Raw genomic sequence first — 137,737 nt, forward strand, 5'->3', positions numbered from 1 at the left:
CTTGAGGCTAGACAGTACAGTACCGACACAGAAACAATACTGAAACCGAGATAGCAGCCTGACAATACTGAAACCGAAAACGGCCTTTTATGCAGGGACGTTTCCCCATGGTCATCCCTACTGATGGCTTCAAGGCTTCCTTTTGATTAGGCGTGCCTTTTCCGCCAATCACAGGTTGCCTCACTCTCCCTGCATCTTTTGCCCTCCCCTCCCCAGGCTCCACCCCCAAACCTCACATGAACACATGAAGCTGCCGTATACTGAAGCAGACCCTTGGTCCATCAAAGTCAGTATTGTCCACTCAGACTGGCAGCAGCTCTCCAGGGTCTCAGGCAGAGGTCTTTGACATCACCTACCTGCCTAGTCCCTTTAACTGGAGATGCCGGGGATTGAACCTGCATGCCAAGCAGATGTTCTACCACTGAGCCCTGGCCCCTCCCCCAGGAAATGTTGAATGATCTTTCCCTAGGTTTTTCAGGCTAGAAAAACCTATAGGCATAACAAGAGATTAACATTTGAGAGAAATGATCTACACAATGTTATGGATGCGAACTTCTCATTTAAACACATAAAGCTGCCTTATACTGAATCAGACCCTTGGTCCATCAAAGTCAGTATTGTCTACTCAAGACGGGCAGCGGCTCTCCAGGGTCTCAGATGGAGGTCTTTCACATCACCCCCTTGCCTGATCCCTTTAACTGGAGATGGCGGGGATTGAGCCTGGGACCTTCTGCATGCCAAGCAGATGCTCTACCACTGAGCCAGCCCCTCCCCTCAAACCTCCAGGAATCTTGCGTTGGCGACCCTACCCCCAGGCCGAACTAGAGAACCCTGAGAAAGTCCTTACTTGAACCTGAAGGCGCTGTACGGGTCCAGCAAGTGAGAGCTGGCCTGCTCCAGGTTCCAGTCGAACATCTCCAGGACTTTGTGACACTCCACCCGTGTCTTCAGGCCCAGGCAGAACAGCTGCTCCACCTGTGGGGAAGGAACGGCAGAGGGTCAAGCTTGGTGTGTGTGGGTGGGGGGGGGAAAGAAGGCTTCGAGCCAGAGTTGTCTACTGAGAAAGAGAAGTGTGGTGGAGTCGTCCCAATGCTGGACTAGGGTTGAGTTGACCCAGGTCCATGTTCCCACTCTGCTATGAAGCCTGCTGGGTGACCCTGGGGCCAGTCACTAAGTCTCACGCTAATGCATTTATTTATTTGCATCCCGCTTTACTCTCCACAGTTCGGACTCAAGAGCAGCTTAGGACACCGCTCTCCCCCTCCATTTTCTCACAACAACATCCCTGTGAGGTAGGCCAGGCCGAGAGTTTGTGACGGGCCCAAGGGCAACTAGCGACCTTCCACGGTAGAAGTGGGGATTCGAACCCAGAGCTGCTACTCTATCCGCTACACCACACTGGCTCTCCACTAACTTACATCAAAGGGTTGATATGAGGATAAATTGGTGGGGGGGATTAGATATGTAAAGCGCTGCTGGATCAGACCAGTCTTTCATTTAGTCTGTCTGTGTGTCCATGTGTATCTGTGTGTCTGTCTATCTATCTATCTATCTAATCTACCTACCTACCTACCTTCTTTATGCTCTACAGTGGCTTACATCATTCTCCAGCGTGGAGAGCCAGAATGGTGTCGTGGTTAGGAGCAGCAGAATCTAATTTGGTGAGCTGGGTTTGTTTCCCCACTCCTCCACCTGAAGCCAGCTGGGTGACCTTGGGCTAGTCACAGTTCTCTCTGAACTCTCTCAGCCCCACCTACCTCACAAGGTGTCTGTTGTGGGGAAGGGAAAAGAAGTTAATTGTAAGCCACTTTGAGACTCCTTAAAGGTAGATAAAAGTACCACCCCGTAAAACAAAGTCTGCCTAGGACACGTCGGGATGTGACGTCAATCCATGGGTCAGGAATGACCCAGTGCTTGCACAGGGGACCTTTACCTTTATAAAAGCCAACTCTTCTTCATGGAGGTTCCCTTAATGAACCATGGCTAGTAGTCACTGATGGACCTGTGTCCCCCCACCCCCCATGTATCTGTCCAACCTCCTTTTAAAGCCATCTATATCCCTGGTCCTCTTTTGGATGCACACTTAAACGTGCTGAGGTGGTTTGTGCACGTCAGGGAAGCTGAGAGCAATGCCGTAAGGGGTCTAGACTCTATCAAGAGACTAAACTCCTAACAGAGTCACTCAAGATGGAATGGTCTCAGCTGAGACACCAGACAAAGATGCATCCACCCCCTTAAGGGATCAATGGCCACATCCGCAGAAGAGAACAGGCAGTTCCAATGGGGACAGGGGCAGAGGAATCCCTGAAGATTAACTACTGGGCAGCAGCAGTAGTGGAAGGTGACACTGGCGGAGGATCTTTCGTAGACAACGGTAGTGCCACTACAACTAACCCTGGTTAGCACTGCGCAGAAGAAGGCACTGGTAAACCACTTCTGACCAACCTTTACCTTGAAAGCCCTTTGATGAGACAATCCAAAATAGAAAAGGATATAGCACTGGAAGATGGGACCCCCAGGTTGGATGGCACTCAGTCAGCTACTGGGGAAGAGCAGAGGACAAGTACAAGTAGTGCTGTCCTTAATGACGCAATTGGACTAAAGCCAAAAGGACATTCAGTGGTCGACGTGAATGGATGCAAAAGGAAAGGCCAAAGCTGTTCGACACACATAATAGGAACATGGAATGTGAGAAGCATGAATCAAGGTAAGCTTGATTACATAATTGGAAGAAGATGGAGAAGCTCTATTCTCTCGGCAAAAACAAGACCAGGAGTTGACTGTGGTTCAGATCATGAATTGTTAATATCGAAAATCAAGATAAAGCTTAAGAAAAACACCAGAACATTCATAGCACCAAAATACAATCTAAGCAATATTCCTGAAGAGTTTAAAGACCATGTAAAGAACAGATTTACATTGCTGAGTTCAAGTGAATGTAAACCAGAAGAACTATGGGTGGAAACTAGAGATATTATCAAGGAAGAATGTGCAAAGACTATTCCAGTAGCCAAAAGAAATGAAAAGCCTCGATGGATGTCTGAGGAAACTCTTAAAATTGCAAAAGTAGACAGTGACAGAAACAGAATCAAAAGTCTAAGTGCAACATTCCAGCAACTCGCACATAGAGACAAAGAGAACTATTATAATAACCAGTGTACAGAAACAGAAGAGAACAACAAAAAAGGAAGAACAAAAGATCTGTTCCACAAGATCCAAGAAATCAAAGGGAAATTTAAAGCAGTTAGGCATGCTGAATGATCAGCATGGAAATACATTAACTGAGCAGGACAAAATAAAGAAAAGGTGGGAGATGAAGAGATGAAAGGATGACAGATTCTTTCCAAGAGGAATCTTTTGAAGAAGAACCTACAGTTTTAGAAAGTGAAAGCTGCACTGAGAGCAATTGGGAGAAACAAATCACCAGGAGCAGATGGGATATCAATAGAGCAATTCCAAACCACAGAAACGGAGTCCATCAAAATCTTGACAAGAATCTGCCAACAGATATGGAAAACAAAACAATGGCACACAGACTGGGAACATCCATTTACATTCCAATTCCCAAGAAAGGAAACGTCAAAGACTGCAGCAACTATTGGACCATCGCATTTATTTCTCATGCAAGTAAAGTGATGCTCAAAATCTTACAGCAAAGGCTATTACCATATATGGAATGAGAAATGCCTGATGTTCAAGCTGGATTCAGCAAAGGAAGAGGCACTAGAGATCATATTGCAAATATATGGTTACTGGAGCACACGAGAGAATTTCAGAAGAAAATCAGCTTGTGTTTCATAGATTACAACAAAGCTTTTGACTCTGTGGATCACGAAAAGCTATTGCTGGTTTTAAAGGAAATGGGTGTGTAACTACATTTGATCGTTTTGATGCGCAAACTGTACTCTGGCAAGAGGCCACAGTTAGAACAGAATATGGAGAAACGGAATGGTTTCCAATTGGCAAAGGTTAATATCGAAAATCAAGATAAAGCTTAAGAAAAACACCAGAACATTCATAACACCAAAATACAATCTAAGCAATATTCCTGAATACAAGGATGTATTTTACCTCCCTATCTCTTCAAACTATATGCAGAACATATAATTAGGAAAACTGGATTAGATTTAGATGAAGGTGGAGTGAAAACTGGAGGGAGGAACATTAACAATTTGAGATATGCCGATGATACTACATTACTGGCAGAAAATAGTGAAGACTTGAAACGACTACTGCTGAAAGTTAAAAGAGAAAGTGCCAAAGCTGGACTACAGCTGAACATCAAGAAGACAAAGGTAATGACTACAGGAGAATTACACAACTTTAAGGTTGACAATGAGGGAATTGAAATTGCTGAAGGCTTTCTATTCCTTGGCTCCATCATCAACCAAAAGGGAGACTGCAGCCAAGAAATCAGAAGGAGATTGAGACTGGGAAGGGCAGCCATGAAGGAGCTAGAAAAGATTCTTAAGTGTAAGGATGTGTAATTGGCAAACAAGATCAAGATAATTCATGCCATAGTATTCCCTATCACTATGTAGGGGTGTGAAAGCTGGACATTGAAGAAAGCTGATAGGAAGAAAATAGATTCCTTTGAAATGTGGTGTTGGAGGAGAGTGTTACGGATACCATGGACTGCCAAAAAAAAAAAAAAAAAGTGGGTTATATAGATCAAATCAAGCCTGAACTGGCCCTAGAAGCTAAAATGACTAAACTGAGGCTATCATATTTTGGTCACATTATGAGATGACAAGAGTCACTGGAAAAGACAGTCATGCTAGGAAAAGTTGAGGGCAGCAGGAAAAGAGGAAGACCCAACAAGAGATGAATTGACTCAATAAAGGAAGCCACAGCCGTCAATTTGCAAGATCTGAGCAAGGCTGTCAAAGATAGGACATTGATTCATAAGGTCGCCATGAGTTGGAAGCAACTTGACGGCACTTAACACACACACATAATGGCCTCCACTGGCACCGAATCTCACAGTTTAATTACTTGTTGGGTAAAGATGTATTTCCTTTTGTTCCTCCTGAATCTGTTGCCCACAAACTTCATCTGATGCCTCCAAATTCTAGTATTATGGGAGAGAGAGAGAAAAAAATTATCTGTCCACTTTCTCCACACTGCGTACCGTTTACACAAACCCGTCCCCCTTTGGTCTTCTTATCTCTAAAAGCCAAAAGCCCCTGACTCTTCAGCCTTTCCGCGCAGGAAAGGTGCTCAGGTCTCTTGGTTGCCCTCTTTGGCACTTCCTGTACACGGCAGAACCGTGAACATTGCTATAATCTCCCTGGACGAAGGGCCGAATGAAATGGAAGGATGGTTGGACAGATGGATCTTCTCCAGTAGGCTGAGAGAACTCCCCGGCACTCATCGTGTGTGCCCAATTTTTACTTGTGCTGGGAAGGGAGCGAGTGCAGCCCCCCCCCCCACACACACACACTGCCTTTACCTTCAAGTATTGGATGGCCTTTTGAACGTTCCAGCCGTGGTTCTGCAGGGCTGTCTGGCACTCCTCAGTGGTGACGCCGTGCACAGTCTCCTGGACCTGTGGGAAAGCCCAGAGGCAGAGAAAAGCTTCAGTCTGGCCTCCCTCCTCCGGGTGCCCCTTTGGAGCGCATGGCGTAAAACACAACACCCTAAAGCCACATCAAAATCCCTGCAGGCTTTTGGGCCAAATAGGAAAACGGAATTGAGAAACAAGGGGCTAATGACAGTGATCTGGACGGCCCAGGCTAGCTGGTTTGTGGCAGATCTTGGAAGCTAAGCAGGATCAGCCCTGGTGAGTACTTGGATGCGAGACCACCCAGGAAGGCCAGGGTTACTAAGCAGAGGAAGGCTATGACAAATTACCTCTGTTAATCTCTGTCCTGACTTGGATGGCCCAGGTTAGCCAGATCTCGTCAGCTCTTGGAAGCCAGTGTGGTGTAGTGGTTAAGAGCAGTGGAGTCTGATCTGGAGAACCGAGTTTGATTCCCCACTCCTCCACACGAGCAGCGGAGGCCAATCTGGTGAACTGGATTTGTTTCCCCACTCCTTCACACGAAGCCAGCTGGGTGACCTTAGGCAAGTCATAGCTCTCTCAGCCCCACCTACCTCACAGGGTGTCTTTTGGGAGGAGGGGAAGGGAAGGTGATTGTAAGCCGGCTTGATTCTGCCTTAAGTGGTAGAGAAAGTCAGCATATAAAAACCAACTCTTCTTCTTCTTCTCTTGGAAGCTAAGCAGGGTCGGCCCTGGTGAGTACTTGGATGGGAGACCACCAAGGAAGTCCAGGGTTGCTAAGCAGAGGAAGACTATGACAAACTACCTGTGTTAGTCTCTGCCCTGACCTGGATGGCCCAGGCTAGCCTGATCTCGTCAGCTCTTGGAAGCTAAGCAGGGTCAGCCATGTTTAATACTTGGATGGGAGACCACCAAGGAAGGGGGGGAGGCATGAGAATTTCTTCCCTCTGACCTTTCCTGCTGCCAGGATCCTGAGGGGGGTGAAGTAGGGTGGGTGGGTGGGACCTTTTAAAAAACAGAAATGGCAAGGTGGGGGGGGGAGATAATCCCTGCACTGGATTCATTAATTTAACCGTTTCTCTTCCAGGCCCACGCGCAACATAACTGGCTTTCCACAATCCACCAAGGAGCCAGCGGCTTTGCTTGGAGACAGTTACATGCTTCAAAGAGCCAGAGGAGGTGTGGGAGGATGTAGCTTTACCTCCCTTTTCCTCCAGTGCTCCATATTGGTTTGCACCACCTTCCTGGTGACTCAAACATTATCAGGTTCCCCACAGAGCTGGGTTCGGACAAGGAAAGAGATCCCACCTTTTACTTTTGTCAGGTGGGAGGCCGGTCAATGAGCTCTGAAATGCAGGTAGGACTGCTGGGGAGGGACAGACTGAGAACAGCAAGGCCGTCTTCTGGGTCTGGCCTCCCTCCCGCCCAGGCGGCAACGTGGCCTTCCTGTCTTGGTGATGGGAAGTGCTGTCAAGTCGCAGCCAACTTACGGCAACCCGGTAGGGTTTCAAGACAAGAGACGAACAGAGGAGGTTTGCTGATGCCTGCTTCTGCATAGCGACCCTGGACTTCCTTGAGAGCCAGTGTGCTGTAGTGGTTAAGAGTGGTGGTTTGGAGTGGTGGACTCTGATCTGGAGAACCTGGTTTGATTCCCCACTCCTCCACATGAGCGGTGGAGGCTATTCTGGTGAACTGTATTTGTTTCCCCACTCCTACCCATGAAGCCAGCTGGGTGACCTTGCGCTAGTCACAGTTCTCTTAGAGCTGTCTCAGCCTCACCTACCTCACAGGGTGTCTGTTGTGGGGAGGGGAAGAAAAGGTGACTGTAAGCCGGTTTGATTCTTCCTTAAGTGGTAGAGAAAGTCGGAATATAAAAACCAACTCTTCTTCTTCTTGGTGGTGGTCTCCCATCCAAGTACTAACTAGAGCTGACCCCAAGATCTGATGAGACTGGGCTAGCCTGGGCCATCCAGGTCAGGGCTCTTCCTGTCTCACAGAGAATACAAGAGAAGCCTTTGCTTCTGTCTGCAAAGGTGGGGAAGGGCTGTGGCTCAACGGCAGAGCCTCCTCTTGGCATGCAGAAGGTCCCAGGTTCAATCCCCGGCATCTCCAGTTAAAGGGACTAGGCAGGTAAGTGATGTGAAAGATTTCTGCCTGAGACCCTGGGGAGCCACTGCCAGTCTGAGTAGACGATACTGACTTTGATGGACCCTCAAGGGTCTGGGTCAGTATAAGGCAGCTTCATGTGCTCATGTGGGTTTCGGCCAAGCAGTCTACCCTACCCTGCCCTTGGGTGGCCTTCTGTCACTGGCTGAAAGCAAGGCATATGCCAGCTTCTACTATTAGGCTCACACCCATTGGCTGGATGGTAAAGAACACCCCTGGTTATATGGAATGAGATGCCAGCGAGCCGACAAATCTGGGAGAACCGCTGTGCACACAAACACCAACCAAAGACTATGCTGTGCACTATGAACACAGGCTAAGTGCTTTGGTTGAATGGTGCACCTGCCAGGCATGTATTGCTGAATCATTCCCTCTCCCTTTCCTCTCCCTTATCACTCTTCAGAAATTAATCTTAAAAGGTGGTCCAGGGAAAAAGCAAGCAAAAGCAGTGCTTTAAGACACAGGATGTGGGTACAGAATTTTGGCTCTCTTTCAGCCTAGAGGGCGTGCAGTTGTGACCCAGTTTCAAGCAGTGAGAGGGGGGGCAACCTGGATCCGAGAGCTTATCCCACCAACTCAAGAGATTCGTGTCCTCTGCTGTTGTCCCTCCCCAACTCAAGGAACACGTGCTGCTCACCAGCCGTATCTTCTCAGAGGGCCTTGAGCTGTCCGGTCCAGAACCATCGTAGATGATCTTCTGGAGGCCGCAGGAAGCCTTGACGGTGACATTGCTGTTGTTGGAAGAGAAGTTGGCCTTGTAGTCCGGTTGTTGCTGGACCATAGGCCGCACAGTCGCCGTGGTGACCAGCCGGGCGGCCGCCGGGAATTCCTCGGGGATCTTTGCCTCCTTGAGGAACTTCTCGTACTTGTCCAGGTAGGGCGGGCGCTCCGGGAGCAGGTAATAGTGGGTGTTGCTGACCTTCCGGCCGTCCTTCACGATTGGCAGGATGCAGGGCCCCTTCGCGCTCTCTTTGCCTTGAGCCTGGATGACCTTGGGGGTGGCGTACTTGGGGTCCAGGGCAAAGCTCTGGGTGGTGGGCATGGGCTGCTTCCCCGGAGAAGTGGACAGGTACGAGCCCAGGGACAGCGGGGAACACAGGCCGGCTCTTGGTTGGGGGGACCCGCCTGGGAGGGACATGGGGCTGGGCGTCCTGGAGCCAGGTTGGGACAAGGGGTCGCGGGGAGGAATCTGGGGCGGCCGGTCTTCCTCTCCCCCAGAAGCCGGCGAAAATTCCCCGGACCAGCGGCCATGCTCGTTTCGACGGAGAGGCCGGGGGAAAATGGGCACGCGAGGGGGGATCTGGGGCTTGTCCTCCCCGGGACTGGGTGTGGAGGCCGCAGAGGGGGCCCCCAAGGGCACGTTGAGGCGTTTCATGCACTCCTGCTGAAGTTCCTGGAAGAGCTCGGTGGTTTGGGCAGGACTGGGTTGCTTGGCCTCCTTGGACGGCAGGAAGAGATTGTCGTCCAGCCGAAGAGCAGGAGGGTCACTCTCAGGCAGGAAGCTGCAGTTGGTCTCCCCCTTCTTCTCCCAGGCCGAGCAGCTGCTCGGCTGCTCCACCAGCCCTTCTGCACTGTTGATGGAGCAGACCTCAAAGTCGTCCTCATCTTGGGCCACGTCGTCATAGGCGGGGGGTGGGGGGAGGGGCCGGGCATCCCAGTCCACCATGGGGGTCGGGTGAAGGGGCCGGGGCAGGACCCGCGTGGGGCTCTGTGGGGGGGTCTTGTCCAACAAAGAGAATGCCTCCATGGCCAGCTTGGCCAGTGATGGGGCACAGTGCTCCCTGACGGGCGAGGGGGTGGTGGGGACCGGATCTTCCCCAAAGTCAATCAGCGTCACGTCGTTACCCGTTATGCTGTTCCCCTTGTTCCGCGGCAGCAGCAACCTCTCGGCAACTTTCGTGCCCGAGACGCGGGCAGAGGGTTTGGCAAGCCGCAGGCCTCGCGACAGGCCTGGCTTTTTCAGGCAAAGGCGCTTGAGGCTCGAAGAAAGGGGATCGTCCTCCTCGCTGATGGGATCATACGAGGGCTCTGAAAGACAAAGGGACTCAAGTAAGATACTGGAAGAAGTTCTCCCCTCTCCACGAGGAGAGGACGATCTGAACCTGGATTATGCAGGACCAATGAGACATTATCACGAATGCTCAGATCTCGATCCCTGACTTTTCCCTCCTGGTAATGTCTAATAGGGGAGGGATGGTGACTTGTGTAGCCTGATCTGGTCAGGTCTCGGAAGCTAAGCAGGGTCGGTACTTGGATGGGAGGCCGCCGAGGCAGACTCCGCAGAGGAACGCAACGACAGACTGCCGCTGTTTCTCACTTGCCTCGAAAGCCGCTAGCTGGGGTCGCCGTAAGCCGATTGTGACTTGGCGACACTGACGTACATATTGAAGCAGGCAAATGACATCATACCATATCTTCATTCTTCCAGCAAGGTGCCGTGCCCTGGCTGCGAAGGTATCACATGAGGTGCCTGCTTCCAACCAGGACTGATGGGGAGAGGTGGATTGGCAGCTGCCATTCTGCTTCAGAATGAGCCGGGACGCTGACCCGTCTCGCTCGGAGAAGTCAGTTGGCTCTGCAAGGGCTTCCGTGGAGCGAGGTTCTTCCTAGCTTGGCTACCTAAAGATCCTTTCCACTGAAGGATCCTGGGACCTTCAGCGTGTTCACCACGCACTCCTGCACTACGCTTTAGCCGCTCCCCTAGCTTTGAAGTGTCAACTGAAAACACAATTGGGTGGGCCGCTGAACCGCATGGAGCATCGTGCGATTCCCCCAGATGTTCCGCTGCACCTGCTAATGCTCCCGTCAGGAGCCTTCTATCCAACTCACTGGACTTTGCTCTGGGCCTATCGTAGCGGTCTTGAATTCCCTCCAAACATTTCCAAAGAAGTCAACAGAGCTTTGAAATTGCTAAAGGAAAAATACCCAACAGGGTTTTAAGGCAAGTTTGGAGGGGATGTCCATTCCATCCTTCCTTCCCCCCATCCCTGTCCTGACTCCCTCCCTCACAGCCTAAACCAATGCTTGCAAATTAGACAGATGTACTGGTTTGCAATAGAATAAAAGGGAGTATTTCTTCACACAACGCATATCTAAATTGTGGAACTCCCTGTCCCGGGATGTGGTGATGGCTGCCAACTTGGAAGGCTTTAAGAGGGGAGTTGACATGTTCATGGAGGAGAAGGCTATCCATGGCTACTAGTAAAAATAGATACCAGTCATGATGCACACCTATTCTCTCCAGGATGAGGAGCACGCCCATTATATTAGGTGCTGTGGAATACAGGCAGGATAATGCTGCTGCAGTCGCCTTGTTTGTGGGCTTCCTGGAGGCACCTAGTTGGCCACTGTGTGAACAGACTGCAGCAGCATTATCCTGCCTGTGTTCCACAGCACCTAACAGAATAGGCATGCTCCTCTGATCCTGCAGAGAATGGGTATGCATCATGACTAGTATCCATTTTAACTGGTAGCCATGAATACCCGTCTCCTCCATGAACATGTCCACTCCCCTCTTAAAGCCTTCCAAGGTGGTAGCCATCACCACATCCTGAGGCAGGGAGTTCCACAATTTAATTCTGCATTGTGTGAAGAAATGCTTCCTTTTCTGTTTTGAATCTCTCACCCTCCAGCTTCAGCAGTTCTCGTATTATGAGAGAGGGAGAAAAGCTTCTTCCTGTCCATTCTCTCCATACCATGCATAGTTTTATAGACCTCGATCATATCTCCCCTTAACCGCCTTCTTTTTAAGTCCTAAACATTTTAATCGCTCCACATAGGGCAGTCGCTCCAGCTCCCTGATCATTTTGGTTGCTCTTTTCTGCACATTCTCAGTCTCCATTACTGCTTATATCTGACAAAGGGAGCTTTGACTGTTGAAAGCTTATACTCTGGAAATCTTGTTGGTCTTTAAGATGCTACTGGATTCAAATCTCGCTTTCCAAACGACAGAGTTGGAGGATCGACTCAGGCTGTTCCTCATGTGCCAAGACAAGCCGCCTTCTTGCCACGCACACTTTGGCCACTGCAATCCGGGCCACCACACACCACAAGCAAAGAGCAGGCCATGCCACGGGAAGTCCTTGCAGAGCAAACATCTCAGCCTCTCAAGAGAGCCAACCCACGGAGGACTTCTGCTTGGCCGGCTTCCACACTCCATGCGTCAAACACACAGACGTGTCCCTCCGCACAACCGGGCATTCTCCCAGCTGCCCCACACGGACAGGGCTATTATCATTACTATCTACAAAGTTAGAAGAAGAAGAGTTGGTTTTTCTATGCCGACTTTCTCTGAGGAAGAATCAAACCGGCTTACAATCACTGGGTGACTAGCCCAAGGTCACCCAGCTGGCTTCGTGTGTAGGAGTGGGGAAACCAACCCAGTTCACCAGATTAGCCTCCGCCGCTCATGGGGAGGAGTGGGGAATCAAACCCGGTTCTCCAGATCAGAGTCCACCGCTCCAAACCACCGCTCTTAACCACTACAGTACGCTGGCTCCCAGTTAGTATGTCTGCAACAAGGCAGTGTGGTTGGGCTCCACAGCCCTTTCCAGAGACTATCAGAGCCCCGTGAGGGATGAAATTGGGTGGGGGAGGGAAACTGGAGATCATCGGCTGGGCCTGAACATGGAGAAACTGTCGTGCACTAACTGGGCTTCGTCTGGCATTGTCTATTTGAGCAGGCATTGGCTCTGCTGCTCTTTTAAGCTGGAAAGAGCAGGGATCGGGACCTTCTGCCCACCAAGCAGGTACTCCACCGCCAGACTGGACCTCCAAGTCCATCAAGGGCACCCAGAAGCCGGGCTGTTTTCAGCAGGGGTGCCAAATTACAGATACAGGGCCTCTCTAAAAATGGCAGGAAGGAGAAGTTGGTTTTTATATGCCGATTTTCTCTACCTATTAAGGAGAATCAAACCGGTTTACAATCTCTTTCCCTTCCCCTCCCCACAACAGACACCTTGTGGGATGGGTGGGGCTGAGAAAGCTCTAAGAGAACTGTGATTAGCCCAAGGTCACCCAGCAGGGTGTAGGAGTGGGGAAACTAATCCGGTTCACCAGATTAGAGTCCGTCGCTCATGTGGAGGAGTGGGGAATCAAACCCGGTTCTCCAGATCAGAGTCCACCGCTGTTAACCACTACACCACGCTGGCTAAAATACCCCTACGTGCTGGCTTAGAGAGGAAGCTGTTGCCAGGCTTAGAAAGCACAGGGATTTCAGGGAAGGAGAGCAGGGTGACGGGGAGTTTTTTTCATCAGGCTAAGAGCCCAACCCTGACCTCTCCCTGAAACGTTTAGCCACGTGGTCTGTGGTTGCCCTTCTCCCCCCTGCCAGCAGTAGCCAACGATATGGAGTAGGGAAATGCTCACTGGGATGAGGGGGCCTTTGTAAATGTTACAGAGAGGAGGAGGAAGCTGACATGGGGCTGTCATTCATGGCAGCAACCCCGTGTCGGGCGTAACATCCAGGTCCGTCCTATCATATAGAGGATAGCGCCGAGTTGTTTTCTGTTCCCCCAGAAGGTCGGACCAGAACCAGCGGGTTGAAATTAAATCAAAAGAGTTTCTGTCTAGACGTTAGGAAGAATTTTCTAACAGAGCGGTTCCTCAGTGGAACAGGCTTCCTCGGGAGGTGGTGGGCTCTCCTTCCTTGGAGGTTTTTAAGAAGAGGTTAGATGGCCATCTGTCAGCAATGCTGATTCTATGATCGTAAGCAGATGATGAGAAGGAGGGCATCTTGGCCATCTTCTGGGCATGGAGTAGGGGTCACTGGGAGAGGTAGTTGTGAATTTCTTGCATTGTGCAGGGGGTTGGACTAGATGACTCTGATGGTCCCTTCCAACTCTATGATTCTATGCCTAACACCCATCTTGCTTATAATTAGTTCAAAATGAAGGATGAGGATTCTCCATTGGGGGGCAGCAGAGATCTAGCAAAAACATGTCTTTGGTGGCTGTCCTCCACGGGCTCCCCCCCCCCCCGCATTATTCATGCATCGTTAACACGCTATAAATGCTCGGCTGTATTTGGAGCAGTGGACTTTTCTTTAATGGGCCTTACTGTGCAACAAAATTAGGATGAAAACGCTCTTTTACAATGTGATTTCCTAGGAGGGAAGAAGAAGAGTTGGTTTTTATATGCCGACTTTCTGTACCACTTAAGGGAGAATCAAACCGGCTTACACTCACCTTCCCTTCCCCTCCCTATGACAGACACCCTGTGAGGTGGGTGGGGCTGAGAGAACTGTGACTAGCCCAAGGTCACCCAGCTGGCCTTATGTGTAAGAGTGGGGAAACAAATCTAGTTCACCAGATTAGCCTCCGCCGCTCATGGGGAGGATTGGGGAATCAATCCCGGTTCTCCAGAGTCCACTGCTCCAAACCACCGCTCTTAACCACTACACCACGCTGGCTCTCCCCCAGTAGGCTAGAGGGGACCTATGAGTTAGGAGAAAATATCCACTGTCTCAAAAATGCTCAGGAGAGGATTAAGCTGATTAGCGAGTCTATTCACAGCTTTCTGTCCTTGGAAGTCTGTAGGGATTTCTGTTTGCGGACTGAGCGTCAGGGCGAGACCTTCATGCAGTCCCTGGAGTCTCTGTGAGCAGGGGTCAGGCAGAACAGGCAGGCAGGGAGGGAATTCACAGCACACCCCCAGGTACCTGTCAAGAGAGGACCTAAAAGAGAGCAGAGAGGGCAGGCGCCGGGGGCAAGACGGCCCGGAGAGCGGCCCCACTTACTCTTGGAAAGGATGGAGGGCTGAGGCGGCCGGGGCGGAGGCTCCCCTGCAGGAAAGAGAGAAACTGGTCATTTATGCATGGGTGTTTTACCTGAGGTTCGCTGCTCGCTGGACCCACACCTTCCTGTTGGGAATCTATGCACCAGCAGTCTCCAAGCTCAAATCAAGTCCCCGCCCCTTTAAATGCTGCTTTGGAATTGGCTTACTTTGTAGAGCTTACTGCGAGAGAAAAATCCCCCCCAAAAAAACCCAACTGCTGCATAAAAAAACCAAAACAAAAAGACAAAAAAATGGAGCGATCTGAAAAGGGGGGAGAAATCCAAGCCTCGGATTTAAAAAGCCTTTCTTCTGTGATTGGCTGTGAGAGATGCCAATCTTCCTGTGGCCCGTGCTTTGCCTTCTGCATGGAGACTTCAGCTGGGCTGAGCTCAGGGCAGATGGAAGAGTCTGGTTAACAGAGGAACAGGAAGATCCAGGATTTGTGAGGGATGGCAGCAAGGTCATCTTTAATGGACGGAAAACCTATGCATAACTCCAAGGAACAACTTGGAAGGCTTCAAGAGGGGAGTGGATATGTTCATGGAGGAGAGGCGTATTCATGGCTACTAGTAAAACCGGATACTAGTCATGCTGCATACCTATTCTCTCCAGGATCAGAGGAGCATGCCTATTATATTAGGTGCTGTGGAACACAGGCAGGATGCTGCTGCAGTCAGTCGTCTTGTTTGTGGGCTTCCTAGAAGCACATGGTTGGCCACTGTGGGAACAAACTGCTGGACTTGATGGGCCTTGGTCTGATCCAGCATGGCCTTTCTTATGTTCTTATGAACATCCAAGACAGACCGTGGGCAAACGTGAAAGTACCCATGCGTAAATGACCACAGAGAACCCACAGGACGAGACAAAGAACACCATTTTAGTAAGCAATGTGCACAGGGCAGAGACTGTATGTGAGAAAGAGAGAGTGGGAGCCAGGTGACGTGGCAACAGAGGTGAGGAAATGACATTCTAGACATCTTGGGAGCATTTTCTGCGGCACATGCACAGAGTTCAGTGCACAATACAGCCTTCTGGACCCCTTAAAAGTATTCCTTTTGGGAAGGAAAAAAACCCCTTTTCCTGCCCCCAAAGTTTGAATGCTATCAGCTGCGGAGACGTACATATCCGCACTCCTGACCTAGTCTCACAGGCTGAGCACACGCAGTAAGGTTACTATTTCTTGCAAATCATCAGGGTATGTGTGTGCGGTAGGTGTCCGGTGCACTCATTTGGTGCAACCAACCCTAGCCAACCCTAGCACAGGCCAATGTGCCCTTTGCATGGACCTCCTGCTTACGGCCAAGACCAGAGTAACACAAGGCAGGCCCAGAAAACTACCAATAATGTGCACACAAGGGAGGCAACAAAAGGTCAAATTGGAAAGGAAAACAGCGACGATGTGTCACCCTTTGGGCTGTCTGCTTCCTCCGCACTGGGAACCGAGCAAACTTATTTGCCAATCTGCCCCAGTGATTGTGGACTGAAACTTAACTCTGATTATCAGTGGTTAGATCTCGTGAGCTACCTAGGAAGCTTACAGTGCAATCCTAAAGAGAGTTACTCCAGTCTAAGCCCACTGAAATGAATAGGCTTAAACTGGAGTAACTCTCCTTAGGATTGCACTGTAAGTCACTGGTCTGGACAGGAGGAATGCAAGAGACTTTAACCTTTTCACTGCTGCACTGTTTTTGCACAGTGAAAGCAGGCTTGTTTCCTTTTTGTAGGCCTTTGAAGAAAGGAGACAGCAATAGACAACCCTTCTTATTTTCCTTTAAGAAGAAGAAGAGTTGGGGCTGAGAGAGTGTGACTAGCCCAAGGTCACCCAGCTGGCTTCATGTGGAGGAGTGGGGAAACCAACCCAGTTCACCAGATCAGCCTCCACCGCTCATGTGAAGGACTGGGGAATCGAACCCAGTTCTCTCGATCAGAATCCACCGCTCCAAACCACCGCTCTTAACCACTACACCACGCTGGCTCTCAAAAGGCTAATAATGGTGCGGGAGGGGAAGAGAAGTTCTGGTTCCAAAGAGAAAAACTATGTGGGGATGGAAGGGTTAAGAGTGGCTTGGATCTCAACTGGAACCCTGCTTGGCTGTAATTTGCCGACGCACTCTCAGCCTAACCTGCCCCACAGGGTTGTTGTGAGGATAAAATGGAGGTGAGGGAAAAAATGTAAGCCGCTTTGGGCCCCATCTGAAACTGGTTCCTCAATTTTTGCAGATCAGGAGATAAAAACAAAGGCCACCTATCTGTAGGGTTGCCAACCTCCAGGTAGTAGCTGGAGATCTCCCACTATTACAACTGATCTCCAGCTGACGGAGATCAATTCTCCTGGAGAAAATGGCTACTTTGGTCATTGGGCTCTACGGCACTGAAGTCCCTCCCCTCCCCAAACCCCACCCTCCTCGGGCTCTGCCCCCAAAATCTACCGCCAGTGGCGAAGAGGGACCTGGCATCCCTACCTATCTGGTAAGGGAAGTGGGAGACCAAAAGCCCAAGTGGTTAACCCAAAGTCAGCAAAAAGCCCCAATAAAAGACAGATGCTTAAGGGCTTAACCGGTCTAAAAAGTCACAGGCCACAGAATAATTCTTACGCACCCCCAGGCTTTCTTTTGTACCACTGGTGTTGCTGCAGAGTGGCTAACAGAAACTCTAACACTCAACAGAGGACAGTACGAAGAATGACAAAGCAATGCAGGCTGGCACTTGTAGTCCACTCCTGTAGTTTACCCCAGGCAAAAGGCAGTTCAGGTGAGGGGAATGGGGGAAGAAGTGGTTCATGGGAGGCGCGTCTTACTTTTTGACCTTCCTGGAAGCTGCGTGGGCCTGGCTGCGTTCAAGTCCACGCCTAGGATGTCTGGAGGGTCCATAGGATTTCCCAGGTACAGCCTGCAGGGAGGAACAGAAATAAAGACGGCGTGATCACCTCCCTCCGGGCACGCTCTCACCCCCGTCTCCCCTTCCTAGGGCTTATTTATTAAATCACTGCAAATGCATATGAAGTGGTTTTCTAATTGCAATTTATGACTAATGGAAGGGTGTCATTTTTTCTTCTGGTTGAAAAATAATATACATGTATAATTAATTTCTGGCTAGAACTTATAGTAGTCATGGTAGCTGGATTAATTCTAGCATTAATTATGAAGTGCGATATGAACAATTCTGTTTGAGGGGGAATACAATGTTATAGAATGTAGTATTATTATGATCTAGCTATAGGTAGGTAGGTAGGTAGGTAGGTAGGTAGGTAGGTAGGTAGGTAGGTAGGTAGATAGATAGATAGATAGATAGATAGATAGATAGATAGATAGATAGATAGATAGATAGATAGATAGAAAGAAAGAAGAGTTGGTTTTTATATGCCAACTTTCTCTACCACTTAAGGAAGAATCAAACCAGCTTACAACCCCCTTCCCTTGCCCTCCCCACAACAGACACCCTGTGAGGTAGGTGGGGCTGAGAAAGCTGTGACTAGCCCAAAGTCACCCAGCTGGCTTCGTGTGGAGGAGTGGGGAAACCAACCCAGTTCACCAGATTAGCCTCCACCGCTCATGTGCAGGAGTGGGGAATCAAACCCGGTTCTCTGGATCAGACTGCACTGCTCCAAACCACCGCTCTTTACCACTACACCACGCTGGCTTTCATATATTTTAGATATGTAGCCAAGAAAGTGGTTTACCACATGTGTTGATGTTATGTGTCTGATGTTTGAAATTTAAAAAAAGTAATAATAAAAAAGATCACTGCCAATGCAGTGTTTGCCCCCAAAGGTTCACAAATCTCTGAATCATCCCCAGCCGATGAGTCATCTAGAAAAACAGGCAGCAGTTGGCGTGATACAGCCACTTGGGGTAAAGCGCATCGTTGTAGCTGTCTGGGGGAATCTCCCACGTTACACCCAGGCCCATGAAAGCCCAATTTCAGCCACTTTTATACCCCGCCCCACGCTGCCCGATGTTCCTCGGGACATTCTCCAGGTCTGGCCAAAGAGCGTGTGGAATAGAATTGCCAACCTCCAGGTACTAGCTGGAGATCTCCTGCTATTGCAACTGATCTCCAGCCGATAGAGATCAGTTCCCCTGGAGAAAATGGCCGCTTTGGCAATTGGACTCTATGGCATTGAAGTCCCTCCCCTCCACAAACCCTACCCTTCTCAGGATCAGCCCCAAAAACCTCCCACCAGTGGTGAAGAGGGACCTGGCAACCCTAGTGTGGAACCCAGGAGCTCCAGTTTCAACCCTAGCACGACCGCTGCAGGGGAGCAGGAAGAGCCGGGCAGGATGCGATGCCCGCACAAGGCGAGGGCAGGATTTGGCACACGGGATGGGCTGCTCGGGAACACGCTGGCCTCGCACTGCCTGTACCCGCTGTGCCCACACACAACAGGAGGGTGACGACAGACACGGCAGATGCGTCTGCAGCAGGAGAAATGCCAGGGCTTGTTGCCGATCTACTGGAAGAATGTCATCACCTCGGCAGGTCACGAATTGGCCTGCCGTCACACTGGGGTTCAGGTAAGGTTGCCAACTCCAGATGGTGGCTGGATATCTCCCGGAATCACAACTGGTCTCCAGTGGTTCAGTTCCCCTGGAGAAAATGGCTACTTTGGAAGGTGGACTCTATGGCATTATATCCTGCTCCCCTCCCCAAACCCCACCCTCCCCAGGTTCCACCCCCCAAAATCTCCAGGTACTTCCCAGGCTGAAAGAGCTGTGACTAGCCCAAGGTCACCCAGCTGGCTTCATGTGGAGGAGTGGGGAAACAAATCCAGTTCACCAGATTAGCCTCCGCCGCTCATGTGGGGAAATCAAACCCAGTTCTCCAGATCAGAGTCCACTGCTTCAAACCACTGCTCTTAAGCACTACACCTTGCTGGCTCCCAAAGCTCCCTTTGTGAGATACAAGCAGGAATGGCCCATTCCTACATGTATCTGACGAAGGGAGCTTTGATTCTCGAAAGCGTATACCACGAAAATCTTGTTGCTCCCGAAGGTGCTGGTGCAATCGAGTCTAGCTCTTCACAATTATTAAGATTTCTTTTAAATTGCTTTTAAAAAGAAGAGTGAGATTCTCGGCATGCTTGGCTATGTGTGTTTTCTACGCACCAGCCCAAACACAGGGCATGTTCAGTTGCGTCCCTAGGCACTGGGCACTTGGGACTGGCCCCCTCCCTCCCCAAAACTCATTCTCAGACGTTAATCAAGTAAGAAGGGGAGTCGGTCATCTAAAAATGCCAGCTGCAGGCCCACTGTGCTTGGCATATGAGTCTTTCCAAGGGCTCCACCCATCATAGAATCATAGAGTTGGAAGGGACCACCAGGGTCATCTAGTCCAACTCCCTGCACAATGCACAACTACCTCCCCTCCACACACCCAGTGACCCCCTACTCCATGCCCAGGAGATGGCCAAGGTGCCCTCTCTCTCATGAACTGCCTAAGGTCATAGAATCTGCCTTGCTGACAGATGGCCATCTAACCTCTTCTTAAAAACCTCCGGGGAAGGAGAGCTCACCACCTCCCGAGGAACCGCTCTGTTAGAAAATTCTTCCTAATGTCTAGACGGAAACTCTTTTGATTTAATTTCAACCCGTTGGTTCTGGTCCAGCCTTCTTGGGCAACAGAAAACAACTCGGCACCCTCCTCTCTGTGACAGCTCTTCAAGTACTTGAAGATGGTTATCATATCCCCTCTCAGTCTTCTCCTCTTCAGGCTAAACACACCCAGCTCCTTCAACCTTTCCTCATAGGACTTGGTCTCCAGACCCCTCACCATCTTTGTTGCCCTCCTCTGGACACGTTCCAGCTTGTCTACATCCTTCTTAAATTGTGGTGCCCAAAACTGAACACAATACTCTAGGTGAGGTCTAAGCAGAGCAGAGTAAAGCGATACCATCACTTTGCGTGATCTGGACACTATACTTCTGTTGATGCAGCCCAAGATCGCATTTTCCTTTTTAGCAACCAAAAAAAGGTAGAAGAGAGGAGCTCAGGCCCTACAGCATCTCCCAAGAACACCAGGCTGAGAACTGCAAGGGAGCTGGAGAGAAAGCAGGAGAGATTTAGAAAGCCCCCGGAGCTCTTACTCGTCGATCTTATCGGGGAAGCCCCAACTCTGGTGGGGGTTGGTGTCTCCATGGCCGGTGTGGATGAAGCTGTTCTTCAGCGGCTGGCTGATGTCGTGGGCCGACAGCCCCGCCACCGAGGTCACCGTGTTGCGCGGGAACTGCCCCACTTTCAGGGTCCGCTTATTCTGACCCCGCCACCAATAGTTCTCAGCCCTAGGGGGGGAAAACAGGCTGGGTTACGAGGAGTGAAGGAGGCAGAACAATGGTTTGCATGCTTCCAAGAGGGGCCCCCAAAGGTCTGCAAACAGTGGCATGAATGATAGGGTGGCCAACCTTCAGGTGGGGGCTGGAGAGCTCCCAGAACCACAAATGATCTCCAGTCTACATAGATCACCTATTTGTTTGTTTGTTTATTTAAAACATTTATTCCACTTCTCCTGAAGAAAATGGTTGCCCGAGAAGGTGGACTGTATGAAGAAGAAGAAGAGTTGGCTTTTATATGCCGACTTTCTCTACCACTTAAGGAAGAATCAAACCGGCTTACAATCACCTTCCCTTCCCCTCCCCACAACAGACACCCTGTGAGGTAGGTGGGGCCGAGAGAGCTCTAAGAGAGCTGTGACTAGCCCAAGGTCACCCAGCTGGCTTCATGGATAGGAGTGGGGAAACCAACCCGGTTCACCAGATTAGCCTCCCCCGTTCATGTGGAGGAGTGGGGGAATCAAACCCGGTTCTCCAGATTAGAGTCCACCGCTCCAAACCACCACTCTTAACCACTACGCCACGCTGGTGGTGTATTCCACTTCTCCTGAAGTGGTTTATTCCACTTCTCCTGAAGAAAATGACTGCCCAAGAAGGTGGGCTGTATGGCACCTACCGAGGTCCCTCCCCTCCCTAAACCCCACCCTAAACCCCTCCCTAAACCCCACCCTCCCAGGTTCTACCTTCAAATCTCCAGGTATTTCCGAACCCGGACTTGGCAACCCCTAGTGAATGAAAGAGGCCGTGCTCGACTCCCCGGGGAGCCAGACTGTGTCCGGGTTTGCCCGTGGATACGACAAGGCTGCTTACCCGGCACATAACTTCTGTAGCATGTTTAATTACGCTCAAGAGTTAACAGACAATATTTATTTATTTATTTAAAATGTTTATTTGCCACCTTCCTTCTGGAGCTCACAGTGGTTTACAGCATGGATAAAATATATAAAATAAAATACATAAAAACCAAAATTTAAAATCATACGACTGCTGGCAAACTTAACCAAATGCGGTCCTAATTAAAACCATTTTCAGCTGCCTCCTGAAGACTGAAATTGAGGGGACCAGGAACACCTCCCCAGGAGGGCTGTTTCATAATTGTGGGGCTGCCACCGAAAAGGCCCTCTCTTGTGTACCCACCAAGCAAGCTTCTTTGATTGATGGTTGCAGCAAAAATTTAGGTAGAAAAGAAACCGGTCAGGCTACGCTAAGGGGGAAGCGGGAAAAGGCTTGCTAAAGGATAGAAGAAGGGAAGAGCTCTGGCTGAACAGAGGGATATTTGAAGCTACTGCGGAGCTCGCTGGGAGACCTTGGGACAGTTGCTCTCTGTCACTCAGCCTAGCATACCTCACAGGGTTATTGTGAAGACAAAATGGGAAGAAGAAGAACCACATATAACAGCGTGAGCTCCTTGGAGGGAGGAGGAGATAAAAAAACATGACAGAGGGGCAATCTGGCAACCAATATCCTTTTCTTCTTTTTAATTTTTCTCCCACCACTGCCAGATGGGTGGCCTCTCCCAAATTTCATCCTTTATTCATCTGAAAACAAGGAATTAAATTGGTAGAACGTCTGGCGAAAGTCCCCTCTTTGGAATGTGAGAATTTGACTGAAACCTTCCTCCTCCAGTTTCTGGTATTCAGAGGTATTCTCCCTTTGAACATAGGCCATGTATGCATGAGAGGTTTTGCCTAGGATTTGCCGCTCTCTAAACTCTGCATGGGGGCTTATTTTTGAGTTTTGAGAATTTGGATGGGGGAAATGTGCATCTAGAGATCCAAGGCAAAACCTCCCATGCATAAATGGCCAGATTGGTTTTTTGCACACCCTCTATGAATCCATCTTAGTCATCCCTTCATCCTGTGGAAGTTAATTCAACAGGATGCTCTCTGATGGAAGAAACCCTTCCTTTTGTCTGTCCTGAATCTACTCCGCGCCAATTTCATTGGGTACCTCTGAATTCTACTACAGGTTGAGTATCCCTTGTTTGGACATCCAATATCCTGACTGATCCGAAAACCGGACCTTTCAAGCCAGCATGCAGGAAGATCTGAGCTGCTCGGCCTCTCTGGACTTCCAAGAGGCTGGGTGACGCGGATCTGACTCGCATCTTCGCCGCCTGGACTCTTCGAAGTCTGATGGGATAGTTACACCTTTGCTTTCTGATGGCTCAATGTACACAAAATTATTAAAATATCGTTTAAAATTACATTCAGGCTATGTATATAAAGTATATATAAAACATAAATGAATTTGGGTCCCATCCCCAAGATATCTCATTATGTACATGCAAAAATTCCAAAATATTCCAAAATACGGAAAGATCCAGAAAACAGACCACTTCTGGTCCCAAGCAGTCTGGATAAGGGATACTCAACCTGTACTAGAAAAGGAAGAAGAGACTTCTCTGTCTATTTTTCTACGCCCTACACACAAACCTGTAAACATCAATCATGTCCCGTTTAGCCACCTTTTCTCTAAGCTAAAAAGACACACATTTATTTCGCTTTTCCTCAAAGGGATCACCTGATGTGCCCACTTGTTGAACACATGAAGCTGCCTTATACTGAATCAGACCCTGGGTCCATCAAAGTCAGTATTGTCTACTCAGACTGGCAGCGGCTCTCCAGGGTCTCAGGCAGGAGTCTTTCACATCACCTACTTGCCTGGTCCCAGGGATTGAACCTGGGACCTTCTGCATGCCAAGCAGATGTTTTACCACTGACTTCAAGTCACAGCTGACTTGTGGAGACCCAGCACGGTTTTCAAGGCAAGATGTCAACATTACCATTCTCTGCCCCTTTTCTACCCCTCCCCTCAATACTTCAAGGCACCATCAGCCACAGGGAACAACCATCCCCCCCACCAACTCCTCACAGATCAGAGGACACAATCTGGGCCACAACTTCCAATAAGCAGAGGGCAGGAGCATCACAAGAGATGAGTCGAGCGAGGAAGCCAAGGCGTACCGTGCAGGGATACGAACTCCACACCTCCGTCTCCGTGGCTCCGGCTAACATGATCTTGAGGTGTGTGAGGAAATTCTTCCCCAACCGCAAACATGGTGATCAGTCACCCACTGAGTCATCCCATGAAACGACTGGGTTCAAGAACATGATATCCAACCTCTGGCCTTGAAGAGTGGAATTTCCTGATGTCTCAGAACGGGGCGGACCGGCCCTTTCGCTTGCCAGGAAAGTTCACAGCGTGCCTTGGAGGGGGGCATGTCAGCCAAGAGCAAGTCAAGCTGAGCTGCGGCCATGCTGGCGGCACTGTGGGGGCCGCTCGGGTCGGATCTGGCCGGCAACAGCTGGCACCGGATGATCCGTCAGCTCCGCCAGCACTGCTGCAGGAGGGGAAGATGGCCTTGTCTACGCCTGTCACTATCACTGCTGCTGGGTAAGTCCAAGCTGAGCTGCCCAAGTGGAGGGCACTCAGCTCGGCTCGCTACTGGAGGAGGAGGAGGAGGAGGAGGAGGAGGAGGAGGAGGAGGAGGAGAAGGAGAAGAAGAAGAGGAGGAGGAGGAGGAGCTGGTTTTATATGCTGACTTTCTCTACCACTTAAGGAAGAATCAAACCGGCTTACAGTCACCTTCCCTTCCCCTCCCCACAAGAGCCACCCTGTGAGGTAGGTGGGGCTGAGAGAGCTCTAAGAGAGCTGTGACTAGCCCAAGGTCACCCAGCTGGCTTCATGGGTAGGAGTGGGGAAACTAACTGGGTTCACCAGATTAGCGTCTGCCGCTCATGTGGAGGAGTGGGGGAATCAAACCCGGTTCTCCAGATCAGCGTCCACCACTCCAAACCACCGCTCTTTAACCACTACACCATGCTGGCTCTTAACAGCTGATTGGATCTCATTCAGTGACTTAAGTGGGAAGGCAGAGGGGTGGAAGCAGAAGAACTAAAGGCCTATGCAAGAAAAGGCTTTGAAGACATCAACGCAGATCTGTAAGGATTCTAAAAATGGCAATTTCTTCAGGCCAGGTGCTGGAGAGAGAGGTATTCTGCTGTTTTGGACTCTTTTCTTCACCCACTGGCTTCAGTCTCCTGGGAACTTTTCCTTTGCAAACCCCAATGACGTTGACTTTGGCAGGAGCTCAAAGGAGACACAGCCACTAGATCCTGGGCGTGATAACTGTTCTGCACCTCTCAGTTCTTACTTCCACTGTTCCTTCCAGTGTGAGAACCAGCATGGTGTAGTGGTTAAGAGCGGTGGTTTGGAGCAGTGGACTGATCTGGAGAACTCGGTTTGACTCCCCCACTCCTCCACATGAGCGGCGGAGGCTAATCTGGTGAACTGGATTTGGTTCCCCACTCCTACACATGAAGCCAGCTGGGTGACCATGGGCTAGTCACACTCTCTCAGCCCCACCTACCTCAGGGGGTGTCTGTTGTGGGGACAGGAAGAGAAGGTGATTGCAAGCCGGTTTGATTCTTCCTTAAGTGGTAGAGAAAGCTGGCATATAAAAACCAACTCTCTTTCTTCCCACAAGCTTATATTTTGTTGACATAAGAATGTAAGAAGCAACCTGCTGGATCAAACCAGTGGTCCATCTAGTCCAGCATCCCAACTCACACAATGGCCAACCTCTGGAGGTCGAGCAACAGGGCATAGAGGCCGATCTCTTCCCCTGACGTTTCCCCCTGGCACTAGGATTCAGAGGTTGACAGCTTCTGAATGTGGAGATTCTCTTCACTCACCATGGCCAGCAGCCACTGATAGATCCATCCTCTATTAATCTGTCTAATCCTCTTTTAAAGCTATTCATGCCTGTGGCCGTCCCTCTATCCTCTGGCGGCGAATTCCACATTTTAATGACTTGCTGTGTAAAGAAATGTTTCCTTTTGTCCGTTCCAATTCTACTGCCCATCAGCTCCATTAGATGCTCTTGAGTTTTAGTATTTTGGGAAAGGGAGGAAAAGTTCTCTTTGTCAACTGCCTGTGCGTAATTTTATAAACCTCTCTCGTGGCCCCCTGAAGTCGTCTCTTCTCTAAACTGAAAAGTCCCAGACTCTTCAGCCTTTCCTCACAGGGAAGGGGCTCCAATCCCCTAGTTCACCTGTTTGCCCTCTTCTGTACTGTCTTCAGCTCTGTGGTGTCCTTTTGGAGATATGGTGACTAGAACTGCACACAGTATTCCAAATGAGGCCCCACCAGAGATCTATATGACCTTCTCCTTCTCTGAGCCCTCACCAACATAGAACACTACAAAGTACAGCTACCCCCTGCCCAATTCATCTGTCCATTTCCCTGTACCAGGCAAAGTTTGTTTCGAACCACCCAAGCCTCCCCTGACTTCTTCCTTCCTTATTCTGCAAGCTGAAGCAGTCTTCCAACAACGGGCTCAGTCTCATCTGTTCTGACCAGCAGTGACCTTCTGAGATCAGCGGCAAGGTGAATATCCAGACTGGATATTCCTTAACTGGAGATGCCAAGATCGGAACCTGGGACCTTTGGCCTGCAACACAGATGTTGTGGCTTGGTGGTAGTGCATCTGCTTGGCATGCAGAAGGTCCCAGGTTCATTCTCTGACACCTCCAGTTAAAGAATCTGGCAGAAGGTTATGTGGAAGACCTCCACCTGAGACCCTGCAGAGCAGCTGCCAGTCTGAGTAGACAATACTGACCTTGATGGACTGAGGATCTGCTTCAGTAGAAGGCAGCTTCATGTGTGTACCACTGAGCCATGACTTCTTTACGCTTACATTTCCAGTCTAACACAGACGATGGTCGGGGCCACGTCACTTCTAACCTTCGAACCTCCCCTGGCACACTGCCCCTGACCAAAAGCCTGGTTTTAAAATCAGAACTTCCTTGCAAAATCCATAAGGATTTTCAGTGTTGTCAAGTGACGTCTCCATAGGAGAGAAATGTGGTTGGAGACGCAGCCGCCCCTGTAATCGTCCTGACCCATTTTGGACCAACCAGGCAGGGCACAGCCCACTAACAGTGGGCTGCCTGCTGTTTTTGCTGCATGCCTGGGATGACAGAAATGGGACGTTTGTGTGCGGTTGTGTGATGTGATTCAGCTCTTGTCAAGGCACAATTCAAGAGTTGCCGTGTACACGTTGTGCAGGTTTGCCTCATGCACCGCGCGGCTCTTTTGTTTTCAAGCATGCAACACAACTTTTAATGACTGGGAAAAAGAGCCCACGGGTTAAGAGCCAGCGTGGTGTAGTGGTTAAGGGCGGCGGTTGAGAGCAGTGGATTCTAATCTGGAGAACTGGGTTTGATTCCCTACATCAGTGGCGGACGCTAATCTGGTGAACCGGATTGGTTTCCCCACTCCTCCACATTAAGTCTGCTTGGTGACCTTGGGCCAGTCACAGCTCTCTTAGCACTCTCTCAGCTCCATCTACCTCACGGGGTGTCTGTGGTGGGGAGGGGAAGAGAAGGTGATTGTAAGCCGGTTTGATTTTTCCTTAAGTAGTAGAGAAAGTCGGCAAATAAAAACCAACTCTTCTTCTTAAGATTTTAATGGCGAAGGCTAAGGACTCCAAGGCTCTTCAGCCAGGTGCCGCTGGAGGGTTTGAAACTTTGCACTCAGGACGGAGGAGGAGGCGGCTCCACTCCAACCAGCAATCCCCCCCCCCACTCACCACTGAGTAATAAGTTGGCACAGAAAAGAGACTCATCCAGAAGGTAAACAGGAAAAGGGCAGAGCCCGGCCTGGTGCGAATGACTCACTGGGTAACTTCAGGAGACAGCCTTCCTCAAGCCGGCAGAATTACAGACCGGAGCACCTGCTGGGGAAACCAGCACCAGCACGGTCCCCCAGGGAACTTCACCTGCATATTTTACTCTGCACGGCCCTTAGTCCCATGATCCTGACTGTTATCTAGGGCTAGATTCGAGTCCAGTAGCACCTTAGAAACCAACCAGCTTTCCAGGGAATAAACTTTTGAGAGTCAAAGCTCATTCCCCAAAAATCTTGTTGGTCTCTAAGCTGCTACTGTTAAATTGTCATAGTTGAACTGTGGAACTCCCTGCCCCAGGATGTGGTGATGGCTGCCAACTTGGAAGGCTTTAAGAGGGCAGTGGACATGTTCGTGGGGATAGGGCTACTAATCAAAATGAATACTAGTCATGATTGGTTTGATCCAGCATGGCTTTTCTTATGTTCCTATGTACTGGACTAGAATCTGTTCTACTGCCGACCAACACGGCTACCCTCTGAAGTCAGTAGCACCTCAGAGACCAACATGATTTTTGGGGTATAAGCTTTCAATTTATGGGGAAGAAGCTTTAAAGAGTCAAAACTCCCTTTGGAGCTTATACAACAGACTCAAATCTGGGTCTTCTAATGCAGATCAACACGGCTGCCCACTCGATTCTCAGAACCTATACCTTGAAAATCTTGTTGGCCTCTAAGGTACTACTGCACCCCAACTGAGATATTCTACTGGAGACCAGCATGGATCTAGACGGTTTTGCTTGGCCATTCCCACAGTCATCATCCTCTGTCCTAATAGACAGAGTTAGTCCCGTGTGGAAACGCGGAGCCAGGTCCTATGCAAAGATCTCAGGCAATGCCCACCCACCCCAAACGTGGCTACGAGGGGGAAGTAAAACACGCACTGCTGCAACTGCATGGATCAGCGACAGAGGCAAGTGGAGGACTGAAGCAGGGGCTGATACGTTTGAGTGAGCTTCCCGGTCACCACTGTCGTGCGGGTTCTTACGTGACCCCTGCCGGGTGTCTATCGCCACGGGTCTGCACCACACGGAGGGCTTTATATCACCTAGAGTGTAGCTCACAGCCCAGCTTAATGCTCTTCAACCCGAAGATTTTTACTAAACTTAGTTCTCTAATGAATCTTCATCCTCCCTTTTTTCAAGGCAGATAGTTCCACAAACTCTCCGGGCAATACAGATAACTGAAACCCTTTGCGCTTCGGTTTCTCCTTCCCTTGGGGAGGCTGACAGTCAGTTGGGCGCTCTCTTATTTACCGCAGACGAGAAGTGATTCCAGATAACCCTAAAAGCAGGAGCTTTTTTATCTTCACAACAACCCTGTAAGATAGGTTAGGCTGAGAGGCTGAGACTGGTCACCCAGTGCATCGGGTAACCCAGCACATTTCCGCAGGAGAGTGGGGACTCGAACCTGGGTCTCGCAGTCCAACACTCGAACCACTACACCATACTGGCTGTCTAACTGTGAACAACTGAATCTGACCTACACAGAGTCAGACCCTCAGTCTATCAAGGTCCGTGTCATCTACTCCAGCTTCTCTCCAGGACCTCAGTTCGAGGCCTTTTGCATCATCTACTTCTGGGAATTTTAACTGGAGGTGCCGGGGACAGAACCCAGGACCTTCTGCATGCCAAGCAGGTGCTCCATCATGGAGCCACGGCCTCCTCCCCTAGCTCCCCTGCATTCTCTACTCACCACAGCTGCATGGATGGGAGCCACGGGCGCAGCATCCCTCCCTTCCTTTCCAGTCCCCCAAGTCTGACCACCGAAATCTCTCTAGTCTCTCTCCAATAACTTTCCACCCTTGTATGGATGACTCATGAACATGGTCTTGGACCTGGACTCAGCCGACCACGGCCTTACCCATAGGCGAATGGCCGTATTGGAGGCGAATGCTCTAGCAGCGAAGATCACTATGTCCAAGGAGGCATCTGCCTTTAGCACTCGAGACAGGCCCTTGGCTATTTTTTTTTTTAATCTGTGGTGGGTAGAAGCTGAGTGAGCTTCTTTATCCAGGCATTTGAAGCCTAGCCATGAGTGCTATAGTGGTATTGGCCTGAATAGACAGTGCAGCTGCCTCATGCACCTTTCTGGAAAGAAATTCCATTTTCCTATCGAGCTGATCTTTAATAAAGCCCACTCCATCCTCCGCCAGGAAGTCAGAGGATTGAAGGGCAGAGATAGGAGCATCTACCACAGGCAATTCCAACATATCCATTGCATATGAGGCCATATCATATAGTTTCTTGGCATTGCCAGAGAACTCTTTATTATGTAGGGGTTTGTCCCATTCAGCTCTAATAACTTTCTCAAAGTATTCTGGTAAGGGGACCTTAATAGTCTGGGCTTCCATTGTGGGAAATATTCCTTGGAACCTTTACATCTGAATTTAGACTTAGATTTCTCAGGTGCTTCAGCTTCATCAGATAGGTCTAAAGCAAAAAGTGCCTTGGCCAAAAGAGGCTGGAAATCATCAGAACAGCACAGCCGAGGCTGCTGTTCCTGAACAATGGGGAGTTCTTCGTCTGAAACGAACTCTCCCTCCTTATTGTCAGCGCCAGAATCCCTATCCACAGGGCAGGTTTCATTTCTCTGCTCTTGGTAGGTTTCATTTCTTTGCTCTTGGATATTTGGCACTGCTTTCATAGCTGCCTTAGTGGGCCACTGTCTAGAGTGGGCACTTTGGCTGTAGCCAGGCTCCTCCTGCATGGGTTCAGATATGGCTGAGGACCCAGGGGAAGGTCCAACTATATGAGAACCCTTGAAGAAGTGGCTGAAGGAGTCTTTGAGAAGGGTAACCCTGCTGGAAGGGTAGGATAAGAGATTGGAGCCTCTGAAAATGTCTTTCCATGGAGCCCTCTATCATATTATATACCTGTTCAAACGTGGGGTTCTTGGGGGATCCCCCTTCCTCAGAAGGGGGGTTACTTTACCCTCTGTAGGTATCCTGGGCTCCAGCAGAGGATCCGGCGGGGACCTTAGAGGTCGAAGCGGAACTCTGCTTAAGCTGGCGCTTGCGGCTGCTGCCTTTTTCCCCGCCATGAGACTTGTTTTTCTTCAGCGATTTTCCAGCCGAAGTAGATGGCGGCGGCGGCTTTCCGGTCTCCCTCTCCGACAGTCCGCCAGGGCGGTTAACGGCGGGATCCGATTTTAAGGCCAATTCTTGATCTGCATCGGAAAGGAGCTCGATGTCCTCTGATGCAGCTTCTCCAGCAGCCATTTCGTTTGCCGCCTCTTTCCCATGGCTTAGCTGTTCTCCCGCGGCTCAGCTGATAGTCGGCAGAGCCGGGAGCTTAAATTTAAAAAGCGATTGGATACGACAAGGTAAGGAAAACGATCTATATTCTAACCTAATTTCACTAGACCTAGGCAGCAGCTATGGCTGCAACGCTCTCACCCCAGCGAAGGCAGGAGAAGAACTGGAAGGGGAGGTGTTCCTCGCCAGGAGACAGGAAGTTTTTAGTTTAGTCCTGCCTACCCCTAGCAATGGGTGAGAAACACCCAAAGATCAAGATGCCCTTCCTTCAGAGCGGGAACAGCTGCCTCTGCTACTCTGCAGTCCACCTTCCAAGACACAGGCTGTTTATGCTTGGTAATTAGCAGCACGTTCCAAGCTGAAGTGCCCCACATATTTTTTTGAGTTCTTCACGCTGAACCGTCATTCCAGAAGTCACTGCGAAGCCGGCACATACCTGCTTTGCATTTTTAAGAGCCCCTTTAACGCAACCTTTTTTATTTTCTCCGTCCCCGCCTCAAAGCATCCACTCAAGGAAGCATGAAGAATCACAGCCAAGGGTTAGCTATGCAAACAATGATTGCTAATTGCTATGCAAACGAAGGAACAAAAGAGCACGCAAGTGGGGGGGCTGGAATTTTTTTGACTTTCTCCTCTTGCATTGGGACAGTGAATAGGCATTTTAAAGATCAGATTTAAAAAAGGAGCTTTGAGCGAGTATCAAAATCGACCCTGCATAAATGGCCACAGTGTCTGCTTCTTAGTCAGACAAAGGCCAAGAGCACCCAGGGATGGTCTTGGGAAAGAGGGGCATCAAGTGATAAATGTGGGGGTTTGGCTTTGGAGGGGGGTTCTTGCAGTATTTTTTTAAAGAAGCATTTGTGATAGGGAAGACGGCTTTCCCCGCACCTTTGACTTCTCTGGATTCCTTGTAGAGATGGGGACAATGCTTGCCGATTTCACAAAGGCTTCTTTAAAAAAACAAGCGGGGAGGGGGGCAGATTAAGTTGAGGCTGCAGAGCCGGGACCACACATCCTCCTCCACCACATCATAGGCCACCGCTCTGCAGTGGGGGGAGCACAGGACGACAACAAGATGATAACAGTGCAACATTCACAGCAGAATGAAATTGTGCAGGGAAGTAAAATAATCACCACACGTCAGCAGTGGGAGAAAAATGGGAGGACAACAAAGAAAACATAGTTATGGCACGACTCCAACTGAATGATGTTGGCATTTTCAGGAAAAGTGATTAACTGGCATCAAGAAACAGACAAAAAGGCTGGCGTAGATGCGGGCTAGGACCTGGGACAACCTGGGAGTCTAACAAGTATCCCATTTGAACCATGAAGGAGTTTTCCTGAGAAAAAGGAGGAAACGTGCCATTTAAAATTTCACTTTCCAGGGGAAGAGGGGTAAGTTGCCTTATAGCAAGGGTTCCCAATGTGATGCCCGTGGGCATCATGGCACCTACAGACACCTTTCCTGGTGCCCGCCAATTGTTTCTAGAACATGGGCAGGGCCTGGTGGGGCTCAGAGCTGTCCAATCTGACTGGAAGTGGCTGAGAAGGGGACTCAGGCAGAGAAGGGTCTTTCCCTAATATCTGAGATTACTTAACTGGAGATGCTGGGGATTAAATGTGCAGCCTTCTGCATGCCAACCATGCACTCCACCACAGGCCTCTGAAAATCATGCTCTGTCTTCCTCAGAAGAAAGACATAAAGATGACAAACTATAAATAGTAGCAATTGTTCAAAACCAGGAGCGCTGAGTAATGCAAACGGATCGAATCACTTCTGGGAGACAATGGCCTTATCTACATTATATAATCACAAAGTGGCGCGTCATGCGTTAATCATCCTGGTTTCTGTGCAGCGGTTTCCGTTAGAGGGTTTCGCAATGCCACAAATCCTGCCGTTTAGCCACTCACTAGCCAAAATGGCAAAAGCCATTTCTACTTGGTGAGACTCCATTGGGATGTTGCCAGAATCAGAAGAAAGACTACAGAGCAGGAATAGAGTGGTTACTTTGAACCCAGAGTGCCCAAGGTTCGGTTGTCAGTGAAGGAATCTCAGTAGACGTTGGAGAACGTTGACGCTAGATGCTCTGACTCAGGAGAAGGCATCTGCATCCGGGACTGGAACACAATAATCAAAATTCAGCCAGTACCAGAGATGCTCTAGTTTGGTCTTAGGAACATAGGGCCTAAAAGGTATTCTTTCATATATATGGGTACGAGTGCAGCATAATGGTTGCAGAACCAGACTAGGGTCTTTTATTACGGCTGTTTCCCTCGTGGTCACCCCTCCGACGACTTCGGGTCTTTGTGCTATGCATGCCGTTTCCGACATTTTCAGATTTGAGATAAAACAGGTCTCTGAAAACGCAGGCAAAACACAGGGAAACGCAGGGGGAGAGTGAGGCAACTTGGGATGGTAGAAAATGGCATGCATAATCCAAACAAAGATTTGAAGTTGGTGGAGGGGTGAAGGCGAGTGAAACGGCCATGCTTCAAAGACCTAGGACTGGGGAGACCTGTGTTCAAATTCCTACTCAATCACAAAGCTCACTGGGTGATCTTAGGCCAGTCATTAAGCCAAAAAGTACCTCACAGGGTCGGTGTGAGGATAAACTGGAAGAGGACAGATGCTCCGACCCACTCAGAGCTTCTTAGAGGAAGGATGGGATTTTATATATATATACATACAAACACACACATATACACAAATCTTCATGGGTTTTTTATACAGTGCAAAACAAAATTTAAAACCTACTTCCTCCCAAAGTTTGAGAGAGGAGGAGACGCGAACACAAGTCACAGAATCATAGAATTATAGAGTTGGAAGGGACCACCAGGGTCATCTAGTCCAACCCCCTGGCCAATGCAGGAAACTAACAACTACCTCCCCCCCACATCCCCAGTGACCCCAACCCTCCCCCCACCATGCAGGATCCCACAATCAAAGCACTCCCGACAGATGGCCATTCAGCCTCTGCTTAAAGACCTCCGAAGACGGGGACTCCACCACCCTCCGAGGCAGCGAATTTTACTATCGAACAGCCCTCACCGTCAGAAAGTTCTTCCTAATGTTTAGGTGGAATCGCTTTTCTATTAGTTTAAATCCATTACTCCGTGTCCTAGTCTCTGAAGCAACAGAGAACAAGCTAGTTCCCTCGTCAACATGACATCCCTTCAAATATTTAAACATGGCTATCATGTCTCCCCTCAACCTTCTCTTCTCCAAACTAAACAAACCCAACTCCCTAAGTCTCTCCTCATAGGGCATGGATTCCAGACCTTTGACCATTCTGGTCGCCCTCCTCTGGACACGCTCCAACTTGTCAACATCCTTCTTAAATTGTGGAGCCCAAAACTGGACACAGTATTCCAAGTGAGGTCTGACCAATGCAGAATACAGTGGTAGTATTACTTCCCTTGATCTAGACACAATACTCCTATTGATGCAGCCCAGAATTGCATTGGCCTTCTTAGCCGCCATATCACACTGTTGACTCATGTTCAGCTAGTGGTCCACTAAGACTCCCAGATCTCTTTCACATGTACTGTTGTCAAGCCAACTCTCTCCCATCCTGTACCTGTGCCTTATGTTGTTTCTGCCTAGGTGAAGAACCTTACACTTCTCCCTACTGAAATCCATTTTATTACTAATGGCCCAGCTCTCCAGTCTATCGAGGTCATTCTGAACTCTGACCCTACCCTCCGGGGTATTAACTACCCCTCCTAACTTGGTGTCATCTGCAAATTTGATTAGCATGCTCTCTATCCCATCATCCAAGTCATTTATAAAAATATTAAATAGTACCGGTCCGAGGACAGACCCCTGTGGTACCCCACTGGTCACTTCTCTCCATGATGAAGTTGTGCCATTAATGAGCACCCTTTGGGTTCGGTTGGTCAACCAATTGGTCAACCAATCCACCTAACAGTAGCAGTGTTCAGTCATTAAGTCACCGGCCCTAGAATCACAGAATCATAGATTTGGAAGGGACCACCAGGGTCATCTAGTCCAACCCCCTGCACAGTGCAGGAAATTGCAAACTACCTCTCCCCCCCACACCCCCAGTGACCCCTACTCCATGCCCAGAAGATGGCCAAGATGCCCTCCCTCTCATGATCTGCCTAAGGTCATAGAATCAGCATTGCTGACAGATGGCCATCTAGCCTCTGCTTAAAAACCTCCAGGGAAGGAGAGCTTACCACCTCCCGAGGAAGTCTGTTCCACTGAGGAACCGCTCTAACTCTTAGAAAGTTCTTCCTAATGTCTAGACGGAAACTCTTTTGATTTAATTTCAACCCGTTGGTTCTGGTCCGACCTTCTGGGGCAACAGAAAACAGCTTGGCACCCTCCTCTCTATGACAGCCCTCCTAACATTTCATTTTTCCCAACAAAGAGCTCGCTGTAACTCACACACTGGAAGCCAACACTAGTTTCGAATAAGGCCTTTCTTCAACACCTTGGGGCAACAGCCCAGGACACCCCCACCTGCCATCTACCCGATCCTCTCAATTCACCCATGAGAACAATTTGTGCAGACCCAATTTACAGTGCTGGACACTCAGAAAGATGAATCATAGAATCACAGAATCAAAGAATCATAGAGTTGGAAGGGACCACCAGTGTCATCAAGTCTAGCCCCCTGCACAATGCAGGAAATTCACAACTACCTCCCCACACACACACACACACCTCTAATGACCAGAAGATGGCCAAGATGAAGAAGAGCCCTGCCCGCTGAGAAATTCTGCAGCCACTGAAATAAATAGCGGATGGCGCCCCAAGGAAGGGGAAGCACCAGGGAGACGACCGAATGAAGCTGCCTCATACTGAATCAGACCTTCGGCCCATCAAGGTCAGGATTGTCTACTCAGACCGGCAGTGGCTCTCCAGGGTCTCAGGCAGAGGTCTTTCACATTTGCCTGGTCCTTTTAATTGGCGATGCCGAAGTTTGAACCAGGGACCTTCTGCATGCCAAGCAGATGCTCTACCACTGAGCCACTGAGGTCTTTTCACATCACCTACAACCTGATCCTTTTAACTGGAGATGCCGGGGATCGAACGTGGGACCTTCTGCGTGCCAAGCAGATGCTTTGCCATTGAGCCATGAGCCAACCTCCTGCCTCCAGCACCAAACCATCTTGTCCTGTTGCAAATCGACACTGGATTGCTCAACTGCCGGCCTTACGACCAGGCTTATCAGGAAAATTATTTCCCTCGTTGGGTGCTCCAAGCTTGCTGCCCCACCCAGCAACAGGACAGATACTTCTGCCACGTGGCCAGCCGTCCCTGGCCCTCACCAGGATATCCTAGGCCACACAGGAGACAGCTGGTTAGCTGAAGTAAGGCAGGTCTGAATGAGGCCCATACTTGACAGGAAGACCTCCCGGGACCCCTACTATGTACATCGCTGAGAGAAAGTGAGGTGGGCAAAAGGCAAGGACACGAATGGATCGCTTCTGGCTCCGTGAGTTTCCAGCCACAGAAAGTGGTCCTATTTGCAAAAAGCCGCCTGTCATTTGTAGAATACGTGCAAGGAAAAACAGCTGTCCTTCTAGGCTGTTCTTTAGCGCGCCAACAAAACAGAAGGGCATGATGCGACATTTCCAAGAACAAGCTGCCTCGGGCAGAGGACCAGATGTGAAGCTAAGGGCAACGGAGGGGGAGGCAGACAGACCTGACTCACGAGGCCGCATCCATTGGGAAGTTCTCCTGCTCAACAGCCACTGGATTAAACGGGGGACGGTGCCCATCATTTAAAGAAAGGGGAGGCACCAGCAAGACTTTCTGCTGACAGCTCAGAAATCTCTCGTGCCGCTTTACAAACAGGGCACTCTCCTGTGTCTGCAGGACAGGACCGGGAGGGATCCCAGCAGTCTGTGCAGGTGGAAAGGTCTTGAGGGTACACGTCTTTAAAAAATAAAATTAAAAGTTCCCTTCAGAAATAATGATAACCGTGCCCCAGGACCATGCCAACCCCAGGCCCACGAGGCTTTTAAAGCAACAGATCAGCAGAGGTGGTTTGTGGTTACCAGCCTCTGCAGGCAGGGACCGTGGCTCAGTGGCAGAGCATCTGCTTGGCATGCAGAAGGTCCCAAGTTCAATCCCTGGCATTGCTAATTAAGGATCAGGTGGTGGGAAAAACCTCTGCCTGAGACCTTGGAGAGCTGCTGCCAGTCTGAGTGGACAATGCTGACTTTGATGGGCCGATGGTCTGCTTCAGTATAAGGCAGCTTCACATTTTCATACCAATCCTGGACTTCCTCGGTGGTCTCCCATCCAAGCACTGACCGTGGCTGACCCGGTTTAGCTTCCAAGCTCTGGTGAAACAGGACTAGGCTTGGCGACCAAGCTGCTCCCCACAGAACCCCCCTCCCCCAGCCAGTAAAAAGCCTTCTTTTTACAGATAACACATGAACATATGAAGCTGCCTTATACTGAATCAGACCCTGGGTCCATCAAAGTCAGTATTGTCTACTCAGACCGGCAGCGGCTCTCCAGGGTCTCAGGCAGAGAAAGGTCTTTCCCATCACCTACTTGCACAGTCCCTTTAACTGGAGAGGCCGGGGATTGAACGTGGGACCGTCTGCATGCCGAGCAGATGCTCCACCACTGAGCCACAGCTCCTCCCCGAGCTTTGAGACATCGTTGGAATTGGTCCCCGCATCACCAGCTGACTTCCCTTTCTATCGAAGCTATGAGCTGGGACAATTTGCAGATGGCCAAACCGAGGCCAAGCTGGACGACCGCCGAGAAAACAGCACATCAACCCCAGAACCCAGAGCCGCCGCTTCCAAGACGCACCCCTCGACTGTCCTTTGTAAGCAACCTAAGGACCAGAGAATTCAGCACCAGAACACCGCAGAGGAACTTCCCTTGTCAATCAAATCCCTGCCGGCTTGGTTCCTCACCCCGCGCCCCCCTGCCCAACCCAGCTACTCAGACCCGTCAGGGACAAGTTTTCACCTCCGTTGGGTCTCCTGGGAAAATCCTCCCTGGATTCTCAGGCCATTCTTGCTGCCGGCGGGGAGAAGCCGAGCGGTTCTGGCACCAGCTCCCAGCACCTCTCTGAGAGTGGCCGCCCGGTGCAGAAGAGCCGTCTTATGCGTTCTGCTCCGTCACGCGGCAGGGCAGTGATGACGTCATATGGGTGGGGGTGCGCGCACGCTGGTTCAGCATTCAACTACACCCTTGTCCCTGACTCTGGTTACAAACCACCTCCCTGCAATTAAAAGCGCCCGGCCCCAAAGCGGCAATCCCTGCTCAGCTAAAGGCGGGACAGAGGGGGGGAAACACACACACACACACACAAAGTCCCTAGAGGGACTGCCCTGATTTGCAGCTCTGGGGGTGACTAAGAGAGAGGTGCCGTGCAGAGGGAAAGCTGCCAAGAGGCAGGGAACAGCTAGCTGGGAGGGAGGGAACCTTTGCATTATGAACAGAGAACATAAGAACATCAGAAGATCCTTTCCAGTATCAGAGAAGCGTGCCTATTATATTAGGTGCTGAGGAACACAGGCAGGACAATGCTGCTGCAGTCGTCTTGCTTGTGGGCTTCCTAGAGGCACCTGCTTGGCCACAGTGTGAACAGACTGCTGGACTTGATGGGCCTTGGTCTGACCCTGCAGGGCTTTTCTTATGTTCTTATGATGAATAGCTATTATCTCCAGGGTCAGAGGAGCATGGCTATTATATTAGGTGCTGTGGAACACAGGCAGGATGGTGCTGCTGCAGTCGTCTTGTTTGTGGCTTCCTAGAGGCACCTGGTTGGCCACTGTGTGAACAGACTGCTGGACTTGATGGGCCTTGGTCTGATCCAGCAGGACTCTTCTTATGTAAGAGCCTTGCTGGATCAGACCAGTGAGGGTCCATCTAGTCCAGCATCCTGTCTCACACAGTGGCCAGTCAGTTCCTCTGGAGGACCAACCACAGGGCATAGAGGCCAAGGCCTTCACAAGGACATAAGAACAGCCCTGCTGGATCAGACCAGGGAGGGTCCATCTAGTCCAGCCTCCGGTCTCACATAGTGGTCAACCAGTTCCTCTGGAGGTCCAACAGACAGGGCACAGAGGCCGAGGCCTTCACAAGAACATAAGAAGAGTCCTACTGGATCAGACCAGTGAGAGTCCATCTAGTCCAGCATCCTGCCTCACACACTGGTCAGCCAGTTCCTGTGGAGGGCCGGCAACAGGGTATAGAGGCCGAGGCCTTCCCCTGATGTTGCCTCCCAGCACTGGGATTCGGAGGATGACTGCCTCTGAATGTGGAGGTTCCCTTTAGTCACCATGGCTAGCAGCCACTGATGGACCTCTCCTCCATGAATCTGTCTGATCCAGGCTGAAAGTAGTCCTCAATGTACAATATATAATACATATGAATATCCCAAAGTTGATGATGTGCAAACAAGATCAAAATCACAATGAACAAGACCAAATGCGTTTCGGCCCTATATGCCTTCGTCAGTGGTCACAAATACATACATACACATACACACCAAGGACAAGTGTTGATACACTAAGCCAAATTGGGCGTTGATTGATCCACATTTTACTCCATGTGGCCAAACGGTGACATTGTTAAGATCATGAATCTTGTTCCATGACTTTCATGCTCACACATAAAAAAAAATGCATGATTGTAAATTATATCTAATTTTGGCAGTTCGTTCCCTCGTCGTGTATATGCAATCGACAGAATATGGTTTACTCCTGCATAAAGATAAGTAAAGAGCTAGTCTGGTGTAGTGGTTAAGAGTGTTGGACAAGGATCTGGGAGACCAAGGTTCGAATCCCCACCTGTGCCACGGAAACTCGCTGGATCGTTCTGTCTCCATCTAACCTACCTCTCAGGGTTGTTGTGACAGTAAAACGGAGGAGAAGAGAACAGCATAAGCCGCTTTGAGGTCCCCATTAGGGGAGAAAGGCAGGGTATCAATGAATTAGATAAACTAAATAAATGAATACGTTCAGCTGTCACATGAACACATGAAGCTGCCTTATACTGAATCAGACCCTTCAAATCCATCAAAGTCAGTTTCGTCTGCTCAGATCGGCAGCGGCTCTCCTGGGTATCAGGCAGAAGAGGTCTTTCACATCACCTACTTGCCTAGTCCCTTGAACTGGAGATGCCGGAGATTGAACCTGGGACCAGTGCCGGATTTACGTATAAGCTAAACAAGCTATAGCTTAGGGCCCCACTCTCTTGGGCCCCCCCAAAAAAAATTAAAGAAAAAAAACCTGGATGTACATTTCCAAAATCAACAATTACTTTGATAAAATACATATTTTGTTATGTGCAAATGGCTTTAGATACCTATTAGGTCCATAAATTACCATATAGCATATATTCAACACAAAAAACAGCAACAATTTGTTGTTGACAAAGGACAGCTGGACATATAAAGGGCCCCATTACCTTCAATAACTTAGGGCCTCATCAAACCTAAATCCAGCCCTGCCTGGGACCTTCTGCATGCCAAGCAGATGCTCTACCACTGAGCTACGGCCCCTCCCCTAACGTTGTCCAACGTTGTGGAATTTCTTTCCGGAAAAGGCTGGCCAGGTGTGTTTCAGGAGTGCCTTTTCGGGTCGCGGCGTGGGTGGTGTCGGGGCTGGACTACATGTCCTGCAGGTATCTCTTCCGCCTCCCTGGAAGCAGACAGTTCCCCTCCAATTGCTGACTCCTCTTGGGGGGGGAATCCCCAGACTCGCAAGGCTGACTCCCTCACCGGCATGCCGATCAGATAAGCGTGGGTGGTAGGGAGCGCCTTGTGGGGTGGGGGCGCGGGTACGTGCGGCCGGGAGCTCTTTACAGGCACACAAGCCAGGGCAGAAATCACACCCGCGGAAGTGACTCAGTGGGGATGGGGGGGGAGGCCCTCGGGAAGGAGAACGGCCACTCTTGAAGCAGAAACGGGCTCGGGCAGGGACCTGCCCCAGAACGGCACGCGGGTGCGGCCCGAACGGTGCACCGTCCAAGCAGAAAGGTGCTCAGGTCAGGAGAAATCAATCAATAACGATGGGAGACCACAGGCCTCCTCCCTCAACTGAGAGCAGAAGCTTTTGCAAACCACAAACCTAGCACAGACTCCTTTTGTTTATTTAATTTTTTGGCTTCATTTATACCCTACCTTTCCCCCCAAAAAAGGGGACCACATGTGGCTTACACAATCCGCTTCTCCTCACAACAACCTTGTGGGGCAGGTTATATTGAGAGGGTGTTACTGGCCCAAGATCCCCCAGCAAGCTTCCATTGCAGAGTGGGGATTCGAACCTGGTTCTCCAAGATCCTAACCTGACACTTTAACACCTCCCCCCTCCAAGTTCAGCCCCTCCCTTGTTATTGTATATGCTGTTCATACCCATTTCTAGAATGTCTATAACGGGAGTGTCGAACTCAATTGCTATGAGGGACAGATATGACATCAATGCCACTTGGTGGGGCCGGCCGGGCCTCGCCAGCCTCAGTTGGCTCGCAGGCCGGATAAGAACTCTCAAGGGTCCAGCCCTCAGGCCTTAGGTTTGACACCCCGGGTCTATAACATGATGACTACTCTAAAGTCCACACCATGTTTCCTATTTTACGGATGTGGTACCATGAACACGTGAAGCTGCCGTATACCGAATCAGATAATCAGTCCATCAAGGTCAGTATTGCAGCGGCTCTCCAGCGTCTTAGGCGGAGGTCTTTCACATCACCTACTGCCTGGTCCTTTTAACTGGAGATGCCAGGGACTGAACCTGGGACCTTCTGCATGCGAGGCAGATGCTCTACCGTTGAGCCACGGACCCTCCCCAAACACACATGCACACACATGAAACTGCCTTATACTGGATCAGACCCTTGGCCCAGCAAGGTTGGTTTTGTCTACTCGGTTTGGCCGTGGCCCTGCAGGCTCTTTCACGTTGCTTACTTTCTGGTCCTTTTCAGTGGAGACGCCGGGGATTGAACCTGGAACCTTCTGCATGACAAGCAGATGCTCTACCACTGAGCAACGGCCCCTCCCCTGAGCCACAACCCCTCCCCAAAGTTAAGTAGGCCACGCTGAGAGCCCCCCCGCCAGAAGCAGGAACATAAGAACATAAGAAAGGCCATGCTGGATCAGACCAAGGTCCAGCAAGTTCAACCAGGAGCCCCTAGGAAGCACTCAAGCAAAACGACTGCAGAAGCATTGCCCTGCCTGTCTTCCACAGCACCTAATATAATAGGCATGCTCCTCTGAACCTGGAGAGAATAGCTTTGCATCATGACTACCATTTTTACTAGTAGCCAAGGACAGCCCTCTCTTCCATGAACATGTCCACTCCCCTCTTAAAGCCTTCCAGAGTTGGCAGCCAACACCACATCCTGGGGCAGGGAGTTCCACAATTTAACTATGTGTTGTGTGAAGAAATACTTCCTTTTGTCTGTTTTGAATCTCTCGCCCTGCAGCTTCAACAGATGACCCCGCGTTCCGGTTATGAGACGGAGAAAATTTTCTCCCTTTCCACTCTCTCCAAATCATGCATAATTTTATAGACCTCTGTCACGTCTCTCCTGAACTGCCTTCTTTCCAAGCTAAACAGCCCTAAGTGTAACAGGAAGCGAACTCGGCACCCTCTGTGTGCTCGTCCACTCTGGCTCTTTGGCTGGTGGGCCCTTGAGGCAGGTCTGCAACCCGCATCTTTCCCAGCCTTGCAAGACTTTTGTTTCATGACTGGAGAAGAGGAGAAACTGAGGACAAAGAGATATGGCCAAGTATAGCCTGCCCTAACCCAGGGCCTGAAGGCAGACAGCCACTGTTATAACCCCCCAATGGCATTTTCGAAGGCCGGTCCCCTCCCTTCTGGCTTTTACAGCTGCCTTCTGCAGAACCAGACCAGTGAGCCACTGAGCTCAGCACTGTGCATTCAAACAGACGACAACCCTGCAAGGTTTCAGCCAGGTGGAGAAGCATTTTTCCCAGATCTTATCCTGGATATCCTTTTTTGAGGTACACTGAGAATCCAAGACCTTCTGAATTCAAAGCGTGTGCTCCACTAGGGAGCCATGGCCCTGACCCAAAGAGCACGCTCTCTCTGAAATGCACCTACTGGCAAACTGTACCGAGGCCCCTTCAGATATGCCGCAGGTATGAGGATCTGGGGTTATGTATATCGGGCGCCTGAACCATACAAGGAATCTGAAATCGCACCAAGCAAGCAGCCATCACAGGCTTGCACAAAACGATTACCCATTCCAATGAACAGATGGAAAGAAAGAAGAAGAAGAGATAGTTTTTATATGCCAACTTTCTCTACCACATAAGGAAGAATCAAACCAGTTTACAATCACCTTCCCTTCCCCTCCCCAAAACAGACACCCTGTGAGGTAGGTGGGGCTGAGAGAGTGTGACTAGCCCAAGGTCACCCAGCTGGCTTCGTGTGTAGGAGTGGGGAACCAAATCCAGTTCACCAGATTAGCTCTGCCGCTCATGTGGAGGAGGAGTGGGGAATCAAACCCAGTTCTCTAGATCAGAGTCCACCGTTCCAAACCACCGCTCTTAATCACTACACCATGCTGGCCTACATAGATGGCCTACTTTGGGAAGAACCATCTGAACTACAAAGAGGATAATTTGAAGGGTTCTTGTTCCTGCGCTGGAATTAAGATCGCAGGGAGAGGCCCTTCCAACTCTATGATTCTATGATTCTATAAATGGTGATCTTAAATCTTAGTTTTATGTATTTTATGCACTGTATTTTATGTATTTTATTTATATCATAAACCGACTCGAGCGCTGTAAAGAAGAAAGGTGGCACAGACGTTTTAAATAAAATAAACAAATATAAGCGCTTGTAATGAGTGTCGTGTGGTTCTCTACAGCAATGAAAGAGAAGCGGAGGAGGAGGAGGAGGGGGAGAAAGCGGGGGATCCCTTTTGCAAGCAAAGTCGAACGCCCTCCCTGCCCCACCTCAAGCGGAGGCATGACCAGCCCAGAGCAGCCTGGCCCTCCCCACACGATACCTGCCCTCGATGACGGTGATGATGTCGCTCATCTGGATCAGGAGCTTGTCCGGCTCTTCAAAATCCTGCAGGGCCCGCATGTCCGTGGGCTGAGCCTGGGGAGCAAAAGAGGAGACGATGGAGGGCTGCCCCACTGGGAGCGGGTCGGTAACTTGAGAGCCAGCGTCATATAGTGGCTAGTGCTGGACTAATTTCTCCATCTTCCACTCTCCCTGTGATCTTGGCCTTTTGTGCGTGGCTGTTTCCCTCGCGGTCACCCCTCCGACGACTTCAGGTCTTTGTTTTGATTATGTGTGCTGTTTCTGACTGTCAGAGGTCGCCTCGCCCTCCCCCTGCATTTCCCACATTTTGCCTGCATTTTCAGAGACCTGTTTTATCTCGAATTTGAAAACACGGGCAAAACACGGGGAAACGCAGGGGGAGAGCGAGGCGACCTCTGACGGTCGGGAACAGGATGCATAATCCAAACAAAGACCCGAAGTCACCAGAGGGGTGACGGAGAGGGAAACAGCCATGCATACAAGGCCCTTAATTCCTGGGAAAGAACGCGTGGGAGGAGACGGTCTTTCGGATACCCCACTTCCGAGCCCTAAAGGGACCCATACCTCCAAGAGGAAGTCACGCAGGGCCACAAAGGTCGGCCTGTCTTCCGGTTTGTGTGCCCAGCACTGTAGCATGACGTTGTAGATGTCCTGCGGGCAGTCCTCTGGCCGGGCCAGCCGCTCCCCTTCCTTGTCAATCTTGTGCAAAATCTAGGCAAAGAAAGCGGGGCTCAGGACATGCAAAGAACCAGCCGTGGCGAAATTTCGTAAGCAGGACGGGAAGCGCGGCAACAATGCAGCGAGCAACAAAAGGCCCACTTGCATTATTATTATTATTATTTTTTTAAAAAGCAACCTTCGGAGACCCCCCATCTTATTTTTATCTTAGAAACAGCCCAATTAAATAAATAATCAAACAAATATTTCTGCAATTGTACCTGACTGCCGTTAAGGCCAACCCAGGGCTCTTGTCCATATGTGAACATCTCCCAAAGCGTCACTCCAAACATCCAGGTGTCACTGGCATGTGAGAAGGTGCGGGTTTTCAGACTCTCGGGGGCACACCTAATCAGGGGAATTTGGGGGGGGGGGGCAGAGAGAAAGGTATGCAGTGATTCCTGACCTGTCCTCGCTATATTGCCATGCCGAACACTGCCAAGGAGGGAATGCTCATTTATTTCATTCTTTCAATTGTAACCCCGCCGTTTGCCCCAAGGGCGACCCCCACCCCGCAAGGGGCTTATATAGTTCTTCTCTCCTCACAACAACCCTACAAGTTAGGCTAGTCTTGTTCTGTCCCTATGGTCTCAGTGCGACCGACAGCGACAATGAACACCTGCTGCCCCCTAGAGGCAACCACGTGTAGTGTGGGAATTAAATCAATCCAAGGGGAAGTCCAGCAGGGAACCATTGCTGCTCTCCTCCTCTGTGCTCTAGCCCAACGTGGCTAATTTCCCCCACCCCATTCTTGCCCTAACGGCGCACCGGCTCACCAGGCGAAAGGCACCTTGCGATGTTCCTGCATGACATAGTGGTCGTCATTCTTGGGCAGGGCCCTCATGAGCCCAAAATCCCCGATCTTGACCAGGTCGTTGGAGGCCAAGAGGATGTTGCGGGCGGCCAGGTCACGGTGGATGAAGCGCTTGGACTCCAAGTAGGCCATGCCTCTCGAGATCTGGATAGCGTACTGGCAGAGCGTGGAGATCAGGAAGTGGCCCTGGTTCTTGCGCAGCCGGTCCAGCAGGGAGCCCAGTGGGGCCAGTTCGGTGACCTGGGAGATAGAAACAGAGAGCTGGAGGGGACACCAAGGGTCATCTAGTCCAATCCCCCCAGACAATGCAGGAAATTCACAGCTACCTCGCCCCCCATGCCCTCAGTGACCCCTGGCCTACACCCAGAGGTAGGCAAAAAACCTCAAGGATCCCTGGCCAATTTGGAGGAAAATTCCTTCCTGACCCCCGAGTGGCAACTGACAATACCATGGGCATGTAAGGAGGAGGAAGAAGAAGAGTTGGTTTTTATATGCCGACTTTCTCTACCACTTAAGGGAGAATCAAACCGGCTTATGATCACCTTCCCTTCCCCTCCCCACAACAGACACCCTGTGGGGTAGGTGGGGCTGAGAAAGCTGCGACTAGCCCAAGGACACCCAGCAGGCTGCATGTGGAGGACTGGGGGATCGAACCCAGTTCTTCAGACTAGAGTCCGCTGCTCATGTGGAGGTGTAGGAAATCGAACCCGGTTTGCCAGATTAGAGTCCGCCGCTCTTAACCACTACGCCACTCTGGCTCTCAAGGAACACCCCCCACATTTCAAGCACCCAGGAAAATCACCCACCAACCCCCATCCCCCAGTGGCTTGAACCCACAGGTCACGGCAGCGCCTGACATCTCTCTGGAACCGAGTTCGCTCCTCACCATCTTCATGGGGTTCGAAAGCACCACGCCGTACAAGCGGATGAGGTTCCTGTGGTCCAGGGAGTGCATCGCGTTGACTTCTCGGATGAAGTCGTCCAGGGCTTCCGGCTGGCTCAGCACGTCAGTCTTGAGACACTTCACGGCCACGTTCAGCTGGTGGGGGGAAATCAGGAGAGGCAACGAGAAGACACGTCAGACTGGATCTTGTTGAGCATCTGAGGGGTATTCTCGGGTGCTCTACAAACAGTGAGCATCAAGGCAAGCCTGGGGGTGTTGCTCTTTTTCCCCTGTGCAGTATGAACACATGAACACACATGAAGCTGCCTTAGACTGAATCAGACCCTCGGTCCATCAAAGTCAGTATTGTCTACTCAGACCGGCAGCGGCTCTTCAGGGTCTCAGGCAGAGGTCTTTCCCGTCACCTACTTGCCTAATCCCTTTAACTGGAGATGCTGCCGGGGACTGAACGTGGGACCTTCTGTATGCCAAGCGGAGGCTCTACCACTGAGCCACGGCCCCCTCCTTCACCCAGCAAGCTTCCATGGCAGAGTGGGGATTTCAACCTGGATCTCCCAGATCCTAATCTGACGCTCTTACCACTTCAACATGCTGGATCTCAAGAAGAAGAAAAATGGTCATCCGCTGGTGGGGAGGGGCTTTTCTTGAGTTCTTATGTTCAAGTGTGTGTGTGGGGGGGGGGAAACGCTGGTATAGGGGTGCAAGGGAGGGCACGAGGGGGCCCTCATGGGGGGGGGACAGATGTCTGCCTGGATCCCCCTCAAAACCTGAAACCAGCCCTGGAGGCCGGTCTCGGTGGACCTTTTTTGGGGTGGAGGTTACGCCTTACCGTCTTGCCGGTGGGAGCGCCCCACTCCCCGCGCCGCACCACCCCGAAGGAGCCGTCCCCCAGCTTCTCGAAGAGCGCCAAGTCCTTCTCGCTGATCAGGCAGGTCAGGGCCTGCTGCTGGCCGTCCTCGGTGGGGGGCGGAGTGGACGTTTTGCACGGGCCGCCTGGGGGCTGCGGCTGCGGCTGGAACTCCGAGTCAGGCCTCTTCCCGCTGAACACCTGCGCGGACGGACAGAGAAACACAGGGGGAAGCTGAGGAAGGAAGGGGGGAGGAAGCACTCCATTAAAAAGGGGCTCATCCCCCCCTTAAGAACCACTACATATAACCTGCACACACACACACACACACACACAGAGTAAAAGCTGAACTACAAAACACTTTTCCTTTCCACCTACTTTAGGCTTAACCAATGGCCAACAGGCGCCACTACTGGGGGGACTCCTGACCACCTGTGGACACCCAACAAGGGGGGGGCACCAGCTCAGTGGCTGCTTGCGGCAGCCCCACCCAAAGAAGGGAAGGAGACTGTAAGCATCTTCGAGACATCTTAAACAGTGGGGTATAAAAACCAACCCCTCCTCCTCCTCCTCCTCCTTTTGCTCCTCCCTCCTCCTATGGGGCACCGGGGATCCCCACATGGCTCCCTCCCCAGTTAGCCAGTCCCCTTTTATTTTCTTGGACATCAGTTGAGTCCCTTCATAAGGGTAAAAACCACCTTCTGTTGGTGGCAATGGCTCTTGCCCTCTTCGCATGAAGTGAGGTCCATTTACGGTTGCCAGCCCTGGGTTGGAAAATACCTGGAGATTTGGGGGGTGGAGCCTGAGGAGGGTGGGGTTTGGGGAAGGAAGGGGCTTCAGTGGGGGTATATTTGTTTATTTATTGCATTTTTACCGTGCCCTCTCCAACCCAAAGGTCGGGCTCAGAGGCTGCCTATCAATGCGATCAGCTGCCATTCCAGATCTCTGGGCCTCACCTGGAGGCTGGCAAGCCTACCTCCTCAAGGTGCCCCCTAAGCATAAGCCCACAGGCCCCAAACACTGAGGCAAAGCTAGGGCTCCTCAGCGCTCTCCCATCTCAAACATGCACCAGAATAAGAAACCAGAAAAGTGCACACCTCCCTCACAGGGTGTCTGTTGTGGGGAGGGGAAGGGAAGGGGGTTGTAAGCTGGTTTGAGTCTCCCTTAAGTGGTAGAGAAAGTTGGCATATAAAAACCAACTCTTCTTCTTCTTCTATCTTGTCACAAAGAAGGCCGCAGGCCAGGAGGTGCGCGCACAGTTTTTTAGCCTGTGAGTCATGCGCTATTAAGAGCCCTGTCGATCACAATTCACCCCAAACACATCCAATCAGACTCAAATGTGGGGGGGGGGAGCTTCTGGCAGGGAATGTGTCTGCATGAGATGTTGTGCTAGGGAGGGGGCTGCAAGATTTCCCCCCACCTCCAAAAAGGAATCCACCACATTGATGGCGAGGATCTCCTTAATGGTTATCCCACTCCTGGCTAAATGGAACCTCCAGATTCCAAAGCAGTCAAACCCTAAATGCTAGAGTTGGGGGGGGCATGCAAAGGGGGCCCCAGCCAGCAGGCTTTATGAAACATTTTGCTGGGGACATCTTAAATGCATGCTCCAGTTGGCAGCAGAGGACAGGACTCACAAGAATGGGTTTAAATTGTGGGTACTGGCTGGACATTAGGAAGAAATTTTTTACAGTAAGAGTAGTTCAGCAGTGGCTGCCTAGAGAGTTTAGCCCTCCCCCCCCCCCGGCAGTCTTTAAGCAGCATCATGACAAGCATTTGTCAGGGATGCTCTAGGCTGATCCTGCATTGGGCAGGGGGTTGGACTAGATGGCCTCTATGGGTCCTTCACACTCTACGATTCTGTGCTATTTAATTAGATGGATTCGCATAGCCTGATCCTGCAGGGCTACTGTCATACGGTCTTAAATGCTTCCCTTGGAAGCTGTTCTCTATCTAGCACATTTTTGTCCTCTTTCCTCCAAGGAGCTTGGGACAAGGCTTACAAAGTTTCCCCTTCTCCATTTCATCTTCACAACGGCCCTGTGAGGTAAGCTAAGTTCACAGAGTGATTAGCCCAAGGTCAGCCAATGAGCTTTATGACAGGTGGGGGGGGATTTGAGCCTGGGTCTCCCAGATCCTTGTCTAGTATTCTAACCACTATGCCCTACTGCCAGTGCTTTTAGCTGCTCACCATAAAGTCCCAGGTGCCCTGCGCATGGCAAAAAAATCCTACCAGCTGCATGTTTCTAGAGAATATTTTCCCAGCGGTGACCTGCTTTGGAGGAAGTTTTGGCGCTAAGCCAGGGTTGAAAGTTAATTAAGCCCTTCCCTGATAATTACAAGAAATTAAATTTTTTACAGTTGCATTCAAAGAGATCAGACTCGACTTCCTCTGTTCACTGTGTACAGTACGTAATTATCATTCAACCCAGATGGGTTTGTGTGCACGGGGGAGGGAGGGAGGAAACACCTTACTCTAATTTCTAAGAAGTTAATGTATTTATTTACAATTATATGTCACCTTAAAGGGGCATAATAAATACAGCATAAAGCCGATTAAAAACCAGAGCTCAATATACACATATAAAACAGAACACAGAAAAATTCAAATAAATCAGAATCCCGCTGTGCCTGGAAAAGATTTGCACTGCGTTCCCTTTCCCTGTCCTTTCTCTATCCTTCCCTTCCTCTATCCCAGTATCAGTGAACTGGACCCAGCAAAAAAAGATGCTAAATTTCTAATTAGATCATCATTGGATTACTGGGAAACTGTCAAATCGCCAGGGAGGAAGGAGATTCTCCCACAGGTCCATCTTCTCTGTGAGTTACTCAGACTTTGCTGAAACGTTTAACCCACAATGCAAGAAATGTTTACTTATGGTGAACTAATAGTGAACAAAAAGAACAAACAAACACAGTGCTGTACAACAATAAGTCTATGAGAACACACCATTTCTAATATTGGAAGTCAACGGTTGGACTATTTTTGTATATATTCTCTTTGACAAGTAGTTGTGTGTTTTCTCATAGACTTATTGTTGTACAGCACTGTTTGTTTGTTCTTTGTGTTCACTATTAGTTCACAATAAGTAAACATTTCTTGCATTGTGGGTTAAGCATTTTGTGAGCCTTATGCTGTATTTTTTGTATTAAGCCACACTTATTGCAGCATAGGGGATTACTTTTGTTTGTTTGCTGAAATGTTGGCTGTCACCTGGTCAAGGGAGCTATACAGCCAGGGGAGGGGCTGTGGCTCAGTAGCAGAACATCTGCTTGGCATGCAGAAGGTCCCAAATTCAATCCCCTGCATCTCCAGTTAAAAGGACCAGGCAGCAGGTGCTGTGAAAGACCTCAGCTTGGAGAACCTGGGGAGCTGCAGCCAGCCTGAGTAGACAAGACAAGACTGCCCTGGTCTGACCAAGGGTCTGATTCAGTATATAGCAGCTTTATGTGTCATGCTGTCAAGCTGTCTTGTACCGGTAGCAGCTGCTCTTCCAATGGGAAGAGTGCTTTGTCCTTGCTGGCGTCGCATATAAATCATGCTTGAGAACACATGAACACACATGAACACATGAAGCTGCCTTATACTGAATCAGACCCTTGGGTCCATCAAAGTCAGTATTGTCTACTCAGACCAGCTGTGGCTCTCCGGGGTCTCAGGCAGAGGTCTTTCACATCACCTACTTGCCTAGTCCCTTTAACTGGAGGTGTCGGGGATTGAACCTGGGGCCTTCTACATACCAAGCAGATGCTCTACCACTGAGCCACGGCCCCTTGTAAGTTCTCCTTGTAAGGAACTGTCAAACTGCCAACAGAATACTTCCCAAGCAATGCAGGAGGACAGCAGATGATGGCTCACGAGACAGAAGAAGAGTTGGTTTTTATCTGTCAACTTTCTCTACCACTTAAGGAGGAATCAAACTGGCTTACAATCACCTTCCCTTCCCCACAACAGACACCCTGTGAGGGAGGTGGGACGGAGAGAGTCCAGAGAGAACTGTGACTAGCCCGAGGTCACCCAGCTGGCTTCATGTGTAGGAGTGGGAAACCAAACTAGTTCACCAGATTAGCGTCTGCTGCTCATGTGGAGGAATTGGCAATCAAACCCGATTCTCCAGATTAGAGTTCACTGCTCCAAACCACCGCTCTTAACCACTACACCACGCTGGCTCTCACATGAAGGTGGCCTCCAGGAAAGGAAGGGAAGCCAAAGCGGTATGCACAATCCAGCAACCGACAGCATCTGGTCTCTGCTGGTCTTCCATTGATACAGGTGCAACAACAACTGGGAAGCAAATTTCCTGGGCAGGCAAGTTCCTTTGTTCCCATCTACAGGCTGTTAAGACCTCAGCTCCCCCTCCCCAGGGCCACGGTGGCTTTCTGGAGGAGCCGTCGAGGGTAGTCCAGGGCCTCTAGAAATCCTACAAGCCCTGTAAGCTTACAGAAACAAATATTTTTTGGGGGGGGAACCAATATCCCCCGCACCCTCCAAACCACCAAAGTAGTCTACAATTACAATAGCCACAAATGTCCGAGGGCTTGGCCCACTGCACCAAAAACAGACAAAAGTTCTGCGGCACTTTAAAGTCTAATAAGGTTTTATTCCAGAATCAGCTTTCGTCAGCTAGAGCTCGCTTCATCAGATGTATGCAGGGAAACCCCAGACATTTATACATAAAGAAAACTACAAACAGCAGGGCCAAATGGCCATGAAATGCCGGAAATACAGGACATTTACTCATCAAGGCTAACAGCCACCAACGGACCTCTCTCTTTCGTAAACTTGTCTAAACTCCTTTTAAGGTCAGCTAAACTAGTGGCCGTCACTATATCCTGTGGCAGTGAGTTCCACAAGTTAATAACTCTTTATGCAAAGAGGAACAGAATGGACTGTGGAGGGGATGGAGAGGTCTCCTCCTTTCTCCTATCTCTGTTCTCTTCACACATGCAACTCATTGCTTTAATCCATGTATTCTGCCAAGTTCCCCATCACTGTTTTTGACATGAATGACAAAGGTTAACTCTTTTGAAAAGACTGCATAAGAGGTGATAAGGATGAATGCTTCAGCAAAACCAGACATCCTATCAAAAGGTGTCGTTGCTTTTTCATGCTGCAAAGCATCTTCTAAAGGGGGCCAAAATCAGCAAGGAAGGTGAGTGAGCGGTCTCCTATTGAAATGCAGCCACATAATTTTTAAGATTTAAGATTATTCTTTTTTTAAAAAAATCAGCAAGTTTCTAGTCCTCACGGTCACGACACTTACTTTGCTCATCCAGGATTTCCTTTTGCATATAGCCTTCTTCCTCTTCACTGCCTCCCAGAGGCGCCTCTGACCTGGGAAAGCCAAAAAGGGCATTCACTACCAAGTGTGGACATGGTCTGCTTGCAAAATATTCCGCCCTCCCCATAACGTACACTGCCCCACAAGGAAATGGGTCCCTGCACCCAAGGATTGGCTGTAGCTGGGGGGGGGGGTCTAGAATCATGGAGGTGCAACAGCCAATTGGCAGTTCCAAGGCACTCGGGGGCAAATGACGCATCATGAAATGCCACCACGTTCTTCAAAAAATGAAAAGTGGCCAAGGGAGGATGCAATTATGAGTGAAATGTGTGTGTACGGGTGTGTTTATCCCTTTCCACAGTGCCAATTTCTCTGCTTCAAGCTACACACACACACACACACACACACTGCTTTTCTACCTGCTTGGTTCCAAATTCAGTAAATACACCTGTGAATTAGTTTTTATTGTGCATTGAGGGGCTGTCTCCTTCGGTATGTCCCTGTGCGCCAACTACAGTCTCCAGGCAGCCATCTGCTCCGGGTGGCCCGTCTGGCATCGACCAGAGCCCAGGGCCTTTTCCATCGTGGCCCCGGCTCTAGTGGGATGGGCTCCCTGAAGAGGTGAGAGTTGGTTGGCTGGTTTGGGGTTTTTTTATATGCCCATTTTCAGTGGGGAAACCAACCCGGTTCACCAGATTAGTGACTGCCACTAATGTGGAGTGAGGAATCAAACCCGGTTCTTCAGATCAGACTCCACCGCTCCAAACCACTGCCCTTAACCACTACACCACGCTGGTGTAGTTCTCCCTTTCTCACTACTCCTTACAAACTTATAACCTCCCAGGGTTTCACTGCATGTGTGTATGCATAGCCTGTCCCTAAAAATCATAGAATCATAAAATGTTTCCAACAGAGGCCTGCCTACCGAGCCCAAACCACAGGCAATTGTTTAGCAGGAGTGGAGAACTAAAGTGTACGTGCGCACATTTGGGGGAAGGCTGCAGCCCACCAGAGCACCACAGGCCAATTTCTGGTGCACTATACCAGTCTGGTCCTCCTTATGCAGGATAACTTAATACAGATTAGCAGTTACGCAGCTGCAGCGAATAATTATTAAAAAAACAAAGCAGAGCTCAGAACGCCACCATGGGGGGCAAGGAAGGCTCCTGCCCCCCAGCCCCCAGCCCCAGCCATTTCCGTGCGCCAAAACAGTGCTGGCAGGGGTGGAGTTATTTCCCCCTTTTTGCTCTTCCACGTGGAGTACTTTGTGCACATGGAACAGCATGGGGAGAATTGCTGGGGTGGCAAGGCAGGAGGGCTGTTCCGAACCATTTATTTTTTAAAGGAGGCCTCTCCTTGCTTTTTGAACAGCTATTCTGCATAGCAGCTGCGGGGAACCCAAGTTAGGTGTGCATGCCTAGTTTGGCTGTAGGTAGTAGAAAAGAGCAAGAGTCCAATAGTACCTTAAAGACTAACAAAATTTCTGGCAGGGTATGAGCTTTTGTGAGCCACAGCTCATGAAAGCTCATACCCTGCCAGAAATTTTGTTAGTCTTTGAGGTGCTACTGGACTCTTGCTCTTTTCTATTGGCTCTACGTAGTCGCTTATCTAGGAACTGACAGGACAAGCTACCGCAAATTTTCTCCATCGGACAAAATCCAATCGTATCCTGGGACTCCAGGGCTACTCTCTAGGGCCAGTCTACCTTATAGGGCTGTTGTACATGTTATTGAGACAATGCATGTAAAGTATAATGAGAGATGGGGAGAAAGGAGACCACAGGCCATGGGGGGGAGGGGTCTACTGAGCAATTTCCAGCGGACCCCTTTGTCCCTGCCTGTTGCTGGGATTCTTGCAAGGAATGCCAGATAAGGTGAATTTTGGTCTAATCCCACGAGAAATCTCATACTCAGAACCATTGAACACAACCCCAAGTCTGCGCTCTTGCACGACAAATGTCAGCCACAGAGATTCCAGAGGAAAGAACGCAGACCACACAAGATTAAAACCAGCCCTGTTCTGGGGGACGTGACCCCTGACCTCTGATTCTGAGGTGTGGTTAGGGGACAGGAAATGGGGAGATCGGCAGACTGACTCACCGGGCCGGCCCATGCCGATCTTCTCCAAATCTTCATTCTTGACATACTCGAAGTGCGAGAGCCGTGTGACGTTGAGGTCGTCGCGGATCCTCAGGAAGTACTGCTGCAGCTGGACCTCAGTCAGCAGTTCCAGGAGCCAGTCCGTGCCTTCGTCCGCTTGCATGCCGCCGGTCAGCTTCTGCAAAGGACCAGAGGGAAGACAGGTCAGGCAGGGAAGCCGCCGGCTGACTCGGGAGCAGGGTGTACACATAAACACATGAAGCTGCCTTATCCCGAATCAGACCCTTGGTCCATCAAAGTCAGTATGGTCTACTCAGACCGGCAGCAGCTCTCCAGGGTCTCAGGCAGGGGTCTTTCACAACACCTACCTGCCTAGTCCCTTTAACTGGAGATGCCGGGGATTGAACCTGGGACCTTCTGCATGCCAAGCAGATGATCTACCAGTGAGCCACGGGAGGTTGGTGCTGGCAAACATCTAGGCCCATTCTTTATTTTATTATGCTATTTACGTAATTTATAGTCCGCCTTTCTCACTTGGACTCATAGAATCATAGAGTGGAAGGGGCCGTAGAGGCCCTCTAGTCCAACCCCCCTGCTCAGTGCAGGATCAGCCTAGAGCACCAGCCTCCAGCCAAAACACTCAGAAGTGGGCAGAGCCCCAGATGTGGCCCTCAGGCTAAAATGCCCCCGCCCCTGTCCTCGCTCAGCTTAGTCCTGCATTCTAATCCATCATACGCAGCTTTCTGCAGGATCAGCTGAGCCAGCTAGTGAGTTCGGGGTGAATGATTATTCCAGAAGCAAGAGCTGATGGAGGAAGGTCAGATCACATTCATTTTGGCCCACAGTGAGAGGCCCAGGCATCCGACCCTTATGACTTAGTTGTAACTAGGGGTGCCAGCTCTAGGTTGAGAAATTCCTGTAGATTTGGGGGGGGGGTACAGCCTGAGGAGGGTGGAGTTTAGGGAGGGGAGTTACCCCAACAGGGTAGGATGCCATAGAGCCTACTTTCCAAAGAAGCCATTTCCTCCAGGGGAACTGATCTCTATAGTCAGTTAGTTGTAATTCTGGGAGATCGACAGACCCCGCCTGGAGGTTGGCAACCCTAATTGTAGCAATTAGGCATCCTGGCTGTCTGGAGATATTCAGAACTATCCACAGAACACCTACCAGTAGGGCCAGACTAGAACCCAATGGGTGTATTGGCCACAGAGACACAGAGGGCTAGAAAAGCTAGATTTGAATCCAGGAACAGCTTAGAGACCCACAAGATTTTCGGGGTATCAGATTCCCAGAGTCAAAGTTCCCTTTGTCAGATAGCTTTGTCTCTTGAATGCTCATACGCCGAACATCACGTTGGTCTGCAAGGTAACACTGGACTGGAATCAAGCTGCTCCACTGCAAACAAACATGTAGGGTTGCCAACCTCCAGGTGGTAACAAGGAAATTCTTCTGTTGAAGTGAAAAGACAACTAACTTTACCTCTTGGACACAGGAAACTATCCTGATTCATGACTTTACGGTGCACTTCAATGTTAGTGTAAATATATTTTGACTACTTGTTGATAAGTTACAATACTACTGGCTACAAGCTTTGTATACCATGTAACTCTTCATGTATATAAATTGAGTTGAATGCAGTTTGATTGCTGTTTTATGTTTGCTAACCTCCAGGTGGCGGCTGGAGATCTCCCTTTATTACAACGGGTCTCCAGCCGGCAGAGATCAGTTACCAGTTCTCCAGATCAGAGTCCACCGCTCCAAACCACCGCTCTTAACCACTACACCATGCTGGCTCTCTTGCCAGAGGGTCCTCTTGCCAGCATCCCCTCTCCGTGCTGGCTTCGTGGGTCACAGGCACCAGAGAGGAACGGGCTGAACAGAGCACAAGGGCAGCTGGCCCCTTGCCTTTCTCAGGAGTCTGCCCATCCCCCCCACCAAGCTACCCTCCCTACTCTAATTGACAGTAATGGGTCTCCTGGCCCAGATCCCAGAGGCACGTGTTGGTGACAGAGAGGTTTCTGTTCTCTCTCCAAAGGGGCCCACATTAACAACCCGGTCACCTGCAGGCTGCCAGCCGGCGAGGTCAGGGACGGAAACGTTTGCACCAAAAGATGTCTGCATTCTGCATCGGGGAGACCCAGATATCGGCGGTGATGAGGAATCAAGACTTTTGGCAGAAACGGGACTTTCTGGGTTGTAAATGCACTTTGGGGGGGATTGCAGCTGCACCTTTTGGAACAACGTGCTGGCCATCTGGAAGGGTTAGGGGTTGCTGAGAACAAGCGGAGAATAGAGTCCCCGATTAGGGAGGTTTTCAAGGCCTCGGTGGAGGGAGGGGGGACGACGGAGAAGGGATGAAAAGACCTCTACTCTACATTTCTCACTCTCCCACTTTCTCTGATTCCTGCTCACTTAGCCCTGTCATAATACAAAAATGCTAACAGTCTGCATAGCGTTCAAGGAGTCAAAGCGCTTTCCATACATTGCCTTGTTGGAATCCTTACAACAGCCCTGAAAGGTAGGCAGGTATCAATAAACATGTATTGCGGCTGGAAGGCAAAAGCTGAGAGACAGAAAGGCTGAGAATATCTTGCGAGCTGATGTCAGAATTTGTTTCTTTATTTATACCTCACTTTTCTCCCCAGCAGAGACTCAAAATAGCTTCCATTGTTCTCTCCTCTTATTTCATCCTCACAACAACCCTGTGAGCTAGGCCAGGCTGCGTGTGCGCGACTGGTCCAAGGTCAGTCAGCTAGCATCCATGGCAGAATGGAGATTTGAACTCAGGTCTCCCAGATCCTTGTTGATACTCTAACCACTTCACCATAAAGCTTTCTCAAAGGGAGATTCCAACCAAAGCCTCTGCCGCTTAGTCTCTTAACAACTGCACCCACACTCGCTCAAAATATGTATTAAGCAAAACAAACATGCACATGTTATACTGGCCCCTTTAAAAACAAGGTCTGGAGCTTTTTTCAAAGAAAAAGGACACAAAAAATAATGGTGCTTAGGCTACATCAACAAAAATAAGCACCATGAGGATTAGAAAGCAATTAAGTATATAATTAGGAAGGAGCTAGAAAACATTCTTAAGTGTAAGGAAGTGTCACTGGCCATCGAGATTAAGTTAATTCATGCCATTGGACTCCCTATTACTATGTACGGGTGTGAAAGCTGGACATTGGAGAAAGCTGATAGGAAGAAAGTAGATTCCTTTGAAATGTGGTGTTGGAGGAGAGGGTTACGGATACCGTGGACCAAAAAAATATATCAGTGGGATATAGATCAAGTCAAGCCTGAACTGACCCTAGAAGCTAAAATGACTAAACTGAGGCTATTATCGTACTTTGGTCACATCATGAGAAGACAAGAGTCACTGGAAAAGACACTCATTCTAGGAAAAGTTGAGAGCAACTTTAACACAAAGTTAATATTGTGGGTGTGTCTTTTTAAAACTTTGATTGTAACCTGCTTTGGGCATCCTCATCGGAGAGAAAGCCCGGGCAGCTAGGCACGGGGCAGTGGCTCAGTGGAAGAACCTCTGCTTGGCATGCAGCTTCAACCTCCAGCTTAAAAGCAATAGGTGGTAGGTGATGGGAAAGACCTCTACCTGAGACCATGGAAAGCCGCTGCCAGTATTAGACAATACTGACCTGGATGGACCAATGGTCTGATTCAGTATAAGGCAGCTTCATGTGTGTTCATGTGTGTTTGGGGAGGTACTATGGCTCACTTGAGAATCATCTGCTTTGCATGCAGAAGGTCCCAAGTTCAATCCCCGGCATCTCCCATTAAAAGCACCAGGCAGTAGTTGATGTGAAAGACCTCCGCCTGAGACCCTGGAGAGCCGCTGCCAGTCTGAGTAGACAATACTGACCTTGATGGACTGATGATCTGATTCAGTAGAAGACCCTGATGGACTGATGGTCTTATTCAGCTTCCTGTGTGTTCATAGGCTTTACTAAAGAAATAATTATTCTTCAGAACACTTTTTTTTTGGCACAAGCCTTGTTTTAAAGTGGGGGATCTGGTCTTGATTTGCAAGCTGAGAAAGGAAGAATCAGTTTTTATCCTTCGCTTGCGGTCCAAGTGTTGGCTAATCACCCTCCCGGTTAAACATCTGGGCTCGATTTCGAAATGCCATTCGTCTGACTTACAACCTCAGCTGCTCCTACTTGGCCTGCTGGCAGAACGGAGCCCTCCGTCCCTACTAACGCTTGTTCCCTAGAAATGCTCAGGCACCGAGATCAAGGGCTTGTAGAGACAATGAAGACACACACGTCCGCTCTCAAGTGGCACAGGGCTGAGATAATGAACCGCTGTCTGCAAGAACAAGGAATCCCCGGCTGTCCTGGGGACTTCTGGGAACATTTCAAGGGTCTCTGTGTTTTTCAAGGAGGCAGAATACAATGCTTACCATCCCTGCTCTAGATACCAGCTCCTGGTTGTGGAAAGTGCTGCTAAGTTGCAGATAACTTATGGCAAACCCAGAGGGTTTTCAAGGCCAGAGCTGTTCAGAGGTGGGTTGGCATTGCCTGCCTCTGCACAGCAATCCTGGATTTCCTTGGTGGTCTCCCATCCAAGTACTAACCAGAGTTGACCCTGCTTAGCTTCCCAGATTTGACGAGATCAGGCTAGCCTGGGCTACCTAGGCCAGGGGGACGTGCTGTTCTTAGGCCAGCCACATGCTCTCGGCCTAGCCTACTTCACAAGGTTGTTGTGAAGATAAAATGGAGGATGTGAGAACGCTGTAAGGCACTCTGAGAGGGAAAGTGGGTACAAATGAAGTAAGGAAATAAATACGTAAGGAGAACGAGGGACACACACGGAGCGAAAGAAAATTAAAGAGGGGTAAAGAGGGAAGCAAAGGATGAAAGTGAGTTTTCTCAGGTTAAAGTGTCAGCTGAGGAAGTGGGAGACCTGGAGTCCAATTCTCACTCTGCCATGGAAGCTGACTGGGCAACCTTGGGTCACTCTTTCTTGGCCTCACCTACCTCCCAAGGTTGTTTAAGGATAAGGATAAAAAAAAAGGAGAGCCATGCAAACTTCCCCAAACTCCTCAGAGGAAGGGTGGGATGTAAATGAATAGGAAGGCAGATGTAAAGCAAGACTGCCCAATGCAAAAAGAAACACAATTCACAACACATACACACACAATACTCTACTGTTGCTGCACAGGGCACGGCAAGATCAACAACGGAAGGTGAGTTGTCGTTTGGGAAATTCACTTTGAATTATTACTTCAATACACAGCAGCTAGAGTGCAAGACTAGGACTGGACAGATCAAGGTGTGAATCCACCCACCGCCATGAAGCTCATTGGGAAACCTTGGGCCAGTCACTCTTTTGGCCATACCTACCACACAGGGTCGTTGTGAACATAAAAGGGGAAGTGGACGGAGGAGCCTGAATGCTGTCTTGAGTTCTTTGGAAGAAGGGAGGGATAAAAAAGCTTCATTGAAAAGATGTTACTTCCTAATAATTATTTTAAAAGTCCTCAAGGCAGCTGATCCTGAAGTTACAAAGCAAAATCATTGGTTTTCTCGACTCTTGAGAGGCAGCAATTTTCCAGTAGGGGGAGCTCCTTCCCAGAGCCTTCTACTCAAAGATGCTGTGGATTAGATCTCGGATCTTCTGCACACAACGCAGGTGTTCTGCCATTGGTCTAGGGCTGCTCCCCTCTTACTCAAGAATCCCCCAACATGCAGCTGTCCACTTAGATCCCACTCTGGGATACCCCTGGGGAGCGCTGAAACTTTCCTAAATTTGAAGGGTGGTTTCACTACTGGGGTAGATTGGTTGGGCAGCTTCTAGATAAGGATAGGGAGGAGGAGGAAGAGGAAGAGGAAGAAGAAGAGGAGGAGGAGCCTGAAGAGAAGAACTGAGAGAGGGTATGATAACCACGTTCAAGTACTTGAAAAGGTGTCATATAGAGGAGGGTGCCGAGTTGTTTTCTGTTTCCCCAGAAGGTCGGACCAGAACCAATGGGTTTAAATTAAATCAAAAGAGTTTCCGTCTAGACAATAGGAAGAACTTTCTAACAGTTAGAGCAGTTCCTCAGTGGAACGGGCTTCCTTGGGAGGTGGGAAGCTCTCCCTCCCTGGAGGTTTTTAAGCAGAGGCTAGATGGCCATCTGTCAGCAATGCTGATTCTATGACCTTAGGCAGTTCATGAGAGGGAGGGCATCAGCCATCTTCTGGGCATGGAGTAGGGGTCACTCGGGGTGTGGTGGGGGGAGGTAGTTGTGAATGTCCTGCATTGCGCAGAGGGTTGGACTAGATGATCCTGGTGGTCCCTTCCAACTCTATGATTCTATGATTTTAACATGAACATCTGAGGCAGCCTTCTACAGAATCAGTCAGTATTGATTACTCAGACTGGCAGCCACACTCCAGGATCTCAGGCAGAGGTCTTTCCCATCACCCGCTTCCTGATTCTTTTAATTGGTGAAGATGAGGATTGATCCTGGGACTGTCTGCATTCAAAGCAGATGTTCTACCACTGAGCCACGGTCTGAAAACACGGACCATCATTTCAGTGTATTTCTCTCCCTTAAATTCCATTTCTTTACAGGCTGAAATCTTGATATGTACTTTTCATAATGCAAACACAATGGTGGCATTAAAGAGGGTAAGAAAATGCAAGATTCCAGTGAATGAGGAAGGTGAAAGGAAGCCTATCTAACAACTGTTCCTATCTCGATTCCAGTGACTCGGAGACCAACTGCTGGGAAGGGGTCCAAAACCCACATCTGCAGCAAGAAGAGAATCTGGAACCAAGGTCTTTTCATTCGATTTCAAACCTGCTATCTACTGATCTACACTTATGGAGGAGCAGCTAGATTTGAGACCAGTGGCATCTTCAAGACTAACAAGATTTTTGGGGTATGAACTTCCAAGACTCACAGCTCCTTTCGTCAGATCTGACAAAGGGGGCATTTGACTCTCGCAAGTTCACACCCCGATAATCTTGTTGGTCTCTAAGATGCTGCTGGACTCGAATTGAGCTGTTCTACTGCAGACCGACACGGCTACTGACTGAAAGTGCTGGCAGAGATACGCCTTAGTGCACCAAAGGCATGCCAAGGGTGTGCCCCACCATAAGCAGAGACCAGGTGTGCTCCAGAGAGGACACCGTGCTGCAGAGAAAAGAGTTTGGAGAGGGCCCCGGAAGAGCCGAGCCAAGCAACATGCATAACGGGAAGGAAAATTTGTTAATGGGAGAAAACCGCACTGGTTCCCTGGGTTCCAGCGGAGATGGAAACAGTCCTCTCTTACCGTGTAGACGCGGAAGCGGGCCAGAAATGGGAAGGAACGCCGCCAAGCCTCAAAGCGCGGCATCTCTGTTATGCAGCGAGGAGGCCAGTCCCCCTGGATCCGACAGATGTACCTTTCGGGAAAGGGACCCGCAACATAAAAGAGGAAGGGGGTGCTTCACGGAAACAGTGGTAGGATCCTCCAATTACCACCAGTTACCACCGGCACCAAAAACCACCACAGTTCCAGGGCTGTGCCACATGACCAATGCTGCTTCCAAGCACACTGGAAGGGGAAGAGGTGATCCATCGAGAAGAGCTGAAACCCAAATTCCGGGGGCTCTTCAGGAAACGCTGCACGCGCACGAAGACGGGGGATCTCAAAGGGACTGGCGCAAAAGTCACCCTAGTCAAGGAGTCTCCAGTGGGTGGTCCCCGATGGCCGCCGGCTGATCCGCCTGACAGCTTGGCATTCCACTCGCTCCGTGCTGCTGCCAGCTCTTGGGGGAACCAGGCGGAAGACGGCTTCGCCACGGTGGCCTAGCCCACAGCACGCTCGAGGACCCCCCCTGTGGTGTCGCAGCCTGCCTGGAATCTCAATTTGCTGCCCCAAACGGGAAGAGGAGAAAGCCAAGCCAAATGCAAAACCATCCAACCTTCCGGGTGTCGAAGGGAATAATAATCCTGCCAGGTCCAGCTTTGGGGCTCGTCTCTGCTGCTGAGACTGCAGCGGAGGTCCGGGGCCACTGTCCCCGACAGTGCAGTGTGAGCTCTGTCTGCCTCTGAGCGTGTGTCTGTTGGTGTATCCTCTCTTCCCCTCGCCTCTCCTCCCTCCAGTCCCCAGGGAATCTCTCCCTCGCCTGCCCGCTAGGCTGGAACAGAGACTCTATGGTATTCGCAGGGAATGCTTTCTTGACCAGCTGCCAAGAGGTCAGATTTAACTGCGGGCTGGAGAGGCAATTTCCTGTGGGCCTCTGACTGGGATTTCAAATAGCTTCTCAAGCGCCTCCAGCCCTTCGCTCAGACCAGAGGGCTTCGCCGAACCGTAGCCCTCTGCTTCAGCTTGACCGCATGCACGCCAGATGCACCAGGACAGAGAGGCTGTGTTGCTGTCCTTGCAGGAAAGCACGGTTTTAGTGCATGCCTCAGCACAGAGCGCATAGGCTGGAAACCTGAATTTTCCACGGCGTTCACAGGATTGCCAACTCTTGCTTGGAAACTGCTGGAAATTTGGGGGTGGAGCCAGTGGAGGATAAGGTTTGGGAAGGGGAGGGACCTCATTGGGGTATAAATGCCATACAGGTACCCTCCACAGCAGCCGCATTCTCTCGGGGAACTAAGAGAGCCAGTGTGGTGTAGTGGTTAGGAGAGGTGGACTCTAATCTGGAGAACCGGGTTTGATTCCCCACTCCTCCACGTGAGTGGCAGACTTGAATCTGTTGAACCGGGTTGGTTTCCCCACTCCTCCACATGAGCGATGGATTTAAATCTGGTGAACTGGGTTGGTTTCCCTATTCCTCCAAGTGAAGCCTGCTGAGTGACCTTGGGCCAGTATTAGTTCGAACTCTCTCAGCCCAACCTACCTCACAAGGTGTCTGTTGTGGGGGGGGAGGAAGGGAAGGAAATTGGAAGCCGGGTTGATTCCTCTTAAAAGGTCTGCATATAAAAACCAACTCTTCTTCTTCTTCTAATTTCTGTAGTCTGAAGATCAGTTGTAACTTCAGATCTCCGGCCCCCACCTGGAAGCTGGAAACCCTACATCGAAGGCAGAGAGCTGGGGTGCAGTCTAATGCAGCCTCCATTTCCAGCATCCGTAGGGATAACACAATTCAGGTGGGTCAACAGGAAAGATGCTGGATCCACCTCTGGTTCCTTCGGAAGATGGCCGAGCCTGCTAACAAGGTGTGTCCTCGGTACCACGATGCCCTGGTGGCTGGACTGTAAACTGCCAAATTAACAGGCCCCGCAGAGAGAAAGCCAGCGGTGGTGCGGTGGCTAGCACAGTGGACAACGTAAGCTGCTCTGGGTCCCCACTGGGGAGAACGGTGGGTCCTCACGATGGCTTTGCATCGTCTGTTGTTCCCATTCAATTCTAGCTTGTCCTCTGGGAGCCACACAAGTTCCACCATCTCAGGACACATCTTGCATTTGATGAAGGCGGCTTTGGGTTCAAAAAGCTCGTAACCAAGGAGAACAATCTAGTCTGGATGGCCCGTGCTAGCCCAATCTCATCAGATCTCAGAAGCTACGAATGGGCGACCACCATGGAAGTCCAGACTTGCTATGCAGAGGCAGGCAATGATACCCCCCCCCCATTTTTGTCTCTGCCCTGACCTAGATGGGCCAGGCTAGCCTGATCTCATCAGATCTTGAAAGCTAAGCATGGTCAGCCCTGGTTAGTACTTGGATGGGAGTCCACCAAGGAAGTCCACGGATGCTATGCACAGGCAGGCTATGGCAAAGCACTTCTTTCAGTCTCTAGCTTGAAAACCCTACGAAGTCACCATGAGTCGGCTGCAATTTGACAGCACTTTCCACCACCAGCTGGAAAAAACCCTGACCTGGATGGCCCAGGTTAGCCTGATCTTGTCAATCTCAGGAGCTAAGCAGGGTCGGCCCTGGTTAGTACTTGGATGGGAGTCCACCAAGGAAGTCCACGGATGCTATGCACAGGCAGGCTATGGCAAAGCACTTCTTTTAGTCTCTAGCTTGAAAACCCTACAGAGTCACCATGAGTCGGCTGCGATTTGACAGCACTTTCCACCACCAGCTGGAAAAATCCCTGACCTGGATGGCCCAGGTTAGCCTGATCTTGTCAATCTCAGGAGCTAAGCAGGGTCGGCCCTGGTTAGTACTTGGATGGAAGACCACCAAGGAAGTCCAGGGTTGCTACGGAGGCAGGCAATGGCAACCCACCTCTCTTCGCCTCTTGCCTTGAAAACCCTGTGGCGTCGCCACAAATCGGCTGTGACTTGACGGCACTTTCCACCACCACTAAAAGGTGTTATGGAGATGGTGGTGTTTTTTGGGGGGGAGGGGGGATTTTACTTAGGGACCTTCAGGGCAGCACACTACTCCTTCCTTCCTGAGAAAGTAGACTTCCTTTGTTTTTCCAAGAAACAAAAGGAAGCCAGCACGTTGTTGGCCCTTTGTGTTGCAGAGATAGGATCAAACGTGTGTGGGTGATTTCTGGTGAAACCCTGGAAGCTAGAAGCGGGACAAGACCTCTAGGGAATGGGGCTTTCAGAGCCTTGCACAACACCCCCCGCACACACACACTACTTATGAGCAAATGCAGAATGAATTACATCAAACAAGCAAACATATGGAAATGCACTTGACCTGCATAACTGTGGACACTTAACGGAACTGAAAACTTCTCGGTATAGTTAAAGGCCAGCGTGGTGTGGTGGTTAAGAGCAGAGGACTATAATTTGGAGAACTGGGTTCAATTCCCCACTCCTCCACATGAAGCCTGCTGGATGACCTTGGGCCGGTCACAGTTCTCTCTGAACTCTCTCAGCCTCACCTACCTCATAAGGTGTCTATTGTGGGGAGAGAAGAAGAGTCGGTTTTTATATGCCGACTTTCTCTACCACTTAAGGAAGAATGAAACCGGCTTACAATCACCTTCCCTTCCCCTCCCCACAACAGGCACCCTGTGAGGTAGGTGGGGCTGAGAGAGCTGTGACTAGCCCAATGTCACTCAGCTGGCTTAAGGTGTAGGAGTGGGGGAAATCAATCCGGTTCACCAGATTAGCCTCTGCCGCTCATGTGGAGGAGTGGGGGAATCAAACCTGGTTCTCCAGATCAGAGTCCACCGCTCCAAACCCCCGCTTTCAACCACTATACCACGCTGGGAAACGTGAGGAAGGGAAAGTGACTGTAAGCCACTTTGAGTGTTGGGACTAGGATATGGAAGACCCAGGTTCAAATCCCCACTGGGTGACCATGGTGCTGTCCCAAACTTTCAGCTCAACCTACCTCACAGGGTTGTGATGAGGATAAAATGAAGGAGGGGAGAACAACGTCAGAGGTTTGGGGTCGTTGTTAGGGAGAACGGCGGTGTACAAATGCAGTAAAAGAAATAAAACCAGCCTGGAGCCCAAAGGGACGTTAATTTCCCACAGATTGCATGAGTCCCATGCATGTCGCCGCTATGCAATCATGCATCCTGCATGCCACAAAGATGCACCGTGTCATGGGGAGTATTATGGGGCAGCCCCACTGCATTCAGCCACCAGAGATCATTTGTTGGCAAATCTGCGAAAAACATTAGCCCTGGTTTCATGGGCAGGTGTGCTGTGATTCCCCCCCCCCAAAAAAAAAGGGAGGGGAAACTTGACTCTAAAAAACAGAATTAAGTAACCAAATGGTCAAGAAAAAAGAAACATACAAGGCCAAAAGTTATACAATTAAAAGTTGAACAATTAAAAGGTTATGTCAGTGCACAATGTCTATATAAATTTTATTACAGGTTAAAATCTAATCTCACATATAACACATATACGGCCCTGCAAATGTCTACCAAACAAATATACATATAACACAATTAGACATAGAATCGGACAATCAGGCTCAGACCATACGCATTTCGACCATACCGCCTTCTTCAGTGGTCTAAACAGTCACCATTCCAGGCTACAAAATATACATCAAATTACTAAAAATCTTTGTGGCTATATGTGCCTTGTATGTTTCTTTCTTTTTTTCTTGACCTGTTGGGTACTTAGTGCTGTGGTTGTCCCCAAATGTGTCCAGGTGGCTTGCAATCCCCACATCCAGAGAAGTCCAGCTCTCAGAACAAAAGCCCCCACCCCGCCGTGGTTGCTGCAAACCGCTTCCTCCTGCTTTGTACCCTAGGCATGGGAACCTCTGGAGCCCTGCTACTGCGAACCGAGTGGGAAGGGTCTCATCCTACTCCCTAGCCCGCTCAGGCCTGCTGGGAATGGGGCAGAGCACTTCCCAAAGCACTCCTCAGTCTCTGCACCTGACAGATGGCTGCAGGGGGCGGGGGGGGGTTGCATTTCCGTCTGCGCTCTACGCTTGTTTCTCTTCCAAGCCGGGAGAATGGAGAAAGCCTAGCAATGCCCTGGCTCCCGAACACTGCCTTCTTGTCTTCCGGCGTGTCCCAGGGGAGAACAGCTGGCCGGATTTGGGGCTGAACGTTTTCAGGAGAGGGACGCCGAAGGGAGGGAGAGGGAAGCATCCGTGGTGGGAGCCAGGGAGCTGACCTGCCTTCCTGTTTACCGACCCACTTGGCACAGCTCTCCCCCTTTCAAGGCACCGTTTCAGTGCGGGCCAAAGCATGAAACCCCCGCTGGGACAGTCACACGTGACCACGGCCAAGGGACAGATATCACGGCACGTGTGCTGCTCGGCGGAGGCTTCTGAAGCCAATGAATGCTCGTAATTTTTATATGCGAGAATACCCGGGTGGGTCTCAGGCTTTTTCCAGGGAAGGGAAAACTGTAGGGCAGGTGCAAGCAGAGCAAGTAGTTCCAGGTGACTCAAGTAAGTGAGCCAAGCTGTAGGCCGGGCGCAGGGTGGGTAACAACCATTTATCACGATAATACAATAAAACCACAGTATTTAACCATTAAAACTCGTAAAACATACAATAATTTAACCATTAAACTCTTAAAACGTACAGTAATATTAAATTACAACAGATGGTACACAATCAGATCGAAGAAGAAAAAGAAGAAGAAGAAGAGGAAGAAGAGGAAGAAGAAGAAGAAGAGGAAGAAGAAGAAGAAGAGGAAGAGGAGGAGGAGGAGGAGGAGGAGTTGGTTTTTATATGCCGACTTTCTCTACCACTAAAGGAAGACTCAAACTGGCTTACAATCACCTTCCCTTCCCCTCCCAACAGGTACCCTGTGAGGTAGGTGGGGCTGAGAGAGCTCTTAGAGAGCTGTGAGGTCACCCAGCTGGCTTCATGTGGAGGAATGGGGAAACCAACCCGGTTCATCAGATCAGAGCCCGCCACTCACGTGGAGGAGTGGGGAATCAAACCCAGTTCTCCAGATCAGAGTCCACCGCTTCCACCTGCGGCTGCCCTCAGTTGTAGGTCTGGTGGAATAACTCCATCTTGTGAGCCTTGTGGAACCCTTTAAGGTCCCGCAGGGCCCCGATGTCATTAGGGAGGGAGTTCCACCAGGCTGGGGCCGGGGCCTAAAAAGTCCCGGACCTTGTTGAGGACAGCCACACACTCCTAGGGCCAGGGACCACCAAAATGTTGTTATTAGTAGAATGTAATGTTCTTGGGGGGTGGACCAGGAGAGGTGGTCCCGAAGATTCAAGGTCCCAGACCGTGTAAAGCTTTAAAGGTCAAAACCAGCACCTTGAACCTGATCCGATATTCCAGCTGGAGCCATTGGGAACGGTTAGTTTATTTGAAACGTCTGTACAACTATGTTGGATTAAAAAATATCCTAGTATTGGAATCCAAAAATTGAAGTTTACATAGTTGGTCTGCATCCCGATTGGGAGATTGATACTGTGTTTGGAAGTACGGGTGCATATTCGAAATACCTGATTGTAAGTAAAATTTACTATTTTTATACTTGGATCCTTTTTATAGATTGTTACATTTGCTACAATAAGTATTTTTGTATATATAGGAACGGAACTGAAGAAGAAAATAGAAACGATCGTCTTCCTTTTCACTTTGATATTATGAAGCCTTGAACGTCTTGTAGATGTAGCGACTGTGGATCTTTGTACCCAAGAGGACTATTGAAATTGTATCTGTACATTATTGTATATAGCTTGTATGTTTCACCTTGTTTCATCTTGCACTGAATACACCTTGTTATATCATGAATGCTGCCTATGTGGCTTAATTGCTAAATTTTGTTGTTATCAGCCATTCCTGCAGTACCAGGAGGTTGGCAACCCTACGGAGCACTGGCTGTAATGTTCCCACGGTGGGGTCCCTGTAAGGAGCCTCGCCGTGGCATTCTGTACCAGCTGGAGTTTCTGGATCAGTCTCAAGGGCAGCCCTACGTAAGACGAGTTACAATAATCCAGCCTAGAGGTGACCTGGCGTGGATCACCGTGGCTAGGTCAGGCAGTATTCTTGTATAAATCTCTGTCATGTCATCTCCACCCTTAGTCATCTTTGCGCTCAACAGCCTCAAACGTCTTAGCTTTCACCAAAGTGTTCTAACTCCATAATCATTTTCAGTTGTCCTTTTCTGCAGGCTTTTTTCAGCTGTACAGTACCATTTTTTGACATGAAATGACCAGAACTGTACACAGGGCTTGCAAATGGAGCAGCATTACATAAAGGGCTTGGATACTGGCTGTTTTATTTTCAAACCCTTTCCCATTAATTCTCAACATGGGGCTGGCCTTTTCATTGACCTACCCGCAATACGAGTGAGATTTCTTTCCAGGTCAGGCCCCACCTCTATGGGGTTTGTATGTGGAATTCTTGTTCCCTAAAAACATCAATTTCCGCTCACTCACACGGAATGCAATTTTGCCCTTCTGTTGACCATTCACTTGTTTTGGAGAGATCCTTTCGGCAGTCACAGATCTTCCAAAGAGGAACAAAACCCTTCCAAGTCATTCGCGAAGCAAACCGCATTTGGCAGCAAATTCCTGCCTCCATTTGCGGTCCCTAATCACTGTACTCCTGAAAGCCCCGGCGGAATACGGAAAACAATTTTTTCAAGCAGGCATTAATTTAAAACAGGGTTTACCAGGGGTCAGCGTGGAGCCTGTTCCAAATAACGGGGCCTGCAAACCAAGTCAACAGCACTGATACGAGCTGGTCAGATCAGTTCTAGGCTATATTGTTTTTATCCTGTTTTTCTAAGGTCGCAGCTCTCTGGCAAGCAGCTGGCAAAAAATGTCCTGGGCCTCCCTCGGATGCACAGCAGGGGCACGGCCGTTCGAAAGCATCTGGTTCCCACTAGAAACGGAGCAGGGAGGGGGTGAGGCTGTTTACGATCAGCGCATTGGAAGATGCTCGAGATTCCCCTACCAGAAACGGATGCTGCCCTGTCACTGGGAAGCATTGATCAAAACTAAGAGGCAGGCAGAGGCTGATGTTTCAGACTCCGCAAAGCCACTCTGTGTGAACACATGAACACATGAAGCTGCCTTAAACTGGATCAGACCCTTGGTCCATCAAAGTCAGTACTGTCTACTCAGACGGGCAGTGGCTCTCCAGGGTCTCGCATCACCTACTTGCCTAGTCCCTTTAACTGGAGAAGCCGGGGATTGAACCTGGAACCTTCTGCATGCCAAGCAGATGCTCTACCACTGAGCCACAGCCCCTCCTTGTCAATTGCACTACGCAACTGCGTTTTCGTGTGATGCACGCCCCCCACTGGGTCATAACTGTGATGGATTCTTTGCATTATGAACAAAGAATGTAAGAATATCAGAAGAGCCTTGCTGAATCAGACCAGTGAGGATCCACCTAGTCCAGCATCCCACATGGTGGCCAACCAGTGGCTCTGGAGGTCCAACAATAGGGCAGAGAGGCCGAGGCCATCAGAAGAACATCAGAAGAACCCTGCCGGATCAGACCTGTGGTCCATCTAGTCCAGCATCCTGTCTCACACAATGGCCAACCAGTTCCTCTGATGGTCCAACAACATGGCACAGAGGCTGAGGCCTTCCCCTAATGTTGCCTCCTAGCACTTGTATTCAGAGGGTGACTGCCACTGAACATGGAGGTTCCCTTTAGTCACCATGTTTAGTAGCCACTGATAGACCTATCCTCCATGAATCTGTCTAATCCCCCTTTAAAGCTATATATGCCTGTGGCCATCACTACATCCTCTGGCAGAGAATCCGACATTTTGATCACTCGTTGTGTAAAGAAGAGAGTAAGACACGGTCATGAACAGCGCTCATCGTTTTACATGAGGAGGCAGAGGGCACAGAGATTGTCTCCCAGAGGTCCTGTGGCTACCATGAGAGCTAGAAACTTGCTTTTTAAAAACACACACACACACAATCTGAGACTTTCAGGGTAGCAAACCCCTGTAACCAGACTAGCCAATACGATCCCTGGGTGGGACATTCACAAATGGCGACCGCATGTGTGGAATTCCTGAGAACAACCAGAAGTATTCTATGCCCAACTATGTCACATGCAACGCTGGTTCGCTCCATCTTCATTTACATTCATTGTATGCCGAGTGAGAGGCAAGTTGTGTGTGTGTGTGTGTGTGTTAGGGGCTGGGGAGGAGGGTTCACCAGGCACTACCAGGCACCGCTAAGGGCATACAGGGGATGCCCAGCCTGTATCGATTCACTGAGAATTTACTGGCCATCACCAGGGACAGCCCCAATGCATCACTAGAGCCATTCAGCTGAAAGAGAACGGGATTGCCAACCTTTGCATAATTCATTCTCGCTTCTGCAGAGAGGCACAGAGCTATATGCTGTACTACAGCCCCGCTGAACTCGGCCCATCCAAGTCAGCATTGTCTACTCAGACTGGCAGCTGGTCTCCAGGGTCTCAGGAGGAGATCTTTCACATCACCTCCTACTTGGTCCCTTTAACTGGAGATGCCAGAGGTTGAACCTGGAACCTTCTGCATGCCAAGCAGAGGTTCTGCCCGTGAGCCACAGTCTCAATCAGACACTTGATCCATCAAGGTCAGTACTATCTACTCAGACTGGGAGCAGCTCTCCAGAATCTTTCACATCATCTGCTGCCAGGCCCTCTTAACTGGAGATGCCGGGGGTTGAACATGGGATCTTCCGCATCCCAAGCAGAGGCTCTTCCAAAGCCCCCCCCCCCCACAGTCTCCCACCCAGCAGAAGAAAGGCAGTCAGTGGTTACGCAGCGGCTCCATACAGGCCAGACAGATCATCCAATACCAAATTGTCTATCAGGGTCAGGCCAAGGGTACAGCAGTGCTGAGGCTGTCAATTCTACCTTCATTAAACCACTCGCTGGATTACGTGATGCGCATCTGAACCTGCATTCACCTTGGGCCGTGGGCTTGCATTGAAAGAAAGCAGGGAGGGGTGGGTTTGGGGGGAGGCTGGAAGTTGCCACCATTTCACCAAGGAGTCATGGCGCACCTCGAAGACAAAGCACACACCTTTCCTGAGGCCTGCGCTTTCAAAAGCTGCAGTTACCTGCACAAAGCAATCTTGACCCTTCAGCGGGTTTCGAACAACTTACAAGCATGACGGAACAGCTAAAAGAGGTTCAGGGGTTACTAATGTGTTTGAAGCAACCTTTGTTGGGCAGAGCACTCAAAGAGTAGCCAGCCAGACGGCACACAAATGTTCACACATCACGCAAGACTCCAACAGGCAGCCCCATAACAAAAGATAGTAGACATGTGTTTAAAAAAACACAAACTGGTAGTGTGAAGCTACTCCTCCACAAGAAGAAGAAGAAGAAGAAGAAGAAGAAGAAGAAGAAGAAGAAGAAGAAGAAGAAGAAGAAGAAGAAGAAGAAGAAGAAGAAGAAGAAGAAGAAGAAGAGAGAGTCAGCATGGTGTAGTGGTTAAAAGGGGTGGTTTGAAGCGGTGGACTCTGACCTGGAGAACCGGGTTTGATTCCCCACTCCTCCACATGAGTGGCAGAGGCTAATCTGGTGAACTGGGTTGGTCCCACTCATCCACATGAAGCCAGCTGGGTGACCTTGGGCTAGTCACGCTCCCTCAGCCTCACCTACCTCACAGGGTATCTGTTGTGGGGAGGGGAAGGGAAGGTGATTGTAAGCTGGTTGGGTTCTGCCTTGTGGTGGAGAAAGTCGGCATATAAAAACCAACTCTTCTATTTCCTCTACCTTTAATCTCCTTCCCTTCCTCTCCCCACAGCAGACACCTTGTGAGGTAGGTGGGGCTGAGAGAGCTCTAAGAGAGCTGTGACAAGCCCAAGGTCACCCAGCAGGCTGCATGTGAAGGGGTGGGGAACTCAACCCGGTTCACCAGGTTAGAGTGGGGACTCAAACCTATTGCCTCAGATTAGAGTCCACAGCTCTTAACCGCTACCCCACGCTGTCCAAGCCTTATGAAACGTACTCTTTCCACTTCGCCCTGTAGTGGTTAGACCTCAAGCGGAGTCCCAGGTCCCGTTCTGAGTGCCACAGTTTGAGAAAGATGTAGACAAACTGGAATGGGATGAGAGCAGGGCGACGAAGATGGCCGAGGCGTCAGGAACCCTGGTGAACCTTGGAGGTAAACCCATTCACATGTGCATGTGTATCCCTTGAGTTTTCCCCCTCACACACTTGATTTCTCTCTCCACCAGACTGGTAGCAGCTGAATGTGTGAACCGATTCCAGGGGAAAGCATTGTGTTTGAAATGATGTGTAATTTCTCACACTGTTTCCAGGGCTGTAGAGGGCTGTTTACAGAAGCTCAGTCTAGCAAGTGACAAGGTGGGACCCAACGCTGGCCTTTGTGAGACGAAGCTGCATTAAGAATTCAGGGCTGTGGCACACAGTAAGATCTATATTGTGCGTATGTGTAAAAATGTAATGTATGCACACGAGAGAGATCGCCTGATTTTGCTTCACCAAGCAAATGGACTGGCATTGTGTGTGTTTTGTGTTTCTTGCATATGAATTATACCTGCAGTGGAACTGCTAGAATAAATGAATGAGGTTGTTATAACGGGGAGGGGCTGTGGCTCAGTGGTAGAGCATCTGCTTGGCATGCAGAAGGTCCCAGGTTCAATCCCCGGCATCTCCAGTTAAAGGGACTAGGCAAGTGTGTGTGTGTAAAGTGCCGTCAAGTCGCAGCCGACTTATGGCGACCCCTTTGGGGGGGGGGTCCTGGCAAGAGACTTACAGAGGTGGTTTGCCAGTGCCTTCCTCTGCACAGCAACCCTGGTATTCCTTGGTGGTCTCCCATCCAAATACTAACCAGGGCTGACCCTGCTTAGCTTCTGAGATCTGATGAGATCAGGCTAGCCTGGGCCATCCAGGTCAGGGCACTAGGCAAGTAGGTGATGTGAAAGACACTTGCCTGAGACCCTGGAGAGCCGCTGCCAGTCTGAGTAGACAATACCGACTGATGGACCAATGGGGGACTGATTCAGTATAAGGCAGCTTCATGTGGTCATGAGAAAACAAGCCCTGTGAAGAGCGGCTCGAATATGTTCGTGCCTTTCATATCCCGGAAGGGCTGTTGCACAGAAAAGGGCAAAGACATGTTCTCCGCTCTTCCAGGGGGCAAGACTTGATGAAAAAGGCTTACATTAAAGGAGGGCAGATTTGGGATGAACATGTGGAGACATTTCCTAATGGTAAGAGTGGTTTGACAATTAAACCCTTTATCCAGGCAGCATGGTTGGCTGTTTCTGGCAGGAGAGCAATAACCCGAATGGCCACCAGACTCTTTTCTGGGGTCCGCTCAGGGCCAACAGCTGGTTTGTGTGTGTGTGTTAAGTGCCGTCAAGTCGCTTCCGACTCATGGCAACCCTATGAATGAAAGTCCTCCAAAATGTCCTATCTTTGACAGCCTTGCTCAGATCTTGCAAATTGAAGGCTGTGGTTTCCTTTATTGAGTCAATCCATCTCTTGTTGGGTCTTCCTCTTTTCCTGCTGCCCTCAACTTTTCCTATCATGACGGTCTTTTCCAGTGACTCTTGTCGTCTCATGACGTGACCAAAATACGACAGCCTCAGTTTAGTCATTTTAGCTTCTAGGGTCAGTTCAGGCTTGATTTGATCTATAACCCACTGATTTGTTTTTTTGGCACTCCACGGAATCCGTAACACTCTCCTCCAACACCACATTTCAAAGGAATCTATTTTCTTCCCATCAGCTTTCTTCACTGTCCAGCTTTCACACCCATACATAGTAATAGAGAATATGATGGCATGAATTAATCTAGTCTTGGTGGCCAGAGTCACATCCTTACACTTCAAAATCTTTTCTAGCTCCTTCATGGCTGCCCTTCCCAGTCTCAATCTCCTTCTAATTTCTTGGCTGCAGTCTCCCTTTTGGTTGATGGTGGAGCCAAGGAATAGAAAGTCTTGAACAATTTCAATTTCCTCATTGTCAACCTTAAAGCTGTGTAATTCTCCTGTAGTCATTACTTTTGTTTTCTTGATGTTCAGCTGTAGTCCTGCTTTGGAACTTTCTCTTTTAACTTTCAGCAATAGTTGTTTCAAATCTTCACTATTTTCTGCCAATAATGTAGCTGGTTTGGAGATTTCAAAACCCAAAGGCCATTTATGCAGGGTCAATTTTGATGCTCGCTCAAAGCTCCTTTTTTAAATGCGACCTAAATGCCTATTCACGGTCCAGATGCAAAAGGAGAAATTCCACCCCCACACACACACTCGCCTGCTCCTTCGTTCCTTCCATTAGCAACCACCGTTTGCATAGCTAACAAGCGGCTGTGATTTTGCATGCTTCCTTGAGGGGATTCTTCAAGGCGAAGGCGGAGCAAACACAAAAGATCGCGTTAAAGGGGCTCTTAAGAAATGTGAAGCAAGTATGCACTGGCTTCCCAGTCACTTCCTGAATGACGGTTCAGCGTGAAAAACTAAAAAAAATATGCGGGGCATTTCAGCCTGGAACGCGCTGCCAATTACCAAGCATAAATGGCCAAAGAGTCAACAATACACCCGAGACTGCCTTCTCCCATACGAACCTACCCCGAGCATTAAAAAAACAACCATGAGGCCCCGTTGTGGGTGTCCCTCCCACTGCTGAACAAGATCATGGGGCAGGGCCTTTTCAGCTGTGGCCCAGAAACTCTCTGCCCAAAGACCATTTTGTCTGCAATTGCTCATACATTGTTATGCTCAGTTGGCATTCTGATTTTAAACGGCCGTTGGCATTTCTCTGTTTGAAGCGTTAGCAACTATTTGAATATTTTTTTAATTCCAACTGTGGCTTTAAAAATGCAAACTGCCTTAATCAGCAGGGTATAGATACTCTAACAAATAAACAAATAAAAATGTACTCTCCCTTCATACACCTCCTTTTTGCCACTCACTTCCACGCTTTACCTCCCACCGCCGGCGAAAACCAAACCAAACAAAACCCCAACCGAACTAGGATCACGAAATGCCAAACTGTGGTTCAGAATAAAGGGTGCCGATTATGATGCCTCTCTTTCCCCTGTTCTGCCCCTCTCTAGGCAGCAGGCCAACATTTAACCATCATAATCCAATCCTAAATACAATTTTTAAAACCCATTATTACGGCAGAAACAAAAGAAACGCTTTCAGCGCTGGATCAGAGCAGCCGCTTAAAGAGACAAAATCCCCACTGGGAATCTCAGCAGGTGGTCTTAGGCAAGGCACTCTTTCAGCCTCTACCTTCATTTGAAATATCTGGATTATGACGGCAGGCCTACTCGACAGGGTTGTTGTAAGGAATCGCAACAAGATAATAACACGTGAAGCGCTTTTGAACTTGAGAGCAATATACCAATGCTAAGGGTGATCATCACAGTTCAACATAAACGACGCCACCGAAAAGGCAGAGATATTACTGGTCAAGATCTATCAACGCATATGGCTTTTGAAAGAATAAAGTCTTAAAAGACACAATCCCCGTGGGGCTGACAGTCTAAATTGTGGCAGTGGGGGAACGGAGGGGAAGGGAAAGAGGATGCCTTGGAAAAGGAGAGGAGCTAATCAATTGGAGCAAGAGCGCAGTGCGGGAGCCCGAAGCCTAAAGGATTCAGCCATACCCGTTTAATGTAGGTTTGAAGGGCTCTAACCTAGGTGGCCCAGGACAACCCAACTCCATCATATCTCGGAAGCTAAGCAGGGTCGTCCCTGGTTAGTATTTGGATGGGAGACCACTAGTGAAGTCCTGGGTTGCTAGGCAGAGGCAGGCAATGGCAAACCACTTCTGTTTGTCTCTATCCTTGAAAAGCCAATGGGGTCACCATAAGTTGCCCGTGAATTGACAACACTTTTCACACCACCACCAGGTTTGAAGGAAGAGAAAGAGGCAGGCAGAGAGACGGCACCAAGCGGGCATCCTGGAAGGGAGTCTGGGGGCGGCAACAGAGAGCAGGAAAAGACGGATCACAGTCTTGTACCACAACCTTGGCTGTATGGACGGGGTGCTCTGTCCAAAGTGGGAAAGCGAAGCGCCGGCACAAAGCATCGGAGCTGCCCCTGAAAAACCTGACAACCCCTTTCCGATTTCCCAACCCCTTTCTGATTTCCCAGCACCCCTTGCCTTGGGACCCGACGATGACGCGCATGCCTTTTGCCTCCTTCCAAAACTCCATCTTCCCCTTCTGTGCCCTGCCAACGCCGTACTCACTTGCTGACCGGGCACTGCCAGATTACTCGGCCTGGGCGCCTGAGGCAGAGCGCCCGAGAAAACGCAGGACGGAGATGCGAGCCCTTCGGCCTCCTCCTCTTCCCCGCTGGCCAGCCGCTGATAATCCGACTTCTCCCCCATGGTGCTGGGCTGCGGTGAACCGTTGGATCCTGACCTTCACGGACAAACTGTGCCACCGCCAGAGAGGATCTCACCTGGAAGGGGTCTTTGCCAGGCATCCGTCAAGAGTGACTCAGCCCTTCCCGGCTTTTCTTCGGCCCTCTCAGCCCGAGGTGACCGCAGCCTCGAGCATCCCGCTGGCCGCCCTTTGCCTGCATCCCGTCGCCATGGAGAAGAGGGGAGGCCTCTCTCGGTGGATGCTGTGGGGCTGGCAACCCCAGCCAACCCTACGTGACAGAGTGCGTGGGAGGGAGGGAGACAAGCAGAGCTTCCCCCACGCAAGAGACTGGCAGGCAGGAGAGAGAAATCCTGCTTTCCAGCGGTCCAAAGGCAGGAGTCAGATGAGGAGACTAGCAGGAAAGGGATGGAGAAAAGCGGTCCAGGAGAGGCACGATAAAAACCTGAGAGTGAAGCAGGAGCCGAAGGAGACGGTGGCAACCTGAAGCAGGAGCACGACGCAGATAAGGCAAGGCTTCCCTCGTCCTTGGGCTACCGTCCTTCATTACGCCCTCCCCTTTTCTATGCATTCATACCCTTCCCTCCAGCCACCTCCTTCGACCCGAGAGGAGGCGTCTTCTCGCTCCGGCACAAACAGCATCTGCCGCTGTCTTCACCCACATCGGCAGGGAATGCGCGGAGGATTCCCCCAGAGAACGCTCAGGAAAGGAGAATTTGCCGCCTCTGCAGGCTGCAGCCAGGGAATAGTCGCTGCCTCCTGCTCCCAGGCAGAAATCCTGCTCAAAAAGGAGAGGAGGGGCTGGAAACAGCCTAACGCAGCAATCCTGACACATGCCCCAGTCAGCAACCAGGGGGCACTCCACTCACCCATCCACGGGAGCCGGAATTCGAAATATGTCAGCATACGATTGAGAAATCTGTTTGCAAGTCAAATGCGTTCCGGAGATGATAGTCAAGAGGATCGGGGTGGGCAGTGGGAGGAAATCTAACTGGGTGAACGAACACGTGAAGCTGCCTGACACATGGCCAGACTATTGATCCACCTAGCTTGGCACGATCTACTCATGCAGTGACTCTCCAGGATCACAGGCAGAAAAGGGTCTCTGCCATCACCAGCAACCCGAGACCCTTTTAACCTGGACCTTCTGTGCAAAAAGCCCATGCCAGCCAGCGTGGCGTAATGGTTAAAGTGTCAGACTGGGATCTGGGACACCCAGGTTCGAATCCCCACTCCGCCATGGAAGCTTGGGCCAGTCACACACTCTCAACCTAACCTACCTCACAGGGTTGTTGTGAAGATAAAACGGAGGCGAGGAGAACAATGTAAATGGCTTTGGTCCCCCATGGGCGGGGTATAAATAAAGCAAAGAAATTGTCTACTGAGCTATGCCTGTCAAACAAAGATGGAAGCAACTGCTATAAACTGGCCCTTAACCAGCCGGTGGCAGGAAATGAAATGTGGGATGCCCGCAAATGACTTTGGGTTTGACCCAATGAGGCACATTCTCACTAGCAATTTAGTAAGAAGAGGTTAACACTGATTCATGCTTGAGAAGTCCCTAGCAGGACATGGGGAGGGGCTGCAGCTCAGTGGCAGAGCATCTGCTTGGCTTGCAGAAGGTCCCAGATTCAATCCCCAGCATCTCCACTTAAAGGGACCAGGCAAGTCGGTGATGTGAAAGACCTCTCCCTGAGACCCTGGAGAGTCACTGCCAGTCTGAGTAGACAATACAGACTTTGATGGACCAAGGGTCTGACTCAGTAGAAGCAGCGTCATGTGTTCATTGTGTTGACATCAGCCTCCATGCGAGAAATCTGCAAGAACACTCAGAATCGAGGGCATCCAACAAACCTGGTGGGCAGCAGATTCAGAGCAGATAAAAGGAAACACTTCTTTACACAGCTAGTGATTAAACTGTGGAATTCACTGCCAGAGGGTATAGTGATGGCCACAGGCATAGACAGCTTTAAAAGGGGAGTAGGCAGATTCAAGGATGACATGGCTACTAGCCATGGGGACTAAAGGGAACCTCCATATTCACAGGCAGTCAACCTCTGAATCCCTGTGCCAGGAGACAACATCAGGAGGCCGGCTCAGGCTCCATCCCGTCGGACCTCCAGAAGAACTGGTTGGCCACTGTGTGAGACAAGATGCTGGACAAGGTGGACGGACCCTCAGTGGTCTGGTCCAGAAGGGCTCTTCTGATGACCTTAAGCTTCCACCATCTCATGTGGCAAATGCACATGGCCCATCAACCCCATGAATATCAGTCGCACAAGGGCACTGGGGAAGCCATCGTTAAGCTCAGTTTCCCACCATGCCTGGAGGCAGAGAAATGGTCAAGTCACTACTCGTCAAAACACAATGTAGGAGAACTGTCAGCAGATTTGTGGCACGCAGCAGCACATGAAGTTGCCTTATACTGAATCAGCCTTATACTGAATCAGACCCTTGGTCCATCAAAGTCAGTATTGTCTACTCAGACCGGCAGCGACTCTCCAGGATCTCAGGGAGAGGTCTTTCACATCACCTACTTGCTTGTCCCTTTAACTGAAGATGCCAGGGATTGAACCTGGGACCTTCTGCATGCCAAGCAGAGGCTCTACCACTGAGCCATAGCATGGGGGCCACAGCCCTGTGGGTGCGCACCGAGCCATGCTGGTAATGTGCAGACCAGAGAGGAATCTCCCCCCCCCCCATACCTGAACTATGGAATCCACTGTATTTCTTGACTGTATCTGTCTGGGTTTCTCCTTTAGGCCTATTTCACCTTCTATTAAAAAACAGAGACTTGTCTTTTAAAAAAATAATACAGAAAAAAATCTGTGATGCCAGTGAAGTCATGGCACAGATCCCAACACAGAAGGTGAGACCTCCACGTTCAGAGGCAGTAAACCTCTGAATCCCAGTGTTGGGAGGCAGCATCAGGGGAAGGCCTCGGACTCTATGCGCCATTTGTTGGCCCTCCAGGGAGCTGGCTGGCCACAGGATGCTGGACTAGAGGGACCCTCACTGTCCTGATCCAGCAGGGCTCTTCCTCTATCCCGTTTTTGGACCTCCAGGGGAACTGGTTAGGAACTGGTTGGCCACGGGATGCTGGACTAGATGGACCACCGGTCTGATCTAGCAGGGCTCTTCTGAAGTTCTTATGAAGGCCTCGGCCTCTCTGCCCTGTTGTTGGACCTCCAGAGAAACTGGTTGGCCACCGTGTGAGGAAGGATGCTGGACTAAATGGGCCAGAGGTCTGCACCAGTATGGCTCTTCTGATGTCCTTATGAAGGCCTTGGCCTCTATACCCTCTATGTTGGCTCTCCAGAATAACTGGCTGGCCACCGTGTGAGACAGGATGATGGATTAGATGGACCCTCACTGGTCTGATCCAGCAGGGATCTTCTGATGTTCTCAAAGCCCAATTGGGTAAGGTGAGGCAGCCACCGAAAAGGGCAAATGCTTCAACCTCTCGGGACAGGAAGAATAACACACGGGGCCACAGCAATGTGGTTGCAGCATCTGGATGTTTTGGAGCTATAAAGGAGGCGGAGAAGGAAAAGGACTCTGGGGCACTAACATTTTATACTGATCCCAGATAAGAAGAGAGAACCAAAAACTTACTCTACAAGCTCCTGGATGTGAGTCCTGACGTTAAACCAAGAGAGCTGCATTTCCATCCCTAGTATAAGGCCTACACATAGTAGCTTACAGCTTACCCATTTTAAAAATGTATGTTTTTCTTCATTTATACCCTACCGTTCACCCCAACGGGGACCCAAAGCAGCTTATGTAGATTGTTTATTTTATTTTTAAAATTTCTAGCCTGCCCTCCCCGGCCAAAACCAGGCTCAGGGCAAGTAACGATATTAAAATCTATCTATATCTATATCTATATCTCGATATCGATATCGATATATCAATTAAAAACATCTAATATAATAAAATACCTATTCACAAATGATTAAAAACATATGGTGTGCAAATTAATTTAGTACCCACTACAGCATAATTGTGTCCTCTCCTCTACTTTTATCCTCACAAAAACCTTGTGAAGGGCTGTGGCTCAGTGGTAGAGCATCTGCTTGGCATGCAGAAGGACCCAGGTTCAATCCCCGGCATCTCCAGTTAAAGGGACTAGGCAAGCAGGTGATGTGAAAGACCTCAGCCTGAGACCCTGGAGAGCTGCTGCTGGTCTGAGTAGACAATACTGGCTTTGATGGACCAAGGGTCTGATTCAGTATAAGGCAGCTTCATGTGTGTTCATGTGAGGTTAGGCTGTGTGTGTGTGACTGGCCCAAGGTCATCCAGCAAGCCTCCATGGCAGTGGGGGGATTCGAACCTGGGCCTCCCAGATCCTAGCTGGACTCCTTAGCCACCACACCACACCACACCACACTGACTCTCCAGTGGCCTCTGTTTTCAAGGTGCAAATCCCTTGCCAACCACAGGCCCCACGTGGCAAAGGGCTTGCCCACTTCCCCAAAACATGGGGCAGGTGCCACACAGGGGAACAGCCACATATGGGACGTCAAAGAGAGGTGTGTGGCTCCCAAACCACTGGGTATTGCTGCTCAAATGGCACGATTCCCTGGCAGGTCAACAAGAGACGGTTTCTTCCTGGATTATTCTGGCTCTATCTAGTCCCATCAGTAGAGCATCCCTCGGAGGAGCGTCACGCTACGAAAGCATTCCACGGAAGCACCGCATGTGTACAAGTCACCCGACGCCAGGCCCCGGAGGCAGGCCTCTCGGAAGGGACCGCATCGCAGGCAGCGTCGCCCGCCTCCTCATCATAGCACAAAGCCCCACTCATCGGCCTGACTGTCGGCCGAGGCGGGAAAAGCCCCGGAGCGCCAGACACGTGAGGCGGGACCCTGCCCACGCATGCCTCTCGCCGTGCAAAAATGGCAGGAATCCAGGGTGCGCGCCAGAGCCCAGCGTGCGGAAGTGACGGCGGCTTGGGCGTGCGGCCAGCTTCCCAGCTCCTGAGCCCCGGAGGGAACAAGGAGCAGGCAGCGGGGTGAATAAACAAGCCAGAGAGCTTGCTATGGGGGAACGTGAGGGGGGTGTAGAGGGGGAGGCGCATTCCCCAGGATATTATGCTCCATGTTTGCAGGGAAGAAAGCATTCACACGCACACACAGTCCCATCCTCAGAAGACATGGGGAATTCTCACAATTTAGGCCGCTACCCTTGTCTGCTCAGAGCTGCAGGTCAGAGAGCCAGTGCGGCGTAGTGGACACAGTAGGACCCCAGGCAATGGGGGTTCGAATCCCCACTTCTGCAATGGAAGCTCACTGGGTGACCCTGGGCCCATCACAAATTCTCAGCCTGGCCTACTCCACAGGGTTGTTGTGGGAAAATGGAGGAAGGAAAAGCAATGTTCTAAGCCGCTTTATTGTTGTTGTTGTTGTTATTTAAATTTCTAGTCCACCCTCCCCACCAAGGCCAGCCTCAGGGCGGGTGACAATAAAATCAACTGTAACACACACACACATACACACATATATATATCAATAAAACATTTAAAACAATAAAATGTACAGTCTAACACATGAAGCTGCCTTATACTGAATCAGACCCTGGGTCCATCAAAGTCAGGATTGTCTACTCAAACCGGCAGCCGCTCTCCAGGGTCTCAGGCAGAAAAGGGTCTTTCCCATCACCTACTCGCCTTGTCCCTTTAACTGGAGATTTTGGGAGCTGATCCTAGGACCCTCTGCATGCCAAGCAGATGCTCTACCACTGAGCCAGAGCCCTTACAAATTATTAAAACCTCAGATGGTGCACAATTCATATAGCGCCTGCTGCGTCATAACAGGCAGACCTCCTCTAGTGCAAATACACCAATTAAACAGAAGAGGGGGGGGAAGTAGGGAAGAGGAGGAAGAAGACGACGAGTTGGTTTTTACATGCCGACTTTCTCTACCACTTAGGGCAGAATCTAACCGTCTTACAATCACCTTCTCTTCCCCTTCCCACAACAGACACCCTGTGAGGTAGGTGGGGCTGAGAGAGCTCTAAGAGAGCTGTGACTAGCCCAAGGTCACCCAGCTGGCTTCATGTGGAGGAGTGGGGGAAACCAACCCGGTTCACCAGATTAGCCTCCGCCGCTCATGTGGCGGGGTGGGGAATCAAACCCAGTTCTCCAGATTAAAGTCCACTGCTCCAAACCACCGCTCTTAACCACTACACCACGCTGGCCAGCATTGATACTACCTGCGGCTGCCCGGGAGCCTGGAGGAAAAGCTCTGTCTAGCAGGCCCTGTGGAATACTTTCAGATCTTGCAGGGCTAGGGTTGCTAAGTGCCCGGTGGTGGCGGGTAAAATCCCGCCAATCCACCGGGCTGCCCGCCAACCAGCTGACGGCCGGCGGGCAACGCATGCACACGCGCCCGCATGACATGGATGCTCTAGCAACCTCCAGAGAAACTCTATGGAAACCACTGAGTTTTGGCCAAGATTGATAGAGCATCCATGTCATGCGTGCGTGCGTTGCCCGCCGGCCGTCAGCTGGTTGGCGGGCAGCCCAGTGGATTGGCGCTTCCGAGTAAAAAGGAGTGGGGAAACAAATCCAGTTCCCCAGATTAGCCTCTGCCGCTCATGTGGAGGAGTGGGGAATCAAACCCGGTTCTCCAGATCAGAGTCCACTGCTCCAAACCACCGCTCTTAACCACTACACCACGCTGCCTCTCTTGAGATCTCCCAGAATTCCAAGTGATCACCGGACCAAAGAGATCAGTTCCCCTGGAGAAAATGCCTGCTGCGGAGGGTGGACTCAATGGCATTATACCCTGCTGAGGACCCTCCCCTCCCCAAAATCCACCACCCCCAGGCTCCACCCCCAAATCTCCTGGAATTTCCCAAGCCCGAGTTGGCAATCCTTCTCTTTAGTGTCCTCATTGTTGGGCATTTTGCTCTGAAAAGGAGAACGATGATAAATGCACCTGTAGACCCAGCAGGAGGAGGAGCCAGTCGCCAAATTATAACCACAGATTAACTTCAGTAACCAAGTGTTGTGGTGGCAGGGGCCACTGCCAGAGCAACATTAAGAAAAAATCTGCAACCCAATCAAATCTCCAATAGCCAATCAGAAGCCTTGCTGGGCAGAAGCCCTACCTGGCCCCGCCCACTCCCCAAAAACCCTTGGCGGGTGCCAGAGAAGGTGTCGTCAGGTGCTATGGTGCCGGCCATCACACTGGGGACCCCTGCTCTATGGTTAGCAATTGATTTCCCAAACATGAAGGATGAGACCATGGTTAACTTCTCTTTAAGCTGGATCTCAGAACCTGCCCTGAGATTTGTATCTGATCTCCAGCCAATAGAGATCAGTTTCCCTGGAGAAAATGGCCGTTTCGGCAATTGGACTCTATGGCATTGAAGTCCCTCCCCAAACCCTGCCCTTCACAGGCTCCGCCCCAAAAACCTCCTGCCAGTGGCGAAGAGGGACCTGGCAACCCTGTGCCAAAATCAGTAGAGTGGTGAAGTGGCTGGAGCATTGGACTAGAATCTGGGAGATTCGGGTTCGAATCCCCACACTGCCATGCAAACTCACCAAGTGATCTTGGGCCAGTCACAGACTCTCAGCCTAACCCATAACAGCATAAGGAAGGCCCTGCTGGATCAGACCCAGGCCCATCAAGTCCAGCAGCCTGTTCACACGGTGACCAACCAGGTGTCTCTAGGAAGCCCCCAAACAAGATGACTGCAGCAGCATTATCCTGTTCGTGCTCCACAGCACCTCATATAACAGGCATGCTCCTCTGATCCTGGAGAGAGTAGATGTGCATCATGACTAGCATCCATTTTCACTAGAAGCCATGAATACTCTTCTCTTCCATGAAAATGTCCACTCCCCTCTTAAAGCCTTCCAAGTTGGCAGCCATTACTACATCTTGGGGCAGGGAGTTCCACCTCACAGGGCTGTTGTGAGGATAAAATGGAGGAGAGGAGGACAATACAAGCTGGTTTGGGTCCCTATTGGGGAGAAGGAAGGAGCAAAATATAGTAAATAAATATACAAATATAGCAAAGCAAGTAGGGGAAACTCCGCATGGGGCTGCTGCTTTTTAGTGGCAGTCCTGGGTTTCTTATGAGGTGTTGTTCTACCTTGACACAAACAGGTAGATGTCACGTAACTAAGGGAAGCTTCAGGCCTTACAATGCTCAAACCCACGTGTAGGCTGATGGGCACTGATCGGGCGGGCATACATGTTGCCTCGCCTACCTCACAAGGTATCTGTTGTGGGGAGGGGAATGGGAGATGATTGTAAGCCAGTTTGATTCTTCCTTAAGTGGTGGAGAAAGTTGGCAGATAAAAACCCAACTCTACACAACTTGGCAGCCTGTTGCCGAACTGAGCTTCTCCACCCCACTCACGCATGTTGGCACATACCCTGCTGACACGCACTTGTGTGTGAAACCGCCACACGTGACTGCCGGCATTATGGGTTTTGCACAGTGACCGGTACAGAAGGTTGCTCAGGGATTCTGCCCACAGTCTTTCCACGAGAGCCTCTCCACGGGAAAACGGCAACCCTTCAACTTGGTGTAGCGTCATCACTTCCTGCACCACATTCATTCCACGGAGAAAAGGCATCCTGAACAAGGCCTATGAAAAGTCACATGTGGGACAGACACAAATCAGATTTGGGGTGTATACAGACTTGGAGTGGTGGACTCTGATCTGGAGAACCGGGTTTGATTCCCCACTCCTCCTCCACATGAGCGGCGGACGCTAACCCAGTAAACTGGATTTGTTTCCCCGCTCCTACACACGAAGCCAGTCAGTTCTCTCCGGACACAGTTGGGCTAGTCACAGTTCTCTCCGGACTCTCTCAGCCTCACCTACCTCACAAGGTATCTGTTGTGTGGAGGGGAATGGAAGGTGATTGTAAGCCGGTTTGATTCTTCCTTAAGTGGTGGAGAAAGTTGGCAGATAAAAACCCAACTCTTCTTCTTCTTCTCTACACAACTTGGCAGCCTGTTGCTGAACTGAGCTTCTCCCCCTCACTCACACACACAGCAAAACTGACACGAATGCACACATTGCACATAGCACTATACACATACTTAGAGCCAGAGTGGTGTAGTGGTTAAAGTGTTGGACTAGGATCTGGGAGACTCAGGTTCGAATCCCCACCCTGCTGAGCATGCTCACTAGTCACAGACTAGTCACAGACTCTCAGTCTAGCCCACCTGACAGGGGTGTTGTAAGAATAAATCAGAGGGAGATCGATGTGAGCAGCTAAAGGCGGGACATAAATAAATCAAATAAATAAAGTAGATAAATAAACAAACATGAAGTATATGTCATTCCCTACATCCAGAATTTCAATGTGGGGGATGCAACCTATGAAAAATAATAATACTCAACTTCGCTGCAGAGTTCAAGCGTTACCGTCATGTATGTTATTTGGTGAATCCTTACAACTGCCCCTGTGAGGTAGGCCAGATGGTGGAGGAAACAGAAGACCGAGGCCAAGAGACAGAACGGAAGGATACCTGGTGTGTTTATGCGTGAAGCAAGATTTGAACCAGAGACTCTCCGACTCACATTTTTAGCTACGACGCTACACGGACTCTCAACAGAAAGACATCTGCATTTGTGGGACAACAGACACCAGAGCTATGTGCCATTTCCTGCCTGCACAGGAAATCCATCATGTGCAAAGTAACCACAATCTCTGTTCATTCACAGAAATGAGGAAACTGAGGTCCAAAGTATGAATGGCTCTCCGGAGTGTGATTTACTGGTAAACAGCAGCCATGGAGCCCTGGTCCAGACTGGGGAATGTAGCATGGGGGTCTTAACCCCCCTCCCAACACCAGTGCCCCCGGAACTGTTATTTGCCCTGATAGCATAGCAGTACAGGTGGACTGTGTATTTCCCCGAAAGGAGCATGTAGTAGTTCGGGGCATTTGAGGTCAGGAAGAAAAGAGGGTTTTAAAAGACAATTCACCAGCCCAGCACAGTTCCAATCAGAAGCAGACCCAACTTTGGCTGCTATTTACCAGTCACAACTGCTCCAGAAATCCATTTACTGATCTTGCAGAATCTCATCAATTTGGGCTGTGACCGACTGCTCAAATGAATGAGCCGCGTTTCTAAGGAGCACCATTCAAATACAAGTGGACAAGTTTGGTTCTGCAGATCTGTTCCACTGGTTCTTTCCTACTACGTCTTGCAGAAAGAAAGGTTCCCTGCGCTGTAGGGAATTTCCACTGTTTGGGGAAGAGTTCGACACGATCCAGCTCATGAACTCATGAAGCTGCCTTCTACTGAATCAGACCCTCGGTCCATCAAAGTCAGGGTTGTCTACTCAGACTGGCAGGAGCTCTCCGGGGTCTCAGGAAGAGGAAGGTCTTTCACATCACTTATGACCTGATCCTTAACGGAAGACGCAAGGGATTGAACCTGGGACCTTCTGCATGCCAAGCGGATGCTCTACAACTGAGCCATGGCCCCTCCCCTAAACTCAAAGCCTTCTGGCTGAAAAACCACACCGAACAGATCCATCCTTTTCACCGAGAAACAAAACGCCCAGAAACACTCAGGGTCCGATTCAGAATGCCACCTTTGGCAGATACAACCCAAGTTCCCAAGAGGGGACAAAACACATCCTCTGTGCCACCCTGGGAAAAACTGACAAGATAACTGCGAGCCACCCAGCCCGCACCAGCTGGGCATCGGCTTTGAGGTCTGCCGGCCACCTGCAGCTCCCAAATCTGCATTTCAAGAATTTCAACCTCTCCAGGAGTTCAAACGCAGCCCAGGGCCCACTATGGGGTCAGATCAACAAGGTTTAGTGCTCCAGTAAAACCAGTGAGTTCCCGGGCACACACCAGACTCGCCAGCGCTGCCAGCATCCCAGAGAGAGATGCAGAGGCATCTTATGCATGGGTACTCACCTCCTGCATCCCTTCCGGAGGGATGTCTCAAAGCTCAGGTGTCTGTTTGCCTATCAGGCACATCTGGCCAGGAGTTTTGCTCTCTCTCTCTCTCTCTCTCTCTCTCTCTCGCTCTCTCGCTCTCTCTCTCACTCCCCGCCAGCCTCTCTGTCTCCCTCTCTCCCAATTGGCCAGGCAGTCACGTGACAATGACTTCACCCAGCCTGGCATGCGAGGAGGAAGGTGACCATCCACTCATTAGTGACGATGGACGGGAAAGCAGGCGGGCGGGAGGGCGAGGGGGGTGGCGTCAAAGAGTTTCAGTCACTCCGCCGGGGAGGCTGCACCGGTCTGGTTGGTTTCCCTAGAAAAGCGTCCTCACCGGCTGGGAACGTTTGCACAATGCCTCCACCATCACCACCACCACCACCACCCATGCAGGCACGCAGAATCACTCCCTGCAGGCGCGAGAAAATCTTACACTGCAGCCGGCAGAATGGCACTTGGTTAGGCGGAGCGTCTGCCCCTTCAGGATCTCCCACTAGGACCTGGAACAGACCAAACCCCAAACTCCCTGGAGCAGCCCGTGTGGTGCCTTCTGCTGAATCAGACCCTCAGTCCATCAGTGTCAGTGTTGTCTGCTCTGACAGGCAGCAGCTCTCCAGAGTCTCAGGCAGATGGAGATAAACATAAGGACATAAGAAAGGCCCTGCTGGATCAGACCAAGGCCCATCAATCCCAGCAGTCTCTTCCCACAGTGGCCAACCAGGTGCCTTTAGGAAGCCACAAACAAGACGACTGCAGCAGCACCATCCTGCCTGTGTTCCACCGCACCCAAAATAATAGGCATGCTCCTCTGATACTAGAGAGAACAGATATGCATCATGACTAGTATCCATTTTATCTAGTAGCCATGAATACCCCTCTCCTCCATGAACATGTCCACTCCCTTCCTAAAGCTTTCCAAGGTGGCAGCCATCACCACATCCTGGGGCAGGGAGTTCCACAATTTAACTATGCATTGTGTGAAGAAATACTTCCTTTTATTAGTTTTGTAGCTCTCACCCTTCAGCTTCAGAAGATGACCCCGCGTTCTAGTATTCTGGGAGAGGGAGAAAAGCTTCTCCCTGTCCACTCTCTCGATACCATGCATAATTTTACAGTCCTCTACTATGTCTCCCCTTAACTGCCTTCTTTCCAAGCTAAACAATCCTAAGCGTCTTTCATATCATCTGCCTGGTCCTTCTAACTGGAGATGCCAGGGATTGAACCTGGGACCTTCTGCATCCAAAGCAGAGGCTCAACTATTGAGCTCTGCCCCCTCCCCAAACACACATGAAGCTGCCATACTGAATCAGGCCCTTGGTCCATCCAACTGGAGTGCACTGCACCTGTTAGATTTCTGCCTATCGGTGCCCTGTTTTATCCTCACTGCAATGGCCAGGAAGTGGCTTAGTGTAGTCAACCAAGAGCCCTTGCCAGTGACACAAGGAAAAAGGTCATACCATGAATCCCCCCTCCCCAATTCTTCTTTAAATAGGGTTGCCAGGTCCCTCTACGGCACTGGTTCCCAACCAGGGGTCCGTGGACCCCCAGGGGTCCGCGAGAGCTAAATTAAGGTCCACGAAACAAAGTTATAAACCATAATAAAATAATATTTTCAATTAAAAGTTCTCTATTATAAAAATATATATTCAAATATTATTCTAAGCTTAATGTTTAACTAACAGTTATGATTAAAGTTTATTTTCAAATTCTCTGAATTTTTATTTTGAACCTTGGGGTCCCTGCACCGAACAAAAAAGTCCTTGTGGTCCTTGGTCAAAAAAAGGTTGGGAACCACTGCTCTACGGCATCGGCAGGAGGTTTTGGGGGCGGAGCCTAGGGAGGGCGGGGTTTAGGAATGCCATAGAGTCCAACTGCCAAAGCGGACATTTTCTCCAGGGCAACTGATCTCTATCTGCTGGAGATCAGTTTTAATAGTGGGAGATCTCCAGCTAGTACACGGAGATGCAAACCAAACTTGGACAAACCCCATGGGGGATGGATGCAAAATAACAGCATGAACAGAATGAAATAAAAAAGAGGGATACTAGTGAACACTCACAGAGTGGCACAACCTCAACAAGAACCAAATCGGCACTACAATAGGTGACTGATGAAAGAGAATTATGAAACAGGAATACTACACCGGCAACCTGTATCGCCTGATTGTAGAACTGTAGTCTTTTGTACACAGGATTGAAAACGGTACAGAGTACTTACAGCCGCATTGGATCCTTGTATATATCTTTGTTCACATGGTTTGTTGTATGTTAAGCATATGTATGATGGAACCTTGAGAAATATGAAGGTAATACAGTGCTTAGTAAAGTTTATAAAGACTGTGTGCGACTACATAATATTATATTGATTATTAGCCATAGCAGCTGCTTTCTTTTTATAACATTAGATATTCCGGCTCAAGTGATTTTTTGTATTGACAGTACATGGAGGTTGGCAACCCTATTTTTAAAGTATGGGGGGGCAAGCAATTCTACATATCAGTGCTTGGCCTTTGGAACTCCCTCCCAAGAGAAGAGCGCCTGGCTCCATTCTTTGGGAATGTGACAACCGTGCTTCAATGGTTATGTTAAAACCAGCATCAGTGGAAGTCTGTTATCATTAAAGAGCCTGAACTTCAATTTTGCTTTAAAAAAAAAAAGAGAGAGCGAGAGCGAGAGAGAGCCAGTGCAGTGTAGTGGTTAAAGTGTAGGGCTATGATCTGGGAGACCCAGGTTTGAATCACCACTCTGCCACGGAAGCTGGCTGTGTGACCTTGGGCCCATCTCCCCCTCTCATCCTAACCTACCTCGCAGGGTTGTTGTGAGGATACAATGGAGGAACCATGTAAGCCGCACTGGGTCCCCAGTGGGGAGAAAAGAAGGATATAAATGAAGTAAATAAATAAATGCATGTTACTTTTGAGGGATGTCGTTAGGAAGCAAATGAGGGCCGGGCTGGTAGTCCTGTTTGAGTTGCAATGTTCATATTGTTATTTTAACTTGCTTTAATCTAGGATCTGTTGTACGGCTGGAAAGAATTTGAATAAACAAATACATTCTGGGACCCAATGAACTAGGCTAGAGATAAAGCTGATGCCCTGAGATGCCGTCTCACTACCCCCCCGTTTCCTTTTGTTCACATTCTTCATTTTGTTGCTTGCGATTTAGGGGTCTTCATGTCCCCTCCCTCCTTCGACTTGGTATCAGCTGCAGACGTCAGCCCTCTGGCTGTCTTCCTAACCCTTTAAAAAAAGAATTTTATTCTTTGCTTCCAAACAAGGAGTCTTAAAGGGCACAAAGGTTTTCTGGGGGACAAGAATCTTGCCCCATAACCTTCCCTCCAAGTCCCAGAGAAGAGGAAGAAGGAGGAGGAGGAGGAGTTGGTTTTTATATGGCGACTTTCTCTACCACTTACGGAAGACTCAAACTAGCTGACAATCTCCTTCCCTTCCCCTCCCCACAACAGACCCCCTGTGAGGTAGGTGGGGCAGAGAGAGCTCTGAGAGAACTGTGACTAGCCCAAGGTCACTCAGCTGGCTTCATGTGGAGGAATGGGGAAGCTATTCCCCACTACCAGTACTGTGTGGCCCATTTTATCCTCACTCAACCCCTCTCCCCAAAAAGCTAGAATTGCATCAGATAAACGGCACGGGAGGGTTGCCCATCTTCTTCATCTAGAGCAGGACAAGTAAGATCCGTGCTCAGACCGAAAAACTTCTCCCCTCTTCAGCTACCCCTTCCCAGCATTCAGTCCTCGGGGGGTGGGGGCTGTGTGATCTATTATATAATTTATTTCAAAAAGTCCGTGCCATCAGCAGGACTTGAGCATCATACTCTGTGCCAGGTTGGGGAAGGAAGGAAGGAGGAATCTGCCTGTTCTCCCTTGCTCTCTGGCGCCATCACTGCAGATGGCCAGAAGAGGGGATTGCAGCTACCAACTCTGGTTCCACGAGGGCTAAATAGGCTTCCACCTGGTCCCATAAAGCGGTCAATTCTGGCCTGACGTCCTGGGCTCAGCAGCTACTGGACTGCCCCATTACTGCCTGGCCTCTGGAGGGGAAACTCCCAGGAGAGAGAGGCAGCAACCCCCGGATTCAAATTGCTTGTTTCTGGACAACGCTTTTCAATTAAGGTAACAGGACTAAACCGGGGTTCCCCAACAGGGCTGCCTGTGTTGAGGCTTTCAGAAAGTGGGTGGGTGATTTGTAAAGCAGGCTTGTTAGTGGCTGCCGAGGGAAACCAAAGTGGTTGAGCTAAACACTATCTAATATAACAACCGATACATCTATTTTTATTATACATTGTGCCCAAATAAAAATGCAAACTTCCTAAAAAAAAGTACAAACATGGTTACAAATATTACCAACCTATAACAGTTGATGTTGGTACATAAAATGACCAAAATCTGACCAGACGCGTTTCCGCCTTTTACAGGCTTTCCTCAGTGGTCATACATATTGTTGGTTGTTATATTAGAGAGTGTTTAGCTCAACCCCTTTGGTTTCCCCGGACTTTTAGGTTGAGGGTTTTTTGTTCCCCTTTTTTCTTCCGTTGTTATTGGCTGCCCTCATCCAAATGAAAGGATTTTCCATGGCTGCAGTAGCTGGCAGCCACCGGAGGATCGGGAGAGCAGGTCAGGCTTCCTTTAGTCCGTGTCTGGTTCCATCCCCCACCCCTTTTCCTTCTTTGCCGGAGGTGCAAGAAGGGAGGTATTCCATTTGGGAGGTATTCCATTTTGAGCCACCTTGGACCGGGGCTCACCACCCTCTCTCAAGATCCCAAACATGCCTGCAGGCTCAAAAAAGTTGGGGACCTCTGTTATAGAATCATAGTGTTGGAAGAGACCACCAGGGTCATCTAGTCCAGCCCCCTGCACAATGCAGGAAATTCACAACTACCTCCCCCCGCACACACACCTACGTGCCCAGAAGATGGCCAAGATGCCCTCCCTCTCATGATCTGCCTAAGGTCATAGAATCAGCTTTGCTGACAGATGGCCATCAAGCCTCTGCTTAAAAACCTCCGGGGAAGGAGAGCTCACCACCTCCCGAGGAAGCCTATTCCACTGAGGAACCGCTCTGACTGTTAGAAAGTCCTTCTTAATGTCTTCACGGAAACTCTTCTGATTTAATTTCAACCCGTTGGTTCTGGTCTGACCTTCTGGGGCAACAGAAAACAACTCGGCACCCTCCTCTATACGACAGCCCTTCAAGTACTTGAAGGTGGTTATCCTATCCCCTCTCAGTCGTCTCCTCTCCAGGCTAAACATAGCCAGCTCCTTCAACCTTTTCTCATAGGACTTGCTGCACTATAACAGAGTAAACGGTTGGCCGCCGTGTGAGACAGGGTGCTGGACTGGATGGACCACTGGCCTGATCCAGCAGGGCTCTTCTGATGCTCAGATGTTCTTCTACCATGCGACCTTCCCTCCCTACATAAAGCGAATAAATTACAGTGATATGAAATAAATAAGTGAATGCAAGCTGAGTTTCTCTGGAAGCCCCTGCCTCACCCTGCACGGCACGGCACAGACAGCCGAGAGAACGGGCCTTATTTCGACACTGAAACTGCGGAGGAGATTTGTGCCAACAGCAGATGAGCGGAGGCCCTGGCGCCCGGCCAGGCGAGCGAAACAGAAACAAGCTCTTGCAGAAGGGAGGGGAGTTTCATGCCCGTGGAGGATTGCAGGGCCCAAGCGCTTATCCGTCTGCTGCCACCCCCAGACCAGGACCTCTTCCAGAGAACTGGAGCCTGTTCAAAGTTTGGAGAAAAGGTTTCGAACTCCCAGATGCCCAGAATCAAAATCTCCCTCTTTGGAAGCAGCTTCTTTTACACAATCCCGAATGCGCTCCATCTTAGTATTATTTCAGTAATGCTTTTACTGTTGGACCGGCCTACCTTATGGGACTGTTGCGCAAATATAATGCAAGCTTGGGAGGTAACATGAGCCCCCCCCCCCCCACTGACCACATGTGTGTTCATGTTCCCTGTCACAGGACGCCCCCTAGTGGCATGCTGGAGTGAACCCCAGTTGCAGGACTCCCTCCTGCCCCACTGTGACGCCCCACCTTTCTGCTCCTCCTCAGCCCCCCAAGCTGAGCTTTCCACCTGGCCCCCAAGTAAGACTTGCTTCAGAGGAAACAGACCTGGGCCGCAGCTTTTCGGCTTTCCTCTCCGTCCTCCTCGCACACTGGCAAGATCTTCCTGCCTCTGTGCCAGCACAAGCCCCCTGCCCCCTCTCAAGCAGGGCGTACCTGCCCTTCTGCCTAAGCTGGAGGTTCGCCGTCGCCCCTCCTGCCCGCTGCCCTGGCCACGCCCGCGTGTCATGCTCCCAGCCACTGTGAAGCTAGTGTGATGGAGTGGTTAGGCTAGGCCTGGAGAGACCTAGGTTCAAATCTCCACTTGGCCACAATGCAAACCGCCATGACCTTGGGCCAGACACTCCTTCTCGCAGCCTGGCCTCCCTCACAGGGACATTGTGTGAGGATAAAACAGAGAAGGCGAGAACTACGTCTGTCGCCCTGAGCTCCTCGGAGGGAAGAGTGAGCTAAGAATGTGGGAGATATTCGTACAATTATAAAATCATAGAGCTGGAAGGGACCTCCAGGGTCATCTAATCCAACCCCCGGCACAATGCAGGAAATTCACAACTACCTCCCCCCACGCCCCCAGTGACCCCCTACTCCATGCCCAGAAAATGGCCAAGATGCACTCCCTCTCATCATCTGCCTAAGGTCATAGAATCAGCATTGCTGACAGATGGCCATCTAGCCTCTGCTTAGAAACCTCCGGGGAAGGAGAGCTCACCACCTCCCGAGGAAGCCTGTTCCACTGAGGAACTGCTCTGTGAGAAAATTCTTCCTAATGTCTAGATAGAAACTCTTGATTTAATTTCAACCCGTTGGTTCTGGTCCAACCTTCTGGGGCAACAGAAAACACCTTGGCACCATCTCCTATATGACATCCCCTATCTATTGATCCTTCTCGACTTAGCCTACCTCACAGGGCTGTTGTGAGGCTACCACAGAAGTGGGGAGAAATCACATCTGTCGCTATGAGCTTCCTGGAGGAAGCGGGAGGGTAAAAATGCATTCAGGAAACTGCAACATACTGTAGAGCTGTGTGCTGTTAATTTTTCCTTTGCTGCAGAATTGGGGCAGCAATGCCACACGTGGGAACTGGTTGTCGTTTGTAATTAGAAGGTAGCAGATGAATCGGGAAGTCCCCTCAAGCAAACCCTGTCAGCTTAGGCCCTTCGCCTCCAATGTGCGGAACAGAACCTATGGCCTACTATCCAGGGGTGTTGTAAGCATAACAGCAGGATAATCGGGATTCTCCTAGCTTCAGCCACACTGAATTCTGTTATTATTAAGCACACCCAAGAGTGCCTGAAACTTAGAAACCAATCAGTCTATAGGGATTTCTCAGAGGCAATTTGGGTTATAGGGTTTTGTTTTGTTTTGCAATATATGTATTTTTCCATCAGACTCCACCAGATGAGGTTTCCTCCCAGGCCGTTAAAAAGTAATATCTTTCTCATAACAGGAAGTGACTAGCAGCAATGGTTAAAACTAGCTTCAAAAATACAGAGGTAATAAAGGCCTGCCTTCCAACTGAAGAGTAAAAAAGAGTTTTTAAAAAGAGGCCCAATTATACCCATACAAGCATATCTCGGAGATATTGCAGGTCCGGTACCAGACCACCGCAATAAAGCAAATATCGCAATAAAGCAAGTCACACACACACAAAATTTAGGTTTCCTTGTGCATATAAAAGTTATGTTTATACTATAACAATAGCAGTATCAATAAACAGCAAGTATCTAGGGCCAGATAATGAAATATCATTTTGCCAGCTCTATGAAATACCATCAGCGAGGTATAGCGGGGTTAAGACGTCGCACTAGGATCTTGCGTCATATAGGAGACCCAGGTTCGAATTCCTGGCTCTGCCATGGAAACTTGCTGAGTGACCTTGGACCAGTCTCACGCTCTCAGCCTACCCTACCTCACAGGGCTGTTGTGAGAGTACACTGGGGAGGGGAGAACCACATACGCCACCTTAAGGTTTGTGGAGGAATGGTGGGATAAAAATGTGCCTGACAAAGAGAGACGCCTCCACACAATGTCTGAAATTGCTATAATTATTTTGGGGGAAATTATGCTGCCTTTCCACCCCATCAGAGCCTACAAGGAGGCGAACATAAAAACATGAAAATGCTCGAGCAATTAAAGATACAGTTAAAATCTTTAAATAATGCAATTAAAAACACATTATCAGACAACATGAGAAAGAGGGCCAGTAACCATTAATGGGGTTACTCCGGGTGAAACCGGATGCAGAGAAATAAGCCATATTTTGCACACAGGAAGAACAAAAATTATCTGGGATGTGCAGCCAAGCGCTTGCAAACTCGCTATAGTCCAGCTAATCAGCTGAGCAAGGGGAGGTTAAAACCAGCCACCCAAACAGCTGATGTGGGATTTTAGCTATTCTGACGTCCCTCTTATATGCAGCCCGCAGCCAGGGAGAAGGAAGTCAGATATGATATGTGTAATCCACACATTGAATCCTTGGAAGAAAGGCTGACTATGTATAACATCAATAAGTAGATAAATAAACACAAAAAGCCTGCTTCTGTTCACCATTCCCCACCCAAAGATGGGTTTTTGTAACCATTACTGGCTCAGTAAGCCTTGCTGGGCTGGGGCAAAAGGGTGCGCTTGGATACTATTTATTTTATTTTATTTTAAAAAAATTATGCCACCTTTCCACCCAATCAGGGTCCCCCAAGGTGGTGAACACGAAAACATTGGAACAATGCAAAACAACAGTTAAAATTATAAAATAATTCAATAAAAATACAAAGACATATGACACCAGAACCGGGAGGAGGCCCATAACCGTTACTGGGAGGTATGCCAAACTAAGCAAAAAAGGCTTTGCCCGCTGGCGAAAGACACCGACAGAGGGAGACAAATGAGCCTCCCAAGTTTTGGTGCCATGACTGAGAAGGCCCTTCCTTGGGTTGCCACCTGTCTAGCCTCAGATGGCAGAGGCAACCAAAGATGACCGGAGTGAATAAGAAGATTCATATGGGAAAGACTGAGATACAAATGCCACCTGCATACACACAATCGAGATCTGGATCCTCCTTTTGAGGTCACAGAGCACGCCCCCCTTGCAAGTAGCTCTTAATACATATTTTTATACATACACTCAAAGCTCCCCGAACACATGGATAACAGAAGCTACGAGAACGGTCGTTTAAAAAGTGACAACCTACTTGAGAATCAGGGGGAAATAAAATATTTACAGCCGTTGACTCTTGCAAAAGCCGTTGGCAAGTGCCGCCCCGCACTTTTGCGCAAAGGTTTTATGAAGCCCTGAGAAAGCTTCAGCTCTCAACATGTCAGGATTTTGTTACGCTACCAGTTTTTACTATGCATCCAGGAAAGCTGCTAGTGATCTGGACTGACACTTCTACGGCCTCTTGGCCTAACTCGCTAACCTACAGAGAGCCAAACTGCATGTTACGGCAGACAAGGGCCAGACCTGCGCTCACCAACACCGCTTTAGAGGGAAATTTAGTTATCTTTCCCTCTAAGCACCTTTCAAAGTACCAAAACAGCCCCCCCATGGCAATTTAAACGGCTAAATTGTCCTCTCAGATGGTTTCAGCGGTCATGGGTCAGACCTGTGTCTGCCGTAACGTGTAGTTCAGCCCTTACTTGGGAGTCTCCAGGAAATCAGTGGGACCTGCTTCAGAGTAAGCACCCAGAGGATTGGGGTATCAGGAAGCTCCTTCAAATTCCAAATTTATTAATACAGTCAACTGACCAATCGCGTGCCAATACATCAAAATTTCCAGACTTGATAGTTTTGCAGACTGCCCGTACATGTAAAGGCGTAAGATCAATTGTCATCTTAAAATTGATCAAATTGCTAAATATTCTAACAATAATTTTCTAATAAAGTTCTGCGTATTTTAATAGCAACGGTGCAGAACTTGGCAGTTTGGAGCGTAAGCTGAGGGTCTTCTCCTAATAGGAGCCTCTTTGCCAAAAGCTCAACTGACTCTTCAGGGAATTTACCAAGTAGGGGGGAAATAAGCTTTGATCTAACTTCGTGGTAGAATGGGCAAGATATCAGTGTGCGTTCGATGGTTTCAATGCCCCGTTCCACACGGACGTAACCTCTCCGATCTAGGGATCTTCTTATATTTCCCTTCTAAGACAGCCGATGGTAGGGCCTGGCATCTGGCAAGGGTAACAGAGCTCCCTACAACAATCTGAATTTCCCACAATGCTCTGGCCAGCACTTTCACCTACCTGATGCTGTGCCGTTTGGGTCATTTTCTCCGATTCCAACATTGAATTTCTTCCCCAAAGGATACCAACGACAGCCAAAATTGGCCTCAACCTCTGAAGCTTTTCCTTTCCAGAGGCGCTTGTCTTGGAACTGGAGATCGAGATCGCCGATGAGCCATCTAAACCTGCAGCTTCCTCAGAGTATCATGGGGTGTACAGACAGAGGCTCTCGTGGCCATGAAGGGCCATATCACGCCGTGGTCCATGGAACCGAGTCACACGGGACCTGGAAGAAGTGGAACAAAGCACACTTAGGTGGCACAAAACCACGTCCCATCATCACTCTTCATCACTGCGCTGCCAGCTGGGGCAGCAAAGACTCCGAAAAGCACCAGGGAAATACTGGGTTTCATATTTAACAAGATCAGAAGATCCCGGGCTGGCTCTCCCTCAGTTTCTACCAGGACTTCAAGCTTCTAGTCCTCAATTTAAAAATGTATTACAATTATAGTCCTCCATTTTTATAACTACCCACCTCTCTATCCTGACTACCTCGCCTGTTCTCCCTCCCACTCTACCTCACCTCTGTTTCAGGTTAGGGCTGCCATCTCCAGGCAGGGAAATTCCTGGAGATCTGGGGAGAACCAGGGAAGAGTATTACTGCGTAGGGGAGGGAGCTCCGAGAGATGTATAACACCATAGAGTCCATTGGTTCTTGTAGGTTATCCGGGCTGTGTAACCGTGGTCTTGGAATTTTCCACGGTTACACAGCCCGGATAACCTACAAGAACCAATGAACTCTGACCGTGAAAGCCTTCGACAATATTACCATAGAGTCCACTCTGGAAGCAGCCATTTTCTCCAAGGGAACCGATCTTTTTTCGTCTGAAGATCAGTTGTAACTCCAGATCTCCAAGCTCCACCTGGAGGCTGGGCATCCCCACTCCAGACACCCCCACTTTCTAAGATTAGTCATAGAATCATAGAGCTGGAAGGGACCACTAAGGTCATCTAGTTCAGCCCCCTGCACAATGCAGGAAATTCACAACTACCTCTCCCCCCACACCCCCAGTGACCCCCTACTCCATGCCCAGAAGATGGCCAAGATGCCCTCCCTCTCATCATCTGCTTAAGGTCATAGAAGCAACATTGCTGAAAGATGGCCATCTAACCTCTTCTTAAAAACCTCCAGGGAAGGCAACTGGGAAGAAGGCCTTGTCTGTGGTGGCACCCTCAAAGATGCTTGGACTCATCTCACTTTCAGCTGCCAACTTAGAACCTTCTTTACTCCATTTTATCCTCACAACAACCCAGTGAGGTAGGTTTGGATGAGAGAGTGTGACTGGCTCAAGGTCATCAGCAAGCTATTCTCTCCAGCATTTTGGGAAGTACTCCAGTACTCTCTTCAGTATACTCTCCAGTATTTGGGGGAGGAATAACCAGGCTTTCTTCATAAACTGCTGCCTGCCAGTCTGACTACCATCTGTTTTCATTTCTGTGGACTTTATTTGACATTATTTTACAGTAGCCTGCAAGTTGCTCTCAAAGGCCCCGTGCCAGTGTTTCAAAGAACCAACCAATTTACTATCCTCGCCTTCCTTCCCATCTGATTTTTTGCCCCTGAACAAGAAGAAGAGTTTCTTTTTATCTGCCGACTTTCTCCACCACTTAAGGAATATCAAACCGGCTTACAATCACCTTCCCTTCCCCTCCCCACGACAGACACCCGGTGAGGTAGGTGGGGCTGAGAGAGCTGTGACCAGCCCAAGGTCACCCAGCTGGCCTCATGTGGAGGAGTGGGGAAACAAACCCGGGTCACCAGATTAGCCTCCGCCGCTCATGGGGAGGAGCGGGGAATCGAACTCGGTTCTCCAGATCAGAGTTCACAGCTACAAACCACCGCTCTTGACCACCACACCATGCTGGCTCTCCTGCTACACCACTACACCTGCTGCCTTCCGCACAAGGTCATGCGATGCCAACCTGCTCTGCCTTTCGTGTTGCCTCAGAGGGGTCATGCTTTGCAATTCCCCAAGCAGAGGATTCTCCCACGCCTTTGGAGTCCGCTCTTCACGTATGCAACATCAGCAGACGGGCCAAATGGCTACTCTGGAGCCCTGTAAGCATAAGGGTGAACGGGCACAGCTGCTCCTTGGCCCGGCACAGCCTGCTCGCTGGTGCCTCTACGGCAGGGAATAGGGTTGCCAGCTCTGGGTTGGGAAATACCCGGAGACTTCGGAGGTGGAGCCTGGGGAGGGACTTCATTGGGTACAATGCCATAGAGTCCACCCTCCAAAGCAGTCATTTTCTCCAGGGGAACTGATCTCTGTCGCCTGGAGATCAACTGTAATAGTGGGAGATCTCCAGGTGCCAACTGGACGCTGGCAACCCTAGCAGGGAAATCAGCTCCCTTTCAGTAAGAGGGGCTTGATGCCCATGCCCCAAATCCCCTCAGCACAGCCCCTCAAACCCCCCCCCCCACAAAAACACACACACAGAGAGTGAAAAACACAGTGAGGTTGATGGGCAGCCAGCAGTGCCAAAGCAAATAGGAAAGGCAGGCGGGGCGGATTCTGGAATGAGACACAAACAAGGGAAAGGGCAGGCTTGGCAGAGGGGAAGGGTGAAATGGATGTGGCAGAGCAGGGGGTGGAGGGAGGGTCACCTCCCTGACTTTAAGGAACATTCTCCGAAGAAGGGGGGGGGCTTTGGAGGCAGTTCAAGCTACAGCCCCAAGCTCAATTCTCCAGAATTGTGGGGCCCAGCAGCGCACGGCTCTGAGCATTTGGCTCCCCAGCTGTGCATTTCAGCAGCTGCATGAGAGAAGAAGAAGAAAAGAAGAGTTGGTTTTTATATGCCAACTTTCTCCACCACTTAAGGCAGAATCAAACCAGCTTACAATCACCTTCCCTTCCCCTTCCCACAACAGACACCCTGAGAGGTAGGTGGGGCTGAGAGAGCTGAGACTAGCCCAAGGTCACCCAGCTGGCTTCATGTGGAGGAGCAGAGAAACCAACCTGGTTCACCAGATTAACGTCCGCCGCTCATGTGGAGGAGTGGGGAATAGAACCCGGTTCTCCAGATCAGAGTCCACCGCTCCAAACCACTGCTCTTAACCACTACACTGAAGTGGATCAGGGCCATGATGGTGGACAAAAGGGGTCGATCACCTCCAGGTTAATGAATCTGCCTTCTACTGAATCAGATCCTTGGTCTATCAAAGTTAGCATTGTCTACTCAGACTGGCAGCGGCTCTCCAGGGTCTCAGGTGGAAGTCTTTCACATCACCTCCTTTCTGGTCCTTTTAACTGGAGATGCCGGGGATTGAACCTGGGACCTTCTGCACGCCAAACAGATGCTCTGCCACCGAGCCATGGCTTCTCCTCATTATTTCCGCAATGGAAAATGTACCCCTCCCGCACACACAGAACTTTTTCCCCTTGAAGGGGAAAAAAGGATCAGCATCATACAGCTATTTGCCCTTTTTATCTTTTTTACGCTCACAGCAAAACTCGCAGAGTGAACTTGGAGGTAGCGTCACCTACCTCCAGGGTAGTTGTGAGGATAAAATGGAGGGCAGGAAAACAATGTAAGCTGCTTTGGGAGGCAGAGACCTTATCCCTTTCTTTTCTGCTTTGTAAATGCTGCAAAGGACCATTTCATTGTATCGGCGAGATTGTAATTGGTGCAAAAATGGAAAGATGAGGAGATGCCAGATTTAAACATGTGGATTAAAAAAATGCATGAATATGCGATGATGTCAAAACTCTCTACCTTGCTGCATCATGAAATGTATGAGGAGCACAAACAGAAATGGCAATCCTTCTATGATAACTATGACAGTTCATAAGTATATATTTCAGAAAACATTGTTATGACACTAATGATTGTTTTTTATAACAGATCAAAAGGTAATATTAGAGATATTAAACGTAATATTAGAGAATTGTTATATGAACGTAATAGAAGAGAGTAAGATTATGACCGAGATAATGACTTAGAGTGTCCGTATGCCGGTGTAATAGAAATGTAATATGAACAAAGACTGATTATCCCTTTCCCTGTTTTCCTTTTCCCATGTCTTGTAATAAAAACAATAAAAATTAAAAAAAAATTGAAGGGGGGGAAATGAACCGAGGGAACCTCTTTGTGGCCTACAGGGGCCAGTCGACGGCTCCTCTGCCGTCACACAATTTCACCCGATACCCTCTGCCCAGGCCTGGCTTGACAGTGCCCCAGCGGTCTTTCAGAGCGGGCATTTGGGCCTCTCCTTAGCCCATAATGAACAGGTGCCTTCTTGCCAAGGGGGATGTGATGCGTGCCCTTGGGTAGCGAGATGAGAAGGGGCTTCATAGCTGCCAGGATCCGTGGGAGGGTGGGTTTCCCACAGCCTTATCGTCCTCCGGCCAGGCTGCCAGCCCTATCGCTCAGGAATGTCTTAGGACAGCCCGTCCCAAAGCGCGCACAAAAACTCCCACCCCACACAGCTCCTGGCTGGATTCCCACCTCTTCCTCTTATCCCACGCCAGTTCCCAGTTCTCCCACGTCGCTATGACGAAAAGGAAAGGGGCTTGCTAAAGGTGGGGTGTTAAACCATCAGGGTCCTCACCTGGTTGGCCCAGGCTAGCCTGATCTCAGAAGCTAAGCAGGGTTGGCCCCGGTTAATCCTTAGATGGGAGACCACCAAGGTTTGGGGAGGGGCCGTGGCTCAGTGGCAGAGCATCTGCTTGGCATGCAGAAGGTCCCAGGTTCAATCCCCGGCAGCATCTCCAGTTAAAGGGACCAGGCAAGTAGGTGACGGGAAAGACCTCTGCTTGAGACCCTGGAGAGTCGCTGCCAGTCTGAGTAGACGATACTGACTTTGATGGACCAAAGGGTCTGATTCAGTATAAGGCAGCTTCATGTGGTCATGTGTTCAAGTCTGCAATTGCCACACAGAGGCAAGCAATGGCAAACCACTTCTGTTTGCCTGCTCCGACCAGGACAGTCCAGGCTAGATTTCTCTGGATTTCTCTTGCCATTGCTCAGTGCAGTTTTGGGTTGTAATTGGGGGATTCGCCTCAGTGATTGAGACTAAAGAACCAGAGGAAGGTAATTTCAGAGCCACTAACCGAGAGTCAAAACGAATCCCCGCTCCCCAATTCTGTGCAACATCTCAAGCTAAGTTACTTAGCTAAGCATCCCACCCCTTCCAGGGATCGAAACATCTTTGAAATAAGGACTTAAAGAAACTGAGCCCCTTAAGCATGCACAGAGTTTTTATTCTAGCACAGGTACCTATTAAACGAAATAAATCCTGACTGGTCTCCAAGGTGCTACAAGATTCCTGTTAATGTCTGCTGCAACCACTGCGCATCTGGCTGGCTGCCAGGCAGACTTCTGCAACTCTATCACATGTGTTCAAATTACTTAATTTTATCTTGGCTAGCTAAACAACCCATAATGTTCTCTGCAGGGAACATCTACCAACCCCTCTGCTCCAGGCAATCCCCTTCAGTGGGCAGGAGAATCCTCAATTCATCCCAGAAACATGCCTTCGAAGAAAAGACCGGGGGAAGGAATATGCCCTTGAACTGCAGAAGCCTCTCTTAGGAAAGGTATTTCTTACAATTTTATTCTGCTTTTCCTCTAAGGAGGTCAGGACAGAGAAAGGGCCTCTCCCCTCCTTAATTTTACCTTCACAACTACCCTGCAAGGTAGATCAGGCTAGGATGAAACGTAGTGACTGGTTCAAGAAGAATTTGCATTCATGCAAATTTAGTTACATCCCACTTTTCTCCTCAGTTGGGACTCAAAGCGGCTTACAACATCGTTCACCCCTCCTGTTTTCTTAGTATAACAGCCCCCCTTTGAGGTAGGCCAGGCTAAGAGTTTGTGAATGGCTCAAGGTCATCCAGTGAGCTTCCACGGTAGAAGTGGGGATTCGAACCTGGGTCATCCAGGGCCCTAGTCTGGCACTCTATCCACTACACCACACTGACTCCCAGTAAACTTTGTGGCCAAGTGGGGATTTGAACCCAGGCCTCTCTCAATTATAAGCCCACTCTAACCACTACAAACATTGGCAGGATCCCTGCTCAAGCCAGTGTGGCATAGTGATTGAGAGTGCTAGAGTAGTATCTAGCAGACCCAAGTTTGAATCCCCACTCGTGCCATGGAAGATTGCTGGGTGACCTTGGGCCGGTCACCGTTCCCTCAGCCTAACGTTGGGGTTCCCAATGTGGTGCCTGTGGGCGCCATGGCACCCACTAACATCTTTTTCTGGCACCTGCCAAGTGTTTTTAGAAAGCGGGTGGGACCAAATGGGGCTTTTGCCCCCTGCTCTAACCACTTCACCACGCTGACACCGGGCTGCAATCCTTTGCCCAGATAGTTTACAACCGGGGGTCCCATTCAAGGACTTTCCCTATCATTTATGACTGAGCCTGGTGGTCTCGGGCCCCCAAAAGTCCCTCAAGCAACTAAGATCCCCAAACGGAAAGGATTTATAACCCTGTCTCCTCATCAGTCACATACTCAAGTTCTCAAGACACCCAGAATCCAGCTGCCCTGCTCTGAGAGGCAGCATATGTGCCCACTCGTGGCGTGCAAAACAGAAGACATATACGGGGAGGAAGAGCAGAAGATGAAAGGGAAGCGCTTTGGGGCACATCTGTGCAACAGCTGGCCCTCCCCAGAGAAACAGCTGCGCTCCACGCACACCCAAAAGGAACTATCTTTCTGCCACACACACTCACATACCATGCTCCAGATGCAACACGGAGGGAACGGGGGGGGGGGGGGAGCACACACAGTTGCTAAATCCTTAAACAGGGTTGGAAAGTTCTCTCTTAGAGCTCTCTCATCCCCACCTACCTCACAAGGTGTCTGTGGGGAGAGGAGGAGATTGTAAGCCAGTTTGATTATTCCTTAAGTGGTATATAAAGTCAGCATATAAAAACCAACTCTTCTTCTTCTATTAGTGTGTATGGGGGGGGGGGGGGTATAGCAGACCCCTTTACAAAGTTTGCAATGCCCTTGGGGGGAGACCTTCACACAAAAATACACCCCACTTCCCAAGAAGATTTAGAACACTGCGTGGTTATAATCCTGAGAAACATCTACCCCTTTTAGTAGGACATGAGAGGAAGAAATCCTAACAACGTGATGTGCCGGGTGTGCTAAGAGGCCCGAGGTCAAATAAAAGAGACATTGTTATATTATTTTAATCTCTCAGTTCCTAAAATCATGTCACTCCCCATCTCAAGAGCATTGTCTTCCCGTGTGGGAAGATGTGAAAGACCTCCGTCTGAGACCCTGGAGAGCCCCTGCCAGCCCAAGCCGACAAGACTGACCTTAATGGACAAAGGGTCTGATTCAGTATAAGGCAGTTTCATGTGCAACTTTAGAAAGAAGAAGAAGAAGAGTTGGCTTTTTTCTGCCGACTTTCTCTACCACTTAAGGAAGACTCAAACCGGCTTACAATCACCTTCCCTCCCCCTCCCCACAACAGACACCCGGTGAGGTTGGTGGGGTTGAGAGAGCTCTAAGAGAACTGTGACTAGCCCAAGGTCACCCAGCTGGCTTCGTGTGTAGGAGTGGGGAAACAAATCCAGTTCACCAGATTAGCCTCCGCCGCTCATGTGGAGGAGTGGGGAATCAAACCTGGTTCTCCAGATCAGAGTTCACCGCTCCAAACCACCGCTCTTAACCACTACACCACGCTGGCTCTCTGAAGATCTAAGAGCCAGAAAACTGAAGATCTAAGAGGCAAAGCCTGAATTTGCTTATTAACCCTTTTCCCTTTTGGTCCTTATTTCCTTGTGTGTTGTGTGTGTGTTAAGTGCCGTCAAGTCGCTTCCGACTCATGGCGACCCTATGAATGAAAGTCCTCCAAAATGTCCTATCTTTGACAGCCTTGCTCAGATCTTGCAAAGTGTGTGTTATGTGTATCATATTTTTGGTGAATTGTAAATTGTAAACCACTTCAAATGCAAGCACAGAATGGTGGGTCGATAAACATGCCAGATGAATACTAAGAAATAAAATCAAAGGGCCTATGCTTTAATTATTTCGCTCCAATCTCATTACTTGGGGGGGGGGGCAAGGCTGAACTCAGTTTATCCCTGGGCACAGAAACTAGTTTGCTGTAACAGAATATCAAGGCAGGGATCATAGCCAGATACATGAACAACCCCCCAAATAAACTGCAGATTGCAGATTCTAAACTTCCCCTTGCTTCTTCCACCAGAGGCATAAGGCAGTATTGAGATCCAACGTAGCTGGAACTAAATATGGGATTTTAATCTGCTCAATACAATTCTATCTTAAGACCGGCGAAAGGACCACGGATACCATAATGCCCACTGAACCACTTAAAGGCCAGCCAGCCACTCAGAGCAGCTCCAACTTGTTGCGTCCCTCCTGGGGTGGCCTCCAGCGTGGTGTAGTGGTTAAGAGCGGTGGTTTGGAGCGGTTTTTATTTCCCCACTCCTCCACATGAGCGGCGGAGGCTAATCTGGTGAACCGGGTTGGTTTCCCCACTCCTACACATGAAGCCAGCTGGGTGACCTAGGGCTAGTCACACCTCTCTTGGAGCTCTCTCAGCCCCACCTACCTCACAAGATGTCTGCTGTGGGAAGAGCAAGGGAAGGAGATTGTACGCCGGTTTGATTCCTCCTTAAGTGGCAGAGAAAGTCAGCATAAAAAAAAACCCAACTCTTCTCTTTCCATCACAAGCCCTCCCTCCCTGTGGTGGAGGACCTGACAAGCTACACAGGTTTTTTGTGCAAATGCAATTTAACAACACACGCAAACACGCACAAGTGTTCGGATCATGCCCCCAAATCTGTCAGAGGAACCTTCCAGCAGCACAGCTGTTAGCAGAACGTCGCGGCCTCGATCTAGTACACATATCTGTGTGAGTCTGGTCGCTAGAGGGTCATTCCTTCGGGGGCATGCAGTATGTCCCACCAGGGGTCCCCAACCTTTTTGAGCCTGCGGGGCACATCTGGAATTCTGGCATGGCATGGCGGGCGCGGCAGCAAAACGGCTGTCGCAAAAATGTCCGCGGCAGGAGGCAGCCACAAAACAATTGCCACGGCTTAACGTCAGTGTGCTCAGGTGGCAGCTGATGCCAAAGCAACATTATGAAGTGCCCAGCCAATCAAATCTCCAACAGCCAATCAGAAGCCTTGCAGGGCAAAAACCCTACCTGGTCCCGTGATGGACCAGATTCAGAGGGAATAAGTTGGCAAACTCCAACCCTTTTGCAAGGAAGTTCATCCTAAAGGCAAACAATCCTGACTTGCTACGATCATTTCAGGTTCCTGATGAAAAGGATCTGTAACAACAAAAGACAAAAAAAAATCCCTTCAAAGCCTCTGCGATCCTTAAGGCAAGGTCTAACACCTCTGAGAGAGCAAACTGGTTTCCTTCAGGAGTGAAGGGCAAAAACAAATCCCCTGAAGGGCGACACCTCTGTAAGCATTACGTTTTCGGTGATGACAACATCAAGACCATCTCCTTGTTCAGAGCAGTGGTTTGGAGTGGTGGACTTCAATCTGGAGAACCGGGTTTGATTCCCCACTCCTCCACATAAGCGGCGGAGGCTAATCTGGTGAACTGGGTTGGTTTCCCCACTCTTACACATGAAGCCAGCTGGGAGACCTTGGGCTAGTCACAGTTCTCTCAGCCTCACCTACCTCACAGGGTGTCTGTTGTGGGGAGGGGAAGGGAAGGTGATTGTAAGCCGGTTTGATTGTCCCTTAAGTGACAGAGAAAGTTGGCATATAAAAACCAACTCTTATTCTTTTTCTTCTTCTCCTAACCTACCTCACTGCTATGGAATCTTGCTGGGTGACCTTGGGCCAATCTAACCCTCTCCGCCTAAGCCACCTCACAGGGTTGTTGTGAGGATAAAATGAAGGTGAGGAGAACGACGTCAGCCTCTCTGGGTCCCCACTGGGGAGAAAGGTGGGATATAAATAAAGTAAATAAATAAAATGAATAAGTTGTTGTTTGGATAAAAGGTAGGGGAAGAGAGAACCACACACATACGCCTGAGCTCCTCGGAGAACTAAACAAACCCCAAATTTATCTGTGGAGACCCAGTGTGGTGTAGTGGTTAAGTGTTAGACTAGTATCTGGGAGACCTGGGTTTGATTCCCCACTCATGCCATGGAAGCTCGCTGGGTGACCTTGGGCCAGTCATGCTCTCTCAGTCGAACCTACCTGCCAGGGTTGTTGTGAGGATAGAAATGGAGGTGGGGAGAATGGTGTAAGCTGCTTTGGGTCCACACTGGGGAGAAAGGCAAGGTACAAATGAAGTAAATAAAATATATAAAAAATAAACCCAAAATTTTGTGTATTTGTTGAGAATATTTCTACCCTTCCTTTTCCGCTATTTTTCAGAAATGCTCAGAACAGCCAGCAATCCCAAAAAACTAAAATACAGCCAACCTAAAAACACAGAAACATTATAAAAGGCTTAAAAAGAACAAGTGGCTATAAAACTCCAGAGGCAATGAAAACCGGCCCAAAACAGCCAAAACCAAATTAAAAGCAGCAAACAGTTCATACCACATTCTAGCATTGGTGGAGATAAAAAACCTATACACGGGATAAAATTAAATTTCAAAAGCCCTCCCTAACTGATGTGTTTTTAATTTCTGATGGAAAGGGAAGACGGAAAGAACCAACTGAACTTCAAAGGGCAGGGAATTCCATAACTTGCAGACAACACCTGATATTTGATTCTGATTAACTTTATAATATATATATATTTTTGAGCACATGCTTTTTAAAAATATGTAAATGTTACGCTTGCCTTGACCTGGATGGCCCAGGCTAGCCTGATTTCAGAAGCTAAGCAGGATCAGTTCAGGTTAGTACACGGACGGGAGATCACGGGGTCGCCATAAGTCAGCTGAGACTTGATGGCACTTTTCACCCCGAAATCTAATGCTCCGTCAAAACATAAACCTGATTTGCACCCGCTTCCCTCCCCAATCACAGAACCTGCCCCACTGCTAGATGGATCCAGGCAACCGGACTCCATCAACCCAACCGGGCGATCGGTTGCCCTCGGCTTCCTGCTGGGTGTCTACAGGCACCTAACAGGAATGAACCAGAGTCAGAACTTGATCTCCAGGGGTGGGGAGAGCTGCACTGCCCCCATCCCCCAGATCTTCTAGCGTTCCCCTTACCTGTAAGCCTCTGGCGTCCTTTCTGGGCCCCCAGCGCCAGAAACACACTCTCCCACGACAATTTCCAGTGCGTTCCAGCGGCTGCCTTGTTCCACCGCTCTCCCTGCCCCCGGACCTGCCACTGTTGATCTTCCCAGCGTTGTTGACATGCACAGGCAGCCTCTCGCTGCATGCGGCGGCTCCAGCAGCGTCTGACGGCCAGACGGGATGCGCGCTCTGGTGGCTGCAGGACGGCTTCGCAGGGAAACTCACTGAGGCTGGAGGGCGGAAGACGCAGGCAGGCAGAGAGGCAGCAGATGCAACTGTTGGGCCGCAGAACCCCACTGATGCGGCCAAGTTCGACTTCTGTGATGACAAACGACGCAGATCGCTGAACAAGGAAAGAACGGCTGGTGCAGCTGCAACAATGCTGCCCTTCGCAGCTTTCTCTGAGCGGCTGCCACGCTCATTCCTCCATCGCCACTGCAATTTCACACAGCGTGGGGGAAAGTTGCTGCTGGGATCCAAACAGAAGCAGGCAGAAAAGCTCAAGGCGGGACGGCGCGTTGCAGCTTGGCGTATATGCAGCAGGTGCATAACATTATAGGCGACTTGTACGATTTTGAGCGGATTCACTGCACGGGGGAAACAGGCTGTGGTGGCAGCTGAGATCCTGACCGAGGAATGAGCATGCAAGACGAGGCCGCAGCCGGTGAAGCACTGGAAGATCTTCAGTGCTACATGCCACTTCTAGGGTTTAGAGCAGGTACGCTGCACGCTGGCACAAGAACAACAACAAGGCTTAGTAAGGCAACACCGCAAAGCTGGCAGCATGCGCAAAAGGTAACCACAGCGCCGCTACATTACTCCAAAGGAACCGGCTTACGACAGAGGCCGTGGCATTCCACCCTGACGGGGTGAGGCATGTTCCCCGCACACTTTGGCGGCACAAGCTGCCGGTGGGAAAAGGTTGCGACCAAGAGTACCACAACTCTTCCAAAGGACCCAGCGGGCCTAGCTGGCACGGCGTCAGGGCCCAGAACGCAACAGTCCAGGTGGCAACGGCGCAGCAGGCCACCAGGATGACCCCGGGGGCACGGACGGCACGCCGGAACTTCACCTCGGGATGCCGGGGACCAGCTTTTCCAGGCGAGGCCGGTTCCTGGCGCAAAGGACTTCCAGTAATCGTGTGGCCCAGCAGATAAAACCACAGTGGCACAACTGTCTTCCGTCGGCGGGGCACTTCTTCGCCGCCCCCCCCCCCCAATCCAGAGCGCTCCAGAGTCCACTATCCCTGCTGGGGCTGCTGCCTGGCCCAGTTGCCCGCCCCTTCCAGCACCCCCCACCCTAGGCCCTCAGGCTCCTGCCACTGCTCCTGCACGGCCCCCCTCAGGCCGCCCTCCTCCTGCACCCCCCGGCTCGCCCCCCCTTCCTGCAGGGCCGAATGCTGCTCGGCCTGCCGTGCCCCCCACCCGGGCTGCCCCGGCGGCCCCGGGCTCACATCCCTCTCCCCCTGGGGCTGGTGCTGGGCATGCAGGCCCACCTCCTGGCCCACCCCGGCCCTCCCTCCTTGTTCCTGGCGGCCCCCCAGGCTCAGGCCTTGCTCCTGCTGCCCCCCCAGGCCCAGGCCCTGCTCCTCCAGCAAGCCGGGGCCCACTCCTGCCCCGAATGGCTGCTGCTGTTGCTCCCCCGGCACCCTTGGCCCGGCCACCAAGGGGGCCTCCTCGCCCGGAGGCGGGTGCTCTTCTTCCACCCCACAGCGCTCTTCCCACCGCCCTCCGGCCTGCTCCTGCACTCCAGGCCCCCCCGGCCGGCGCCCCTCACCTGCCCACTGAATCTGCCCCCCTGGCAACCGCCGTGGGACTCTGGCCTGCGGCTTCTCCTGCCCCCACGGCCACTGGTCCTCCTCTTCGGCGCTGGGGACCCTGGCCCGGGGCCCTTCTTCCCGCACCCACCCTTCTGGCACCCCCAGGTATGGTTCGGCGGCCGCAGCGGGCCGGTCTCGGCTCTGCTCCTGCACCCCCCAACGCAGCGCCTCTTCCTGGACCCCCTGACTCAAGGCCTGCTCCTGGACCCCCACAGCCAAGCCCCACGCCTCCTGGACCCCCTGCCCAAGCCCCAACGACTCCTGGCGGAAACGGCCTCTGCCTGGCCGCACTTCTGGCCCCTGGTGGCTCAGGCCGGGCTATTTGGGAGCCCCCCGGGGTGGCCTGGCCCCCACCCCCCAACACTGCCGGCACAACTGGCCTCCCTCGCCTGGGTCTTTCAGGGCCCCGATCCCTCCCTCAACGATGGCTCTCCCCCTCTTTCCATGGCTTCACTTCTACCCTCTCAAGCTCTTGCCTTCCTACCAGACCCCCCAAAAGGCTTCCCCCCCCTTCCTCTCTCCAAAACACCCCCAAACCTTCCCACCCTTCCAAGATTTTGGGATTGTCCTCCAGGCTGGGCTCTGCAGCCCAATTTTGCAACCCCTCTTTGCAATCCGCCCCCCCCTTTAAGGCCCCGATCCACCCCACGGGGGGGGGTGTCACCTGCTCCCTACGCGATGCCCAACCCCCCAGCTTCTCCGATTCTTTCCACCAGACGCCCCCCACGACCCCCTTCCTCCGCAACTCCACCGAACACCCCCCGAAGTCTGCAGCGCCCACCCACCCCCACCCCACCCAGGCACCCCCCTGCCCTTTGGCCGAAGTAGACTCCTGGCCCGGGGTTCTCAGCCCCCCCTCTCAGTTTCTCCCTAGCCCCCCAACTCCAGGGACCCCGCTGAGTCCCCCCCCCAGATCCCCCCTGCAGGGCTCCCAGCCACTCTCCAGCGACCCCCCGGCTCCCCCTCCCCGCGCCCCCCGGCCTCTGCGCCACTCGGCCCGGCTCGGCTGGCCAAAGTCGCCCGGAGCGGGTGTCGCTCCCTCCCCTCCCCTCCCCTCCCGAGCTCCGCCCGCCCCCCCTCCCCTTAAAGGGGCCTCGATCCCCCAACCCGGCCGGGGGGCGCGAGGGACCCTTCGGACGTGCCGCTGGCGCGCTCCCGACCTCGGAGTGGCGAGCCGCAGCAGGCGAGCCGGGCAGCGAGGGGTTAATGCCGAGCGGGCAGGGGTGGGGGGGGCCCGGCCAGGAAAAGACGCCCCCCCCCCTTGACGAACACCCTCTCTCCAGCCTTATGTAACAGGCGGCGATGACTGCGCAGCTCGGCGGGGCCGGCGCCGGGCGGGATGCGCCGGTGGTCCAGCCATTCCTGCATCCCTGCGCGGAGGATGCCCGGGGCAGACCCAGCCGCTCGGCATTGGGACGGGGGTGGAGCTGGGGGGGGGGCACTAACAGATTGCCTCGGTTAAGACCAGGTCCGCTGCTCCTCTATCCTAGAAATGAGAGCCGGCAGCCAATGGGAAGCAGCAGAAGTTTGCCTCGAGCCCGGCATCGTTCAAGTAAAGACCCTCTTTGCAGCCTTCGCTCAGTTCAGTTCAGCCTCACGCATAGGAGTGGCTTGACAGAGATGGGAGTCATTCAAGGACTCCGAGGCGCGCCGAACCGTGCATCTGGTTCGTGGCTCAAAGGCACGAATCCCTCTCCCCTTTACAATTGATTCCTTAATTTAAAAGTGGGACCGTTTTGCCTGTGCTAATAACATGGCTGTGGTTACTATGAGGTGTAAAAAAAAAAAACCCATAACAAATGTACTTAACATGCGTTGCTTTTTGATATTTGGATCTCAAATGCATCAAGGCAGACTTCGGAATTTTTGGAGAATCTTTCCTCCTTCTCCCCCAGGAAACTTCGAATGAGGCCCATATTCCCAGGCGATTCTTGCAGAGTACTGAAGATGGTTCTCAACAATTTAATAACAATGTGAATAATTTTTATTCGTTCGTTTTACTTAAAAACCTTTTTTAGTCACCTTTCAACCTTGTAGGAACTTAAGGTGGCTTACAGTGTAAATACGGGGGGGGGGGGGAATACATAATCCACTGGTTAAAATCAATAATTTAAAACTGCCAGTAGGCAGAAGCACTAATCAACCGCCATGGTGAATAGAACTGTCTTCAGTTCCTCTATTTAATAACAATGGACAAGTCAGCTTCAGAGGGCAGGCCATTGTTGCTCTGCAGTAGAACAGATAGAGTCCATTCGCACCTGGTGTGTCTTACCTTGGAGACCAACAAGATTTTCAGGGTTATAAGCTTTCAACAGTCAAAGCTTCCTTCCTCATATATGTCAGAATGGAGATCTCTGAGTCCTTATAATCCCACTCAGAGGTTGGGAGGGGTGTTGCAAAGAAGGGAATCAGGATGCAGAGGTACAGTGCATGAACACATGAACGCATGAAGCTGCCTTATACTGAATCAGACCCCTGGGTCCATCCAAGTCAGTATTGTCTACTCAGACTGGCAGCAGCTCTCCACGGTCTCAGGCTGGGATCCTTCCCATCATCTACTTGCCTGGTTCCTTTAACTGGAGATGCCGGAGGGTTGAACCTGGGACCTTCTGCATGCTGAGCAGATGCTCTACCACTGAGCCACAGTCCCTCCCCAAATTGTAATCAGCTTGATTAGAGCAGAGGGGAAATGCTTGGGGGCAGAAAAATAGCATCTATGGTGAGATAAGAATCCTGTGTCCCTATTTGGGGTGGGGGTCCATTATTCTGAACTTGTGAATTAACTCGAGTTCAGCCATCTCATGTTGTAGTTTTCCCTTGAAATTTCTTTGTTTGAGGACTGCCATTCTTAGGTCTGCAATGGAATGACCTGGAAGATTGACATGGACAAGTCATGATATTTGACTTCAGGATCCAAAATTCAGCCCTGGAGTTCATGTTCATTGCCCGATGTCATCCTGGGGCAATGTCAAAAAAATAATGAGAAATTGCCCTTGGAGCGTGTACAGAGTGCCTGTTTGGTAGGCAATGTAAACATTTCTGTGTGGGAAGTTTATATTTACTTCGTCATTTTAATTAATGAATTGGACGAGCAAGCCTTGGGGTAGTTAATTCACTGTCCACTGTGCATCCATTTGTAATTCAGTGCTTATACATGTCAGTAATGCCTCCTAGCCATTTGTGAAATAAGTGCTGTGTAAGTTGTGACTCTTTGCCTGGAGCAGATGGCATATTAAAACGAGAGCTATGGAGACCAACTGGTTAGAGCAGTTTCCATAATGCCCTTTCGAGGGTAGGGTTCACCTCATTTCCTGTCATTCTCACCAAGTCTACTGCCCCGCCTGCATAAGAAAGGCAGACAAGAAACTGGAAATTGTGTGTGTGTTAAGTGCCATAAATTACTGTCTTCTTAGTCGCCAGACAGAGAAGCAGAAACACATGAACCACCCAGCTTGGTGTTAACCATCGGGGGGGGGGGGGGGGACTAGAGCGTGTTTTGGATTTAGTCAAAGTAGCTGACATTAATTAAATGAAACAGAACTTTAAAAGAAAATCCAAGGCTATTAAACATAATTGGAATTGGAGAGTTGTCCAAAAGGAATTAAAAATAGTATTGGGGAACTAAAAAGCCCTTTGGGGGGATTTGAATTGTTGTTGCTATATTCCTCTTGTATCATGCTAGGAAAAGTTGAGGGCAGCAGGAAAAGAGATGGATTGATTCAATAAAGGAAGCCACAGCCCTCAATCTGCAAGATCTGAGCACGGCTGTTAAAGATAGGACATTGATTCATAGGGTTGCCATGAGTCTGAAGAGACTTGATGGCACTTCACACACACACACATCAATGTGTTCAGAATCAGGGCTGTAAATAATTTTTTCTCCTGAAGGTAAGAAACATTGGCCCTGACCTGAATGGCCCAGGCTAGCTGGATCTCATCAGATCTTGGAAGCTAAGCAGGGTTGGCTCTGGTGAAGTACATGGATAGGAGACCACCAAGGAAGCCCAGGGTTGCTCTGCAGAGGCAAACCACCTCTGAACATCTCTTGCCTTGAAAACCCCAAGGGGTCTCCATAAATCAGCTGTGACTTGACAGCAAAAAAAAAAATGTAACTCTGAGCTCCAGAACAAGAAGCAGAATATAAATATTTTACATCAGTGTGGTGTATAGCTTGAGTTTTACACTAGGCCCTGGGAGGTTTGAGTTCAAATTCCCCACACAGCTGTGATAGTCTGTTTGAACCATTCACTGGTCTTTCATGCATGGTTGTTTCACTTGTCGTCACCCCTCCAGTTACTTTGGCTCTTTGTGTTGATTATGCATGACGTTTCCGACAGTCAGATGTCCTCTCGCTCTCCCCACGTTTTCAAATTTGAGATGTTCACAATGGAGCCAAATATGTGCTAGCGTCTCCACTGTATCCATGGAACAAGAGCATTTGCGTGTCTCTCTTGGGCAATGAAGAAACCTTCCTGAAAGTACAAGCAGATGGAAGGGCATCAAATCGGGCCCGAGAAAAGGCCCATCTTAATGTTGGGGAAGTAATTGAGGTTAGATAAGGGGCTGAATAACTGCCTATCCATGACCAGAGGTTTTTAAAATGGTTAGGAAGAAGAGCATTGTCATTTTGGAACTCAATATCAATGAGACGTTGATGGACCACAGACTTGGCTTTCTTTAGTCCCAACTCTATCAAATTTTGTGGATCAAAACCAATTGTAAATAATTTTTTGATGATCCTATCAGACCATGATGGATATGTTACGGCAGATAAAAATTGTGTCAATAGCCCAGTTGGATTTAAATGGATTTTTAACCAATAATTGATAGCATTTACCCAAACCTTAGTTTCAACCCTATGCAGACCAGCCTCACGTCTCAGAACCACATTGGGAGTACATTTGGGTGTGATGAACAGGGCCCTTAGAAATTTTGATTGGACTCTTTCTAGTATTACGAAGTTACTGAATGGTCCTAATTGTCAAATTTGAGATAAAACAGGTCTCTGAAAATGTGGGCAAAATGCGGGGAAAGGCAGGGGGAGAGAGAGGCGACCTCTGACGGTCAGAAACGGCATGCAGAATCAACACAAAGACCCGAAGTAGTCAGAGGGGTGACCGCGAGTGAAACAGCCATGCATAAAAGACCACTATCTATTGCTTAGGGTGATTGTGAGAATAAAATAGGGGAAGGGGGATCCACAAAAGCTGCCCTAATCTTGGAAGAGTTATTTATGTCAGGATAGCCACACTATCTCCATTCAAAAGACTGCTAGATGGCTCCCACTGAGTTGGAAATAATCCTGAGTGTATAGAATCAAGCGGGTGCAGAGGAGAGCGACGAGGATGATCAGGGGCCTGGTGGTGACCAAGCCCTATGAGGAAAGGCTGAGGGAGTTGGGAATGTTTAGTCTGGAGAAGAGGAGGTTGAGGGGGGACAGGATTGCTCTCTTTAAGTATTTGAAGGGCTGGCACTTAGAGGAGGGCAGGGAGCTGTTTGTGTTGGCAGCAGAGGATGGGACTAGCAATAATGGGTTCAAATTGCTGGCGGAAAGGTACCAGCTGGATATTAGGAAAACATTTTTTACAGTAAGAGTTGTTCAGCAGTGGAATCAGCTGCCTAGGGAGGTGGTGAGCTCCCCCTCACTGGCAGCCTTTAAGCAGAGGCCGGAAAAGCACTTGTCAGGGATGCTCTAGGCTGATCCTGCATTAAGCAGGGGGTTGGACTAGATGGCCTGTGTGGCCCCTTCCAACTCTATGATTCTATAGCAAGCAAACTTTAGAACCAAATTAGATGTGGCATTGAAAATCTTGTTCAGATGATCTTCCATCTTTTAAAATGTCTTTTAAAAGCAGCTGGAAGAACATTTGTGTTGAATCGGTTTGCAGTGGGCCTAGGGTCGCCAACTGCAGGTTGGGAAATTCCTGGAGATTTTGCGGTGGTGAATGGGGAGGGGAGGGGGAAATTTGATGAGGGAAGGGATCTCAGCATGGAATGGTGTAGGGTTACCAGCTCCAGGTTGGGGAGGGACTTCAACGGGTTATAATGTCATGGAATTCACCTTCCAAAGCTGCCATTTTCTCCAGAGGAGCAGATCTCTGGAGTATGGAGATCAGTTGTAATTTTGAGAAAATTCCATGGATACTGACAACCCTGCAGTGCTGGTGAGGTGGGGAGTTGACCCTAGGAAGCAAATAAAATCTAGGGGAGGGCATTATTTGCCTTGGGCAAACGGCCCAAAAAGTACACATGAAGCCAGCTGGGTGACCTTGGGCCAGTCACAGTTCTATTAAGAGCTCTCTCAGCCCTACCTATCCCACAGGGTGTCTGTTGTGGGGAGAGGAAGGTGACTGTAAGCCAGTTTGATTCTGCCTTAAGTGGTAGAGAAAGTCGGCATATAAAAACCAGCTCTTCTTCTCTTCCTCCTCCTCCAGCAGAAGGTTTCCATATTTGTTTTCTAAACTGGGGGATGTAATTTGAAAGTGATGCAAATCAGCCCTATAATCAACCAGCTGCTCTGAATCTCCTGTTAACTCCCACAAGCAGGCATAGCATATGTCTCTTTACCTGATCCCTTTGCTGACACCAGAATTTGCTTAGGCTCCCTTCTGAGACAACAGCTAAGATTGTCTGGGAGCGTATTGCCAAGAGGCAAACAGATTCTTTTCCACGAAGGGATTCAAAGGCAATCAGCACACCAACGTTGAAGGGAAACGGTTTTATTGAAATCTCTGTAGTAATGAGATATCAACAAGTCACAAGAATACACAGAGAATATAACAGAGAATATGGAGAGGGAAGGCAGCATGGTATAGCCCGATCTCGTCTGATCTCATAAGCTAAGCAGGACCAGCCCTGGTTAGAATTTGGATGGGAAGTCCAGGAAGTCCAGGGTCCCTACGCAAAGGCAGGCAATGGCAAACCGCCTCTGTTAGTCTCTTGCCTTGAAAACCCCAATAAGGGGTCACCATAAGACAGCTGTGACTTTATGGCACTTTATACACACACACACAAAACAGAAAATATAACCATGCCCCTTCTGCTACAGGAACTCTGAAGAATGACCGCAAGTGGACTCCAGGTGTTGGGCCCATGTCCAGCATGGCTCCACTGTCCAGCCTAAGCCAAGGTTCCTCTAGCAGAACGGACGTGGGTACATTCTCGGTTTTATTCTCGGTTTATTCTTGTGACTTGTGGATATCTCATTACTATAGAGACTTCAATAAAACTGTTTTCCTTCACCACTGGTGGTGTGCTTATTGCCTTCAAATCCCTTAGTGGAAAAGAACCTCTTTACCTCTTGGTAATACAGGGAGAGAGAAAAAGACCAGCACTGGGATCTGGTTTGGTAGCACCTGCCGTATACGGCTCTACATCTGTTCAATAAATCCAAAGCGGCCATTTTTTCCACGGGAATTGATCTCCATAGTCTGAAGATCAAGTGCAATTCCGGGAGATCTCCAGGCTAGACCTGGAGGCTGGCAACTCTAAATTCTTATTTTTTTAAAATGGAGAATGGGTCTGTCAAGTGTGATAGGCTGTGGAAGCAAAATGTTCAGTGGCATTTGGCTGGTCGCTGTTGGAAACAGAATGATGGAGTTGACGGATCCTTAGTCTGAACTAGCGAGGACCACCTTTGGCTCACAAATATGTATTTGCACAACTCCCATTAATTTTAGCGGGATTTGCATAGTTATTTATGCACTTACTTCATTTGTATTCACCGTTCTCCCCAACGGGGACCCAAAGTGGCTTACGTTGTTCTCCTCTGGTTTACCTCACAGCCACCCTGTGAGGTAGGTTAGGCTGAGAAGGTGCGACTGGCTCAAGGACACCCAGTGAGCTACCATGGCAGAGCGGGGATTTAAGCGTGGGTTTTCCAGATCCTAGTCCGACACTCTAACCGCTACAGCACACTGGCATACAAAAACTTCCCAGTGGAGCAACCCTTTTTTTCTTTAGCTTTTACAAAAGATCCACATTTATTAAATCCTGCAAAGGAATTCCATACATGGGGTGGCAGGAGCCATGAGAGTGTTGAAGCTTCCTTCCTGTTTCATTTTGGGAGAGGAACGCAAATGAGGACTGAAGAGCAAAACAGAGCTGGGACGGTCTCCCGTCTGTGCCCAGACTCGCCTCTGCTGTTCCACTGGAAACTGAGCTGTCACGTTTGAAGACTTCATCTGGCTCCAGAATGTGATTCCGGAAGCCTGGCGGTGAAAGGAGAGAGATCCTCGGGATGAATCCACCCTCCCTCCGTGCGGTGAATAGCGGGGGTGTTAAACTGGAAGAGCAGGCCTTCTTCTAAATCCCAAGTCCTTCCTCTGCTCTCATCTACTGCAGACCAGGAAAATCATTTTTTTCCTTGCTGTCTAGCCTGCTCGAGGGTTGTCATCCAACCACCTTTACACAATCATACACAATTGGCATGTGCACCGTTCTTGTGTGTGTTCAGGTTTTGAAACAAGCATGAGAACTAGATACACACACAGTCACTCACTCCACAAGAGCATGCCCATAATGTTAGGTGCTGGGGAACACAGGCAGGAGGGTGCTGCTGCAGTCGTCTTGTTTGTGGGCTTCCTAGAGGCACCTGGTTGGCCACTGTGTGAACAGGCTGCTAGACTTGATGGGCCTTGGTCTGATCCAGCATGGCCTTTCTTATGTTCTTAAGATAGTAAAGGTTTTTGTACATACAGGAATGCACTTATACTAAATCAGACCTTTGGGGTCCATCCAAGTCAATATTGTCTACTCAGACTGGCAGTGGCTCTCTAGGGTCTCAGGTGGTGGTCTTTTACATCACCTTCCACCTGGACATTTTAGCTGGACTTGAACTTGGGACCTTCTGCATGCCAAGCAGATGCTCTGCCACTGAGCCACAGTCCCTTCATCATGCACGCAAATAATCCACTTCTTCTCTAATCTCACTGCAAACCAGGCAGTACACAGAGTGTCAGTATCTTTTGCTGCTGCTACAAGGATGGAAAAGATTTCAGCCCATACAGACATATTTGATGCTCCCCACAAAATCCCATACCTGCCCTGGAAGGTATAATGCCCTAGAGTCCACCATCCAAAGCAGTCATTATCTCCAGGGCAACTGATCTCTTTCATTTGGAAATCAGTTGTAATTTTCTGGAGATCTCCAGGCCCAACCTGGAGGTTGGCAACCCTAGGAGAAACATACTGAGCTCCCAGTTCCATTTCCCCCTTCATAATATGTAGGTGGTGGGAGATCCCGTTTGGAAGAAAGAACCTGCAAGAAGTTAAGATGAACATACAATCCATACCAACCATTGTCTGAATTATGGTTGTACAGTATTGTATCGAGTAACAACCAAGAAGGTGGGTCTCTGCCCTCAGGGGTTTCCAGTCTAAAGTTCATGGGGAGGGGGGAGTAGAGGAAGAAGAAGAGAAGAAGAGTTGGTTTTTTATATGCCGACTTTCTCTACCACTTAAGGGAGACTCAAACCGGCTTACAATCACCTTCCCTTTCCCTCCCCACAACAGACAGCCTGTGAGGTAGGTGGGGCTGAGAGAGCTCTTAATAGAACTGTGACTAGCCCAAGGCCACCCAGCTGGCTTTGTGTATAGGAGTGGGGAAACAAATCCAGTTCACCAGATTATCCTCCGCCGCTCATGTGGAGAAATGGGTAATCAAACCCGGTTCTCCAGATCAGAGACCACCGCTCTTAACCACTACACCATGCTGGAGTAAGAAAGAGAGGGTAACAAGAACAAACATTTCACTTCACTTTTGCATATGGTTTTTGGAAATATAAATAATTTCATATTGAAATAATTTAATATAAATTACTAAATATGGGCCTGGATCAAGCTCAGCCCCACCCCACCCCCCAATAAATTGAGAAGAGGTCTATGCTTCTATGGCCTGGAGATCTCCCGGAATTACAACTGATCTTCAGAAGATACAGATCATTCCCTTGGGGGAAAATAGCCGCTTTGGAGGGTGGACACGAAGCTTAGATGGACATGAGAACTAAGGGGTTGTATCAAAGACATCACGGAAAAAGTTGAAATTGGGTAGAAACACGTGCTTTTTTGTGCATGGCTTCAGAAGTGCTGGCAAATAGTCTCAGTCACCGAGAATTTAGCATGCCATGCACAGATGGGGCATGTGTGTGTGTGTGTGTGTGTGGGGGTATAGAAAGGCCAACCACCAGTGATATAGTGCCATCTGCAAGTCAAATAGAGTCAGAACCACTCACCTTTTCCCAATTGCTGAGCCCCTTCAGTGGGGGGGGGGCAGCAACTGGAAGCCCCTGGGCCAAACCTGCACCCTCACCTAGGGCTGCCAACTCCTGGGTGGGAAATTGCTGGAGATTTGGGGGTGGAGCCTGGAGAAGGCAGGGTTTGGGGAGGGGAGAGTCCTCGATGGGGTATAATGCCATAGAAAACCCCTACAAAGCAGCTATGTTCTCCAAGGGAACTGATCTGTATAGTCTGGAGATCAGTTGTAATTCCAGGAGATAGGGTTGCCAGGTTCCTCTTCAATACCGGTGGGAGGTTTTGGGGGCGGAGCCTGAGGAGGGCAGGGTTTGGGGAGGGGAGGGACTTCAATGCCATAGAGCCCAATGGTCAAAGCGACCATTTTCTCCAGGTTAACGGATCTCTATCTGTTGGAGATCAGTTGTAACAGCCCGAGATCTCCAGGCTGGAGGTTGGTAGCCCTACCAGGAGATCTCCAGGCCACAGAAGCATAGACTTCTCAATTTATCGGGGGGGGGGGGCTGGGCTGAGCTTGATCCAGGCCCATACTTAGTAATCTATATTAAATTATTTCAATATGAAATTATTCATATTTCCAAAAACCATAAGCTATCAACAATTAATCATGTGCTTTTAAAAAATATAATTTCCCCCCACTGGTAATATCTTGAACCTCAGTCAAACACTCTGTAAGAGGAGAGGAAAGATGTCATGAACTCCTTCCCTGAGACAATTTGAGTAACTATTTCATTTGCATATTAAAGGAAATACTTCCTCCACCTCTCTTTTCCTCAAAACTTAGGGTGAATGTGTGTCCAGCCCAAGGTCACTTACTGTGCTTCGTGGCTAAGTAGAGATTTGAACTCTGGTCTCCCCAATCTTAGACTAACACTCTTAACTACACCGCTCACATCCTGGATGCTCAGAATCTCCAAATGCATCTCATAATCCACGGTAAATATTGGCTTCTCAGGTATCCTGTCCTGAAAATATGGGAGCATTTGTTTGGTTGATGTAGGCTCCAGGACAGTAGAATCACATCATTGTAATATTTTTTAAAGATGTGGTTCTTCTATTAGCTATATTTGTTGTAAAATTATGTCTTTATAGATCCCTCTGGTGCTTTATGTGACAATAAAGCTGTCTCTAATCACCATGTATCTTGAACACATGAAGCTGCCTCATACTGAATCAGACCCTTGGTCCCTCAAAGTCAGTATTGTCTACTCAGACCGGCAGCGGCTCTCCAGGGTTTCAGGCAGGGGTCTTTCACATCACCTACTTGCCTAGTCCCTTTAACTGGAGATGCTGGAGATTGAATGAACACATGAAGCTGCCTTATACTGAATCAGACCCTTGGTCCATCAAAGTCAGTATTGTCTATTCAGACCAGCAGCAGCTCTCCAGGGTCTCAGGAACAGGTCTTTCACATCACCTACTTGCCTAGTCCCTTTACCTGGAGATGCCGATATTGAACCTGGGACCTTCTACATGCCAAGCAGATGCTCTACCACTAAGCCACAGACCCTCCCCCCTTTTTTTCCTTTCTTGCTGGCACGTTGCTTGGTCCCTGTTTTTTTTTTTTTTTCCCCTCTTTCTCTTCTGCTTCTGAAACAGAGAAAACATCCCCTGAGCTCCACATCAATTACATTAATGTAGGGATGCCAGCTCTGGGCTGGGAAATTTCTAGAGATCTGATGGTAGAGGGAAGGGTGGGGTTTGGGGCGGGGAAGCGAGGGACCTGAGTGGGGTCTAATGCTATGGAACCCACCCTCCAAAGCAGCCTTTTCCTCCAGGGGAACTAATTTCTATTGCCTGGAGATCAGTTGTAATTCTGGGAGATCCCCTGGCTCCTCCTGGATGTTGGCAACCTTAATAAAGTTCCCCTTTCCGGTGCCGTGCTGTCCACCAGGTTACGATTCCACCTCGTATCCCTGCAAGCCCAGAAAAGCCATTTTAGCTGGGAAACCTTGAATTGGCACTGCAGTTCCTGTCAATTGAGCCGAAGCGGGCTCCAGCAGGCAGCTGGGCCGCTGTGAAGGAGGATGAAGGTGGTACGTGCCGTTTGCTTTGCTCCCTCTCTGCGATGCACAGCTAGGTTAGGACACGCTCTCGGCTGCTCTGTGGCAGAGTTCTGCTAGCATCCCACGTGAGAGATGGGACTCTGCAGTGCCGCAGACAAAAGGGCCATCCATCACAGGCTGACGGTTGCTATGAATTGAAGGATAATTGTAAAAGCAGGATGGTGTGTGTGCGTGTGAGTAGCAAAGTGCATCTTCTCCAGAACCAGTTCTCCAGTCACAAAGCCAGGGCAACTCTTCTCTGCCTTCTTATAACCAAGACCCGGAGGCTGAGAACTGCCAAACCCCATGAGCCCCAGGAGCATATGCCTAGTCTAGTTAGGACACCCTCTGCCCACGTACAGCCTTAGAGCATTTGGCTCGCGTTTCATTCATTCTGACAAAAGGGCGTGTCGTTAGCCCAAAGGAAGAGGGCCGGCTTTGCAGCAGGGCTCATTGAAATCGGCGCACGGATGCTTTAGGAAGGCCGCGGCTGCTGCACAAAGAGACTCCAGCCGTCTGAGACGTGGTGGATGAAAACAGGGGGAACTACTTCTGTGCCTGTGACTGCAGGCTTTTCTGCACGCTCCACTTGCTATTATAATGCCCCTGTATAGATCTCTGGTGTGGCCTCATTTGGAATGTTGTGTGCAGTTCGGGTCACCGTATCTCAAAAAGGACACGGCAGAGCTGGAAAAAGTAAAGAGGAGGGCCTCCGGGATGATAATACTAAAACGGGGGGTCATCTGCTAAAGCTGGAAGGTGAGAGATTCAAAACAGATAAAAGGAAGTATTTTTTCCACACAACGCATCGTTAAATTGTGGAACTCCCTGCCCCAGGATGTGGGGATGGCTGCCAACTTGGAAGGCTTTAAGCGGGGAGTGGACGTATTCATGGAGGAAAGGGGTATTCATGGCTGTTAGTTAGAATGGATGCTAGTCATGGTGCATACCTATTCTCTCTAGTATCAGAGGAGCATGCCTATTATTTTGGGTGCGGTGGAACACAGGCAGGATGGTGCTGCTGCAGCAGTCTTGTTTGTGGCTTCCTAAAGGCCCCTGGTTGGCCCCTGTGTGAACAGACTGCTGGACTTGATGGGCCTGGGTCTGATCCAGCAGGGCTTGTCTTATGGATAGAGTTGCCAACCTCCAGGTACTAGCTGCAGGTCTCCTGCTATTACAACTGATCTCCAGCCGATAGAGATCCGCTCACCTAGAGAAAATGGCCACTTTGGCCATTGGACTCTATGGCATTGAAGTCCCTCCCCTCCCGAAACCCCACCCTCCTCAGGCTCCACCCTAAAAACCTCCCGTCGGTGGCGAAGAGGGACTTGGCAACCCTAGGGTTGGAGCATCTTCTCTATGAGGAAAGGATGAAGAATCTGGGACTTTGCAGTTGAGAAAAGAGATGGCTATGGGGGTCGTGATAGAGGTTTCTAAAATTATGCACCGGATACAGAGAGTGGACAGAGAGAACATTTTCTCCCTCTTCTAAAATACTAGAGCAGGAGGGCATCCAAGGAAGCTCACGGGCAACAGATTCAAGATGGACAAAAAGAAATTCTTCTTAAAATGAATGACTAAAATGTGGAATTCGCTGCCAGAGGATGTAGTGATGGCAATATAGTTGGTTTTAAAAGGGGATTAGACAGACGCATGCAGGACGAGCCCATCAGTGGCTACTAGCCATGGTGACTAAAGGGAACCTCCACCTTCAGAAGCAGTCAACCTCTGAATCCCAGTCCCAGGAGGCAACATCAGGGGAAGGCAGAGGGGCAGTGGCTCAGTGGTAGAGAATCTGCTTGGCATGCAGAAGGTCCCAGGTGCAATCCCTGGCACCTCCAGTTAAAGGAACCAGGCAAATAGGTGATGTGAAAGACCTCTGCCTGAGACCCTGGAGAGCCACTGCCAGTCTGAGTAGACAATACTGAATTTGGTGGACCAAGGGTCTGATTCAGTATAAGGCAGCTTCATGTGTTCAAAGCCTCAGCCTCTGTGCCCTGTTGTGGGCCCTCCTGAGCTGTTGTGGGCCGCTGTGTGAGAAAAGATGCTGGACTAGATGGACCCCCACTGGTCTGATCCAGGAGGGCTCTTCTGAGGGTCTTATGAAGGCCTCAGCCTCTGTGCCCTGTTGTTGGACCTCCAGAGGAACTGGTCGGCCACTGTGTGGGACAAGAGGCTGGACTAGATGGACCCTCACTGGTCTGATCCAGACTCTTCTGATGTTCTTATCAAATGAAATGAGAATAGCACATTCATCCATACCACTTTGGCTTACATATAGGAAAAAGCAGAGCTGCCCATGAAAGCACTTCGCAAAGGTGTCGATTAATTTTTCTGGACTTTACTCTCTGGGTCACAACACGGTATCCACCCTTTCCTCCTTATCTTCAGCAAAGGGCTTTGTTTCTATGACGCTTCATCCTTTGTCCTGTGGTCGAGCCATACTGAACTGGATCTCTGAGAAGGGCTGTTCTCCAATTGAGACTGAGGATTGATACAGGTTGAATGAATGATGCTGTGGCTCAGTAGTGGAGGATCTGCTTGGTATGCAGAAGGTCCCGTGTTCAATCCCCAGCATCTCCAGTTAAAGGATCAGGAAGTAGGTGATGTGAAAAGACCTCTGCCTGAGACCCTGGAGAGCTGCTGCCAGTCTGATTAGACAATACTGACCTTGATGGTCTGTTTCAGTATATGGCAGCACCATGTGTTCATGTGTTTGAATTCTAGATTTAAGATGCCAATGGAGGACCCTGACAGTTTGGTGGTATGAGGTAAGGATGCTTGTTTAATTCAGCCTGCAAACTGTGTTGAACATGAACCATCTGAATCATCTATTTGTTCAAGACAGAATTGTACATTTTAGGATAGAGTGTCTACTTAAAGCTCACACCCTCCCTACACACACCAGTTTCCATGGAGGCCAGGATATATGCCTTAAAAATACCTTCCAATTCTCCTGTTTTCATTCACCCTCATCCCAGTTTTTAAGCAACCGCTGAATTTGTTTCTTCCACTCCCGTTCTTTTTTCTGCGTTCACTCTGCTTGTCTATGGCAGCTAATGCCGAAGGTCAAAAGAGGCACCCAAATGCTCTTCCCAAATTGTATAGACAGCCTTGCATTTCTGATGCCTGAATGACCACCTAATCCCTTATGAACTCAGCCAACCATTATGGTCACCTTTGGAGGCCCTGTTTCTGTGATCAGGCAGGTTGCAACCTAGGACAGGGCCTTCTCAGTCATGGCAGCAATGTTCTGGAACTCTCTCCCCAGGGAGATTCATCTGTCCTCTTTTGTTGGCAGCTTCCTATAGTGGGTGACAACTTTTTTCTTTTGTTTGACATTCCCTCGGTGATCCATCCTTGCTAACCAATGTTTTAATGTTTCGTATGTATTTTAACTCTTTTAAAAATGGTTTTTGTTAAGTCCAGCCTTTGGTGGCCATTGTGCGAGGTGTTGCGTCTCTTGCATGCGTCCGAGAGATTTCAGCAAAGGCGAGTCGGCCGGCCTACCGGGCACTGTGAGGTCGCGGAAACGAAGGTGATTTCAGTGAGAATGATCTCAGCAGGATAGCCGGACTGCCTACCAGCCTTCGTCGCCACTGTTAAGTCCGCGTGGGGAGGACACACGAGGTCGAGAAGGAGTTCCAACAACAACGCGTTTATTGTGCACAGAACAGAACTAGTGAACTCAGTGAACCGGCCCTGCTTATATGCCCCCCTGGCCGCCCGCGGCCACTCCCCCCGGATCCGTGATGGTGGGGAACGACCTCCCGGGAACCAATGGCTCGTGCCGGCTTAGGGCCAATGGCGCGTACAGGTTTAGGAGCCTTCGTCAGGGACTCAAGCTCCTAAGGTTTCCCCCTGCTTACCGGCCTAACTATATACATACATAACAGTTTTAATGATGTATATTTGGGGAGGAGATTGGTTTTAATGGTTTTATATTGGAATTTTATCATCTGTGTTTTAAATTGCTAGCTGCAGTGGTACTTGTAATGGCAGAAAGGCGGGATATACTTTTTGTAAATAAAAATATCTAAAAATTATAATGGTTGACCCTGTAAAAACACAGAGAGAAAAATGGCATAAAATGGCATTTCAATTTTTCCCTTCTGGATATTATTTTGTAATCTATACTGAGTCTTGGCAAGAAATATATATTATCTCGGACCACAGAAAGCCCAGGCAGGGTGGTACTGGGGAGAAGTTGGGGAGGGCAGAGGAGGAAGAGATTTGTTTTGCTCACAAAACTTTAATTTATTGATGAAAGCATCATGATGAAAATTGTAAAAAGGTGGAACATGCTTTCTTCCACGTTACTATTAAGTGGGTTTTTTAAAGTGGATTTTTGTTTTGAACGAGATCTATGTGGCACCAGCAGGAGGGGAAAAGGGGAGAGGAAATCAGGCACAGCCGTTTGGGGTTTGGTTTTATGGGTGGAAGGGAATGTGGACTCAGCCCTTCCGCCCAAACATGTTGCCTACACTTCTGCTCCGACAGGCAACCTGCTCCTGAGGGCAGGAAGGAGACTGGAGTTCTGAAAAAGCTCGACAAGGTGCCGGCAGAAAATGAGTCAGAGAGAGGGAGGAAAGCAAGCAAGGAGGGATTGCCTCGGACAAGCAAGGGCGGGAAGAGGCTGAAATTAGCCTGAGAGATTTTAGGTGTATTTTTCCAAAGTTCTTTGGGTGTGCACGCGCTCTCTGTTTCTCTTTCTCACACAGACCCCCTGACTATCCCTAAAACCTTTCCAGTTTGTGAGGGTGAACTGAAATGAACACAAGAAAGGGTTTTTTGGCTGAAAATTGCTTATTACTTGGTTGCCATTTCTAGCCAGCTAGAGAAGCAACTGACTTTGTGTCAACTGTGGCAATCTGTCCTGGTGGGTTAGCCCCACCCCCTCACCCCCCTTCACCCAATGCCCAGCGGCTGGGTCGGCGTGGCACCCTGGGCGTCCTCCGCATCGGGATGCAGGAATGGCTGGACCACCAACGCATCCCATCCAGCAACTGCCCCTCCGCCCGGCCCGCAGAGCTGCACAGTCATCGCCGTCCATTACATGGGGGGGGGGGGCTCCGCAGGTGGTTGCATACTAGCACCACCCGGAACGTTTCGCTCCTACCATTTTGCGCCAGGACCCAGGATAGCCTTGCATCGCTATCATCCTTCACCCTTCAAGCAATGGATCCCCTCTAATGCTTTCTCTAAGTATTTTTCTTGTATGTGTTTTAAGCCGGAAAGAAAATGGCCATACAAGTGCCAAGGTTAACAATTTAAGTTTAAGGATTTTTATTTTTAAAGTATAAATGTTTGCAACCATAATGCTTAGCGCCATATGTAAATGTCTTCCCACCTCCCTCAGACTAGCTTAACCCATGCTAACCCCCGTTGGAAGCCAGAGAAGCGGAAGACCTCAAAAACGAAAGTAATTAGCACCTCCTCCGTGATGGAAAGACCCGAGAGCAGCCGGCAGATACCGAAAACTGCTCAATGGTCTCTCTAAGTTTCTAATCTTTAACTTTCTTTTTTTTAAATTATTTTTATTATTTTCCACAATTCAACAAAAATAAACATATCTCAACAATATATTCAGTTGTAACTACTTGTAACAAAAAAAAAGCTTAATTTCTTCTATCTTAGTCTACGTGAACTTGGACAACTCCTCTTCAAGAACGGTAAATATCACCCCAACAAAGATCCCTGCCACGTTGGCATCTGTGCTTGTATTACTCTCTTTGCATTTCTTAGATTTCTTTGTATGTGTGTATGCACCACGGATTTGAAAGAAAAACAAACTCTCTTAATTCGGAATCCTTTGCTTCTGTCTTTATTTAAAGGTCACAGTTACCGGCTCTGGTATACAAAGGTTGCGATACCGCTATAAAAATAAATATTGTAGTTTGCTTTCTTGCTTGCTAATTCCCCAAGTTAAAGGGCATTTTGGCTAACACAGGGGCTGAGGGTGCAGGGAGGGGGAGAGCTGGGAGGAGCCCCAGAAAAATGGGGGGGCAGGTCAGCGGGGTCCCGGGGAGAAACTGGGGGGGGGATGAGAGACCAGGGCCTAGGGAGGGTGATCCTAGCAGGATGCCAACGGGAAGGGCGAGGTACCTGGGGGTCCTTGACTTCAGGTCCACCGCATTCCCATTCAGGAAGTCAGCCCTGGAAGGTCCAGGGCAGTTTTCTCTCCTCCGACTGCCCTGCTGGGTCTCTGTTCAGGGTCTTTCCCATCACCGACTACCGGACCGATCCTATTCTCTCCAGGATGAGAGGAGCATGCCTGTTATCTTAGGTGCTGTGTGGAACTCAGGCAGGACAATGCTGCTGCAGTGGTCTTGTTTGTGGGCTTCCTAGAGGAACCGGGTTGACCACGGTGTGAACAGACTGCTGGACTTGATGGGTCTTGGTCTGATCCAGCAGGGTCTTTCTTATGTTCTTATTCCTTTTACAAAATGACAGGTGCTGGAGACCCATCTGCATGCAAAGCTGGGCCACAGAGATGTTCACCTCTCCTTTCTCCCTTGCTGCTCAAGCTGGATGAATCACTAAGACCCGGCTTGGAGGGGAAAAGATCTCATGAAAAAACAAACACCCGTTCACATGGGCAGGTAGGAAACTCTGCTTTTGTTAGGGGATGGAGTGGCCTTCATGGCCAGGGCCTAGGAAGATGATCCTGGGCCCTGGGGAAGGTTCCAAACTCAGGTGCAACATGAAAGGGGTCGTTTGAAAAAGGCATCAGGGACTGGGAAGTGCTGTAGTGCCATCTGCAGGACAAATGGAGTCATAACCAAGCCATCTTTTCTTCTTCTGTGACCAATGGCTGATTCCCTTCATCAGCCCCAGGGTGCCAGCAACTGGCCCTGGGACAAATCTGTGCCTTTACTTACCAACCAAAGGCAAATGATTTGGAAAGGGGCACTGTGTGATGCTGGAACCCAGCAACATATCACAGGATGGGAGCTTTGTCCTGTGAGCTTCAACCATTTCTCCTTCAAATGGCCTTCTAGCAAAACTAACATAGTTCCAGACAAGTTTCACAATAGTCGGAGACAGCACAGCTGTCTTTAAAAGCAGCCCAAAGGGCAGACATTTCACAGGCAGAGATTTCTCATCACTTAGTCTCCACCTCCTCTGGACAAGAGGCCACAGTTAGAACAGAATATGGAGAAACGGAATGGTTTCCAATTGGCAAAGGTGTCAGACAAGGATGTATTTTATCTCCCTATCTCTTTAATCTATATGCAGAACATATAATTAGGAAAGCTGGATTAGATTTAGATGAAGGTGGAGTGAAAATTGGAGGGAGGAACATTAATAATTTGAGATATGCCGATGACACTACATTATTGGCAGAAAATAGTGAAGATTTGAAACTACTGCTGAAAGTTAAAAGAGAAAGTGCCAAAGCAGGACTACAGCTGAACATCAAGAAAACAAAAGTAATGACTACAGGAGAATTACACAATTTAAGGTTGACAATGAGGAAATTGAAATTGTTCAAGACTTTCTATTCCTTGGCTCCACCATCAACCAAAAGGGAGACTGCAGCCAAGAAATTAGAAGATTGAGACTGGGAAGGGCAGCCATGAAGGAGCTAGAAAAGATTTTGAAGTGTAAGGATGTGACTGGCCACCAAGACTAGATTAATTCATGCCATCATATTCCCTATTACTATGTATGGGTGTGAAAGCTGGGCAGTGAGGAAAGCTGATAGGAAGAAAATAGATTCCTTTGAAATGTGGTGTTGGAGGAGAGTGTTACGGATTCCGTGGACTGCCAAAAAAACAAATCAGTGGGTTATAGATCAAATCAGGCCTGAACTGACCCTAGAAGCTAAAATGACTAAACTGAGGCTGTCGTATTTTGGTCACGTCATGAGACGACAAGAGTCACTGGAAAAGACCGTCATGATAGGAAAAGTTGAGGGCAGCAGGAAAAGAGGAAGACCCAACAAGAGATGGATTGACTCAATCAAGGAAGCCACAGCCTTCAATTTGCAAGATCTGAGCAAGGCTGTCAAAGATAGGACATTTTGGAGGACTTTCATTCATAGGGTCGCCATGAGTCGGAAGCGACTTGACGGCACTTAACACACACACACACAGGCTCCACCTCAGGAAAAGTTTCATCTGTTGAATTTTTGCTGTACAACACAAGGGGGAAAAAAGTACAATTAATTTGGAACGTACTATACAAAAGGTCACATTAACAGGGAAAAGACTGTAAATAGAATAGCCAGTGTTGTAATGACCTTGTATAAATCTATGGTCCAGCCTCACTGGGAATACTATGTGAATTTTTGGTCACTGTGTCTCAAAAAGGACATTGCAGAGGCTGGGAGAAGTATAAAGGAGGGGAACCAATATGATTTGTGTGTTTCCTATTTTTTGATGCAAATGTGTTTTATGTGGCATTTCCAATCTTAGATGGGAAACCACTGTGCATGAAGGAGTTGAAAAGCAGACTTCAAATTTCAAGCAGATATTAACCCCTTTTAACAAGACACATTTTTATTTTTCAGAAGCCTTTTACAACCTAGGATATAGTCTGCAAACCCAATGTAATCACTCACCTGGAGCCTCAGGAGTTAAGAAAAACTTTGCAACATCCCTAATTAGCCCAATTAAAGTGGCCCCTACCTCTGATTTGTCAGGTTCACCACTTGAGAGTCAGCGTGGTTAGTGGTTAAGAGCAGTGGACTCCAATCTGGAGAACCAGGTTTGATTTTACACTCCTCCACATGAGTGGCGGAGGCTAATCTGAACCATGTTGGTTTCCCCACTCCTCCACATGAACCCAGCTGGGTGACCTTGGGCCACCCACAGCTCTCCAAACTCTCTCAGCCCCACCTACCTCACAAGGTGTCTGGTGTGGGGAGGGGAAGGGAAGGTGATTGTAAGCTGGTTTGAGTCTCCCTTAAATGGTAGAGAAAGTCGGCATATAAAAACCAACTCTTCTTCTTCTGCTTGCTTTGGTTGCTAAGGATGCCACTTAAAGAGGCCCAGAGAACTCAAAAGCTTGCAGTGCTGTGCTATTTGAGTTTATCCAGATCACAGGTAGCAGACATGTCTTCTTTTCAGATCCTTGGTAGCTACACGAGCCATTTCAGAAGGGAATGGCTTCCCTAAATCAACCAGAAACTGCAAACAGGGTGAGTGGAAGCATACCTCCTCTGGAACCAGTTCTCTGCTCCCACCTCCCTGTTCTTTAACTGCATGGGGGGGGGGGGCTGTAATTCTCTGCCTTGCTCCACAGAGATCCGGCAAGCGTCGGCTGTTAAACACACCGTGTTCCAGAAGCAGACTCCTAGTCTGGTGAATACACATTTGGCTCAAGACATTTGGGCCATGTTCAACTTGCATCAACAAAAGAATCTGCCGTGTTAGCTCACACAAAAATTGCTTATTCCGTGGGAGGGGCTAGGGTGCTTTAGGGACCTCCAGCCTTCCAACATTTCAGATTAAAAAAGGGATATGCGGGGGTTCTTGTACCACTTCTGCCCTGGCACAAGAATGTAGGCAGATGACCCACACTGGCTTCAGACATTTGTTGTATTCAAGCAACTAATCATAGACTGCATGGTTAAGCATCCACCACACTAGCAAAACAGGTCATCTCACTGCATCTAGCTATGCTTGTGGCAGAACAGCAGAAATTCAAATATTCACAAACATCAATAGTTAGGATGGGATGTAAGTAGAATCAGAGTTTAGCATTTTGACTTAAGATATGCTTTTATTCCCAAATAGGTTCCCTGTCCATCCACGATTTATCTTCTAGACCAGGGGGCCCCAACCTTTTTTTAGCCTGCGGGCACCTCTGGAACTCTCTGGACACAGCGTGGCAGGCGCGGCCAGAAAATGGCCACCACCGCTTACATTCAGTCACACAGTATGCTGTCGTCGCAGGGGCAGCTAACGCAACTTTTTTAAAAATCTGCACAGCCAATCAGAAGTCTTGTTGGGAAAAAGTCCCACTCACTTTCTAAAGACACTTGACAGGTACCAAAAAAGGTGTTAACAGGCTCCAGCTTGGTATAGTGGTTAAGAGCAGTGGTAATCTGGAGAACCGGGTTTGAGTCCCCACTCCTCCATATGAGGCTAGCTGGGTGACCTTGGGCTGGTCACAGCTCTCTTAGAGCTTTCTCAGCCGCCCCACCTACCTCACAGACCTTAATCCCATTGCTCCTTTGCATCTATGTACAGAGAATCAACTCCTTACCTCTTAAGTGCTAAGTTTCAAGACGTTCAATGAAGAGAAGATTGTTTGGAGTGGAATAGATCTGCACAAGGAGCTAGGTGTGAGGAGGGAGGGGCAAGCAGTAAAAATGAAAGTAAGACCTTTTGAGCAGAATTCTCCACAAGTCTTGGGATCTTTGTTTGTATAGCCTAAGGTTTATCATATTCTCTCCCTGGAGGAGAAAACCTATAACAGCAGCAGGCTGTAAAAGAGGCCCAGTTTGGGAATATTTTAATGAAGTTCTTCTGCCTATGGGTAAGGCAGGCACGTGGGCAAAATGCAAACACTGTAACAAAGAAATGCAAAGCCTGGTGGCCCGAATAAAACATCATGAGAAGTGCTGTTTATGTAGAAAACCATGATTTAAATATTGTCTTACTGACTAGTGATTTCAATCGTGAAAATCTAGTCTTACTGATTATTTAAATCATGACTTAAATTGATTTGATGTACATCAAATCCACCCTGCTTCATTTAATGCATCATGTTAATATTTATGCTTTGCTTCAGTTCTGTTCAGATTTCCAGTTAGTTCCAGACTTCTACAACCCTAATAGTGTTTCATTGTTTGACTCCCATCCTGTTGATTGTATTGACTCACTGTGCAATTCGCCTTCGGTTCTAGGGAGAAAGGAAGGCTATAAACAATGTCAATAAACCAAACAAACCAGATTTTGGTTGCTTTTTAACTAATGGAAGCTCCCTTTCTTAGTACCGTCCCAGCCTCCTAAAATAGGGGTCACCAACCTTTTGGAGCCTGTGGGCACCTTTGGCATTTTGACACCACATGGGCGGGGTACAACCACAAAACATCTGCCATAGCTTGCCTACTATCATACCCTGGAGATCCTTGTGTTGTGGTGGCAGCTGCTGCCAAAGCAATGTTTTTAAAAACCTGAACAGCCAATGAAACCTCAAATGGCCAGCAGCACCACTTACTTTCTAAAACACTTGGTGGGCATCAAGAAAAGTGTCTGAGGGCACCACGGCGACCATGGGCACATTGTGGACCCTTGTCCTAAAAGGATGCTGTGCAGATATTAAGCAGGGACATTAAACAAGGGCATGTGGCTACTGAGGGTAGGTGTGGTCTTTGCCTATATGCCCTTGTTCCTGTGGCAGTGAATATGATGTGGGGTGGGTGGTAGAAAATATTCTAAGATCCCACAGTATGTAAATGTCTTTCTTGTGCCATGGGGATGACAGTACACAATGCCCATGCTTGAATTTTTACCATGAACTTTCACTTTAACATAAGGGCGCTTATGCCATTTGCCGAATATATGAGGCTCTGTGGAGCACGGGCAGGATAATGCTGCTGCAGTCATCTTGTTTGTGGGCTTCCTAGAAGCGCCTGGTTGGCCACGGTGTGAACAGACTGCTAAGTCTTAGGGTTGCCAGGTCCCTCTTTGCTACCGGCGGGCGATTTGGAGGGCTGAGCTTAAGGAAGGCGGGGCTTGGGGAGGGACTTCAATGCCATAGAGTCCAATTGCCAAAGCGGCCACTTTCTCCAGGTGAACTGATCTCTATCGGCTGGAGATCAGTTGTAATAGCAGATCTCCTGCCACTACCTGAAGGTTGGCAACCCTAGCTGGACTTGATGGGCCTGGGTCTGATACAGCAGGGCTTTTCTTATGTTCTTAATGCAGGCAGGATGCTGCTTCAGTGGTCTTTCTTGTGGGCTTCCTAGAGGCACCTGGTTGACCACTGTGTGAACAGTCTGTTGGACTTGATGGGCCTGGGTCTGATCCAGCAGGGCTTTTCTTGTGTTCTGAACCTTTCTCGGGTAGACAAAAGTCAGTTTGAGAGCCAGTGTGGGGTAGCGGTTAGAGCGCTGGACTTAAAATCTGGGAGTGCGTGTGTGTAAAGTGCAACCTTATGGCAATCCCATAGGCTGTTCAAGACAAGAGATGCTCAGAGGTGGTTTGTCATTGCCCGCATGGCAGCCGTGAACTTCTTCAGTGGTCTCCCATCAAAGTACTCACCAGGATTGACCCTGCTTAGCTTCTGATATCTGCCAAGATTGGCCTAGCCTGAACCATGCAGGTCAGGGCAAGGGGTATTCAGAGGTGGTTTGCCATTGCTTGCTTCTGGGTAATGACCCTGAGACTTCCTTGGTGGTCTCCCATCCAAGTACTAACTAGGGCTGCCCTGCTTAGCTTCTGTGCCTGGGCCATCCAAGTCAGGTCAGATATGCAAGACCCCAGTTCGAATCACTGCTCTGCTGTGGAAGCTTGCGGAGTGACCTTAGGCAAGTCACACTCAGCCTGACATGGTTGTAACGAGGATAAAATGGAAGAGAGGAGAACAAAGTGAGCTGCTTTGGGCCCCCACTGGGAAGAAAGGCAGAGTATAAATTAAGTAAGTGGAAAGCCAGCTTGGTGTAGTGGTTAAGAGCGGTGGTCTCTGCTCTGGAGAACTGGGTTTGATTCCCCACTGCTCCACATGAGCGGCAGAGGCTAATCTAGTGAACTGGATTTGTTTCCCCACTCCTACACAGGAAGCCAGCTGGGTGACCTTGGGCTAGTCACACACTCTCAGCCCCCCCTACCATGCATGGGCTAGTCACACACTCTCAGCCCCCCCTACCTTGCAGCGTGTCTGTTGTGGGGAGGAGAAGGGAAGGTGAACGTAAGCCGGTTTGATTCTTCCTTAAGCAGTAGAGAAAGTCGGCATATAAAAACCAACTCTTCTTATAAATGAAATTACCAACTGCACAGTCCCAGCCAGCTCCCCTCCCCGAGTGGCTGAACCAACAGAACTGCAACAGATAAAACTATGCTTGCAGCAATAAGACTTCAGAAGCAGTCAAGTCTTCATTTCTTGTTCTCTTTTAATACGGACAATCACGTCTTCCAGATTCTCAACCAGCCATTCCACCAAGCGGACAATCCCCAATTCCCGATCAAGTCATAACACAGCAGCACAAAAAAACCATGAACTGTGGATTCGTATGGCTCATGTACATCATATTCTGTCCATACACTACCAACTACTATGTCTAGTGCATTATTACCCGTACAACTCACATGCAATGCAACACTACAGAAGAACACACATGAAGATCCATGTCAAAGAGGTGATTTACTTATGAAATGGAGGGAGGAAGACCATGCACAGGGAACAGTACTAAACTAGATTCTTTTCACTCACAAGCTTTGAAATGCATTGGGGGCTTCACCTAAACTGAAATCTTGCTATTACAGGGTAGCATGAAGGGGTCTAATTTTAGATATGTTGAACAAACCATCCGGCTTCCCTGCACATCACAATTTCTCCAGCGCAACACAATATGGCACCAGTGTCTGGAAGGTCTCATTAAAGAGTAGAGTGCCTTCAAATCAATGCTACAGAAGCCGTCTTCGCGGAGAAAGATGCCTCTTTTCAGTTTAAGGGAGCCTTGAGAAAGTCTGTTCCTAGCAGGCAACTGAGTTTTGCCAAAGGCAAGGCAAGAGAAGAGGACTGGGAAAGGGCTCTCATTTTGGATAATGGAAACAGGTTTTGCATTTGTCCATTCACACTCTTGATGCAACATTTCCTGGACACACACCCCGGACACACCCCCTATTTCAATACAAGGAATTCTCAAGTCTACGCCCTACAGATTCAATCCAGCGCTTTGACAGAGCAAAAAAACACAAAACAGAACATTTACTCAAGAATCAGAAGAACCCCACCAGTTGTCTCAATTCACCTGAACATACTCTCGGCCACCACAGTAATGAGCTGGGGTACCTCACCATCTTGGACTCCTTCCTGGGGGGATACAAGCCTCCCGATCTAAAGGCAGCCAGCTCGAAGCAATTCCAGACGCAGAAAAGACAATTGCAGAGGTTCAAATATATACATGTTAGATACTAACGATCATGCTCCGCAGATGTCATTTGCGAGCATTTAAGGAAAATTATGGGAAACGCT

The 137,737-nt window shown here is 49.6% G+C and overlaps 1 protein-coding gene and 1 non-coding gene across 2 annotated transcripts; both read right to left on the reverse strand.

Annotated features, from left to right (window-relative positions):
- Positions 1 to 843: 843 nt before the first annotated feature.
- Positions 844 to 61,721, reverse strand: TNK2 (tyrosine kinase non receptor 2). The gene is made up of 15 exons (XM_056849900.1): positions 61,678 to 61,721; positions 54,401 to 54,578; positions 52,284 to 52,354; positions 47,002 to 47,220; positions 46,155 to 46,307; positions 45,231 to 45,508; positions 44,676 to 44,802; positions 44,302 to 44,448; positions 43,697 to 43,791; positions 20,526 to 20,720; positions 17,241 to 17,332; positions 14,406 to 14,450; positions 8,307 to 9,697; positions 5,453 to 5,548; positions 844 to 975 (listed from the first exon to the last, which is right to left on the reverse strand). The coding sequence occupies exons 2-15, from the start codon at positions 54,561 to 54,563 to the stop codon at positions 844 to 846; spliced, it is 3,204 nt and encodes a 1,067-aa protein (XP_056705878.1). The 5' UTR covers positions 54,564 to 54,578; positions 61,678 to 61,721.
- TRNAA-CGC (transfer RNA alanine (anticodon CGC)) lies at positions 41,431 to 41,505 on the reverse strand. The gene has a single exon. It is a non-coding gene; the product is annotated as a tRNA-Ala (tRNA).
- Positions 61,722 to 137,737: the final 76,016 nt, after the last annotated feature.

This window comes from Euleptes europaea, chromosome 5 (genome assembly GCF_029931775.1).
Source record: "Euleptes europaea isolate rEulEur1 chromosome 5, rEulEur1.hap1, whole genome shotgun sequence".
NCBI classification, from domain to species: domain Eukaryota; kingdom Metazoa; phylum Chordata; class Lepidosauria; order Squamata; family Sphaerodactylidae; genus Euleptes; species Euleptes europaea.

Excerpts from the sequence above, each read along its gene's own strand:
- TNK2 (XM_056849900.1), bottom strand. The coding sequence starts at position 54,563 with ATGCAAGCGGACGAAGGCACGGACTGGCTCCTGGAACTGCTGACTGAG. Across the intron at positions 47,221-52,283 it reads GGAAATCCTGGATGAGCAAA|GTGTTCAGCGGGAAGAGGCC; the intron begins GTAAGTGTCGTG and ends CCGTCCGCGCAG. Across the intron at positions 976-5,452 it reads AGGCCATCCAATACTTGAAG|GTGGAGCAGCTGTTCTGCCT; the intron begins GTAAAGGCAGTG and ends CCTTCCCCACAG.